General features: G+C 45.1%; 4 protein-coding genes across 18 annotated transcripts; 1 reads left to right on the plus strand and 3 right to left on the minus strand.

The window, feature by feature from the left end:
- Positions 1 to 3144: 3144 nt before the first annotated feature.
- On the plus strand, positions 3145 to 32011 carry LOC143819361 (broad substrate specificity ATP-binding cassette transporter ABCG2-like). 3 transcript variants are annotated; one of them, XM_077300921.1, is made up of 16 exons: positions 3145 to 3294; positions 5510 to 5727; positions 8112 to 8171; positions 10100 to 10214; positions 11969 to 12121; positions 13510 to 13667; positions 15406 to 15560; positions 16766 to 16867; positions 18493 to 18740; positions 23986 to 24068; positions 25421 to 25510; positions 26456 to 26580; positions 27840 to 27994; positions 29167 to 29256; positions 31092 to 31186; positions 31807 to 32011. In XM_077300921.1, exons 2-16 carry the CDS (start codon positions 5525 to 5527, stop codon positions 31952 to 31954), a joined length of 1980 nt encoding a protein of 659 aa, XP_077157036.1. In that variant the 5' UTR covers positions 3145 to 3294; positions 5510 to 5524; the 3' UTR covers positions 31955 to 32011. The 3 variants fall into 3 exon arrangements, with proteins under 3 accessions (XP_077157036.1, XP_077157037.1, XP_077157038.1); XM_077300922.1 differs by lacking the exon at positions 25421 to 25510; XM_077300923.1 differs by lacking the exon at positions 16766 to 16867.
- Positions 32012 to 34078: 2067 nt separating this feature from the next.
- PKD2 (polycystin 2, transient receptor potential cation channel) lies at positions 34079 to 57111 on the minus strand. The gene is made up of 15 exons (XM_077300924.1): positions 56506 to 57111; positions 51234 to 51344; positions 50840 to 50973; positions 48970 to 49220; positions 48094 to 48318; positions 47026 to 47254; positions 46056 to 46226; positions 44608 to 44789; positions 42787 to 42907; positions 40726 to 40824; positions 39661 to 39782; positions 38772 to 38889; positions 37876 to 38039; positions 37240 to 37387; positions 34079 to 36465 (listed from the first exon to the last, which is right to left on the minus strand). Exons 1-15 carry the CDS (start codon positions 56957 to 56959, stop codon positions 36226 to 36228), a joined length of 2769 nt encoding a protein of 922 aa, XP_077157039.1. The 5' UTR covers positions 56960 to 57111; the 3' UTR covers positions 34079 to 36225.
- Positions 57112 to 58967: 1856 nt separating this feature from the next.
- On the minus strand, positions 58968 to 74450 carry LOC143819363 (uncharacterized). Of its 13 annotated transcripts, XM_077300925.1 has the most exons (18): positions 74293 to 74450; positions 73463 to 73529; positions 72416 to 72475; positions 71698 to 71757; positions 70067 to 70126; positions 68903 to 68962; positions 67204 to 67263; positions 66956 to 67015; positions 66187 to 66243; positions 65416 to 65469; positions 64787 to 64843; positions 64468 to 64527; positions 63460 to 63516; positions 62089 to 62151; positions 61809 to 61856; positions 61048 to 61095; positions 60513 to 60542; positions 58968 to 59499 (listed from the first exon to the last, which is right to left on the minus strand). In XM_077300925.1, exons 2-18 carry the CDS (start codon positions 73514 to 73516, stop codon positions 59461 to 59463), a joined length of 927 nt encoding a protein of 308 aa, XP_077157040.1. In that variant the 5' UTR covers positions 73517 to 73529; positions 74293 to 74450; the 3' UTR covers positions 58968 to 59460. The 13 variants fall into 13 exon arrangements, 12 of the variants coding, with proteins under 12 accessions (XP_077157040.1, XP_077157042.1, XP_077157041.1 ...); XM_077300927.1 differs by lacking the exon at positions 71698 to 71757; XM_077300926.1 differs by lacking the exon at positions 68903 to 68962.
- Positions 74451 to 80376: 5926 nt separating this feature from the next.
- Positions 80377 to 88474, minus strand: SPP1 (secreted phosphoprotein 1). Its single transcript, XM_077300939.1, has 7 exons — positions 88325 to 88474; positions 85046 to 85108; positions 84873 to 84923; positions 84500 to 84628; positions 83131 to 83172; positions 82149 to 82409; positions 80377 to 81348 (listed from the first exon to the last, which is right to left on the minus strand). The coding sequence occupies exons 1-7, from the start codon at positions 88451 to 88453 to the stop codon at positions 80956 to 80958; spliced, it is 1068 nt and encodes a 355-aa protein (XP_077157054.1). The 5' UTR covers positions 88454 to 88474; the 3' UTR covers positions 80377 to 80955.
- Between the last annotated feature and the right edge of the window lie 48893 nt (positions 88475 to 137367).

A 137367-nucleotide genomic window follows, 5' to 3' on the forward strand; every position in this document is an offset into this window, starting at 1 on the left:
TCCCCCTGGCTCTCTCCTCTGATCTTCCAGCGAAGCGATCGCCATTTCTTTTTCTCCGAGCGGAGCGGAGATCAACACACCGGCAAGCCTCCGTTTAGCCAGTGAGGCTTCCCCGGCTGCAGTCCCTCCCCAGAGCTGTTTACAGTCACTAAGCACAAGCAACGCAGAAGCCCGTTTGCTGATGTATTTTCCCTTTATTTTTCACACTGTTTTCGGCCGAAAATCGCGCCCATGAGGGGGGGGGATTTTTTTTTTCCGCTTGGGGGGAGTGTGGCAACGATGAAACAGCAGCTCAAACACACCTGCCAGCTGGATGGGTCTCTCCGTTGCAACGAAGCAACGCATATTCGTTGCAACGGGTGTTTTTTTTTTTAAACCTTTCTTAAAGGGAAAGGGGCTGTTTGGGAGCATGCTAACAGCCACCCATTGGCTGCTTGACGGCCAGAGGCGGGACGAGCTTGGCAATAGCGCTTCCTGGCTAGTGATTTTTGCCGAGACCGGAAGCCTGTGGGAAATGATAGAAACACAACTGGATTCCACTACAAAGGCAGGTATGCATAACGACGAATTCCACTATTTTAAATGGCGATTTTTCGTTCAGCAAACAATTTGCTACATGGATCCCGGTGCGGAAAGCCCCTGAGTATTTTTCAAGGTATGAGAGTCAAAGCTTCCTTCATCAGGTACAGGAGCTTTGAGTCTCGAATGCTCGTATCCTGAAAAAGTTTTTGGTCTCTAGGGTACAACTGGACTCAGATCTAGCTGTTCCCCTGCAGGACCAACACAGTGACCCTCTGAAATTATCCATTTAAGAGGCCTAACAGAGAGTTTTACTAGGAGCTGGAAGACCTGGATTCAAATTACTTGCTCAGTCATGAAACTCACCCAAAGAATTTGGCTCAGTCAGTCAATCTCAGCACAACCTACTTCACAGAGAAACAGAAAGTGAACCATGTATACCAGCCAGAGCTCCCTGGAATGGAAAGGTGGTATAAAATGTAAGAGTTGTTTTCCACATACAAAGTTTTTGATTTGGAACTAAGTCCAATGTGTCAATTTACTTGCATTTGTATATCTAGGGCAGCCTTTCTCAACTTTTTCTTATCACTGAGAAACACCTGAAACATTCTTCAGGCTTCAAGAAGACCCAAAAGTGTCATGATCATGTAGATTATGGTTGGGAAGCAGAGCTGTGGACACGCCCACCCGGGACCCCTACCCTTCCCACCCCCTCCAGATCCATCACTGGCCATTTGGGAAGGGGGTCAACGTGACTACATATGGTTGTAGCACCCAATAAATGTTCAACAACTTTTAAAAATATATAAAAAATAACTCCCACCCATTCAAGAAACCCTGAGAAAACCTGATCTAGGGTACCCAGGTTGTGGATCTTGGTATCTGATGAAGTGTGCATGTAGACAAAAGCTTATACCCAGAATTAAACTTTGTTGGTCTGAAAGGTGTCCCTGGACTCAAATTTTGTTCTATTGAATAACCAGAGTTAATTGCCAACTCTGTATTGGGAAATTGGAAATTGCAGGTGGAACCTGGGAAGTGGACTATAATGTTATAGTCCACCCTCTCAAACAGCCATTTTCTTTAGAGGAAACTGATCTCTGATGCCTGGAGCCCAAGCATGTGTACATAATCTCAGCTAACCCCCCCCCCCCTAAAAGGTGTCAGAACTCAGTCCCAGTGAGTACGATAATCTTTAAAACCATACTACAAATACTATGCCCCAACCTGAATAGGGTCTCATTAGATCCTGGAAGCTAAATAGAATTGGCCCTGCTTAGTACTTGGATGAGAGGCCATAAAGGACCACAATCTTGTGGGGCTCAGTCTGACACAGAATGAGTGAACCAAGTTCACAGAGAGATTCTCATCCAAGATTGTTATTATTATGGTATTTATAAATGGCCCCTCCCTAGAAGGCTGAGGGGGCAGTACACAACATATTAAAATTGAAAAACAAATTCAATACAAGCATACCCAATAAAAACATTTAAAACCATTGTTCTGTTGTTCCGCAATTTTCTCGGTTACCTTATTCCTGACCTAAGCTATTGGCCTATCATGCTGGTATGTGTTTTGGGAGAGAGGGTGGATATATTTCTGAGAAGTTGTTTGCTCTGGCCTCGATCGTAAATATACGCCTGGTGGACTAGTGCCATTTTGCAGGCCCTGTGGAACTCAGGTCCCGGAGCCCTGCCAGCAGCATATTCCTCCATCAGGGCTGATTTCACACATCTTAGCATGACACTCTCCCAACTCAGATGCTAAAATAAATGAGCCACTGATCTTTAATTACTGTCATCGCTGCAGACTTACAGCCACCCCATCAGGTTTTCAGGAGAGATTCAGAGGCAGTCTGCCATCATCTGGGCAGCAGCCTTGGTGTTTTTTGGTGGTCTCCCATCCAAGTACTAACCAGGAATTATCCTGCTTAACTTCTGAGAACTGACAAGATGAGGCTATCTATGCTTAGAAAGCTCAGGACAACTTCATCTAGCAAGGCTCTTACTAGTGGAGAGTACCTGAGCTGGTAGGGTCAGGTGCTTGGCTACATTGGTCTGAAGCAGCAGAACAAACCGAGTCCAGTGGCGCATTTAAGATCAAGGCAATTTTAAGATTTTGTGTGCATGCCAGCCTGGTGTGGTGGTAAACATTGGCAGCTGCTAATCTGCAGAGCCAGGTTGGAGTCCCCGCTCCCCCACATGCAGCCGGCTGGGCAACCCAGTTCTCTCAGGGCTACTCAGCCTCACCCCCTCCTTAGGGTGCCTGTTGTGGGGAGAGGAAGAGAAGGTCACTTTGTGACTCCTCCGGGCAGTAAAAGCGGGGTACAAAGCCAACGGTTCTTCTCCACCAGACAGGAAAACGGCTGTATGAAAGCTTGAGTAAAACTTTGTCAGCCCTAAAGGCGCCACGCAGTTCTTTTCATTCTCGGGGCGCATGGACGCCCTTGAGAAGCGCAGGCGGGGGTGGGGGGGGGGCAACGGAGGCTCGCCAGATGGCCGCGGACTACAATTCCCATGAGCCCCTGCGGAGCCCCTGAGTCCACGGACATCTAGAGAGCCACCACTGGGGGAGCGATGGAACGCGGCGCGCCGCAGCCGTTAGGCGGCCACTGCGGCGGCGCAATGGGCGGAGGCGAGCCGGGCGTTCCAGAGGCTGCTCCGCGGAGGCTCCTGCAGTCCCCTAACCGTCGCCTCTGGCGGGGCGCGTGCGCAGTCCTCGCGGGGACTGGCGGCGGCTTCCCTCTTTCCCTCGCTCGGCGTCTCCGCCCGCCGGGTAAACGAGGCGGGAGAGGGAGAGGCGGGCCGGGCCTCGGAGGGGGCTTGTCGCGGGACGGAAGCTTCGTTTTAGAGACCAGAGAGGGACCAGCCCGCTTTCTCCTTGCCGCATGCCCTTGCGCAGACAGGGAAGGGCAGGGGCCGGCCCCACTTAAGGCCGCTTTCTATGGGGTTTTTATTATAATAATCATAATAATTTATATATTTCAGTTTCTATGCCGCCAGAGGAGCGGGGACTCTCGTGGCGGCTTGCAAGAATTTGCCCCACTTCTTTTATTACCTGAAGGTGACTCAAAGCGGCTTACAATTGCCTACCCTTCGTTTCCCCATAACAAATGCCCTGTGAGCTAGGTAAGACTCAGAGAGCTCTGAGGGAACTGTGACAGGTCCAAGGTCACCCAGTTGGAGGAGTGGGAAATTGACACCAGTTCTCCAGATTAGAGGCCACCACTTTTAACCTGGCTTTGAAAGGCACTGTATTGGAAAAACACATTAGAAATGTGAAAAAGATAAAGAGAGGCCACAATTAGCCACATATTTTCAGCCTAGTGTCTAAGAATGGTCATATGCTAGGGTTACCAGTTCCCGCTGGAGAAGTAACGGGATTTGGGAAATGGAGCCTTGGGAGGGTGGGGTTTGGGGAGGAGTTTATGCTGCCATAGAGACACCCCTTGGCCGCCATTTTCTTCAGGGAACCAAATTGTCATCTTGAGAGCAGTTGTGGTTCTGGGAGGTCTCCACCCCTCACCTTGAGGGTGGTGACCCTAATCATGCCCCACTTCTTAGAAAGTTGATGGAAAAAATAGTTTTCCGTTGCTAGCTAAAAGCAGGCAAAGAAAAGTCCCTCTTCCAATTAATTGGAGACATGGCAGAAAAATTCATAGTCTCCATGACAAAATTCTTGACAGATAGAGGTTACCACTGGCAGAGGCTGGTCTTAAGAAGAGCTTGTATTTTTGTACCCTGCTTTTTTAGTACCCAAAGGAGTCTCAAAGCGGCTTACAGCAGCCTCTCCCCACAACAGACACTGTGAGTTGGGGGGGGGGGCTGAGAGAGTTCCAAGGGAACTGTATCTGGCCCCAGGTCACCCAGTTGGCTATATGTGGAGGAGTGGGGAATCAAACCAGTTCTCCAGATTAAAGGCTGCTGCTCCTAACTCCTACACCAAGCTCAACCACTACATCACAAACATCAGAAGAGCCTTGCTGGATAAGACCAATAGGCCATTTTATCCATTACTATGTTTCACATAGTAACCAGCTGGTTCTTCTGGATGGCCAACAAGTGTGCGTAGAGGCTGAGGCTTTCCTTTGATGTTGCCTCCTTGCTCTGGGATTCTGTGGTTTAGTGCCTCAAAGTGGAGGTTCCCCTCATTCACCATGGCTAGTGTCCATTCTAAGACCTGTCCTCTATGAATCTAAATAAACCCTTCCCAACATCTCACAATTTTATGGCTAGCAGAATGCCTTTCCCACTTTCAGATGTGCCCCATGTTAATCTAGCCTGTTCTTACCCAGTGCCTGGTTCTGCCAGCTGCATGACCTTGGGCCAGTAAGAGTTCTGTCAGCCTCACCTACCTCACAGGGAGGGTGTCTGTGAGGAGGAAGGGTAAGCGATTGTAAGCCACTTTGAGAATCCGTTGAGTAATAAAAAGCAGATATCAAAAACCAGCTCTTCACATCCAGAATAGCCTCTACCAGTCAGAAACTTATTTAGTATTAAAAAAATATGTTCTAAGGAGTTCTTCTAATCAATGAACCCTACATAGTTCTTTCCACCACTGTTTTATCCTCACAATGACCCTGTGAGGTAGGTTAGGCTGAGTGTGCATGGAGAACATTACCAGCTGGGCAGTCACCCAGTAAGTTTAATAGACACTAATACTGAAGCCAAAGTCTTCCTGAAACCAGTGCAGTCTTATGGCCACCAACATGCTGGTATCAGCACTGAACTATTTAGACTGATTTGCTGTAAGGCAGCTTTGTATGTTCTTGGAGTAGTTTGGCATGGTGCTTGAGGCAAAAAATGCAAACAAAAGACAATAAGAAAGCTTAGATATTTTTGGCAGTCTCTTTTCTTCACCGGTAGGTGCCTTTTAGATTCAGTTTGTGAACTTTATGAGTGCTTAGTTGATTTTTACACATTGTAGCTTGCTTGCTGCATTATTATTCTGGGCTTACAGTGAGTTTTTTAAACTGTTATTTATACATTAGAGCGGTTCTTCCAAAATGAGAAGACTTTCGCAGATCTTGAGTGAAGAACATGTAAAACGTGAAGAAGATTCAAAGAAAAAGAAAGTGGTGCTTTCGGGATCAGAGTTTACTCATGGGAGCACTATGACTTTTTACAACATCAGCTACAAAGTGAAAGTGAAGACCGGCTACTATGGCTTCCGAAAAATCTTTAAAAAAGAGATTTTAACAGAAGTCAGGTACAAATCAATTGCTTACTGACGCTTATTGATCTTTAGTATCTCTTTTTTTCTCCCTTGTGTGGAACAGAGTGGGTCCATTCCAAGACCACAGCCCTCTCTTTTCTAGTATAATTCTGCACTGACCAGATGGTAATGTTCTCCAGGTTACTAGATTATAGCTGGAATATTCACTACAGAAGAAACCCCATGCTGCACCCCGAGGGCCCATTATGCACGGGGGAAATAGCGCGCATTCGGGGTGGAATGGCGGCGACTAAAATCACCGATAACTCACGGTGCCGGCTGCAACCGGCCGCAGATTCGGTGCATGCCACTGAAAAAGCAGCTTTAGCGTAACGCGGAAGAAAGTGCAGCTTCCGGGTGACAGGGGCGTAACCAGAAGCGGCGCCAGGGTCACCGCGTGCATAATCGGTTACTCTGGGTTTTGCTGCCGTTGCGTCCCGTCCCGTCCATAAGCGATTTGCTTCGCTTCTTCCCCCTCTGCGTTTTCCATGTGACCCGAAATCGCCGTTTTGGTGGCCGTGCATAATGGGCCATAGTGAAGCATTCAGTGACTTGAACTTCCCCAGGCTCTTTGAGCTTTACTCAGGATATAGGCTTTCCTGAGAATCTACGATTCACATCCCATACATAAATGGTGAACTCCTAGAAAGGGGCTTCGTGAATTTGAAAGTTAATTTGGGAATTCTAAAAGTCAGGGCAAAAGTGTCTTGCTAAGAAGCACTGTGTGAAAACTGAAGCACAGAATGTTTACAGTTTTTTGTCGCTTCTCACATTGCCTTAAAAATCCACTCACACTACCAGATGTTACTGTTTTTTTTCTTGTGTTTGACAACTTCGTAAACATCCCAACATACCCTCATATTTTCTCCATCCCCCCGGTTCCTAATAAAATTGATTTCTCCTGCATCCAGTGAAAGGTCTTCACTCTGCAACAAAGCCTCCACTCTACAATGTAGACTTAGGTTTTCCACGGTGATTTGCGGCACAACCCACCAGCCTGCCAAAATCTGCCCAAAAAGGGCAGGCTGGTGTGTGTGTGTGTGTTCTTTAAAAATTGCATCCCAGGCTTTCAGCAATTGCAGGTGCCTGTTGTGTATATGGATCTGCTTGAGGTCCAAGGCAGGATCCTTGAGGACTGAGCTTGAGGTCCAAGGCAGGATCCAAGCAGACACATAACTGACTAATCAGTTTAAATCCATCAGTGCTAATGCAGCCAATCAGTTTAAACCAATCAATGCTAATTTAGCCAAGAATGGTATAATACTCTACCGCAGTGGTCCCCAACCCCCGGTCCGGGACCGATACTGGTCCGTAGATCAGTTGGTACTGAGCCGCAGTTCCTTCTTGTCCTCCTCCCCAGCTGCTGCTTCAGGGGCTCTGCTGCACCTTTGGTGCTCTCCAGCAGCTGCTATGGCTGGGGCTCCCCCTCGGCATGGTAGTGCGCAGCTGCTGCTGGCAGCGCCCCCCAGTGGGCAGTGGGAAGTCAGGGGCGCTGGCAGGAAAGCAAGTGGAGCAGGGGCTCAGGCAGCAGCAACGTCCCTTGGCAAAAGATTACCCCCCCACCCGGGCCTCAGCAAAATTGTCAAGCATTGCCCGGTCCCTGGTGATAAAAAGGTTGGGGACCACTGCTCTACCGGACAGAGACACTTGGTGAGATTTCAGGTTCAGGAGAACTCATCTTCAGGATGGAGGTTAATTTTTTAATAAAAGGAGATGTAGGGACAGTGCTGGCCAGAAGCCAAAACCCCTGGTCTTGAACTTGAGCTCAGAATAAATTTTGAATACATTACATCTCAAGTTGTATCAAAGGCCCTTTGGAATAGAAAGGCAGCTGGCTCTTCTTCCCTTGAGAATAGGGGGCAGGCTGTTACTCAGACTTAACACGAATTATAACACCCAGATCTCTTGTTAAAACAGAAAGCAGCAGGTGTAACAAAGAAGCAATAGTCCTGTTAGCAAAACTACAGGCTGCCTTAGGTTGTTGCAGCCAAAGCAAGAAGGAGTCATGCAGCACCTGAAAAAACTAGCAAATTTGTTAGGGAGGAATTTCCATGAGTCAGAACTTGGCTTTAAGGTTCCCATAACTGTTAGTCTGCAAGGACTCTTCATTATATTAGCGAAGCTAGAGATGGTGTGTTCAAGGGAGAAAGCTATTAGGAGATCATTTATGAACTGTCAGCTGCCTGCTGAGGAAAACACCTTGGTCTTTTGTCAATAACCCTGACTCCTATGAAGTAGTTCAGGCAAAAACCACATATGTTGATGCTTTGAAAGTAACGAGACAATAAATTTTTAATTATAGAATGGGAAGACTTGGTTGGTAGAATGTATGAACAATTCCAGCAACAAACTTATGACAAGTTGGTTTTCTTTTCCAGTGGGGTCATGAAACCTGGTCTCAATGCAATTTTAGGGCCCACAGGATCTGGCAAATCATCGTAAGTGTTTAATGGCTTGGTATGCGATAAATCTGTAACTGCATAGTTTAATATATTCAGCATCAGTAACTAGTGCCACAAATGTTTCTATGTATTGTATATATTTTGCAAATTGCTTGAATCTAATCAGAAAATGGAAAAGATAAAAGCATGTTTTCTTTCAAAGAACTCTTTGACTATTATTTCTGCCTTGAAAAGTAGAGATAATGGGGCAGTATGAGGTTATCAAATGTATACATTAAAATCAGAAAGGGTCAGAGATGATGGGACTTAATTTTTTACAATAAAGGTATCATTGCTAATATTACCAGTCTGACCTGGACATCAGACTCTTGTTTGGGAATGTGATCATCCAGTGAGCCTGATGATCTATATAATAACTATTTGAAATTATGGGACCTTTTAAATGAAAACCTACCAAACTGATCTAGTTTGTCATATGTTGTAAACTGTTTTAATTGTTTTATGGGGATTTTAAATTGTACGGATGTTTCTATTTTGTTAACTGCTGTGAGCCAGTTATGGGAGCGGCAGTATATAAAAATCAAATCAATAAATATAATAATAATAATCATAATAATAATAAGAGTTTGCATGTCTCCTGATTAGGCAGGAAAGCAGCAATAAAATGACTATCTCAACTACACTTTTATACCAGTTTCGAACCGTGCCAATTGCATAGTCTGAGAAAACTATTAATAATTGGCAAAAGGAACTAGCAAGATTTAGGTGATATGGTGAGAAAGCTCAGATTGTGCTTTCTTTGATGCAAAAACAAAGAGAGGATGGGGGAGTTGTCTCTTCTGATTCTGATGATCTATTACCAGTCTGATGATCTATTACTAGCTGCTTAAAGATATTGGACAAATAGCTTTGTAATAATGAAAGTGCATGATGGTACTATCGAGAGCAAGATAGCATTTTAAGTGTTTTCTGCATGGGGACAGCCTTGTGGAGCTTCCCTGTTGTTGATGCAGTGGGCAAATATAGTGCAACAATAACTGGGCTTCCGCATGAAAGGCTTCTCCGCCTTTTCCATCTCTAACGTGCCATTCTCTCTCTCCCCTGACAACCTGGGACCTTTTCCAGGTTTTTAAAATCAGCAATTAAATATTATAACAATGGTCATCTGACCATTATAGGGATTCATCTGAATTCCCAGCTCTTATTTTTAAATAAGTCAGTTTCTGGCTACTGTCTTTGCAGTGATATAAGGGGAAAGGCATATCTTAGAAGTGAAAACGGTGATTTTTTAAAAATGAAACCTGGGAATTTGGAGAACCTGGTATAGAATTTGCTGCAACCTTATATTGAGCTTCAGGTTTTGGGGTTTTTTTTAAACGCTCTGGTTGCAAGGGAAATGGCCATGGATGAGAGGGGCAGGGGAAGTTGTGCCAGTGTAGGGAAGATCTGGAGTTTCTCAGGGTGCCATCCTGGCTTTGCTGTGACCCTCCACAAAACAACACCTAAAACAACCCTATGGGAACTATCATGCAAAAGACAGGGAAGATGCAGGGTGTGCATCGAAACATCAAGTCTTCCGCAGAAGCAGGAAATAACCAGTTACCCATTTGGTCCAATCTTGGGCAAACTGGTGACACTGGTGTGGCATATAGCTAAACTATTAAAACAAACCAAAATGGTCTGACTGGGAGATGGTAAACTGGGGAAACCGTCCTTCTTTTAAAATTTGAATTTTTTTTTGCATTCTGGACAGGAACGTTAATGGCTGACTGTGAACTGGTATGACTGTGCAATCTTTCTTTGTAATTTTTCTTACCTTAGATTACTGTTTATTGAGTGTCTTCTGAGTTATCTTTTTTCTTTGTAATGTAAATTAAAAATTATCTTAAAAATAAAAAAGATTCTGAAGTCTGATCTTCAAAATGTATACAGGTATCCTCCAGATAATTTTGACTGTTTTCTAGTTTATTAGATATTTTAGCTACAAGGAAAGATCCTTGTGGATTGACCGGAGACATTCTGATAAACGGGTACCCTCAGCCTCCACAATTTAAATGTATGTCTGGATATGTAGTCCAGGTAAGTAATGTCTATAGCAGGCCTTAATTTTTAATTTTTCGTTCTTTGTCTAACATTTTGTGCTATTTACTGACATAAGGTTTTATATATGTATTTGATTGGGACATATTTTGCTGTTTATTCTTCTTTTACAGAAATATTATTTCTTTATCAAATTTTACCCAGTACATTATTTGGTTAGGGCAGCTCAATCTTGAGCCCCAAATGCCAGCTCATTGAAAATGTTGGTATATCTCATAGTATCCTTTGCTTTTTCAGTAAAGAAGAAAAAGAGTTGGTTTTTATACCCGCTTTCCACTATCCAAAGGAGTCTCAAAAGTGGCGTCTAGCTGTCTTCCCCTCCTTTCCCTACAACAGGAGGCCTTGCCAGGAGGGCAGGCTAAAAATTGAATAAACACATAGACAGGCTGAGAGGGCTCTGATAGAACTGCTCTAACAGGACTGTGACTGGCCCATGGTCACCCAGCTGGCTGCATGTGGAGCAGCGGGGAATAAAACCTGGCTCTCCAGATTAGAGGCTGCTGCTCTTTGAGGAAGGAATTTGACAAAAAAGGATGTAACTCCAAGGAGCTGAGAACATGAGCAGTATACAGCTCTGTATACTGGATCAGTTGCATGTGGAAGCAGCCAACCAATGCACAGCAATGGTAGCATAGCTCTGCCATCAACCTGCTCCAGCCCACCCATCACAACAGGGAAGATACCCTGGCAACCCAGCAACATCCACTGTAGGAAGGGATGTGGTATGCCCAGTAGTACTTCTGTAGCTAGTGTCCCCTTGAGAGGTTTGCAGATAATGTCATCAGTGGCATCCTGAAGACATTTTTCTCTTTTGTTTGGGAGGAAGAGTCACACAGGAGTAAAAATATGAATATGTGAAGCTGCCTTATGCTGAATCCGTATTGTCAAGCTGGCAGTGGCTCTTCAGTGGTTCTCACATATCACCTGCTGCCTGTCAGATCTCACAAGCTAAGCAGCATCAACCCTGGTTAATATCTGGATGGGAGACCACCAAAGAAGTCCAGGATCGTGATGTGGAGGCAGGCAATGGCAAACCACCTCTGAGTGTCTCTTGCCTTATGGGCTGCAACTTGAAGGCATTTTCCACTACCACCAGTCGCCATTGACCATCAGTGATTTTCTAAAATGTAGCCATTAAAAGCATCTTTAGCCAGCACTGAAAGTCCATTAATAAGCGCACAAGTTGGGCAAAATATAGTCATGTTTCTTTGCTTGGTGCAGGAACACTGTTGTTCCTGTAATGGTATCCATGCTCATTTACACTGGTATGATAGCAGATATAGTCTAGAGCAGTGGTTTTCAACCTGGGGCTCAGGACTCCTTTGGGGGTCGAGCAACCCTTCCACAGGGGTTGCGGCAGGGCAAGCAGCTTGGCAGGGGGGGCGCCATCCCTACAACAGCCTTGCGGGGTAGATCAAGATAGAGTGTTCGTCTGTCTGGAGCAGCAGAAAAGAGTGAGATCAGCATGATGGGACAAGAGGCAGAGCTGAACTGAGAAACACCAGAAAAAAAAAACCAATTTATATACAATCATGAACAATGGATCTTCACACCATTGGTCAGTTTCGGTTTAATTTCTGTGAAAGAACACGTGCATAATTTTATGGTTGGGGGTCACCACAACAGGAGGAACTGCATTTAAAGGGTCATGGCATTAGGAAGGTTGAGAACAACTGGTCTAGAGAAATTTTCTAATGAATGTTTATTTCAATTCTTATCCTGTTGTCTTAAAGGAAGATATAGTGATGGGAACCTTGACTGTGAGAGAAAATTTAGAGTTCTCAGCAGCACTTCGGCTGCCTTCTTCTATGAGCTTAGAGGAGAAGAAGGAGAGAGTTGACCAGATCATTATGGAACTGGATTTGACTAAAGTTGCAAATGCCAAGGTATAGACATATGTGGCAGCACTGAACAAATACCCAGCATCAGCTTCTAGTGATAGAAATGCCTGTCACAGGAAGATGTTGCTTTCGACTGTGCCTTCACAGGCTGTTGTCCCATCCTTGACTATTGGCCTCTGGGGAAAATTTGAGGGAGCCCTTGTTGCAGGCAGCAAAGAGAAGAACCTTCCTTATACTGAAATAGGCCTACTCAGATTGGCAGCAGCTCTCCAGGGTCTTGGATAGACTTTTCCACCCCACATCACCTCCTACTGATCTTTTATTTGGAAGTGCCAGGCATTGGTCCTGGGACTCTCATGCAAAGCAGATGCTCTCCACAGATGGATAGAGGCTGGACATACAACCTCAAGCTGCCTGTCTATTTCCAGGTGCAATTCAAAGTGCAGCTTCTTACCTTGAAGGCTCTGAACGATTTGGGGGCCAAGGTACTTGACAAACTGGCTTATTCTGTAGCACCTGATGCATCAGTTATGATGCTCTTTCCAAGCTCTGATCTCTGTGCTCCTACATGCAGAGATCACCTGGATGGCAGTCCTGAAAGGACTTCCTGGTATTCTGAGTACTATTGGAATGCCTTCCCCATGAGGCTCACCTGCCACCTTCCAGACTATCCTTAGGCATGTGATGTTTGTATAGTCTGCTTTTATACTCTGGATTGCTTTGTGCTGTTTTTATGTCGTGGCTTTTTATTTTGTTTTTGTATTGTGACTTGTTTTTAAATAATTATCATTATTTTATTGTATTTTTACTTAGTAAGCTTCTTCAAGCAGGTCTCTGGGGAAGAGGCATATACATGTAGATGTGGCAAGGCTCTTTTGTCTTTTGTTTCTACTATAACTCTCTTAGTCTGAATCAAGTTCTAAAATGTTAAGCCTTCTTGGATACTGGGAGCAGTAGAAGAGTGTGGCATGTATATACTCTAAATCAGGGGTCCCCAATGTGGTGCCCACTGGCACCTTTCTGGGCATCTACCAATTGTTTTCAGAAACACTTGGTAGGGCCACTGGAGATCTGAGTGGATTTGCAGATTTGGCAGCTACAACCATGGTGTTTGGTTCTATTCTTTCATTATTCCTCTTTTCCAGTGCTTATTTTTTTTAAATTAGTCCTCTTGGCCCCTGCACTTGAGCTGCCTCACTTGTATGGTTGGGAAGGCTCTGCCTGCAATAGCAGCCATTTTATGGTTGCACCCACCACTCAAATCTACTTCTAAAGTGCCTTGAAAGTGCATATCCAATGAGTGTGGAATTCCAAAGTTGCCCACAGACTCAAAAAGGTTGGGATCCACTGAGCTAAATTATACTAAAATATTTTTCCCCAGTTTTTAAGCATTATGCTGCAGCCCAAAGAACTTCACTTCTTCTCCCGCATAGGTTGGCACTCAATTTTCTCGTGGAATATCTGGCGGGGAGAAGAAAAGGGTCTGTATTGGACTAGAGCTTATCACACACCCTCCAATATTGTTTTTAGATGAACCAACGACTGGATTGGATTCCAGCACGGCCAATGCTGTCATGGAGCTCTTAAAAAGGTGAATTCCTTTGAAACTCTTGGGAGCTGCAGAACAATGCATATATACATCATAAAATGAGATCTTGGGATAAATTTCAGAGGGATAAATCACTGGGAAATTCCACTTGCCAACAGATCTCTCTCTCCCCCTGTCACACTATAAGCTCTTTAAACACAAGTCAAGGGTGCCGCATCAGACCAGCAATTCATCTAATCCAGTAGTTGTTGGGGAGGGCCAAATGGTGCATAGAGGCCAGGGTATTCCTCTGATGCTGCCTCCCAGTTCTGGTATTCTGAGTTTTGTTGCCTCCGTACATGGAGGATCCCTTTGAAGCCTGAGCAGGCTGTTTTCCCTATATCTTTAAAAAAATGACTCAACTGCTCTATGATTCCATGATTCAGCCCTCTGAGCATAGACCTTATTGAATTGGTTCTGAATCTCTCCTTTTCAGTTTACAAACGAATGTCTCCCAAGTATACAGACATCTCAACCTTTTGGTTGCCAGCTCCAGTCTGAGAAATTCCTGGAGATTTGGAGCAGTGCCTGTGGAGGGGATTAGAAGAGGGATTTCTCCTGGAATCTATGATATACCATTGAGTTTGCCCTCCAGAGCTGGCATTTTCTCCAAGGGAACCATACTGTGTAGATTGGAGAGCATTAGTAATTCTGGGGAAACTCCAGGATGCACCTGGAGGATGGCAACTCCATCTACCCATTTCAGTGTTTTGTGAGAGGCATAGACCACAATCCCCCATGTGTGTAGAAACCCTTGCCTGTTGTATGATGGCCTGATTTCTGATTTTGTAAATAACACAAACCACCCGCTATAATACTAGATATAAGTTAGCAGTGAATAATAATTATTTTCAGCATAATCATGGGCTGTTGTGCCCTAACATGAACTATTTTCACCCAAGGGAGCATTTTTAAAGATGGTATACCATTTTGATGCTCCTAGTAAAGTTTTTGTGAATAGGGAGGGTCCAACCCACTTGTCAAAAAAAAGAAAAAGAAAAAAAAGGACCCAAAAGGCTATGCTGGGGATCAGGGGGCCTGCATGGATAAAAGCCATACATAGCATGTGATAAATGAGGGAACCAGATGGAAGTGAGGTGAAATGTTAAGTTAGACGCAATCCATAGTTTTGTCTGTTCAATAAATGTACTGTTGTCACACTGTTCTTTTTTTGAGGCAGCAAGTGTTAGTTAAGGGGCATACGGTGCTTTCCAGCACTGAATGTATAATATATGTCTTTTGGCACCGATAAAGCAGTCATGCTGAATGTCATGTATGATTGCGTCTGTGTGCATGTCGTTAGCATTTACAGATGCGATATGCTAGGAAAAGCTTCAACAATTCATATCTGCATATTAAACCCGAGCCAGCTGGTAACCTTAAAAGCCACACAAAGGGAGATCTTTTCCTTTTTTGGCTATGCTGGGAAAAGACCTGCCGAAAATGCTTTTATTCCTGCTTGGGAAAAGTTCTGACAGGTTCATGATCTCTTGTTGATCTCTAAGGTGCATCTGGACTGGAATCTAAATGGAATACTGACAGGTTTCCTCAAGTGGGAATAAAGACAGCTGAGAGTTACTTTCTCCAGTGAGAGAATTTCAGGATCCCACACTTCCTTTGTCTCCTCCTCCTTGATAAAGGAGTGTTTTCTTCATTTTAAAGTCTCATGCGTAGAAATTATGAACGGTTCAGAGTACTGGGGAAGAAAAGAGTAACCACATTCTTTCTGTATTGCGTTTAGGATGTCAGTGAATGGGAAAAAAACAATTGTTTTTTCAATCCACCAGCCTCGGTACTCTATTTTCAAGTTGTTTGACAGCCTGACATTACTTGCTGCAGGGAGAGTTGTGTATCATGGCTTGGCTGACAAAGTTCTGCCATACTTCTTATCTCTTGGTGAGTTTTCATATGATATGTTCACACGATATGTACACTGGGACATATTGAGTATAGTATATAAGAAAATATTGCACAAATACTCATCAGTACAAAAATCTCAGCAATAGTGAGATTTGAAACCAGAAATCATTACACCATATAATTTCTATTTTTTTTAAAAGACATCAAGAGGTTAGTGGAATTAATTAATGACCAGAGGGTTGTAGAGTATATTGGTTGGCATTGGGCCAGTTGCTCAATCTCAGCCTGCAACCATAAATCCTGGAGAAACACTCGAGCCCAATGATTCATATTTTCTTCTGCAAAAGCTGCCGTCTGTCTAATGACAGCAGGACCAAAAGAATTATGTATTTAGACTGCAGGCCAACACAAATCTGGCAAACCTTGCAAATCATGACAAATCTATACTGGGCCATGACAAAGTATTTCAAAAGACAATCTTGCCATTAAAAACAAAACAGAAAAAAACAGAAAAAAACAAACACATTTAAAATAGTGATCTCAGAAATAGCAAGACCTTAGAAGCAAGCATGTGTATGTGCACACACAGTTGCGTGTGTATGTATATCCTTTTCACATGGGGAAAACATGGCTGTGGGAGGGGGAGGGAACTAGGAAGGCCGATCCTGAACTCGTTCAGGAGCACGTGTGTTTCTTCTTCCTACCCTCTTTATCTAGCTTCTTCCCCAGGACAGGTGGTATAACTTGCCTGCAGGGATCTGAGAAAAAGTCAGCACTCGTGCACCAAAACAAAGAAATGTTGGCATTTTTATACACACACGCACTCAGGAACAGGCAAAGAAGGGAACATCTGTGTTGGATCTGAGGACATGTATTTGAGAAGGAACAGCTGAGGGAATTTGGCATTACCTTACACCAGGGAAAAGTCTGTAGCTTCTGTTTATACATATGTCTGTCCATGTTCCAAGACACATAGTGCAGTCCTTTGTGTGCCTATTCAGACATAAGAACCTTCTTGTTCATCAAGGATTAGTCCCAGGTAAGCAGCCCAAACGTTTTTCATGCCCTAGGTCAGCTGGCCAGGTACCTAAATACACCTCTTGTGTCTTTTAAGTACTGGCCACCTCTGTAGCTGAGTGTATGTAGGAATTCAGCTTCACTCTGTTAGCTACTTAGAAGTAGATTCTTGAGCGTTCTGCAATGCCTGTGCATTTTACAAATGACCTGCCATTTCTTTACAGGTTTTGTCTGTGAAGCATATAACAATCCTGCAGATTTTTTTATGGATATCATTAATGGAGACTCTACTGCTGCCGCAGCTAGTAAAATTAACTTTGCTACAGGTATGGATGCTGACAGTCCTTTGACACCTTGTGGAAGAAGCTGATTCTGTGTGTATCATCAACATTACTATCACCATAGGAAGTAGTGCCCTGAGGCATTGTTTTGAGGCAGGCACTGATCTAAGCAGGTGTACAGCAAGAACAACTTATACTTCGGTCACACAAATGATGTGTGCAAATGATTGTGTGCAAATGATGGATTAGAAAAAAAACATGCTTGGTGAGAGATTTAAGGAAGCAGAAGAGGTAGAAAAAGAACAAGATGGGTGGATAGAATCAAAGGCGAAAGTGGATCAACCTTACAAAAACAAAGAAATGACTGCAGAGAAAGTTGCATGGCAGGACTTTGTTCATAAAGGCACTATGCATCTGAAATGACTTGATGGAACCGAACAACAACAATAAGAAGGCCAAGGGGGAGGCCATGCTTTGGACTTGTTAAAGAAGAGATCTCCAGCCACCATCTGGAGGTTGGCAGCCATAACTTTGCCTAACATACAGTGTTGCACATTACTTTCCTACTTCTTTAGAACATGTAATTCTGAAGGTGTAGCAAACCAGAAAATATTTGTTTTGTTTTCCTTGGGTCTTGGATTGTTTCACGAATTTTCCGGTGCAAGATGCTATGTGGCTCACTTTGTCCTGTGCTAATTGTCCTGTAGCTTGAACCCTTAAAATTCTGAACCATTTCCTATGCAATGTAATGAGTGGCAAAATAGTTTGTGCAAGTCAGCTTTACTCCTAACTTGTGTTGTGTTTGGGTTGCCAGCCCCCCCCCCCCTCCCTCAGCAGTGATGGATCCCCCATTTTCTTGCTTCCACTCCTGCTTGGACCACTTTTATTCGGCTTTGGCTTCCAGACTGCAGTGAGGTTTTTTTTTGAGCATTCATACAATGTTGGCTTCATCCCTAAGAGCAGTGTAGAATGTGAATGCCTTTACATTTGCAATGGTCACGACAGGCATGGAGAATGCTGACTGTGTGGATGCAGCTGTGGAAAACAACTTTAAAATTACACAAAAAGACACACCAAATCTCAGTCAGGACAAGAGGAAGCCCAAGCTGCAGCAAAGACTAGCACTGAATGGATACTGCTTGCATGAAGGGATTAAAGATGGTCAACTAAATTATCTGGTTCCAAAATAGGTGGTGATGGAAATATGATCTTCCTCTTAGGCCCAAGAGAGGGCTCAAGAAGTATCTACAAGAAGTTACAGTAAAGTCTGGAGGTTTCTTTCAGGCAGAGCTTGGAGCATGATGAAAGCCTGCATGCCCTGGCCAACAGCACTCAGTTGCACTTCAACCTTTTTTTTTGCCATGAAATTGTGACTGATTTATGGTGACCCTCTAGGGTTTTCAAGGCAAGAGACATTGAGGTGGTTTGCCAATGCCTGCCTCTGCACAGTGACCCCGGCATCCTTGATGGTCTCACATCCAAACACTAACCAGAGCTAACTTTACTTAGCTTCCGAGATCTGATGAGATTAGGCTGGCTTGGACTATCTGAGTCACCAAATGCCTTCATTTCTTCACAGTCTAATTTCTCAGAGAAGACAAACTTCTAGGACCTGATTTGTCCCTGACTCACAACGTAATAATCTATTCTTTACATTCTTGTTTAATTAGAATCAGACCTGGAAAAGCCTGATGGAGAAGCAGAGACTATCGCATTAATGTTAGCCAGACAATATGCTCAATCTACTCAATGCATAAGAATGAAAGAACAATTAAAGCAGCTGTCCATTGAGAATAAACAAAGAAAGACCTCTTACCACCTTATTCCGTACTCCACTTCCTTCTTCCATCAGCTCAAGTGGGTGTCCAGGCGCACATTTAAAAATTTGATAGGCAATCCACAAAACTCTACAGCTCAGGTAAGCTTTGTTATGATGACTGTTGATCGCATTGATCACTGCTATATTTGTTATAATTATATTCTGTGTAATCTTCCTTAAATCCAAATGACTATAGACAACATTAATGAATAAGTAAAGGGTTGCCAGCTCTGGGTTCTGGAATACCTGGAAATTTGGGGGGTACAGTCTGAGGAGGGTGGGGTTGGGAGAGGGTAGACTTCAATGAGGAAAAATGCCCTTAGGGTCCACCCTCCAAAGCAGCCCTTTTCTCCAAAATGAACTGCCCTCTGTCGCCTGGAGGTATGGAGATCAGAGGTAATACTGGAAAATCTCTAGCCAATAGGTGGAGGTTGACAACCCTAGTGATTATTACATTACACTCAATTCATGTACAGATGAATGTGTGATCATCTCTCCTGGTGTTCAGTTTTGTTTTGAAAGTATATGTGCATTGGCTCTTTCTTAAATACAGATGTATGTCGGTACATTCAGAATATACATGTGAATAGGGCTAGTATGAGAGTAATCAGCACCCAAAACCCACAACAGATGGCAACACAATGCTGTGCTTCACATGCTATCTGATTCACTTTTGGTGACATCTAAGTCAGTGGTTCAGCTGAAAAAAGAAAGTGAAGCCAGGATTTGATGATGAGCTTCCCTACAGGTCGACATCCTAGAATCATAGAGTTGGAAGGGGCCACACAGGCCATCTAGTCCAACCCCCTGCTCAACGCAGGATCAGCCCAAAGCATCCTAAAGCATCCAAGAAAAGTGTGTATCCAGCCTTTGCTTGAGGACTGCCAGTGAGGGGGAGCTCACCACCTCCTTAGGCAGCCTATTCCACTGCTGAACTACTCTGACTGTGAAAAAAAATTTTCCTGATACATTTTTCCTCCTCATGTCCCTTTCCTTCCTACTCAGACTTGAATCTCCTCCTCCACTTTCTGTTTGTTTTGGCAACCATTTGGGACCTTGAGGTGAACTAAGTGTAGTGTCTTGCATCCAAATAACAAGCTGAAAGCACAGTTTGAAAGAGGGGTTTGCAAACTGAGGTTTGGAGCCAAGGCGGTCACTATAGCTGGCACAAAAACTAGAAGTGGAGAGGAAAGAATGGTTTGGTTGCATTTGAATCAAGTCTCCTTCTGTTCCCTTTACAATGATCCTAGGTATGCCTGAGTACCTGCCAGTTTGGCTCACATTCTGCTCTAGATTTGTGAGGTACCTCCTGGCAGTGGGTAGGGAATGGGGAGTGGGCTTATTGGGAGCCGGCAGTTCCATCTGACATTTCAGCAATGTGCCCATATGACTTTCAATGTTACCTGGAAGTGATGTAGGTATGTTGGTTAATGCCAGGGTAACATTAGCTTCTACCATAGAGTTTTTGTCCCAAAGCCAGAGCATACCCCAATGTCCCCGATATGCCTACATCACTTCCACGGTATGTTGAAGTCCTGTGGTCAAGTCTCTGCAACACTGGGTTTTTTTGCGGTAAGTCCCCTTCCTGTTGGCCAGCTGATTGGTGGTAGAGTACAGGAGCAGGGGCCCCCACCTTTACAGGCATCCGTATTCTGCTCTGATTGCAAGCACAGATATTATTGTTCAGCAAGCTGTTCAGAAGTGTTGAAAGGGATTTGGTTGTGTCTTTTTTGCATGATCATGCTCCTTTGGTTTTGGTTTTACATGCTCCTTTCTGACCCAATTATTGTTATTTTTCAGTGTCTACCTTTCCCTCACCACTCACCTTCCTCTAATTCGGATTTTTTTCAAAATGCACAGTTAAAAGAAATAAAATCCATTGGAATTGAGACTTACTATTTAGGAATCTCTGTTTGCCTTCCATGCCTCCCTATTGTGCTAACTGAATATGTACTCCACCTTATATTTACTGATGTCAGCAGAACTATACCTCTGTAACTCCCCCCCCCCCTTTGAGGCAACTAGGATTATAAGATTACACCAGGCATTTTACCGAATGGCAGAAATAGTGTGATGGTGCAATATTGCCAGACTTTTGGCAACCATGACAAGCAGAAGCAAACAGCTGAATCTTCAGGGATCAGTATAGAATAGATGGCTATCACTGGCAGTCTTCAAGCAAAGGTTGGATACACACTTTTCTTGGATGCTTTGGGCTGATCCTGCATTGAGCAGGGGGTTGGACTAGATGGCCTGTATGGCCCCTTCCAACTCTATGATTCTATGATTTCATTGCACGTGCATGAACTTCAACGACTGTTGAGGCAATCTGATCATCTCTGATTGAGGGAGCTGAAAAGGTACGTTAGCCTGGCAATGGAGTGTGTGCCACAGTTCACACCATGCCTAGTCCTTCTGATTACGTGTCCTAGGCAAAAGCAAAGCCCCAAGGGATAGCTGGACATCTCTGCAGAGTGTGTGAAGTTAAGGCCTTTTTGTGTATGTTGATATTATTGGGATCCCTATTAATTGCTTTGTAAAAGCTTGACCTTGTGACAAGGATTATGGACTTAAGAGCTTTACAAATGCCCAGTGTTAACAGCCCTGCCTTTTTTCTCACAATAATTCAGATCTCCCTAACCTCATTAGGGGTGGATTTGCAATGCAGTCTTGAAAGACCCCACATTTCATTAAGCCCTGTTTGCCAATCTGCTTAAATTGGACTTGATGTGATCTCTGTTTCCCACTTCAATTGGCTTAGCAGTGGAATTATCCCTGACATTTGGTCCTTTCAACAGGTCCTTAGCACTGCGGTACCATATAAGCAAATGCGTTTTTGGTGTTACGATTCAAGCAGTCCCTCATGCCTTAAACAATGCTGAACACCCTGTTGACATCATGTTCTCAGAGATAGCCTCACATTCGTCATTTTAGCTTCTAGGGAGAATTCAGGCTTGATTTGAACCAGGATCCACTTATCTATCTTTTTGTCAGTCTGCAGTATCTGCAAAACTCTCCTCCACCACATTTCAAATAATACATGCTATTACGATGATAAAAGGGGGTTAGAACTGATCTTTATGTTTGAGGGGCTCCCCAGTCTCTGTTCCTTTTATATGCCCTATTCTTTTGCAATAATGAGCAATGACTGTGTACGGCTTCCATGAAATCATGGGGATCTAGTTTTATACAGTAAGCATTCACGCTGTCATTTATATGTTGTTCAAACCGTTTTTAATGTATTTTGAATTTTAAATTTATATGGGTTTTTGAATCCTATTGATGTGAGCTGCCCTGAGACTTCTGGAGAGCAAGTCGAAATATAAACAAACAAATAGGGGCAACATACAAGTCGAAATATAAATGTACTAGATATAAAGTACAACAGGCTAGATATAAAGCCTGTTGTACTTCTAAATACAACGGGCAATAGGGAGGGGTGAAGGCCTATTTCCCCTTCTCTTCCCCCCGGCCACGGTGCGGCCTTCCCCCTGGGCCCAGAAGCTCCTGGGCCTGGGGGGAAAGGCCTCCTTCCCCCCCTGGTGGCAGCCCGGCTTTCCCCCCGGGCCTAGAAGCACACCTGCGGCCTCTTCGAGTCCCCGGGTGTGCTTCTGGGCCTGGGGGAAAGGCCTCCTTCTGTACTCACGCCGTGGCACCGCTTCCCCATTGCTTTCTGGACTGTCCTGCTGAGGGCCCGCGCCTTCCGATTGGGCCTTCACCCAACTGGCTAGAACTCTTGTCTGTCCTGGTGAGTGCCCAATCGGAAGGCGTGAAGCGCCTTCCGATTGGGCCCTCGCATGGACCGGCCCCGCCCACTCTCCGCCCACTTACGCCTTAGCCTTTTATTTAACAGCGACAATCTGCTGTTAAAGATGTATGTGTGTGTGTATGTATATGTGTGTATCTGCTGGAGACAAACAATGCAACACGATATGATATGATATTGAATCTGATACCATAGGTTATTAATGAATTGAATTGTTTCATTTTCTGTTGTCTGTCTCCTTTGGATGTTTTTGGAAAGATGGAGTAAAATGCTTAAATATATATTTTTGAAATAAATAAATATATTTTTAAAAAGTCCTGCCTTTCACCCAAAGATCTCAGGGCAATGTACATGATTCTACCCCTGCCCTGTTTTATCTTCATGACAATCCTGTGAGGTAGCTGAGGCTGAGAGACATGGACTGACCCAGATTTATACTGAATCAGCTCCTTCATCTATCAAAGTCAGGGTAATTTACTCAGACTGGCAGTGGGTCTCCAAGGTTGCAGGTTAAAGGTCTTTCACAGCCCCTACTGCCAGATCCTTTTAACTGAAGACTGATCCTGGGACCTTCCGCTACAGAGCTACAGCCCCTTTCCATCTTTCTATCCCAACTTCACTGTCTTATGTTGTTTTACTAGGAACGTTTGCTGTTAGACTCCAATGTTGTCATATTTTGCAATCTGAGGGACTGAATAATTCTGTCTTACTTGCAATCTTCCATGAGTAAGAAAGGTGGTTTCTGAGGGTGCCTGGTCTTGGTCTGCAGTAGAACAGGTATATTTTAATCCAGTAGCAACTGAGAGACGAACAATCTGATGAGGGTATGACTTTTCAGGAGCTCCCTTCAGCAGAAAACCACCATAGAGTCCACCCCTGCCCTTCTCCCCAGCAGCCATTTTATCTTATTGGGAACTGACCTCTGTTGTCTGGAGATTGTAATTCCATGAGGCCCCACCTGGAGTGTGGCAGCCCTATCAGGGACAGGAACTAGAAGCTGGATCTTGAAGGAAAGCAGGAAGAGGTGCCACTCTGACTAGGCAAGGGCAAACTTCCATATGTATACAAGGCCCTAAAGTCCAACAGATTGAGCCATTTTCATGTACTGATGCTAGGCCACCAATGTTAATCTTGCATCTAAAGAGGCTGCTGAGCCTGAGAATACTCAACCCTAGGTTGTTTTCTACTACGTTAGGCACTCAGCCAAGAAAACGGCTGTTGGCCATAAGGCACATCACCACATGTTCCACTCCCCAAGAGAAGAGGGGCCCCAGCTCAGTAATGGAGCATCTGCTTTGCATGCAAGAAGTCCCAGGTTCAATCCCCAGCATCTCCAGCAGTGGGTGGTGTGAAAGACCTCAACCTGAGTCCCTGGAGAGTGGCTGCCAGTCAGAGGAGAATGGTCCGACTCAGTATGAGGGAGCTCCTCGGGTTCAACTTTTTCAGAGGGTTAGCTAGCGTATCTGCAAAGGGACAGATACCGGTTATGTTGATTTTACAAGTTATGTGCCTTTTTAAGTGATGCTTTCCTCCACAAAGGCAAGCTTCGTGCTAATTTGATTTTTTCCCCCCTCCTAGATCTGTATTACTACTGTTCTGGGATTGGTCATTGGAGCTATTTTTGCACACGTTGAAAATGATGTCACTGGCATTCAGAACAGGTTAGTAAATGTGAGAAATACATTACAGACAAGAGGAGAACTGAGTGTTTTTGGATTATCATTTACTGTGTAATTTAGCTAGTATACTGTTATCTCACGTTTCCCTTGAAGGAGTTGAGGCAAAATGGATTCTCCCCTGTTTCATTATCATGACAACTGTGTGAGGTGGGTTAGACTACTTGCCCCATGGAGGAAACTTACATCTAGCCTTTCTGTGTACATAATCTTGCCCACAAGGCAAATAGAATCTCCACAGGGGTATTTCAGGTTTGAAATAATGGGAATAGGGTTAAATCCCCTATTCTCATGTGTCACTTTCCTGATCCAAAATCAGGCCCTCAGAAGTTGCAGGTATGCAACTCAATGCGTATATCATGAGGACATTGGAATATGTGAATCAGCTCTCAAATGTATATGACTGGCTTGAGGTCACCCACATTTCTTCAAGTTGGCTTCTTGACAAAGTGGGGATTCTAACTTGGGTCTTCCAGCTTTTAATGTGAAAGGTTGCACATTTCCCCTTATATCTCTGTGTGAAGGTTTCAACCTGCTTCCCTGCTGTGATAGATTTTTATAATGCTGTAGAATTCATTTCCATTTTTTTAAAGCCTGAAAAAGCTTTTCCAGAAGCAGGGGTGGGGGTGGGGGAATGGTGTTTGTAGGAAAAGAGCACTGAGGTCAGGGGGACCAGCAGAAACGTTCACCTTCCCATCTGTACAGTGGCCAAGGGTGCTTTTATTGAGATGTATTTAAAAAGATCATACCAAAGCAATTTGAGAAAGGATTTCAGGAAAGTGTGTTAGGGCGGGGGGAGCCACAGAAGCAAGTTTAGCAATATCATGTGGATTCTCTTTAAAGCAGGACCATAGAAAGGAAAAAAAAATTCAGAGTGCAAACATCCAAATTATGGCTCCCTTTTGGAAGGCACAAAATGCATAAGCATCTAATTTCTCCCTCTCCCACTGTTTCCTCGTTACACTTCCCAAGAGCTCCCATAGCCTCTTCCCTTTTCCTGATTCCTTCTCTCTTTCCAACTCATTAGGCAACTTATCTTTATTTTACCCCCCTCCCCCAGCTTTCCCTCCTTTCCTCCACCTGGCAGGCTCCCCCCACCCCTCCCCCAAGTCATTATACAGCACTGTTTGGAAGCAGCCTTAATGTCCTTGCACAAAACAGCTTTCCACTAGATGGTGCCTTTTGTGTTCACAGTCCTGTTCCGAGTAGTTTGGACAATTGTTACCACCGCGCAATGTGATCATCACACCATACACTCCTCTCTGTTTTGTTAGTTAAAATGTTCGGGCAATGGTTTTTCTAACCTCCCATTTTTGTGTGTGTGTTTCCCCCTCTAGAGTTGGAGCTTTATTCTTCTTGACAACCAATCAGTGTTTGAATAGTGTTACTACCGTTGAACTTTTTATCACGGAGAAAAGGATATTTATGTAGGTAAATCTGTTTGTAGCAGGATGCTATCCTCTTGCTGATTCAGTTTTAGTCCCTCTAGGAATTTTGCCACACACCAGCACTCAAAGCAGGAGAGTGAAGTCCTTATTGTTGCTTTTTCTGGGTGACACAGGTGGCCCAGGTGGAAAAGCTCACACTGGGGTCCTATGGGCTGAGAGTGGAAGGAGGAATGCAGTCTGGACAGGATGAAACTGCGCTTACACCTGAGTAGGGATGCCTATAGTGGGAGGCCTCCTGGCTATTCCCCCAGTGGCCAAGACACCAGCAGGATGAACTGGGCTTTAAAAAAAAAACTAAAATAGCCCCTAAATATCCCAGTTTAGCTATGGAACACACATACACACAAGTAGGCCTAGCATAGTAATCTGTCCCACATAGGTTTTGCCCACTCCACTTTCTCTTGGTGACCTGAGGGGCCTGGCAACCCTAAGGTCCCATGTTCCCCAGCACAGTCTTTTTCATTGGTCTTCTTTCCCTTTTCACCAGTGGAGGAGTTGCTTGGATTCAACCCACAGGCTACTATTGGAAGCAAAGGCCTTTGAATTGTCTCTTAACTTCAGGTTCCTGGGAGTAGGGGTGGGGGAGAGAACTATAGAGAGCCAGAGTGATAGATAGGTTAGGACCTGTTCATCCTTTCCTTTCTACTGCTCAGCTGTGGTCTCTTTGAAGTGTGGATTGCTGTTTATTAGGCAATTTTCCTTCTTTCTGACTGCCATGAGTTTTTCTGCATAGGTTTCATAAGAACAAACAACTAGATACTTCACATGTGTGGTTTTATCAGCAAAGCAAAGTTTTGAGAATAGCCATCAGAAGATTCGGGGTCTTAACAGGATTGATGCATTTGATGAGTGGATTGATTCAGTGATTGGATTTTAATTCCACTGGTCACTGTCCTGAATAATGTAATTTATTTTGTATTGTAGGCATGAATACATAAGTGGTTACTACAGAGTGTCTGCATATTTCTTCTCAAAGATAATAGCTGACATGATACCCATGAGGACTTTACCTGGGATCATCTTCACCTGCTTAAATTATTTCATAATAGGCAAGTATCCCACCGTAATAATCATTCAGCTCCCTCCCTTCTTCCCTCCCTTGGAATTTCCCTGTGACTGTGGCTTCTCTTCTCTTTCTCCCATTCCTGTTTTTTGTTTGATACCTCCCTTCTGAACAAGTAGGCCATATAGCTCTGATCTGAGTATGCCAGGTGTTCTAGTTCAAGCAGCAGGTGGAGAACACTTTTTAAAAATACTTGCCCACTTTAACCCCTGAAGGTAAAAAACTAATACACCTGGGACTAGGTTTGTAGCCCACTTCACTCTGCGGTGCTAGTTCTAATTGCAGGAAGGTATTTTAAAAAAAACTTGGGAGGAGCAGGTTCAGAAATGTAATATTTCACATGCCATCTGTAGAGGCACATTTTCAGTGCATTACTTTCCTGGGAGTAAACCCCATTTAGTGGATTCCAGTAGGATTCTGAGTAGACTTGCTCAGGACTGCACTGTTGAATCCACTTTCCCAAGTTTCTGCCAACTCATATGTCAGCTAGGTCATAAACATATCCTGATCTAGTGCTTTCTTACATAATAGGTTCACGCATTTCGCATTACATTATTTGGGTGGAGCACAATTTTCTCTGGCTTTGGTATTGCACGTTATTTTATTGCATTATTTTATGTTATTTTAAGTGCTTGTTTTAAGGCTCAAACATTTTCATGTTCACTGCCTTGAGGATTCTGTTTGGTTGGAAAGTTAGTATAAAAATGTTTTAAGTGTAGTCTGGAAAAAGTTGGTGTAAGAACATTTTATATGTAGGATAGAACAGATTGGGAGCATGGGCGTAAAAAATAACAAAGTGCTACGTTGGGGCTAAAAAGAATTGATAGTTTGCAGGCCCATGCACCGGATGGGAAGGGTGTGTTACAGAATATCCCAGAACCATTGTGAAACTTTTTATTAGTTCTTTCTCATTTTTTCTTGAATTATTAAACTCTTTTTCTATTTTTTTCTATCTTGTACCATTGTTAATAGGTTTTCATTTGTCCAGTGAGTAGCTTTTTGAATTATTTCTTTAATCTTTCTTTTTATGGGTGGGAGGTTAAACTCTCAATCCTCTCCCCCCCCCCCCCCATGGTGCAGTGATGTTGATATCATAGGAAGCTGTGATACCAACAACGCAATGAGATGAAGTGACTCTGGTCTGAGCCCAGCGGCTAACCCAGAATTGCATTGCCAACAGCAAGCACCAACAACATATAAATAAATCTGCCATTGTGAATTATGTTTTTTTTTAATTTCATTCAGGATTTAAGCCGACTGCGCAAGCCTTCTTTATCATGATGATTACCCTCATCCTGATCGCCTACACAGCTAGTTCGCTGTCTCTGGCGATCGCAACAGGACAAAGCGTCTCGTCAGTTGCCAACCTCCTCATCAACATTTGCTTCGTTTTTATGATTGTGAGTGCCCGGCCATTCCTGCCTGTCAAATGTTTCCCTCCAGTTAAGGAAGCAGCTTGGGTTTTGCCACATCTTAATGGGGTTCCGTCCTCAAATGTTCCTGGGGGAGGGGCATTGCCCTGGTTGCCCACTGGCAGCCAAGCCCCTGCCGCTCCATCAGTGCTCCAGGAGTTACTTGGCCTGGACCCTTCAGCAGTAGCAGTGAGGAACCAGTGTGGTGTGGCACAGCAGACTTAGGATTCTGGGCAAACCCGGGTTCGAATCCCCCGCTTCTACCATTGAAACTCCCTGGGGTGATCTTGGTTCCTCACAAACTCTCAGCCTGGCCTACCTCGCAGGATTGTTGTTGTGGGAGAATGGAGGAAGGGGGAGTGATGTTCTGAAAACCACTTAGAGGTCCATTTTAAGTTCCTAATCTGCTCCAGTTTGTTTTAATATTTTAGCTTCAGCGTTCTTAAAAATGGGTTTGTCTATCCTTCTGTCTGCCTTATATGCTTCCTGTCGAATGGCAAGATCCCCCCCCCCCATTCCCTGAAATCTCCAAGCTCCTTCCCAACATGCCGTCAGTCATCCAGTGTTCTGCCAAACTCAAATGCAACCAAGGGACAAAATCAAGTGTAGAGCTCAGTACTATAGAGCATGCTAGCAGTACTATAGAGCATGCTTAATTCTTTATTTTTAGATTTTTACCCTGCCACTCCGCAGAGGACCCAAGTCAGTTTACGACAGGTTTAAAATACAATAGTTAAATATACATTAGTTTTAAAATCTAATTTCAGGCTTAAAATCCAGTCAGTTCCATTATGAGTCTGCGGCTGCCTGTTCTTGCCCTAGCAGTTAGAATAGACTTAACTGGGGGCCATGTGGATTTGAAGGGGTGCCTACAGGCGGACTTCTGAACTTCCAGCATCTTCTTGGTTGTTCGGAAGTTTATCATGTTTTATGGGGGTTTTATATTGTACCCTGCCACAAGTCCCCAGAGAGTGGCGGGCTAAAAATCTAAGGAATAAATAAACAAACAAACAGACAGACAGACAAACGTCCAGAAGTGGACATTTCATGGCCATCTAAACGGATTCTAGGTGCTGAAGTCTAAGGTTCTTTAGGGTCCTGAGCAAAATTCCATGTTCTGTAGAGTTCTGCTCTCCCCTTCTTCTTTTTTCTGTTTGCAGCTTTTCTCTGGCTTGCTGGTAAATATTACGACCATTTCTCCCTGGTTGCTGTGGCTGCAGTACTTCAGCATCACTCGATACGGGTTGAATGTAAGTATGTATTTGGGATATTTATCAGCCCCCTGGAGGATCAGAGTGCCAGTGTATGTGCTAGCACCTATTGTATTCCTGAGTGCTAGCGCCTGTTGTATTCCTGCTTTGCCTCGTTTTTACACTTACTACAAAAGGCATTCTTATGCAGCTTTAAATTGCAGGCCCCAGGAACATCAGAAGAATCATGCTGGATCAGGCCAATCTAGTCCAGCCTTTTGTTTTCCACACAAGTTGCCCCACAAGCAGGGGCTCCTCCCATTTTTGCTCCTTCCAGAGGTGGGCTTAAGAACTATAATGGCTCCTAAGCGTAGAGGTTTCATTTAGCCTTCACAGCATAAAGCCCTCTGGGGAGGTCACCTCTGCATCTGATTGCAGTGAATGACTGGGCAGGCTGTTTTCTTTTCATTGAAGATTGTTTGTTACGACGTTAATTTCCTAGAGAGGAGCCTCTCATAAGAATCTCCAGTTTGACATGAACTAGGGCTTTGAGGCAAGGTGAATCTGAACCTGTAAAACACTGTCCCCTCCTGGCCTGTATCTTGAACTACATGGCAGTGTTCCATCTAGAGTAGACTGCACATTTCAGTGGCTGATATGCATTGTCATTACTTATTTCCCAGATGTACATCAGAGCTGTGATTCATTTAGACATTATACACTTAAAAAAATAAACTAGTGGAAGTTAAAAATTTACAAACATCAGTGATGAATCAGGGCACAGAAGTAACACAAGGAGAATCCCTGCTGGATCACCTAAGTGTCCATCTATTCCAGCATCCTGTTTCAAACAGCAGGCAACCAGTGACCCTGGAAAGCCCATGGAGCATGGAAACAGCTAAGACTTCCTTCTGCCACCAGCTCTGACATTCACAGATTTACTGATTCTAGGTGGAGAGGTTCCCTTTAGCCTACATGGCTTGTAGCTATTAATAGACTTATCGTCCGGGATTTTCTGTAATGCCTTAATTAAAACCTACCTACACTTGAATGTGAATTCTGCAATTAAATTATTGCCTGAGTAGAAAAGTACTTCCATTTGTCAGCCCTGAGTCTCTTTCCCATCAACTTAATTGGACATCCCAAATTCTAGCATTATGAGGGACAATAATTGTACAATCTTATCTACCCCTGCAAATTGTGACTCTTTTGCCTTTTCTTATAGAAAAAGTGCTCCAGCCTCTTTATCATTTTAATTGCACTTTTCTCAACTCTGTAATACCTAAGTAGGTTATTCAGTACTGAAGAGCAGACAGACGTTGTTAGAAAAACTAAGTTTTCCGAGTGTTCGAACTGTACAATGTGCTCTAATTGAACATTTCCCCAAAACAGCCCTTCTTGAGCTGTACTGTGGTAGTCCTGGGGTTGTTAGGATACTGAGTTAGTGGTTAAGGGCAGTAACCTCTAATCTGGAGAACTGGGTTTGATTCCCCACTCCTCTGCATGCAGCCAGCTGGGTCATTTTGGACCAGTCAGTTTACTCAGAGCTCTCATAGCCTGATCTCCCACACAGGGTGTCTCTTGCAGGGAAATGAAGGGTAGGCCGCTTTGAAACCCCTTCAGGTAGTAAAAAGCAGGGTATAAAAACTAGCTCATCTTCAGATCTTCTATTAGAGGACAGGTTCTCCTGTAGCCAAAGGATATTCGGAATGACATTGTTCCATGGCATATATTGCTGTGCACTTAGACCTGAAAACCAGAACGTACAGCTATAAGCAAGTGGTTTGGTTTTTCTGTCTTCAAATGTTTTGCAGATTCACCGAGTTTAGCAATAGGAAAGCCTTCTCATATGCAAGTTAATTCAAGCAAGTAATTCAGTTTGTGTCTCTCCAAAGGCTCTGCAAATCAATGAATTCATTGGTCTGAAGTTTTGCGATGCTTCCACCAGTGGCCTTAATGTGACCTGTATCACTCCTAGCCCATTTACGATGTAAGTGCTTCTCCTTCTGCTCCGTAAGCAAAAAGCTGAATGTCTTTAAATATTTTCCCCTTAGAATCATAGGATAATAGTTGGAAGGGACCTCATGGGTCATCTAGTCCAACCCCCTGCACTGTGCAGGACACTCACATCCCAATCGCTCATCCACTGTCACCTGCCACCCCCTTGAGCCTTCACAGAATCAGCCTCTCTGTCAGATGGCTATCCAGCCTCTGTTTAAAAATTTCCAAAGATGAAGAACCCACCACCTCCCGAGGAAGCCTGTTCCTTGTAGCTGTGATTTCTGCATGTTTATTTGCTGAAACATTTATATCCAGCTTTTGCTCACGGTTCACACAGCTTATAGTAATAATTTAAACACATTAGTAGTTAAACATAAAGAAAAGCAAATAAAATCAAGGCTTACGTATTCTTAGTATGGTTGTGCGCAGGAGGGTCCGAATCGGCCATTCCAGGCTGTCGCAGCCAGCGTCACGCTGTGTGTGTGGGGGGGAGGAGCGGAGGCCCGGGCGCCAGTGCGCAACTTGGCGCACACACGCAGCCAATTCGGATGCCGCCACGCACAGCCCTAATTCTTAGTAATGGATTTTTCTTTTAAAATCTCATTTCAGATGTACTGGAGAAGAGTATCTGGCAATACAAGGCATCGATATAACTCCTTGGGGTATCTTACAGAATTATGTGGCACTTGTATGCATGACAGTCATTTTCCTTTCCATTGCATACACCAAGCTGAGACTTCTAAAAAAATATACTTGAGCAAGGAAAGAATGCCTCCCTAACTCTGTACTGTAGTTTTATAGTAAACACCTAATATCTGCAGAACATTTGAGTGTTTTGTTTGATTAAAGCAGCCCCAGTTGGAATCCAGTGATTCCTGTAGGAATGACGCTTGCTACAAAAGATGCCAGTTTCACAGGCTCATTTGAGGTCTCGTTCTTATAAACAGCAGAGAAGGCAATGAGCCTGTAGCTTGATTGTATCACCTCTGGCCTAAGAGGAGGTGGTTTGTGGGTGGTTTGTGGTGTGGAATGCTCCTCCAAAACAAAAGAGCGAACGGAGTGTCTCTCATTTATAACACCAGGAGATTAGAGGGAAGGTTTTCCCCACTGACAAGGTTTCTGTATACATGGTGGGTTTTGTGTGCGCGTTGCTGTGAAAGAACATTCAGTCACACATCCTCGACTGTAGTCTGAAGTGATGCAACCCAGACAAATTTTCACCATTTCATCCATTATTTGTCAGGCCTATAAATAAAAATGGCCTTCTCCAAAGAGGCAGTTGCATAAAGAAGTGGCCCCCAACCTTTTTCGGGCTGGGGACCGGTCCGTGGGAGGGGGGGGGGAGGGAGGCCCGGACACCTGCGTGTTGGCGGGGGCAAATGTGTATGCGCAGAACTGCCACACCTGCATGTTTGCCCCCCCCCCGCAGCATGTGATCGCTACGTCGGAGCGATTAGCCGATGTAGTGGCCGATTCGCTCAAGCCTAGGCGAGCACCGTGCTGTGGAGGGGGTAGGAGGCGTGGGCACCAGCAAACATGCAGGCGCGGAGCTGCCATGCCTGCATTTTTGCGCCTCCCTCTCCCCCCTGCAGCGTGGCACTTGCTACGCCCGAGCGATTGGCCGACAAAGTGGCCGATTCGGTCAAGCTTAGGCCCACAGGGTTGGCGACCCCTGGCATTAAAGGACCTAGAGAACTGGAACCCCCAGTAATGCTCTTCTAAGCAAAGCCCCACACAAATGCAGAAGCTGGAAGAACATATTCAGAGCCTTTTTATATCTTACAACAAGAGCTGATCTAGGAAACACATGCAACTTTTGATGCTTTCTGTATTCACCCCAAAAGGAGCTGACCCTACATGTAAAATAATCCCCCCCCCGAAATGTTACTCACAAAAAGAATTTTCACAATACAAATTAAACATAAAAATATACAAAACACATAAAAGGCCATGGTCTTAAATAAAATCATCACCTGCCTCCTAAAGTTTGAGAGTGAAAGGAGCCAGGTGAATCTCCTTGGCGAGGTTGTTCCATTATCCTGGGGTTAAAAGGTAGAGGTATCTCCTGTGCAAGCACCGGTTCATGTCTGACCCTTGGGGTGATGCCCTCTAGCGTTTTCCTGGCAGACTCAATACGGGGTGGTTTGCCAGTGCCTTTCCCAGTCATTACCGTTTTACCCCCCAGCAAACTGGGTACTCATTTTACCGACCTCGGAAGGATGGAAGGCTGAGTCAACTTTGAGCCGGCTGCTGAGATTTAACTCCCATCCTGGGGTTACCAAGACAGTTAAGACTCCCTGGCATTCTGTCCTAAGTTTAGGGGTGAGGGAAATGAAAGTGTTGATGAAGTTTCCCGATAAAAACAAAGAGTTTCAGAAGCCCTAGAGGCTGCAAAACTGGCAATATGGTTGAGCCCAGGAGAGTTCAAACCCTGTTTCGTAAACCTGAGGCACAGCTGATCAGGAAGCAGCAGCCCTCTACAGCAGGGGTAGTCAACCTGTGGTCCTCCAGATGTCCATGGACTACAGTTCCTATGAGCCCCCACCAGCATTTCTTGGCAGGGGCTCATGGGAATTGTAGTCCATGGACATCTGGAGGACCACAGGTTGACTACCCCTACAAGAAGGTCATCAGCTCACAAGCTGTCTGTCTCCTCTGGCACAGAGAACAATCATAAAGGTTCCAGAATGCCTTTGTGCCTCTTCTGGAGGGAAAAATCCACATTCCTGATGCTGAGTCTTAACTTGAGAAGTGAACTGAATTCTCCTTGGGGAGAATAAAAATATCCTGCTCCCTCCCCTTTGTTATATGACTTCCAATTCTGGGTCCAATTGTTATAAGACCCGTCCCCCTCCCAAAAAACTGAAGACCACCAGCTGCACCTGGTGTAAAATCTTTATTAGGTGAAGAAACGTCCACTATTAATTCAATACATCTTTGATCATTAAGACAGACTGGTATAATCAACTTCTTAAAAGGGGTGTTTTCAAAAGTCTATAGTCCTTACCTTGCTGAAAACAGAAAGGATACCAAATAGAAAGGATACAAAAACAGGTATTTTATGTTGCCATACCTAAAAAGTATGGTACGTTGTCAATATGCACGGATAACCCATGAACTCTTATTGCACTTCAAGATGAAGTTTGTTTTAAAGTAACAACATGTTACAGATATATAAACAAATGATTATGAATACAAACATTTTGATTTTCATATTAACATACTGCAAACCAAAGACTATGTTTGTTCAGGCCACTAAGGACCAAGAAAATGCAACTTAAAAAAAAACCCGAAAAAGCATATCAAGGCATGTCCTCTACGTGCAGCCAGCTGGGTGACCTTGGGCCAGTCACAGTGCTCTCAAAGCTTTCTCAGCCCCACCTACCTGGGAAGAGGAAAGGTGTTTGTAAGCCACACTGAGGACACCTTCAGGTAGTGAAAATCAGGGTATAAAAAACAGCTCTTCATCATAACGCTAAGAGGGACATTCACAACTGTCATTTTTTGGAAAGGTACCCCATAAAATTCCTCAGCAATTCCAAGTGGTCTGATCAGCACTTTTTGGCAATATTCTTACACCTTTAGCTAACCTTTCCCGTTTTTGTCGGTTGCCTGCCCTAAGCGGTAAACTGATCCCTCTTGGTACTTAAGAGTCCAGGCTCTGCAGAAAACCAGTTTCAGTCCTTGATATGTAATTTCATTGATGGCTGAGGCAGCAGTATGAAAATATATAATCAGACATTCCTCTGGAAACAAAGCCTACTCTGACTTGTTCGAAAACATAAATCCAACAGAGAATATGGCAGTGGGGTCCTTTCACACCATCAGAGGTGTCTTGAGAATATCACACCTCTATCACTGGATCTCAGATAATTCCGAGGGGAGTAATTTATGGCATCCGGCGTTAATGCAGTCATACAAAGGCTGAGGTTGGTGGTCCCTAGCGAGACCCAAGTTACATTGTTTGATCTGTATCTCTCACCTCCTCCAAGGGGTTCCGGTGGATGTACGTGGAAATTATCAAGGAAGCAAAATGTCACAATATCATATGCCTGATTTACATGGATACTTTTAAAATGTCCACTTACTCAACTGGCTGGCCATCACTTGTACCCAAAAAACCTTTAAGTCTTCTGGTAAGGGGAGAAATAGGTACCATTCCGGAGTCCAGGGGGTCCTGGTTCTCTGCATGCGCCAGTTCTCTGCATGAGCCAAAGAAGCGTAGCTCCTTTGTGCCCTAACCTGATCTCAGAAGCTAAGCAAGGTCGGCCCTGGTTAGTACTCCAAGGATTCCCAGGGTTACCACACACAGAAGTGCGGGAAACCGCCTCTCGTTATTCTCTTGCCAGGAAAACCCGAAAGGGTTGCTATGAGTTGATTGTGACTTGACGGAACTTCGCACCATTCTGCCTTCATACCCTCTGGCATGCCCTAGACAGCTTCTTTGCACTGCTGTTGTTTCTCCTTCAGTTCTGTAGTCCTGGTCCTTTGTATCTGATGGAATCTTTTTTAAAAACCCTGCAATCTGCCTGGAGACTCACAGCAAGAAAGGCAGGCTATAAAAGAAGCAAACGGAAATAAAAAGGAAATGGCTGCTTGGGTGGCATCCAGAGGTGGCCACAAGAAGGCCCCTGGGGCTTCTTCCTCCCAGCTGGCAGTGGGGTCGCAGGAAGTGACTGTCGTAACTCCACCTTCCCAGACTTGTGCCACCGGCCAGGTCCAGGTTGAGCCCCTGAGGCATGGGCAGCCTCCAATATCTGCACTGCCAGCTGTCAGTTCTGACCCGATTCCCTGCAGCCCTGCTAGCACCACGGGAATGCCACAAGCCTCCTACAAGAGCACGCAGTGGGGTAATGCAGCAGTTGAGGGCCACAAAGGCTGCAGTCCTGAGAACACTTTCCTGGGAGGAAAGCCCTAGCGATTAAAATGGGACTTACTTCTATTGGGTATGCTGAGGATTGTTCTCACAATACCTTGAACTGGAACTTAATAGTCAAGCTGTTTCCCGGTTTTCCTTCCAAAACGCTTCTAGACGTGGATGTTGCTCCCGCCATTTCCAGCCCCTCCTCCCTCCAGCCCTTCTGCGGACTGCGAGGAAGATGGACGGGAATTCCTTGCCCGCGAGTGACCGTTGAGTCCCATGGGAGTCCCTAATCGGTGGCTCACTTGGGAGGCTGTATCGTCGGATTCCCAACGCTCCAGTTCTTCTCGGACAAGCCTTTCCATTTGATCCCTGTGGATTTCATTGTCATGGCCCAACCTTTCATCCTAGGCACAAGTATAATGGATTGAGTTAATGTTAATCCCTACAAGAGTATTAGAAACACGCTGTTGCAGTGAAGCATGCAAGTAAGGAAGAAATAACTTTGCTATTAGTTACTGATTGTTTCCACAAGTCAACTCCCCTGTCGAAACAGTGAACAGGGATGACTCATGGGAGCAAGGCAGGCCCTGTCCCCACCCTCCGCTAACACCCTGCCCCTGCAGAAGAGCCCGGCAACACCCCCTCCCTACTTCACAGCTAAGCCAATGTGCTCAAAGCACTCTGCGGAGAACTGAAAGGAATCATAGAATCATAGAATAATACAATTGGAAGGGACCTCATGAGTCATCTAGTCCAACCCCCTGCACTATGCAGTTAAAGGGCTGGGGGAGTAAGAAAAGTGGAGCCAGTCTGAAAGTGGAGCATAGCTCCCCCCCCCACACACATACTGTCTATGGAGAGAACGTCCCCAGATGTTCTACCCATACCCACCCCACAATTACCCCTTTAAGTTTCTCCTTTGCTCTGACCGATAGGGAAAATCCCAAGGAGGCCCGACAGCTCATGCTCCAGAAAAGTACAATATCCTGAGCACCTCTCTCCCCCCAACCGAGGGCTCTCTGTGTTCCGTCTGGGGGGAAATCCCCACATGGAAGCAGCCGTTGAAAAAAACAACGCATTGTGGAAATCCGAAGCATCCACTTGCCCGATGCGAACAGGAACCGCACTCAATTGATGGTGCTGGCTCATGTGCCCTTTTGCAGTGCGATCAAGTTTACCTCCGTGGCCCCGTCCAGCAGCCTCCCCAACACCTCTCTCCTCCTCAGCTTTACTCTCTCCATCGTTTCCAGCTTCACGATGACGGCGTCTATCTTGGAGACAATGCTGCCTATGGAATGTTCCATGCGATCCACTCGCCGCACCAACCTGGAAGCAAAACATTTTAAAAGACTGAGACACACCACAACCCACCATCCCCCCCCCCCCCCACACACACACTTTACCATTTACTTTGCCTGGCTCAATCCCTGGAATCTTCCACCCCCAAAAAAAAATTGTTACAAAACGCCTCTAAATAAGACCAGTGAGAACTGGAGCCGGTTAAGGGAAACAGGATTAAAAGCTAGCAAAGTGTGATGAGCTACAGTGAGTTCCAAACTCATGTATTACTTTCTTATCTAAGTGTGTTGATGCACATAAATTATACCTTGCCCTGAGCATGCAGTCTTGCTTTGTGAATTTCATACAAAATGGTGGACCTTGGAGATTTGCCCATTTAAGACATCAGAAAGCAACACAGATGGCTGAAGCCTGAGATGAGCCCTTCCTCTAACCTAACTGCTACATCCTGTAGCTCTGATTTTTTTGGGAGGGGTGGGGGGGAGAAGGGAATGAAACAACTCAGCACTGCTTACACTTGAAACTCTTCATAGGAGACCCCGCTGGAGCTGCTGCCTCTCCTTCTTGAGCTGTGCCCACTGTCATCGTCATCGTCCTCTTCTGAGTCATCCAGGCTTCGAGGGAAGCTGCGGCCACTCAGTGGGCGCTTCAGAGAGCTTCTGTCTAGTTCCAGGTCCTCCTGGATGAAAAGAACAGTCAGGCAGTCAGGCTTCCGGTGTGGGCAGTCTGCGCACTGTCCCTCACCTGAGCCAATTGCCACCAAAGGCATCTGGTAATTGAAAGCTGAATATGGCATGCATTATTCTTTGACCTTTCCTACAGTAACAATATCTGAGTCCAACAGCACCAACAAAGATTTGGTCTTAAAGGTGCTATTGGACTCAAGTTTTGTTGTGCTACTTCAGACCAACACAGCTACCCACTTGAAACTTTCCTACAGTACTTTTCTGGGTGTGATGTCCTTTACCGTTCTTATCTTCTTTTTTCTGAAAAGTTGGAACTAAAATTTATGTCTCAGTAAGATCGCCCCTCTGTCTAAACCCAACGTCTAGGCCAGGGGTAGTCAAACTGCGGCCCTCCAGATGTCCATGGACTACAATTCCCAGGAGCAAATGCTGGCAGGGGCTCCTGGGAATTGTAGTCCATGGGCATCTGGAGGGCTGCAGTTTGACTACCCCTGGTCTAGGTTGTCCTGCTTGTGAACGTGGAGAAGTGGGAATGTAGTATGCAAACTAAGCAAACATGATTTGGACTGAATAGCTCCCCTGAAGATAAAAGTAATGACAAGTTTAGAGGCCATCCAGGATTTAATGATGTATCCGCAGCTACAAAAGTGTCATGGGCCTCTGTGGATGTAGCGGCCGATCTAGTAATAAACAATCCCTTTAACGGCATGTAAACCATAGCTCACCCTCTCTTTCTCCAAGTCATCTCTCATTTGCTGGTGCTCCAGCTCGGTCAATTCCTGATCCCCATCTTGGTCATATTTTGTAAAGATGGCTTCGATCTCTGCATCAGTGTGCCCTTTCCTAAGGAAAGTAAAATACAAACCCTCCTTAGTTTTAATCTTGCCAAGAGGACGTCATTTTAAACCAATGGCTCCTGGCAATTCTTTGGTCACAGCAGGGTGCTGAGCTATGCATCTTCACCGTCTCCCACGCTGGAGTGAGCGACTCGGCCTGCCTTGACAACTGGGACCCCATCCCTCTTAAGTGCATCTAGGTGTTTTCTCTTTGAATGAAATAACTGTCTTAACCTGGGAGCTACCTTCTGGCCCTTCCTCTTCCTGTCCTTTGTTCTCTCCCATTCTCCATTTGGAATCACATTTCTCTACAGCTCTCTCCTGCAGAAACAATGCCCTCATATTTCCATACACACAATGCCAGCTTTAGACAGGAGAAGGATTCTTTAGATTAAGTTTCTCTTTTTCCTTTGGCCGCGACCTGCATGTGAACTGGATCTACCTGAATGAATGTAAATTTTACTTGCAGCAATATATTTCTTGGGAGATTTATTTACTGCCCTCAATTTCATGCTTCTATGACTAGGCAATTCCTGCTGTATTAACCAGATATCCCAGTATGCCACATCTATTTCAGGTTTGGAAATGCCCTGTATCTTCAAGGAACTGGCGCTGCCATAGATACTGGTATGGTCTCAAAGAACAGAAATCTCAAAACATGCTGGGGCGTCCTATGTGGTCCACTCAGCCAGTGTTCTTAAAACAGGGCTTCTGGGAGCCTCATTAGGGCAGAGGGCTTCCTGTGCCCAGGAACACAGAGGAACCTGTCCAGACTTACCCCTTCAGATCTTGCCGCAGTTCGTCAAAGTTTAATTTGCCTCCACTCTGCCGCAGGCTCTCTGAAATGTCATCGACGGGTGTTTTTTTCAATTTTAGCTTCACCATAGCTTTAGTGTATCCCTTAAAGGGGGATTAAACATCTCTATTCAGTGGACATTTGGTGTTGCTTTTAATACGTTTATGAGCATTTACAGGGGTAGGCAAACTGAGGCCCTCCAGATGTCCATGGACTACAATTCCCAGGAGCCCCTGCCATCATTTGCTGGCAGGGGCTTATGGGAATTGTAGTCCTTGGACATCTGGAGAGCCACAGTTTGCCTACCCCTCAGCATTTATATCTTGCCACTCTGCTGAATACCATCAGCCCTCAATGTGGCTAATGACATAAACAAAATAAAACAAATTCATTTTCTCACTTTCAACTTCAGCAGGCATGTTAAAGAAGGTCCTCACATCTGCTCTCAGAGCAGTGTGTACATCAAGCCTATTACACATGCTAACGCAGACACATGGGTGACATGATGTTGACCGATAATTAGCAGCAATCTCAGCTTCCTAGCTCGACCACACTCATGGCTTTACGGTATAATAGATCTGCCTGGTGCTCAATGATAGTTCGGAACCTACGCTGGTAAGTTTGTGAATGTCAGCAACCTCAGCCTGTTAATCTTCCATTTCTAGGAACCCCATTGGGCTGGAAATGTGCATTTGCCTCCGGTCATTCAGTCATTCCTGAGCCAGGTGGCCACTGTGTGCCCATCTCCCTGGCGACATTCCCACCTTCCGTCACATGACCTGGGGATGCAGGCATACTGTTGCACTTTCCTTCCTCTCAGTTCAAAAAGCGACATTCACTCCTCACAGAACAGAACGGGTATGGCACTGGGGCACAGCCTCACACAAGTGATTTCCTCAGAATTATATCATCATAGGCTTCCTGTGTGCAACTCTGCCAAATGATAAATCAATACATCCTCATGGAAGGGATGGGGATTTTAGACCAAAGGACTAAAGCCAAGGTCACGGGGGTATCTGGCTTCAGTAATATATGACAGGATGTTACCTTTTTAATAAGATCAGACAGCTCCATCTCAGACTTCTGCTGTGCCATATCTGATTTGACTTCTGAGTAGGTATCGTTGATAATGGCCAGAAACATATTCTATTTAAGACACAAGCAAAACGTTCACTCATAGCTCTGACAGTGCCTCATGACTTCTATAGCTATTTTGGGGGGGAAAGGGAAGAAGTGGGGAGAGGGGGAGTAATCCTAAACAGGTATACTTCAAAATAAATTCCGGCTTGTTTAGTGGAGCTTAAGCCCAGGATTGCAGCCAGGTGATCTTAATTAACAGAGTTCAGGATCCCCTTGTGACTGCGAGTAACACTGACCCGCAGAGGAAATTTGATATTGAATGAACCTTTATTATAATTATTGAAGTTTGCAACAAGGAGACAACAGAAATATATTGAATATATTGACACAGGGTCACTGATGAGGAATTACTCTCGAAAGCAAGCAAAACTGGGGCTCATTTTGACTGACTCTTATTTGCCACCCCCCTGCTGGGTATACAATAAGAGTACACGTGACGGCCCTACGCCAGCTTTCTTTTTGTTCGATTTATCTGTCCATTAAGTTAGCGGCTCTAGATACAAGGCAGGTTCTGCTTCATCCTCTCAAATGTATTTAAGGCCTAAAAACACTTTCCTAGGAGCAAGATCCATCAAATAAACCTGACCAGGCTTGTCTCATTCCCTACATTTACCTTATAAGGATGTTCTAAATAAAAGCTAACCTCTGAAGGCAAAATGGCAGCAACACAGGAAAGAGAGCACTTTAGATTGGTGGTTATTCTCTTTTTTCAGACACATCAATTCTCGCAAAAGTAGTAGATATGTTCAACATGCTTGGGCTTTCACCGACAGATTCGCTCATACCTATGATTTACTTACACGAAACTTTATCTCCAAGTAGCAGTTTCTGAACTGGTTTCAGCTTTGCGTTCATTTACAAAGAGTCAAAGTGAGGCAATCAACTCGGAGTGAATGGCAGAGACCGTAGGCAGGCGTGATTATGGACAGAAAAATGCAAAAAATGTCACATAATCCTTTGCTCTTAAGATTTGGGAACTATCGCAATAAAGCCTGGACAGCTGCTATGTGGGTGGAAAGATTCAGAGTTTCCTGCCCACATGACCACCATTTTCGCTGACCATGGATGGACTTTTTAATTGAAAAAACAGCATGAGAATATAATTATGCTGATATAGAAGTAACAATTGGCACAATGAATTCTTACTTAAACTTATTTATATGATACTATCCATTTAACCTATCGGTTTTGAGTAGTGAGTTTTAACAAACCTTGCAGAGATACAAAGGGAAAGGTGTGTCCTTACAATGCAAGGGGCAAGAGACATTGTAAAAACAATGAAACCTAGGAATTCACAGGATGTGATAAATCTACTGCTACAGTGGTAAATCAATATAATCATATTCTAGTGCTAGTTTTAAAATACTGCACATGCTCTGGTGGCCTAGGGAAGGGGGAGGGCTGCTGCTGGGAGGACTAGGTAGGGAATTTGCAAGGATCTTGCTGTGTGGAAACCCCATTACTACTCTGCTTTGCCTGCCACTGCACCATCAATGGGAAAACCACAAGTTTTCTCTGTATATAAACCATCTTAGAGTGGAATACAGGGTATGTTTCAGATTTAACTGCATTAAGTGGTTCTCTGAGTTAACAGACTGCAAACTGCATTAAAGCCTTCTGAGGAAAAGGGAGAAACGGCAGTCTCCCACAATCTCATTTTGCCTGGTAGTGAAATCAGTAGGTCTCTTCACATGTCCTCACAACTGCATAAACTCTTCTGATCCTACACCCGAGGGTTTTTCTTTCCAAAGGATGGTGTGCCAAGAGTCTGACAGGTTTGATTTCCAACTGTCTTGAAAAACTACAGAGCCTAAAATTCTAAACCCGTTAAGAAAAATGTATCCGTTATGCAGAACTAACACTGGGCTCTTCTATCACCGTGGCATAGGGAAGACAAAAATAAATAAAATGTAATGTGATGTGATAATGACAAGCAACTCAAAATTTACATTTAAAATGTTCACATACCAAAAGAATGAAGAACATAAAGAACACAAACGTAGTGAAATAGATGGGTCCCAAAACTCTGTTAGCTTCTTCTACCTTTGTAAAGTCAAAATCTCCCAACAGGATGCGAAACTGAGCAAAGCTTAAAAGAAACAAACACAGTTTAAGCCAGTTGTTATAGAACTGAAGCCCTCTTTGGCAGTGATCGGTGTTCTTTCATTGTATTTGGAATACTTCTTTGCTCACTGCAAAGGTGAGTGAACAGAAACAATCACATTAACAAAACCCCAAATTGTAGCTGTCTTGCAAGTAGATCTGCTTTACATTTTACAGCCTTCTTAAAAAAATAAAAATAAAACCGACTTTCTATCAACTCAGATTATTATTGCATTAGGAGATTCCCTCCCAATATGTCTTCATCATTTATTAAAAATGTAATCTGAAGAATATTAGATTCAAGTGGGTAGCCGTGTTGGTCTGAAGTAGCACAACACAACTAGGGTCCAATAGCACCTTTAAGACCAACTAAGGTTTATTCAAGGCGTGAGCTTTCGAGTGCATGCACTCGAAAGCTCACGCCTTGAATAAATCTTTGTTGGTCTTAAAGGAACTATTGGACTCTATTTTTGTTGTGCTGAAGAATATTAGATAGGTATGTTGAAGCTGGCAAAAGGTGGCTCCAGGGATGCTTTGATATGCCACAGCCAAGTGTTGAAACTGCAGCTCTGGAATTCCTTTGAAAAGAGGGATGGCCCACACAGTGTTGAACTGAGAGCACTCGACTTGGCTGTGCTCCTTCACGGTACTGAAATATTCCCTGCCAAGTTTGTTTATTATACTTATATACCGCCCTACCTGAAGGCTCAGGGTGGTTCACATAAAACAGAAACAATACAGATAACTTGGTTTAACAATAATAAAGTAAAAACAACAAGCAACAGAAGAACAGAAGAAAAATACGGAAAACAGGTTGCAACCAACTTATGGAAATCCCATCAAGGGCTTTCATCAAGGCAAGTGAGAAGCAGAGGTGGTTTGCTATGGCCTTCCTCTGCAGAACCTTCTGCAGTGGTCTCCCATCCAAGTACAGGCCTTGTTTAGCTTCTGGGATCTGATGGGAGCAGGCTATACCAGGCCACCTCCCCTCCGATCCTGAAATACCACAATTGCCTGTCCCCCCACCCCCCAAGAGAGCTACATTTCTTCAGTTCAAACGATACGGAGGTGACTCCCAGACACCACAATGTTTTGGCAGACTGAGTCACTATGACCGTTTATGCACTGGGAACTTCTCTGCCCCAGCTGCCAGCAGGAGTACAAATCAGGGGCGGATGAGGTGCACCGGGCTAAATGTTCCCCCATGTGGGTGCAGGAAGAGGTGGGGCAACCTGCCATGACTAAAACTCTGGCCTGCAACTTGGCATGAAACCTCCAGTGCGTAAATGGTCTATTTCCCTCCCTTCCTTCCGCACCTGCATACTTTTTCCCTGGATTCAGCCACACCTGCTTGCTTACTTTTATCCACAGCTTCAAGATAGTTTCCTTCCTCCTGCAGCCTGGACACTATTCAAATTCTTCATTCCCTTTATCTATAGGTTTAAATCTTTGCACACAAGATAGCAGTGGGAATGATAGCCAAGAAGAAAGCATTCTGAATTTAGCTCCTTACAGGTTTGGCAATAGGCTTTGGATCAAATCTTCTTGTGCATTAGTTCAAGGAAATGATCTTTACTAAATTAGTTGGAATTTTGAGCTATGACTTTGGTGCAAGTTTCTGTTGCAGTGAGGATAAATGGGGATCCAGTAATGCTTTTTAAGTATTATGTCGAAGGTGATACTTACACACTGTCTTGGAAGGTACAGAAGTCATCGACTTGCGTGCCAAACACAAGGTAAGCTAGCTGAGCATAGGCTATGAAAATGATGAAAAACATGATGGCAAATCCAAGGACATCTTTGGCACATCGTGACATAGTGGTAGACAGCTGGCTCATTGTCCGGTTGAAGCTGATAAATTTGAAGAGCTGTTAAAGTAGGCGAAAAAGAAATATTCAAAAGATGGATAGTTCAGTGGGAGGAAAAACCATTGTCCAGGACAGCCTTTCTCAACTTTTTTAACCGCTGAGAAACCCCAACATTCTGAGAATGTCGAGAACCACTGAGAAACCCCGAGAAACCCTAGAAGTGGGGCATTCGTTCAGAATGTGGCTGAGAAGCATTGCTGTGGGCACACCCACCTGGGTCCCTCCCCTTTCGACCCCGTCCAGGCCATTTTGGGAGGGGGTGGATGGGTTGACATGACCGTATATGATCATATCACTTGATAAATGTTTAACACATTTTTTAAAATATAAAAAATTAATTAACTCCCACCCATTGAGGAAACCCTTATAGGGCCGTCAAGAAACTCCAGGGTTTGTTTGTTTCATTCATTCATTCATTCATTCATTCATTCATTCATTCATTCATTCATTCTACTTCTAAACCGCCTTCCCCAGAGGCTCAGGGCGGTTTACATTATAACAGAGAACCATACATAGAACAGTCTGTAGAACATGTACATCGATAACCAACAATGGCAACCAAACACAACACAGTATAACAGTAAACAATCGTAATACAAACAGGTCCAGGGCTTGTTGATGGGATTCTGAGGGGGGTGGCTTATTGATTGAATTCTGAGGGGGGGTGGGGGGGAGCAGGGGCCCTTGGTCGCTGTAGATCACGTCTGGTCTCGGCCAAATGCCTGGTGGAGGAAACCCTGGGTGAGAAAGCCTGGTCTAAAAGAATAATAGTGCTGACATCTCTGCACCTTTACGATCTATACCATGAGAATGCAGCAGGTAGGATACAGGCAGGGTCATTCTAAGCAGAGTCTAAGCTCAATGATCCAATGGACTTGGAATGGTGCATCTCTGCTCAGGATGGCACTTGGAGTAGACAGGAGGAAGATGAAGAGGAAATCATAGCCAGAGAGCAAGGAAGACACAACAGGGTAGCCAAACATTGTTTACAGAGGCAACATCACAGAGGGGGCTTGTAAAATAGAAACTGAAAGGAAAGATAAGTAGGGGCAAGTCCCTTAAGGAAGCCTGGAGACTATTTAAAACCACAATCCCAGAAGCTCAGATAAAATGTTTCTTACAGGTTACGAAAGGTACAAACAAGCATTTTAAAAAGGCCCGCAGGGTTAACAAAGTAATGGAAGCAGTAAAAAGGTAACTGAAGACTGAAAATGGACTTCCAAATGCCCCCAGTGGCTGTAAGTATCACAATAACTTTCAAAGTACCTTAATCCAGACGAAAAACATGGTGACAGCTGCAATATTGCTGAACTGTGCTTGCCAGTAAGCTAATGGCTCGAAGTCTGGGAAGCGATCCTGATCCTCCAGAAGTGTCTTTAGGACGTTGTCCACAGTCGATGTTCGATAAATGTTAACTCCTATTGAGGCCACTGACAACTGAATGAAGCCCCCCCACAAAAAAAAGGATCAGTCTTTGTTATATATCAGCCAAGACTGACACAAAAGATAAATAAATTATATGAAACCTAGATCTTAGTTAATTTTCTACTTCCCTATACAAGGTTACCGGACGCTATCTATCTATTCTTATCAAGACATCACATTTACATAACAGAAATCTTAAGGGTATCTTCAAAATTGCAAGTAGAAAAGATCTTTTGCAGGAATTCCTGCCCCTTCACCATGAACCACACCGATTTGGTTCTTCTGTCTTCTGAGTCTATGGGCATCATAGAAATTCTGGTGCAGAATGGTGACGTGGCTGCAAAATGTATATACAAAATGGCTGCTGCAGTAGGTGGAGTCACACAGCGCTGTGGTATCATCTTCTCTCAAAGCAACATTTTAAAAACTGGCACTGCCAATCAAAATGGCAAGGCCAATCAGAAGCCCAGCTGAGCAATAGCCCCACTTGATTCCTCCTGCTTCCTAAAAATACTTGGCAGAGAATGTGTCTGTGGCCACCACTGTCCCCTGCTTTAAAGAGATGATTTAAGCTCGATTCCTTTTATCATATAATCATAAATATTACTCCATTCCAGAGAACATTTTGTACTCCACTAACAGAAAAAATGGTGCCTATGGAGCCACTCAGACAGCATAAATGGATCTCGTGGACATGCCCATTAGAACTAGAATGATAGAACTGACACTTCTGTCCTTGTCAAGCTCCAAGTTCAAAGAGGCTCCTCAAAAGGCAGCCAGGAAGAGCTCATAGCCATCGTATTTCACTCACCACAATAATGAGAACATCAAGACAATTCCAGAGACTCCTAAAATAATACAGTCTGTGAATGTGAATTTCCAGGATTTCTTCCACCACGTAATAAAGGATAAAGAGACAAAATACAATTTCACAGGCAGCCAGGAAGAAATCAAAAGTGGAAATGTAATGGATCAACTTCACTGGCTGGAATTGCCAAGAGGTAAGCAGGCCTCCTGTTGGGGGGAACTCTACCAATAACCTGCATTTCAAAAATAAATACATGAATGATGTTAAACAGCAGGAATTAAACATTAATTCATTAATTCATTAATTCATTAATTCATTCGATTTATTTCCCGCCACTTCCGAAGCCAGCCCGTGGTGGGTTGCAAGTTTCATAAAACCCTGTTAAAACCCCCACTAAAAGACATAAAACCCCAACATGGTGGAAAAATCCCCACCCACCACCCTAACCAGAGGGGCGAGGAAGGAGGTCAGAATCGATACACTGCTCATACCCTTGTATAAGGCCATAAGGCCATTCAAATGTTATCAGTAGGAACATCTATTGAGACGTGACATTTCCCATGGCTGTAATTACTTTACAGCTCCCAAAGGATTATTTTTGGGTGCGTGGTATTTGAATTCAGGTGTGAAGGCCTGAAGATGTGAAGGCCTGAAACAAGACTGGTAAAAAATCTGGGGGGAAAAGTGTTTCCCCCACCCAGGAAATAAACAAACAAAAAATCCCCAATTTTTCTCTCTGGCATTAAATTTTCTCAAAATGTTATAACTCTAACCAAGTTTCCCCATTCCTTTTCCAACACGCTAGCTGTGACTACATGCTGCCTCTGCAACATTAACAGCACAATCCTGTAGAGTTACACCTTTATAAGCCCATTGACTCTGACAGACCTAGAAAGGTGTAACTCTGCTTAGGACTGCACTGTAAGGTCTGCATTTCTTTTCAGAGTAAGACCCACTGGGTTCAGTGAGATTCACTGCCCACTCCAGTCTTCACAGGATTAAACTACGACATTTTTACATTCACGCACATGGACACCAACAGTATTCAGACTGAAGAAATCTGGAACCTACCTTACAATACAGAAGAGATTGATATTCGCATTGTACACTGAAAAATCAATAAACGTTGCTCTTGTTCCCCTATCAAGCCACAGGTTGTTCTTAAGGACACCAAGCAATGCAGATGTCTCTTCTCTGCTTCTAGACAGATCCTGGTAATATCCCCCTCCACTATATGTTGCAATCAACCCCCAGTGGCTGCTCCCATTCATATCTTTTTCACTGGTGTAAGTCCAGCTGAAAACACAAAGAGGCATGTCAGAGACACCACTGGTGAACCTAGCTGCTATGTATATGCAGGAAAGCTTGCTAACTTTTAAGTAAATAATTATGAAAGGTCTTTAGGAGGAGGCACGCACACATCTGAACTACTCGAGCAAAGTTATCTTCAGGATCATACAGGCTGTTTATATGCATGCAGAATTTTGTAAAAAATATGGAGACTGGTGTACATTCTGAGAGAGCCAATTTGGTGTTGTGGTTGGGAGTGCGGACTTCTAATCTGGTGAGCTGGGTTTGATTCCACGCTCCCCCACATGCAGCCAGCTGGGTGACCTTGGGCTCGCCACGGCACTGATCAAATTGTTCTGAGCGAGCAGGGCTCTCTCAGCCTCACCCACCACCCAGGGGAGAGGATAAGCCGCTTTGAGCCTCCTTTGGGTAGAGAAAAGCGGCATATAAGAACCAACTCCTCCTCTTCCTCCTCCTCCTTCTTAATTTCCAAGCTAGGAATCAAGAGTCAAGCTAGGAAGCTAACCCTGAGCCAGCTATCTGGGGGGGGGGGGGGGCAATCTAAAACTCTAAGAAATACATAAATAAATTGAGTAAATGATCTTCAGAACAATGGGAAGTTGCTACTGGTTATGCAAATATTGGGGAGATACCTACGCAGTTCCATTGCGGAGGCCAAATGAAGCTGTGTCCTCAGAGTGCACAGAATACAAATTGTAGCACTCCTTGATTTCATCCTTCAAATCGTCAGGTATTGAACACGAGCCATTCCTCACTTTCACCTGCCTGATGCGAGGCACTCCCAGCAGCAGGTTCTCATAGAAGATGAAACTTCTGTTCTCTGCCATTGACTTATTGTTGTACCACATCTCCCAGTAAAGGCCATCTAGCAAAGGGCCCTCGGTGAACTAGGACAGAAAACAAATCTGCTAATTTAAAAACAAACAAGCAGAATTTTATTCTGTTCTACATGTAACTAGTGGAGAAAGTTCCTACATGCAAATAATGTGGGAATGATATGATAAGTTACATTACTTACAAGACTAGATTTCCCCCTGGGTATGCCGAAAGAAAGAAAGGATCATGTTACATACGCATACAAATGACAATTATATCAAATAAAAATTGGGGGGGGGCATAACATTTTTACAAGGGTCATTCGGGGTTGCCTTCCTTTCGGTGTGTTTATAACACAAGATTCAATGAGGTGGTGGTGGAAAGTGCGGCCAAACGGCAGAGAACTTATGGCAACTCTGTAGGGTTTTCAAGCCAAGAGATGTTCAGAGGTGGTTTGTCATTGCCTGACTGCATCACAACCCTGGACTTTGTTGGGGGTCTCCACTCTGGTTCGATCTCACTTGAACTACTGTGTTCAATTTTGGGCACCACAACTGAAGAGGGATGTAGACAAACTGGAGCGAGTCCAGAGGAGGGCAACAAAGATGGTGAGGGGATTGGAGGCCAAGACGTAGGAGGAAAGGTTGGGGGAGCTTGGTCTGTTTAGCCTGGAGAGGAGACGACTGAGAGGGGATTTGATAATCATCTTCAAGTATTTTAAAGGCTGCCATATAGAGGATGGAGAAGAGTTGTTCTCTCTTGCCCCAGAGGGATGGACCAGAATCAATGGGATGAAATTAATTCAAAAGAAATTCCGTCTCAACATCAGGAAGAAGTTCCTGACAGAGCAGATTACCTTACAAGATCTTATAAGATCAGGCTAGCCTCGCCCATCCAGAGCAGGGCACAAAATTCAATAACATTACATTATTTTAGACAGCAAAGGGCATTTAATTTTTTGTGTTGTTGCTCAGTGGCTTCAGGGACTGATGTGACTCTTACTTATGGAACAAAAGGATGTTAGCTCTTACTGTGCTGGGGGGGGGGAGGGCAAGTAACTAGCTGGACTTTCAAATGAGCTGTCTGAGTCTTCAGAGGATAGTATACCCTGTTTGTAGAAGGCCTTTGGCTCATTGATGGAGCAATGCTTAGCATGCAGAAAGGCTGGGATTCAAAAATTCCAGTTAAGGAACGTTACTATTGGAAAAATCTTTTTCTGAGCCTGAAATCTTAGAGAGCTGTTGCCAATGCTGACCTGAACGGACCAATAGGCAAATCACCCTCCCCCTCCCAAACAACAACAACAAAAAAACCCACACATACCAGGGCAAAGCCAGGACCAAACAGAACAAACAAAAAGCAGGATAATACCAAGAAGCAGCCATCTAGAACATGAAGAAGAATCTATACACAGCTAGTTATACTCTAGGAAATTGCTCACCCAAAGAATTGTTTCCAAGTATGTTTAGGCAAATAGGCTTGTTATATTACAGGCTAGTATTGGGAGGCCTACAGAAAACCAGGCCAACTTGTGCACAAATATCTTCAGGGCTACAGTTTTAAAATAATGTATACCCATCCACTAAATATACCGTACTGTACCATGCTTCATACCCATGCACTGAATATATTGACAGAGAACTTATTGACAGAAAATATTACTGTTCAAGGATCAAATTCTGGTTTATACCTTCCAGAAGTCTTCCATTGTAGACAAAGTTTTGAAGTTTGTCTTCTCCATTTTTGATACCGGTGTTTCTAGAAAGAGCTGCGACATCACCCTTGTGTAGTAGTACGAACTAGAACTCACCATTCCATAAGACACTGCAAGGATTATTTTGGAAGACAAAAGCATTTAGCTTGTTTAAAAAACAAAAATGACACCACATCATACATGCTATGCAGACATTCTGAAAACTATTTTAGAAGAAGAGACTCTGGAAATGTTGTTTTAACGAGCAATGTCATCACAAACTTAGAAACAACATCAGCCTTGAAAAAGGAAAGTTTCCTTAAACCCCGCTCCAGAACCACCTCCCAGTTACTAATTGGCACACTGAAATATTTGCAAAAAGAATACTTACAGATGCATAGGACCAGAAGAAAAATCAAATAAGTGATTAATTCTCGCAAAACACTTTTCAGGTATTTCTCTCTGCTTGTGTTTTCTTCTGTGAGTCTTGTACCCCACAGACCTTAAAAAGAAGCAAATATGAAATGCCATATGTTGGCCACGTATAAGTTTGACTGTGCAGTCTAGTCAAGCATGTACTTGATCTTAATAAAAGTTCACTGCAAATTCATTACATAACAGAAGATCAATCAACAGAAATCTGTGGCATCCTATTTTGAGATCTTTTCCACCAGGACATAAGATTAAAGCGAGGTGAATTTCCAATTAGAAAGTTTCATATGTGGTCCAAATAATTAAGCACACCGCTCACTGCATAGAAGTTAATATACGAGGATCTCTGCTCAAAGCAGCTGCAATTAAATATTTTTTCCCTGTCATCAGTTTTATTTCATAACCCATTTTCCTTTATATGAAGGAATATAACTTTTATCCAAGTTTAAAATTAAATGAAAATATGTCACCTGTCTTTGATAGTAACAAAAACTGTCTCATTTATTCCTGATAGTAATAAAAACTGCTATTGAATGTATTGGCTTACTTCCACAAGATAAACGGTCTAAACACTTCCAATCTCTGGAAGTAAAATTACAATACTAAGTTAACATCTTTGATTTAAAAACCTCTCCAGGCCCTAATAAGTAACCCGCATGGTTAAAGCAGCAGAGAACAGGACTTCTCCTCCCTCACAAATCCTCACAGATGCCTCTTACATCAAATTCTCAACTTGGTCCAACCATACGGATAAAAAAAACCTTGTATAATATAGTCATAGACCGTTTATGCACTGGGAACTTCACTAGCTCAGATTCCATGCAGGTGCACAAATCAGGGACGGATGAGGTGCACCAGGCCAAATGCTCCCCCATGTGGGTGCAGGAAGAGGTGGGGCAACCTGCCACGACTAAAACTCCAGCCTGTAGCCCGGCATGAAACCTCCAGTGCATAAACAGTCACACAGATGCTTCTGCAAGTCTTAAGGGATGCCCGCATTGCAAAACAAATGACAAATTAAGAGGGGTTTAACCCCCCAAAGGTTTAAAAATTTAAAAAACACAGCATAGAATATGTCTGAAATTACTACCCCTTAACTATATGAACAGGTGTCTTAACCTCCTATCTAAATATTCCTACCATCTAAAGCAGCCTTTCTCAACTTTTTTACTGGTAAGAAGCCCCTGAAACATTCTTTAGGCTTCGAGAAACTCCAGAAGTGGCTCAATCATACAGAATATGGATGGAAGCCCATGTGTACAAGCCCATCCAGCTCCCCCCCCCTTCCCACCCCATCCAGGCCCATCAATGTCATTTTGGCAGGGGGAGGCAGGTATGGTATGGTCATCTCACTCAATAAACGTTTAACACAGTTTTAAAAATATTAAAAATAATTAATTCCCACCCATTCAGGAAACCCTTACAGGGCCATCAAGAAACCCCAGGGTATCATGAAACCCTGGTTGAGAAAGCCTGATCTAGAGCTTCCATATATTTTTCAAACTCACTCAAAATATTTGGGCAATTTTAAACTATTCTTGAGCCCAGTGTAGTAGCAGCAGGGGAAAGCTTTTTAAAAATCAAACTGGACCACAAAGAAGGAATTTAGCTCTGTCTGTTGCCAAATCAAACCTTTAACCAGAAGCAAAAGCTTTTTGCAAACTATTAAATGGATGGATGATGTAATGGGCTGGCACCTGCCCCCAACCACTATGTGTAGATGTTCTGGGTACAGAGAGCCAGCCAGTTCTCATATTTGACAAATAATATTTTTTGTGCCAACAGGCGCTTTTACAATTACAAAAAAAATATTCTACTGCAGCAGTTCTGTATGTTTCCTAGCTACGGAAGCAAACAGAAAATCAGTTTGACATGCAAAAGCAAAAGAATGCTGCTAAAAATAGCTGTATGATTCTCTTTTCCTAGGTGGACCAAACCATACAGGCAAAAAAAGAAAAGGGGGGTGGGTGGCTCATTTGAACACTACTGTTTTAACTCTTTCAACCACAGCGAGTCCACATTTACAATTCCACCCTAAGCAGAATTTCAAAAAATCTAAAGCAGTCAGGGTGTACCTCTGCATGTTCCAACGTACTAATTAAAATATCCAACAAAATGCAAACTGCTAAAAGCTGCTCAGCCTAGAGGCTTATGCTGGCAGCGAAACAGGAGAAAGTTTTATAATTGTTGCCAAGATTACAGCCATTTCTCTGTAAGGCTTTCCCTTTCCACATCAGTTAAGCCTCTTGAAAGCAATGTAATCTTTTGCGGGCCGAGCTACTTAAAAAACCTAATATCCCAAAGCATAAATGCAAAGATGTGTAAAACTACAGTTTGGGAGTGTCCTATAAAAATAGCTCATTTTGGGCTCTTAATCAAATCTATATTCAGAGAGCTCAGTGCTTCTCTAGCTTAATACCACATACAATATAGATTATGTATCCATCAAAACTTTATTACAGAAAGGCATATTTTAAAACCGGTGGAAGGATAATGTTAAAAAAAAAATCCTGCCAAGATTTGCCAAGTACATTTCAAGCTTTCTGTTGCCTGGTCAACCAGTATTTGCTCATTTGTTCCAGTACAACATAACCGTCTTGCTACAGAATCCTGAAGGATACCCATGATAGCCTGTAAAATCAGAGTCCAGTAGCACCTTTAAGACCAACAAAGATTTATTCAGGGCGTGAGCTTTCGAGTGCAAGCACTCTTCATCAGACTATGATCTCCTTACATGGAGTGCTTACACTCAAAAGCTCACGCCTTAAATAAATCTTTGTTGGTCTTAAAAGGTGCTTCTGGACTCTGATTTTATTGTGCTCCTTCAGACCAACACGGCTACCCATTTGAATCCATGATAGTCTGTAGCAGCAAAGGATGAGATACTATTCTGTGCCATTTCAAGAGCAGTTTATTCTGTATCCGCCCACCCGCAATGCAGACAGATGAGAAAAAGCCTTACCCAACCACTCTGGGTTCCAAAAGGTGGTGTCCTAGTGGCTCTTTCTAAATCAAGGAAATCACGTATCAAATTCCAAAGAGGCCACCTCAGTATACATCCAAAACCAAGCCACAATCCACTGTTATTAGGGCCAAAGAAAATGCCACAAATGTTGCAGAAGGTTTTCCAGAAATTCATCAGGATGAATTTTACAAAATAATAATTTTAAAAAAATGGTGTGTGTGTGGGGGGGGGATGAGATTGCTGTCAATGGGCAAGTGCACACATTGTTAGGATTTTGGAAAAGCAAGGCTTTAAACAACTTTGTCATCTCAATTAATGGCTAGGTAGTTGTGGGCTAGCTTCATGAACCTTTCATGCCCCTGGTGACCTCTGAGAAGCATCCTTTACCCTTGGTGCTGATGCAGCTAGTTTCAAAAACATGAGGGAAGCAGATCCTATTGCCTTTTTGCTCATACCTAGACAAATATATTTCCCAACCAATTTGCAAATAAAAGACAATCCTTCATCTCAGACAACAGCCTCATGGTCAAATACATTAGCACAAGGTGGCTTGATTTAATTACTTGATACTCTGCCTTCTCTCCCACAGGGACAAAATCCTTCCCTTCTCCTCCCTTTTATCATAACAGCCCTGTGAAGTAAGTTAGGCTGAGAGTTTGTGATTGGCTCAAGGTCACCCATCAAACTTCCCCAGCAATCAAACCTGGTCTCCCGGATCCTTGTTTGACACTCACTACACCACACAATTTGATCTCATCCCCATGCCATGCAACAGAAATAATTGATGCGCCATTCCAGTATGAATGCTGCAAACTCAAAAGCTTCTAGCAACTTGAGCTGGAGGTCCTTGTGGCCAGAAATGACGGTGTGAAAGCAACAAGATGGATAGGTAGGGTTGCCAGGTACCCCTGGCCACTGGCAAAGGATGTGGGATAGGGTTGTCATATCCAGGTTGGGGAATGGAGATTTAGGGATGGAGCCTGGAGAGGACAGATTCAGCGGGGTGCAAACCCATGGCACAGAATTTATCCTCCAAAGCTCCAGGGGGACTGATCTCTGTAGCCAGTTTGGTGTAGGGGTTATGAGTGCGGACTTCTAATCTGGCATGCCGGATTCAATTCTGCGCTCCCCCACATGCAACCAGCTGGGTGACCTTGGGCTCACCACGGCACTGATAAAACTGTTCTGACCGAGCAGTGATATCAGGGCTCTCTCAGCCTCACCCACCTCACAGGGTGTCTGTTGTGGGGAGAGGAAAGGGAAGGTGACTGTAAGCCGCTTTGAGCCTCCTTCGGGTAGAGAAAAGCGGCATATAAGAACCAACTCTTCTTCTTCAGTAATATCAGGGCTCTCTCAGACTCACCCACTTCACAGGGTGTCTGTTGTGGGGAGAGGGAAGGGAGGGTGGCTGTAAGCCGCTTTGAGCCTCCTTCGGGTAGAGAAAAGCGGCATATAAAAACCAACTCTTCTTCTTCTTCTAACTTGGAGCTGTAATTCTGGAGGATCCTCAGGCCCAACCTGGAGGCTGCCAACCCTATGCCCTGAAAGCCATGTCAGTCTGTCATAGAGGCAGAAAAGAGCAAGCGTTTTAAAGACTAACAGGGCCTGTGACAGGGTAGGAGCTTTCTTGAGTCACCGCTCATATGGAAGAGAGAAGCAGTGACTCACAGACGCTCCTCTCCTGGCACATATTTGTTAGCCTTTAAGGTGCTGTCAGACTCTTGCTCTTTCCTGCAGATATGACAGTGTGTGAGTGTCGCATTTGTGTGTGGCTAGGGCCATATCCATAGGTTTGGGGCCATTACGCACACATTGGATAATGCCCTTTCAGTCTGCTTTTGCAGCTGGACTGACCTGTGCGGAACAAGATAACCCACTTCTCAAGGGCATCCATCCTCCAACATGTGCCTAAGGGTGGGCCCAGGTCTCTCCTGGCCACTGCAGGAGATGGCTTCTCCTGGCCACTGCAGGATATTCTGCCCACATAGGATAATGCACTTTCAATGTGCTTTGGCAGCTGGATTTTCCTGTGCAGAACAGGAAAATCGACTTCTAAACCGCATCGAAGGTGCATTATCTCTTGGCGCTCCAGGGAGGGAGCCTAAGGAGGGCAAGGACCGCAGGGTACAATGGCCCAGGACCCCCCTGGAGGCTGGCACCCCTCTGAGCCCCACATCTCTGTGCAGGCCGGCCATGCTTGGCCAGGGGCCACAGCCCCACAGGCGCATCCCCGAGGGAAAGAGGGCGCAGGCGGGCGGCCACTCACCTCGCAGCCGTCGCGCCAGCCCCTTGGCCCAGGCCACGCGGTGAGGAGGCGGCGGCGGCGGCGGCCCGGCGCCCTCGTCGTGAGGGAACCGCGCGGGCCTCGCCTCGCCCTCCCCGCCGCCGCCGCCGCCTGAGGGGAAGGGCCGCGGGCCCTCGTCGTCGTCGCCGCCCTCCTCTTCCCCTCCGCGCCGCCGCCTCCCGCTGGGGCTGGGGCCCCACTCCGCCTCCATTTGCAGCACCGGCCCCGCCGCCGCCCGGGCCGCCGCCGCCGCCCCGTCCTCCTCCGGCTCGAAGCCCGGGTTGTCCCGGCTCCAGGCCTGTCTGGAGCACGACGAAAGCGGCGGCGACGGGGAGCAAGAGGAGCCGCCGCCGGGCAAGGGGTCTCGGAGCCGGCCCAGCTCCAGCTGCTCAAAGCCGCCCGGGGGGCACAGCGCTGCCCGGCCGCCCGCCGCCATTTCGCATCCCGCCCCCGCTTAAGTCGCCGCCATCGCCGCCGCCTCAGGCGCTCCGCGGCCCCCTCAGCCCGGGCGAGCAGCGAGGCGGGAAAGGAGCGCCTCACGACTTCCCCGCCGCCATCCCCGCCCACAGCGCCTCGGCGGAGGGAGGCAACGGGGGGAGGCAGAGGGCGAGGTCGGAGCCCGGCGGAACGGGGGCGCCGGGAGATGGGCCGCCGTTTGCTCTTTCCTTTTAATTGGACAAATCTCAAACGTAGCGAAAGGGTGGCGGGGCTGCTGCTTAGTTTGGGGACCAACCCCCCCCCCCCCCCCGCCATGGCGAGAACTCTAAGAAAGGAAAAAGGACATGATGTGCAAATTTGGGGCTGGTATCCATGGAGGTATAGTGTCCAGATCGGGCGATGTGATGGTTGGTACAATTCCAGCAAATGCTGGCAGGGGCTCATGGGAATTGTAGTCCATGAACATCTGGAGGGCCACCGCTTGACTACCCCTGATGTAGAATATAGTGTTAAGTTCTGGGCACCACGTTTGAAGAAGGATGTAGACAAAGTGGAGCAGGTCCAGAGGAGGGCGACAAAGATGGTGAGGGGTTTGGAGACCAAGGAGGAAAGGTTGGGGGAGCTTGGTCTGTTTAGCCAGGAGAGGGGATCTGATAACCATCTTCAAGTAGATTCAAGTGGGTAGCCATGGTGGTCTGAAGTAGCACAACAAAACAAAATCAGAGTCCAGTGGCGCCTTTACGACCAATGCCACTGGACTCATTTTCAAGTACTTGAAATCACATAGAAGATGGAGCTATTTTCTGTTGCCCCAGAGGGTCGGACCAGAACCAATGGGAGGAAATTAATTCAAAAGAATTTTCGCCTAAACCTCCTGAAGAGGGTCCTTGGTGGAATAGTCTTCCTCAGAACAAAGATCATATGTGTCACTCCCCTCTTCACTGATTTTGTACACTATTCTATTGCTGGTCTATTCTCGGGGGGAGTTGAGAAGTTCAGGATCATGACCCTGGCCCCACTCATAATCTCCAGAGATTTGAGAGTTCTCTGTGCACAAAGCAACACTTATATACAGCATACACAATCTAATAATTCCAGAGGTGTAATGGGAGTCTTGTGGCATAGAAAGACAAATTTTGGTTTTGGGGTTTTTTTGCATGATAGAACCATAGAGGCCACCTAGTCCAACCCCCAAGATCAGACTAAAGCATCCATGCTAAGTATTAGTCCAGATGCTGCTTGAGGGCTGCCAGTGAGGGAGAGCTCGCCACCTTCTTAGTTAGCTGATTCCACTGCTGAACTACTCTGAAAAATTTCCCCTGAAATCTAGTTGGTATGGCTCTAAAGGTAAAGGTAAAGGTATCCCCTGTGCAAGCACCGGGTCATGTCTGACCCCTGGGGTGACCCCCTCTAGCGTTTTCATGGCAGACTCAATATGGGGTGGTTTGCCAGTGCCTTCCCCAGTCATTACTGTTTACTCCCCAGCAAGCTGGGTACTCATTTGACCGACCTCAGAAGGATGGAAGGCTGAGTCAACCTTGAGCTGGCTGCTGGGATCGAAATCCCAGCCTCATGGGCAAAGCTTTCAGACTGCATGTCTGCTGCCTTACCACTCTGTGCCACAAGATGCTCTTGGTATGGCTCTACTCGTAGTTTACAGTAAATCCAATGCTGCAGATTCTATCCTCTGCCCTCCTCCAAGTGCCAACCTTTCAACCTGCTTTGTCAGGTGTATAGTATTGACATAGCCTACATTTTTGTTCAGACTCAAAGCACTGAAATGCTCTGCTCACAAGATGATGCCCCAATTTTTGCCTTTATGGATATGGAAATATCTTTCTTCTGTTCCTTCGTATTATTAATGCTATCAGTATTCCAGCTTGGTGTAGTGTTTTGCTACCTGGCAAATGACAGTACCAAATAACTATGTGAGGAGGCTGGCAGATGCTGACACTGTTTTGCAAAGAATTCCTTGAATAACTTTTCTAATAATGCAGTAGGCAGCATTTTTAAATCATTGATAGATTTTTTTATTTTCAGTACTCGTTGTTACATTATTACAATATTATAATATGATGATGTAGGACTCACATAGATGATTCTGGTCTCTCATTTGTATTCATTCGTAATGATGGTGACCATAATATAGATCAGGAAGCAACGGAGCTAAAGCCTAACTATAGATTTCAGATTGCTAATTTAACAATATGGCTATGTTTGTGCCATTAACACTTTGAGATCAGACTCACCTTTACATTCGTTTAGAAAATACATAGAATTGCCATGAAACCAAGTTATCCATGTCACCAATTTGGAAAAAAAAAGATGTGATTGATTTGAGTGCAAATCTTACGCTCCAGTTCCCCTCAAGAATAGGAATGTTGACATCAATACGATAGCAGGCTCCTAGGAGTTTCAGGAAGCTTCGTTGCTAATATCGGCTATTTGAGGCTTCCTATTCTGTTTCAGTGTCAAAGTCTTCAAGGCTCAGAAAATCTTTCAGAAAGTTGGTTCAATTTCATCATTGGCTCCTGCAACCTGGAAACAAAGTTATCAATACGTTTTCTATCTAGGGCTACTATAAATTGCTACTTTCTACATAAGGCATGTCTTTTGTATCAGGATAGTATGTCACTTTGTGCCTCATGATATGCCAAATCCCTTCAAAGAAGAAGAAGTTTTTACTTTGTTTTTAACCTAACATTGGTGCACTTGAATAAATAATTATTAAAATTGTATATTGTTTTATAGCTCAACTTTTGAGTTCCTGACTTTGTTAAGGTTGGGTTTTCGTTCCCTTTTTGGCTTTGCATTGAACCCTAGATGGTGGCCACTATGGCGTTATTTTGTGCTGCAGTCCCTTTCCTCCAAACCTTACCCTTTTGAGACTCCACCCAGAAATCCCCAGGAACTTCTCAACCTGGAGCTGGCATCTCCAAATGGACCTGACCGTATGGCCAACAGCCTTCCCCGTGTTGGCTGTTTCCCCTCAGGAAAATAGTACAGAAGGGAAGGCTGATGTCCCTGTTCCCCTCCCACAGACCTCCCAGCTGCAGCAAACAAAGGAGATCTTTGGAAAAAGCACCTGCAAACTCAGCCAGGGGACCCTCGCCCTGAATCACATCACATGTCTCCTTAAGTCAGGCTCTAAGCCCACAAATCAGGAGAAACCGGCAGGTATACGTTTCATTCCACCTCCCGTTGAATATCTGATGCAAAGTCCTTGAGCTGTCCTACAACAAACCCAAAGACTTTGCTACATGAATTGGCCTTGAAAGTGTTATGCAAATGTTAAGTACTTTCAACTGCACAAGGGAATTTGTTTTAGTATGTTTGTGTTCCTCCACGGCTACTTTTAATTTTTTTTTTGTTATGTGTGGCAAGACCAATAATGATCTCCTGCCTCCTTGTCTAGTCTAGCTCAAAGGATCAGTTAGCGTCTTTTTTTAAAAAGGGAATTAATAGTTCTGCATCTCTGCGTAAGGTTGGTGAGTGAATGACAGAATTTGCCTAAATCTTCCTAAATAAAGACTTTCTTCTAGTTTATGTACCTCGTTATCTTCATCAGAATACTCCAGGATCTGTAAAAGAAATATTAGTGTCTAAATAGCCAGTAAAAGCGTACTGAAAACGTCAAATAATCATAGATTGAGATACATAGTTTTTTTTACCCATGCCCCCCAAACTACTTGTAACGGCAGCAAGCAAGAAACAGAGGAATAAGGGTTGTTCAAGGCCGGATGCACAGGATGCAAGTTGAGTCCCAAAGTGCTTTTAGGCATGCTGACTAATGCGCTTTAGCTTCCAGTGCACTATTTTTTGCAAATGCACTTTAGCTTCCAATGCACTTTAGCTATTGTTTGCAAATGAATTCTGCCATTTCACGCAGGAAAATCCAGCTGCAAAGTGCATTGAGAGTGGATTGAAAGTGCATCAGAGATGTGACCTGGCATTCTGGATGAAGATTTTGCCCTGGGTATTGAACAAAATAGTCCGACATGCCTCCATCCAGCACATGTACCCAGGACTGCTTATCTTCACGACTGACATAGTTGGATGTAGATCACTGAATGCTATAATTTTTACCTCTTCGTCATAGAAGTCATCATCACTCACGTCTGAGCCAACTTGGGTCTGGGAAACAAAGAATCTCAGTATGATTGCATGATCTGGAGTGTGCATGATTTAACAACAGATATGAAGAATATCCTACGGGGGTATTGGAGGAAATGTGTCATTAATGTATTTAGACTCAGAACTTCTTTCAGATGAAGCAAAACAGCCAGACTGCTCTAAGTTTTCAAAGTTGTTTTGGTTCTCAAAAAAATCTATTTGTTCTTTAAGCAGTGATATGGGATTTTTGCCAGCCCTAGTGACAGATAATATGGAATGCCCTGTTTCCACTATTGAAAACAACATGATATTGAAAAGGCATTTCATCATCTATGTAATGCTTTTATCCATGGATACCTTTAAGACCAACGCCATTTTATTTGAGGTGAAAGCTTTCATGTGCAAGCATGCACTTTCTCAGATTTTGGCTACATACCTGAATATTTAAAATAGCCAACCTCACCTTCTAATCAAAAGTTCATGGGACAGTTTAAAATTTCCATTAGAATACAATAAAAGCAAAACATCAACACCAAAATATATCGAAATACAGTCAACAAGCAAAATTCAACAGAACTATCCAGACTGCGGCATAAGAAATACAGCAGTTAATGACTGGGTGATTAGTCAAGGTTTTACTTGATATGTAAACCCATTAAGGCAGGCATCAAATAGGTGATAGAGGGACACAATCCCATAAATGAAGACTCCAGTAGAGAAGAAGCTTTACATACCGATTCCATTGCTTCGGCGAATGCATAATCAGGAGGACTCACCAAAGTCTTAAAACACAGAAGGGAAATCATTAGTATTCAAAATGAAACTTACAGATTTTATATATCTACAGAAGTATCAAGGGTGTGGAAAAACCGCATGAGGAAATCTTGTCAGGCAGAATGACTTCCAACGGGTCAGTGAAACGCTCCTTAGAAAGTATCGAGCATGGCTGAAAGTATCGAGCATGGCAAGTTAACAGGGGACCTGTAAGTATAATATCCCCAGTAAGTAACTTACCTGAGCAGCGAGTGACTTGTGTGGTGGGAGTTCATGAGCAGCATGGGCTTTAGAAGCCTTAATCTACAGAAGGAATGCAAAAGGGAATGGATGTGAGTATTCAAGATTAAATGGATCAAGTCCCTACTGCCACCCCCTACACATTCATGCGCCTTCACGATAGCTCCTTGTTTAAAAAAAACACCTGATATAGAAAGAAGAAGGGCTGCAATAAACATGATGCACAGGAAGCAAGTGGAACCCCAGGAGTGCTTTTATGCATGCTGGTTAATGCACTTTAGGTTCCAATGCACTTCAGTTATGGCTTGCAAATGGATCCTGCCACTTCACACAGGAAAATCCAGCTGCAAAGTGCATTGAGAATGGATTGAAAGTGCATTAGTGTATGCAAATAACTCCCTACTGGGGCTGGAACAGTTATCTCTGATTGGAAGGGAAGGTAAGCGTAAGTGACTTTGAGACCTCTTTGATTAGTGAAAAGTGGGGCATAAAAAACAATATTCTTCTTACACCGCAGAAGGAATTTATATCAGTATTTAAGTCCCTGCAGTCATCCCATGCACATCAATCTGTCTTAATGATAGCGAATACCATGGACAGCCAAAGTTATCAACAAGACAGTTTTAGAGAGGAGCAAACCAACTATGTCATTAGAAGGCAAGATATTACAGCTAAAGCTCACTTTGGACACATCATGCGATCAAACTCGTTAGAAACATCATTAATGCTCTGCATGGTCAAAGGAAACGTGGTCGCCAAAAGATCCGCTGACTCGACACGATCAAAGCCGACACAGGGATGACCACGAGCCAACTAAAAGAGGCGGTCATTGACAGATACGCATGGCGGAGACTTTCCTACAGAATTGCCAAGGGTCGGACACGACTGAACGGATGACATCTATCGAATGATAGCTCCTTGTTTAAAAAACAAGAAGTTACCATCTGCTCATTGGTCAGAGGAAAGCTTTTGGGAATGTATCCAGCATGGCTGAGCAGGGAGCAAGGTTTGGTGCAAGCTAACAGCAGACCTGTAAGTATAATATCCCCAGTAAAGTAACATACCGGAGCTGCGAATGACCTGGGTGGTGGGAGTGGCATCGGCTTTAGAAGCCTTAAACTGCAGAAAGAATGCAAAATGGAATGGATATCTGTATTCCAAATGAAATGGATGAAGTCTCTTCTGCTTTCCCCCTGTGCATCCATCCACCTTTACTATTGCTCCTTGTTTTTTTAAAAAAGCATGTTACAATACTGTTTCGTGATCTTAACTGTCTTTTGAGGAGCAATTAATGTTTTTTGCACAAGGTGTTTAAGGGCAAGGTAAAGAAGAGAGCGGCTAGTATCTGATATCCCCCGTAAAGTAACTTACCAGAGCTTTAAGTGAGCCCAGTGGTGGGAGATTGTGAGCCGCATCATCCTTAGAAGCCTAAAGCGATGGAAGGAAACAATCCAATATCAGTATTGAAATGGAAGCTGATCAAGTCCCTCCTTTCTGTCCCCCGCATAAGTTGGGCTGGGGTTCCGTAGACCCGAATAACTTTTTCTCCAGCCAAACAGGAGCTGTTTAAAGTGTACTTTTAGAATGATCGCTCCTTGTTTTAAAAACACCTGATACAGTTTCTTTTTGAATGCTATCATTTCCCCCAAGCTTTTTGGCAATGGTAACTTGCACAAGATTGCAAGGGAAGCAAGATTGCAAGGGAGTCAATCTTTTGCTAGATGGCAAGGGAATCAATGACATTCTCAGTATCCAAATCCCTACTGTATAAGATCCCCAGACCTGTTAGCTGGCAGATGTACTCTAAGATGGGGCATCAGATGTACTCTAAGGTGGGGCAGTTGCCAGAGCCCAGGGCTTCCAGGGGGGTCTACTGCCCCTGTCCCCCAACCACACACTTTGGAGCTACACAGACACAGAATATTACACGTTGAGCTGCAAAGTTAAGCAAATAATTCCCTACTAGGGATGTTCAGAGAGGAAGGCAAGAGGCTCTCCTTTCTCAGTAAAGCATATTATGCAGTTTGGTCCTTATTGGACATGATTTTCATATGGGGACAACCTTGTGTAGCGTCCCTGTTGCTGCTGTGGATGCTGATACGATGCACGGGCAGTGAGGCTTCCACATGGCAAGTTTCTCCTCATCCCCCCCTATTCCCATTTGCTGGCAGTGACCACCCTGCACCTTGTACCACTAGGGGGCATTTTCTCACTGAAAACTTGTGTAACCAAATTAATTGGTGGATAGATATTTTGATTTGCTGTGGTTTTCCTGTACCCTTCCTTTGAAGGTAATATGCACAAGAACGGTATCTTCTGATTGCCTGCAACTTAACTGATTTCATTCTCAATATTGCATATCGTGGCACGGTAACATACCGGATGCATTGGTGGTTTCCGTGTAAGTAGTCTGGAATCAGCAACGTTGTGGTCCTTTAACTATGGGCAGGAAAAGGCCTGTGTCAGCATTCCAAATGAAACTTTCCAACTTTCCATCACTTGTACAATGCAAGTATCGAACTTTAATTAGCTAACTGAACTTTAATTAGCTAATGTCCCCATTAAATAACGTGCCAAGGCCAATGGAAACCCGCCTGTAAGCAGCAGCAGAAACCTTAGCAACTACCAGGGGCCCCTTCTGCTTCCGTGCCAGAAACCAGGGTTCAAAATACCCCCCATCCCCAGTGCTGTAACATACCGGAACAGGTCGTGGTGGGGTTGGCAGGTCCACAGAAGCTTCCTGGACCTCAGAGTCCTTTCATGATTTAAAGGAGAAAAGCCTTTCTCAGTAGGCAGAACTCAACTTTTCAAATCTAAAACGGGTCTCAGTTATCCAAGTTTCCATGTGAAAACCAATCCCATTTGAAGGATTCCTGTTTTAGGGTTAGCCACTTCTTAAGCTGGTCTTTTTAAGTCAACGCGGTATACAGTGAATGCTGTCTACCTCCATGTTCCATATAGGGGTAGGGCTATAGCTTTTGGGGATGTGGAGGTATGGTGTGGCTCAATCTCTACAGATCTGAGAAGCTAAGCAGAGCTGGGCTTGGATGGGTGACCCTGCAGAGGAAGGCAATGGCAAACCCCTCTTGTCTCACACGCCTGGAGCCCCTTTTGCTGGAGTTGGGAAAAGCTGGTCCCTCCCACAGTAAGGAATAGGATGGGAGTATTTCCTCATTTCCTTGGCCAAGTTATCCTTCATCATATGGATTCTTTGGTCTTTTGAAGGGCAAAATTTTTCTCTCTTTTCTCTCACTGGGACTCCCAGAGTCTCAGGTAAGGTTAAATGAAGGTGAAAGAAAGGGTTATTGGAGAGGGCAATAGATGTACCTGCTTCATTTCCATCTTTGTAGCATGATAAAAATGATGGCTTTGCTGAGGAATCTAGAGAAAGTTGAAAAGTGATCGTGAGGCCCAATGTTTTGCTGTCAAGTCACCGAGGCAAAAGGGTCATTTCTTAGCTGTTTTCTTTTTTTTTGCAATAAGTGTCTCATAACTTGACAGCATGTACATATGCAGGATAAGTTTTGCTACACTTTTAGAATCAAATCCCACCCACTGTAAAGAATAGTCCTGTAGTATTTCCTCATGGGGGTCTTTTCTTACTGAAAGCTTATGAAACCAAGTTAATCACCAGATAGATATTTTGATTTGCTGTGGTTTTCCTGTACCCTTCCTTTGGAGGTAATTTGGGCAAGAACGGTATCTTCTGATCCCCTGCAATATAACAGATCTTTAACCGTTTTCTTAGAGCTGTTCTCAGAGAACGGTTCTCTCAGAGCTACCTAGCTCACAGGGTGTCTATCGTTAGAAAAGGAAGGAAAAAGTGTTTGTAAACCCCTTAGAAACTCCTTTGGATAGGGAAATGCAGGGTATAAAAAACCAGGTCTTCTTCTCTCACCTAAAAATCATGATTTCAGTTAGGGCAAGGTAACAGATGAGCTTTAAGTAGCTAATAAATAACATACAGGAGCCCTTGGAAACCCGCCTGTAAGCAGCAGCAGAAACCTTAGCAACTACCAGGGGCTCTTTCGGCTACTGTGCCAGAAACCAGCAGGTGAGGGTTCAAAATGACCCCACATCCCCCGTGGTGTAACATACCTGAAGAGGTCTTGATTGGTGTGGCAGGTTCAAAGAAGCGTCCTGGACCACAGAGTCCTTTCATGATTTAAGGGAGAAAAGCCTTTCTCAGTATGTAGAACTCGACTTTTCACATCCAAAACAGATCTCAGACATCTAAGTTTCTATGTGAAAACCCACCCATCCAAAAGATTCCTGTTTTATGGTTACCCACTTCTTAAGCTGGTCTTTTAATGTCAACACAGTACACAGTGAATGCTGGATGCCTCCATGCTCAGTAGAGGGGTAGGGCTATAGCTTTTGGGGATGTGAAGGTATGGCATGGCTCAGTCTCTCCAGATCTCAGAAGCTAAGCAGAGTTAGTGCTTGGACGGGTGACCACCAAAGATGGCTCTGCAAAGGAAGGCAATGATAAACCCATGCCTGGAGCACCCTTTGCTGGAGTTGCAATAAGTTGGTCCCTCCCACTGCAAGGACAGGCTTGTGTGGCATCCCTATTGAGGATGCTGATACGATGCGGGGGCAGTGAGGCTTCCACATGGCAAGTTTCTCCTCATCCCTCCTATTCCAATTTGCCGGCAGTGGCCACCCTGCACCCGGTGCCACTAGGGGGCACTTTCTTACTGAAAACTTGTGAATCCAAATTAATTGCCAGATAGATATTTTGATCTGCTGTGGTTTCCCCGTACCCTTCCTTTGAAGGTAATATGCACAAGAACGGCATCTTCTGATCCCCTGCAATTTAAGAGATTACATTCTCAATATTGAATATCATGGTGCAGTAACATACCAGATGCATTGGTGGTTTCCGTGTAAGTAGTCTGGAATCAGCAACGTTGTGGTCCTTTAACTACGGGTAGTAAAAGGCTTGTGTCAGCATTCCCAATGAGACTTTCCTACTTTCCATCGCACAATGTGAAAATATTAATAACTGTAAGCCACCCCAACATGACAGGATCGATAAGGCAGGATCTTCTGGTACCCTGCAATTGATCAGATCACATTCTCCATGCTGAATATCGTGGTACAGTAACATACCGGATGCATTGGTGGCTTCTCTGTAAGATGTCTGTAAGCAGCAATGCTGGGGTCATTTAACTGTGGGCAGGAAAAGGCCTGTGTCAGCATTCCCGATGAGACTTTGATAGAATTGATAGAATTTTCCTTTGTGTCGCCTTCCGTGCATAAGAAAGACAGTGTGGTTAAGAGTGGGGACTCTAATCTGGAGAACCAGGTTTGTTCCCAACTCCTCCTCCACTCCTCCTAGGTGACCTTGGGCCAATCACAGTTCTACTAGAGCTCTGTTCTCACAGAGCAGATCTCTCATAGCTACCTAGTTCACGGGGTGTCTGTCGTGTGGAGAGGAAGGAAAAGGAGTGTGTAAACCGTTTTGAGATTCCTTTGGGTAGTGAAAAGCAGAGTATAAGAAAACAGCTGTTCTTCTCTCTCTCTCATAAGAATCATTATTTGAGCTTTGTGCACGGTAACAGATGAACTTTAAATAGCTGATGTCTCCATTATATAACACACCAAAGCCACTGGAAACACGCTTGCAAGCGGCAGCAGAAACCTTAGCAACTACCAGGGGCTCCTTCTGCATCTGTGCCAGAAACCAGCAGGTGAGGGTTCAAAATACCCCCCATGCCCAGTACTGTAACATACCGGAACAGGTCGCGGTGGGTGTGGCTGGTTCACAGAAGCTTCCTGAACCTCAGAGTCCTTTAATGCAAGGCTAGTCAACCTGTGGTCCTCCAGATGTCAATGGACTACAATTCCCATGAGCCCCTGCCAGCTTTTGCTGGCAGGGGCTCATGGGAATTGTAGTCCATCGACATCTGGAGGACCACAGGTTGACTACCTTTCTCAGTATGCAGAACTCGACTTTTCAAATCCAAAACAGGTCTCAAAACAGCATCCAAAACAGCAATCTTTTGCTGTCAAGTCACTGAGGCAGAAGGGTCATTTAGGTATCTTTTTTTTTTTTTGGCAATAAGTCTGTCACAACCTGACATGTATATATGCAAGGTAGGTTTTGCTATACTTTTAGAAAAGGTGACCATTTTTGGAGGGACATCTGGCGGCACTTGGCATATTGTACTTATGTTGAAATTAAAATATATATATATATTACAATACTATTTTTGCATTCTATGTGTTCTATGAAAATTTTGTTGCTCCATATAGACCAAATTTTAAATCAAGAACCCCCCTGGTCAATGGTGTCCCGCTTTACCAATGTTAAAATCTGATCACCTTGTTTTAGAATCAAATCCCACTCACTGTAAAGAATAGTCTTGGAGTATTTTCTTATTGAAACCAAGTTAATTGACAGTTAGATGTAGCTGCAAAATTGCTAATTTTGACTTTGCTGGTCTATGACTGTAATAAAGATATGTCTGTCTGTCTGACAGATAGATATTTTGATTAGCTCTGGTTTTCCTGTACCCTTCCGTTGAAGGTAATTTGCACAGGAATGATATCTTCTGATCCCCTGCAATTTAACAGATCTTCAACATTTTTCTTAGAGCTGTTCTCACAGAACAGATCTCTCAGAGCTCACAGGCTGTCTGTCATTAGAAAAGGAAGGAAACGGTGTTTATAAACCACTTTAAGACTCCTTTGGATAGTGAGATGCAGGGTAATTTGAAGGTAATCTGTGCAAGAACAGTATCTTCTGGTACCCTGCAATTTATCAGATCACATTCTCCATGCTGAATATCGTGGTACAGTAACATACCGGATGCATTGGTGGCTTCTCTGTAAGATGTCTGTAAGCAGCAACGCTGGGGTCATTTAACTGTGGGCAGGAAAAGGCCTGTGTCAGCATTCCCGATGAGACTTTCCAGCTTTCCCCATCCCATCACTTGCACAATGTGGAAATATGGTGGGGCTGACTGAATTTCTAATTTTTGAGTGCATTTTCTTTTTGTCATCTTGCTTCCACCATATTTATACTTCCTGTCTCTGTGCCTGGGAGCAGGTGAGGTGTCAGTTTCCATTGTATTTATATGAAATGCTGTAAACTAGCGATCCCCAACCTGTGGGCTGCGGACCACATGTGGTCCGTCAACTAATTGGAGGTGGGCCACGGAGGACGCCCTCTCCCCCTCCCCCAGCACTTTACTTCATCCCCCCCAGCCCTTTACAACACACTTCGGGTGTCCTTGTCTCCCATCACTCCCAGATGGGACTATCTCGTTGCAGAGAAACAAGCTCAGGGTTCCCATTGATTTGTCATTGTCATGAGTTAAAATTTCCATGAACATAAAATGTTCCTTATGTTCATTGTTGTGGCATGGCTGTATCTTATTTTGAAGGGATGTTTAAACATTACCATAGCGATCAGAGAGCGTTAGGGCATTGGTTGAGAGTAGAGGAGTAAACTACCCCCCCCCAACCGGGCCTCAGTAAAATTGTCAATCGTTGAGTGGTCCCCGGTGATAAAAAGGTTGGGGACCACTGCTGTAAACCACTTACAGATGACAGGTTCAATATAGGCGGTCTATAAATTTAAATAAATAAATGAAAATAATGTCCCCAGGGCTGTTGTTGACTGCTGTAGATGATGCTTATCAGCTCTGAATTATTTAACTGGTGCAGGAGAGGGTTATCTGAGCATTCAAAATTTTCAACCTCTCACATCCTCTTCCATGTGCCATGCTCTCTGTTATTTAGCATCTGGTGTAAATATAATTTGGCTGATAGAGTGGCAGACTCTAATCTGGAGAACTGAGTTTGTTTCCCCACTTCTCCTCCACATGCATTCAGCTGGGTGACCTTGAGCCAGTCACAGATCTCTTAGAGCCTTTGAAGACAATATGCACAAGAACGGTATCTTCTGATCCCCTGAAATTTAACAGATTACATTCTCAATATTGAATATCGTGGCGCAGTAACATACCGGATGCATTGGTGGTTTCCGTGTAAGTTGTCTGGAATCAGCAACGTTGGGGTCCTTTAACTACGGGCAGGAAAAGGCCTGTGTCAGCATTCCCAATGAGACTTTCCTACTTTCCATCGCACAATGTGAAAATACGGCTAGGCTGACTCAATTTCTGTTTTCTTGAATGCATTTTCTTTTTGTCATCTTCCTTCCACCATATTTAAAACTTCTGTTTCTGTGCACGGGAGTGGGTGAGGTGTCGGATCCTAATGTATTTATATGAATAACTGTAAGCCACCCCAACATGACAGGATCGATAGGGCCGGTCTAGACATGTAAATAAATAATAATTAAAAAATAATGTCTCCAAAGCTGATAGGGACTACTATAAGGTAAAGGTAAAGGTATCCCCTGTGCAAGCACCGAGTTATGTCTGACCCTTGGGGTGACGCCCTCTAGCGTTTTCTTGGCAGACTCAATACGGGGTGGTTTGCCAGTGCCTTCCCCAGTCATGACCGTTTACCCCCCAGCAAGCTGGGTACTCATTTTACCGACCTCAGAAGGATGGAAGGCTGAGTCAACCTTGAGCCGGCTGCTGGGATTGAACTCCTAGCCTCATGGGCAGAGCTTTCAGACGGCTGCCTTACCACTCTGCGCCACAAGCGGCACTACTAGAGATGATATTTAACTAGTGGGGGAGAGGGTTATCTGAGCATTCAAAGTCCTCAGCCTCTCACATATTTTCTCTTGCAACATGCTCTCTCTTACTTAAAGGTAAAGGTATCCCCTGTGCAAGCACCGGGTCAAGTCTGACCCTTGGGGTGACGCCCTCTAACGTTTTCATGGCAGACTCAATACGGGGTGGTTTGCCAGTGCCTTCCCCAGTCATTTCCGTTTACCCCCCAGCAAGCTGGGTCCTCATTTTACCGACCTCGGAAGGATGGGAGGCTGAGTCAACCTTGAGCCGGCTGCTGGGATTGAACTCCCAACCTCATGGACAGACAGCTTCAGACAGCATTTCTGCTGCCTTACCACCCTGTGCCACAAGAGGCTCTTCTTTCTAACTTAGCATCTTGTGAAAATAAGATTTGGTAGAAAAATTGATAGAATTTTCCTTTGTGTCACCTTCCGTGCATAAGAAAGACAGCGTGGTTAAGAGTGGGGGACTCTAATCTAAAGAATCAGGTTTGGTTCCCAACTCCTCCTCCACTCCTCCTAGGTGAACTTGGGCAAATCACAGTTCTACTAGAGCTGTTCTCACAGAGCAGATCTCTCATAGCTACCTAGTTCATGGGGTGTCTGTCATGTGGAGAGGAAGGAAAAGGTGTGTGTAAACCGCTTTGAGACTCCTTTGGGTAGTGAAAAGCAGAGTATAAAAAAACAGCTCTTCTTCTTTCTCTCTCAAGAATCATTATTCGAGCTTTGTGCACGGTAACAGATGACCTTTAAATAGCTGATGTCTCCATTATATTACACACCAAAGTCACTGGTAACCCGCCTGTAAGCGGCAGCAGAAACCTTAGCAACTACCAGGGGCTCCTTCTGCATCTGTGCTAGAAAGCGAATCTGTGCAAGAACGGTATCTTCTGGTACCCTGCAATTGATCAGATCACATTCTCCATGCTGAATATCATGGTACAGTAACATACCGGATGCATTGGTGGCTTCTCTGTAAGATGTCTGTAAGCAGCAACACTGGGGTCATTTAACTGTGGGCAGGAAAAGGCCTGTGTCAGCATTCCCGATGAGACTTTCCAGCTTTCCCCATCCCATCACTTGCACAATGTGGAAATATGGTGGGGCTGACTGAATTTCTAATTTTTGAATGGATTTTCTTTTTGTCATCTTGCTTCCACCATATTTATACTTTCTGTCTCTGTGCCTGGGAGTAGGTGTGGTGTCAGTTTCCATTGTATTTATATGAAATGCTGTAGACCACTTATAGATGACAGGTTCAATAGAGGCGGTCTATAAATTTAAATAAATAAATGAAAATAATGTCCCCAGGGCTGTTGTTGACTGCTGTAGATGATGCTTATCAGCTCTGAATTATTTAACTGGTGCAGGAGAGGGTTATCTGAGCATTCAAAATTTTCAACCTCTCACATCCTCTTCCATGTGCCATGCTCTCTGTTATGTAGCATCTGGTGTAAATATAATTTGGCTGATAGAGTGGCAGACTCTAATCTGGAGAACTGAGTTTGTTTCCCCACTTCTCCTCCACATGCATTCAGCTGGGTGACCTTGAGCCAGTCACAGATCTCTTAGAGCCCTTGAAGGTAATATGCACAAGGACGGTATCTTCTGATCCCCTGCAATTTAAGAGATTACATTCTCAATATTGAATATCGTGGCGCAGTAACATACCGGATGCATTGGTGGTTTCCGTGTAAGATGTCTGGAATCAGCAACGTTGTGGTCCTTTAACTACGGGCAGGAAAAGGCCTGTGTCAGCATTCCCAGTGAGACTTTCCAATTTTCCATCACTCTCACAATGCAAGTATTGAACTTTAAGTAGCTAATGTCTCCATTAATTAACATGCCAAAGCCACTGGAAACCCGCCTGTAAGCGGCAGCAGAAACCTTAGTAACTACCAGGGGCTCCTTCTGCTAATATATCGGAAGAGGTCTTGATTGGTATGGCAGGTTCACCAAAGCTTCCTGGACCTCAGAGTCCTTTCATGATTTAAGAGAGAAAAGCCTTTCTCAGTAGGCACAACTCAACTTTTCACATGCAAAAGATCTCGGCCATTTAAGTTTCTATGTGACAAACAATCTCTGTGAATTCCTAGAGTGGCACCCCTCCTAAGTGGAGGGCTGGAGAATGTGATTTTGCTCCTGGGTGATATTCTAGGAATCCCTGCAATCTCCATTGTCTTTGCCGCAGACAGTGGGGGAATTCCTAGTGTCATGAAGGAAGTTACTTCACATCCGCTGAAAGTCTACCCTTCCTAGGCACTGCCTCCAAAATTTTCTAGCATTTGCCAATGTTGGGCAGGAAACCTTACAAAAAAGCGAAATGTGAAATTTGGCAGGAGTAAGGCAGAGGTGAACGGCTCTCTCTTACACGCCAGAGACGGGTTTACATTTTTAGTTGCTGTAGCACATGCTGATGTGTGCTTTTCTACAATCGAACTGGGCCCTATATAGAGCTGGGTTATTCTTAGCATTGATACCCTTTGTCATTGATTGAAACCCAGCCTGAACTGCTACTGGCATTTCTAGGGAGGTCCATGGAGAGGGCAACAGATGTACCTGCTTTATCTACATCTTTGCAGCATCATTATAACGATGGCTTTGCTGAGGAATCTAGAGAAAGTTGAAAAGCGATTGTGAGGCCCAGTCTCCTGCTGTCAACTCACTGAGGCAAATGGGTCGTTCTTAACCTTTTTTGTCATACTGTGATGTACTTACGGAGAACACCAAGCGAGCGCTCCAAAGGTACCAGAACATCGCAGTGATCTTCATTGTGGTGTGATTCCTTGGAGAATATTTTGCATGGGTTAGGATGCAGAAAGCACATTCAAGGTACAACAAAATGGCAAACGTACTGAAAACTTGCTCGGACTTCTCTGTCTCAGTGCATTTTTCTCCTCTGAGGTAAAATTTGCATGACCCACATGGGATTCTTATTGCTTTTTTGTTTACTTTATGATGAGGTTCCTCTGGAAACTTCTGTCCTGCTCTGGGACCACCATAAGGTCACCTGCTTGCATCAGCTCCCTCCCTAGAATGGATCTTATCAGCTTCTATTGTGGTTACAATTGTAGAGTTCTATGGCTCAGTCTTTCACATGAGGGGAGTTAAACCCAAACAAGCAGAGATTACCAATGTAAGGGATTTATTGAGAACAGCACCGTATATATATTAAGCATTCACACCTGAGGGAAAGGTACGTAATTAGGAACTGGTGTGAACAATACTTAACATGGCTTGAATTCAGCCACTCCCCATACATTTGTTACTGAACAGAAGTATCAAACTCCTTAGCTAGCCTGTAGTCTATGGTCTTCAATCCATGCGTGAGGTCCCCCAGGTACAGTTCTGGTCTCCTGATCTCAGAACCCGCAAGCTGGAGAGACTCATTATAGGAACAGACGTGATGGGATAATGATCCTCTAGCTAAGGACTCCCTTTTTACTGTCCCATTTCCTCAACTACTGAAAATTAAAACATGGCACTTCTTTATGCAGTCTTTGAACATTGTAAAGCGCAATACAAATGCTAAATATCATCATGGTTACCTTATTCTCTGAACTGTGGGATCTCGGGTGTGTGCTAGCTTGTGAGAATGCAGCTCAAATCAGTTTCTTGGAAGATCCTTAGCCTTTTGCCGTCCTCAGCTGTGCCTTGATTCACGCAGGCTTTTGGAATTTAAACCCTCCTCGTTCTGTCCCCCCTCCTCGTTCTGTCCCCCCTCCCCCCGCATCCTTCAGAGCAAAAGAAAGCTGCTCTATGCTTAAATGATCAAGCATTAATATCGAGTAGGATAACTTAATAGTACAAAGGAGTATGTCCAGTTCTGTGTAGGAAGTTCTAAAGGCCATGCTGGGGTTTTGTGTTGTTTGTAAAGAAAGAGCTGCATTCCCTTTACTGATTTAGTGATAACGGCCCTTGGATTTTTCAGACTGAGCATGCATGTAGCCGTGGTTCTGTAGAAGACAAGGTAATCATTCACTGGTTCTTGGTTACAGTACAAGTGGCCATAGATCAGTGGGGAAGATTATGGATCGGTTTCTGTAAATACGGAGAACTCAAGAGCGGGTCTGGGAAATAGAATGATTTTGCATGAAAAAAGGATTCTTTTGCTAGCTGCTCTGTATCTAATCTTCTCCGTATCATTCCAGTTTTACTATATGTGCTGCTCTGTATCAAGAGAAATCCTGGTACATGATGTCTTTCTATTGTACAAGGGAAGATCTTCCCATCCAAGGACGTTTGGGATAAGCAGAGCATCCGGTGTATTGCTGAGTTTGTAGAAATGTGTTGCACAATTGTGTTGGCTGCTGCACTTCATTTCAGTACCAGTCAAATATCAAGACCAGCTTTGGAATTTTGTGAGAGGGTAGTGGGTAACACCCCAAAGTGGTTGGCATGGGAGGCAGGGACGGTCCTGGGCAGGGATGATAAAACACTGGGGCATTCCAAGACCAGCACTCAAGCAAAACTGTGCAGGCTTTTAAAAACAAATTCTGGGCTGCCTTCTCTACCCAGTGCTCAAAGGAGGTCAAATGACATCTTCCTCTGTGTCAGGCCTCTTCTCGGGGCCTAGGCTTGCCAATTTCCAGTTGAGGCCTGGCGTTCTGGAATTATACCAGGGCCCATTCCGCTCACATAGGATAATGCACTTTCAGTGTGCTTTGGCAGCTGGATTTTCCTGTGCGGAACAGGAAAATCTACTTCTAAAGTGCATTGAAAGTGCATTCACAGAAATTAAACCGAAACTGACCAATGGCATGAAGAGCCATTGTTCGTGACTCAGTTCAGTTCTGACTCTTGTCCCACCATGCCCCTCTCGCTGTTTTCTGCTGCTCCAGACAGACGAACACTGTATCTCAATCTACCCCACAAGGCTGTTGTGCGGATGGCCCCCCAAGCCAAGCTGCTTGCCCTATGAATGGGTCGTTCACCCCCAAAGGGGTCCTGAACCTCAGGTTGAGAACCACTGATCTAGGAAGTGTTGACACACCGTTGGAAGGATCCTTTGAGGTTTGTTATGTCTCATTACCACCATGCCCAAGTGCCAAAAAGGTAAATGCAAATGGACACCTTTTGCTCACTCCAACCATAATTGAGGAGAAACATTTCAAATGGGAAGCGCCTACCCTGTCACTCCTTATTAACACTGCATGCCCAAGGCCATAGCTCTATGCAGAGGTCCATCCAAATCTCTGTGGACAGGCGGAGACAAAAGTTCCGTTTCTACCCACGTCTCAAATAAATACATTTTAAATAGAAAAGGTGGAGGAACAAAGGGAGTGTGAAACTGATCTGCCTTGTTCTGCAGCAAAATACTCCCTCATCCGTCTTTCCAAGTACAGTCTGTGCTCATTAATAACCCAAGAGTCGAATACGTGTGGAGCTAATTTTAGAAGAACCATCTCCATATTTAGAGGCCTAAATATAGCTGTGACAGCTTACCTGAACTATGAACCTCCCTCCCCCCGTTATCTAGGAGTTAAACATTAAAATAAAAATGCCCAGTGTTTCCTCCTCAACAAGGGTTGCCAACTTTGGGTTGGGCAATTCCTGGAAGTTTGGTAGTGGAACCTGGGAAGGATGGAGGTTCAGGGAAGGGATGGAGTTCAGTGGCCTGTAGTGCCATCGTCCATCCTCTGCAGCAGCCATGGTTTGTAGACAACCTATAGTCTAGAGCAGGGGTAGTCAACCTGTGGTCCTCCAGATGTTCATGGACTACAATTCTTATGAGCCCCTGCCAGCAAATTGCAGTTCATGGACATCTGGAGGACCACAGGTTGACTACCCCTGGTCTAGAGAGCAGTTGCAATCTTGGTTGGCAAACTTTTGTGACAGAGCTATTGTCTATGCAGGTTCACGATCCCCAGTTTTGTATTTTTGGCGGCAAATGGGACTCTTCACCAGCAGGATAGATTGCTACATCCAGCCTGGCTCCAGTCATAGTGACTGAGGGGAACCTCCACATTCAGAAGCACTAAACCTCTAAATTCCAGTTCCAGGAGGCAACATCAGGGAAAGGCCCTGTTGGCCCTCCAGAGGAACTGGTTGGCCACTGTGTGAGACAGGATGCTGGACTAGGTGGACCATTGGTCTGCTCCAGCAGGAATCTTCTTATGATCTTATCAGGGGAAAGCTTTGGCCTCTGTGCCCTCTTGTTGACCCTCCAGAGGAAGTAGTTGGCCACAGGGTGAGACAGGATGCTGTACTAGGTGGACCACTGGATGGAAACCAGTACAATGGCAACTATCCAGAAAGGGCTGTAACCAATACAATGATAATGCTCAGAAAGGACTGTAACCAATGCTCTTTGGAGTTATTGAACTGGTTTGTCAATGGTGCACATGCAGTTTTGTAAGTCCATTGAATTACAATAACACCTTGAGAAATTCCTGAAGATTCAGGGGTGGTGTCTGAGGAGAGTAACACTTGGGGTGTGGAAGGAGCTCAGCAGGGGCATAAAAGCATAGAGTCTGCCCTCCAAAGCTGTCATATCCTCCAGGAAAACTGGTCTCTCGTCTGCAGATCAATTGTAGTTCTGGGAGAACCTGAAAGTTGGTAACTCTAAGCAGCAAAGGAAGATTCTTTTGCCTTTCCAGCACCATGTTTCGGTCAGAAGAGATGCAAAAACAGCAGGTAGACATCTGGATATCTGTTTTTTATATTACATCAATACAATTAAATATTCCTGCTGGCAACATTATGGATCAGCCCTAGACCTGTGTTGCTCATATACTCTTACAATATGATGTGACCAATTATGAACTGTCATTCCAGACCAGCCTTTCTCAACTTTTTTAACATTGGGGAACCCCTGAAACATTCTTCAGGCTTCGAGAAACCCCAGAAGTGGCACGATCATGCGGAATATGGCTGGGAAGAATAGCTCTGTACATACCCACCCAGGGACCATCCCTTTCTCGCCCTCTCCAGGCCCATCATTGGCCACTTTGGGGGGCGGGGAGTCGATAAATGTTTAACCAATTAAAATTATTAAAAAATTAATTAACTCCTACCCACTTGTGAAACCCTTCCAGGGCCGGCAAGAAACCCCAGGGTTTTACGAAACCCTGGCAGAGAAAGCCAGTTCTAGACTCTCAATTCCCTCTAGATGGCAGCATTCACGGAAAACGTTAATTCCCTGTAAAAAAACGAATTGTAGAATGTAATATAATTTAGAATGGGAGACAGGAATTTAATTCTCTGGTCTGAGGACAGGGGAGATGGATAGAGCCACAACTGGTCTATTAGTCTCCAATCCTGACATATTTATTTTCTTCATGGTGGCTCTTCCCCCCCAGAGTTGAACCCAAACAGTTTATAACCCTTTAAACTTAGCTTGTTATTCCTGTAAGGCCTTTTGACTCTGTTAAACATTTTCATTATTCGGTGTACTAATTTATGGCTCAGCCATGATGGGACTTGTCATTCCCATTTCATTGTGTCTGAGGAAGGGTGTTGTGCGAATGAAAGCTTCCAGCTTGACTAAAATTTCATTGGTCTAAAAGGTGAGCTCCAGAATTGGTCTGCTGCTTCAAACCAATATGGCTACCCACCTGAATCTACTTCAGTAGCAGTTTCTTTTGAGCAGAAGACATTTTAAAAGGGGTTCTGCAACTTTCTCCTTTCTGGCCATTATTACTGGCACAGTTAACAGCCACTTAAATTCTTCATTCTGTAAATAGACAAACCCCTAGGGAATGTTATTTAACTTTGCCATAGGGGGAAACTTCCTTTGCACTTACAGGGGTTTAGTTGTTTTTTGTTTGTTTTGTTTGGCAGAAAGATGCAGAATGCTTAGAGAAATAGCTCTACAACAGTGTCAGTTTTAGGACATGGTCACCTGCCCTTTAGTTAACAATGTCTCCAATTACCAGTTACAGTTTACTTTTCATAGAATGGGCAGGAGATAATCCCTTATCTCATTAATTTGTATGTTTTTCACTGGGTTTCCAAAGGGTTTTAGGGAGATTGTCTGGATTTCTGTAGCAAAACCTTCCTTCTTCAGTGATGCGGCGGTCCTTAGATTCTCTTCTAATCTTAGTGAACTTTGTGGGACCCTTCTGCAAACTGAATTCTAAACTTTCTCCCTCCTTGGCATAAAAGACAGGGATCACACATCAAAGTAATGCTTATCTTTCATGTTTAGGATTTTAAAATGTATGACATTACTGAGCAACAGGATATACTGCGTGGCCATTTTTCACATCTTGAAGGGCTGAACCTAAATTGGCCATTGCCTCTTTCACCTCACTGTGTTTATCCTTCTGTGTTCTGGCCTTGTGGGCCACTTGTGGGCCACTGATCTGACAACTGGAGTTGTCAGATCAGCACTGGCTAACCCAGGAGATGGGAGGGTGGAGCTGTGATGAGCAGCATCATGCCATCTCCACAATGTCACTTCTGGCACAAAACTGGAAGTAGCATCTCTCTATTGATGCAGTGCTCCAAGATTCACCTCCAGTTATATGTATTATGTACCTTTGTGTTATCATACGATGGACTGCACTTTTAAAAGTTTAGAATTGCTGTGGAGTCAGATAAAGGATTGTGAAGGGTTTAATTCTCCACAGAACCAAGGAGTCCTGAGTGACAGTCTGTTTTAAGATATCTGATTGGTTAGCATCAACTGAGCAGAGAAAGACCTCTGCACTGAATGCTGAGGAGAGAAAAAAAGAAAAGTCGAGAATTCAGCCCCAACTGACAGTGGTTTAACACAGACAGGGGTACTAGGGGAAAGTTTGCAAGGACAAGTAGGTAGTTAGATGGAGACTCTCACTTGGCCCTAAGATAGATAGATCTTCTAGTGAGAGGAGAATTTCCCTACCCAGTCAAACAGGGAGTTAGCTCTGAAGAGTGAAGAAAAGCCCTGGTCTGATTTGGTTAGAAATTGCCCATAGAAACCTTAAGAGTTGGTGAAAAACCCAAGATGAATACTGGTGGTTCAAGAAGAAGAGGTTTGGGTACTAAAAAGAATATACCAGCCTTCTGGATATACTAAAAGAAAGTGTACTGGAGTGTTTGGGAAAATGCTAGAACAAAAGCCTCTCAACATAAAGATTTAAGTAACTGTGAATAGCTTAAGAAATTCTAATTAGCTGATATACAAGAACTAAAGTCTATGCATGTACTGATTTTACCTCAGTTTTCAACCCTGGTTTCACCTGACCTTTCCTCTCTATGTTAAATAAAATATTTTGTTATTTTTGAATTTCAAAATGCCTCAAGTGCCATTTAAGTTGTTTAAATTAAGGTGGGCTCCTGATCCTTCTCTCAGGTTCCTCAACAGAGCCAACAGGCAAAATATCACACTGTGACAGGGTGTGACAGCCTGAGTTCTTCAGCAAAGAAGAAAAAACATTACTAGGGCAGCTCAGTCATAGAATCATAGAATCATAGAGTTGGAAGGGAACTCATGGGTCATCTAGTCCAACCCGCTGCACTATGCAGGATACTCAATGAAGGGGAAGGGAAGCGAAGGGAAAAATCTTGCCTCTGAAGGAGGGACGGGGACAGGGCTGTCATACACCATGAGAGGGAGAACAACACTGCCAATACAGGAGATCTGGAAGACCAGACTAACTTCCTAACAGGTGTGCCCCTAGAATAAAAACCATTTTGACATCCGGATGTAAGGTTTTGTCCTTTTATTTAACTCACCATTATCAACAAAATATACATTGCAACATCAATCCCCTTAGAAGTACAGTATCATAGGACATAATATTCAGTCTGAGTGAAAAACTAGATTCCCCTATCATTTACATCTCTTCTTTCGTTCCTTCATAACAAGCCACCCGGTGATTGAGCAGAAGACTATGTAACCAGAAGGGCTTATGATTTACCAGTGGTCAGGACTGCTGGTGCCCGACCCTTAAGGATGCAACCCTAAACATTTTAACTTGCCTACGAGCCCCATTCAGGGGGGCAGGAGTGAATTCCAAGGAAACATGCATAGGATTAAGGATGTATCATTGGCCTGGTTCGCAACAGCCACCTGCGGCAACTGCTACTGCTTGCTATTAGACATCTGCTGTGTCTATAACTGGGAGCAGATATTCAAGTAAGAATTGTATTGCCCTTCTCTAATGCAGCAAAAGTTAAACAAACAAACAAACAAAAAGAGATGGGTTTGGGTTCCAACGTTATATGCGCCCACTCGTGCAAAAATCCAGGAGTGTTTCTTTGGACCCGGCTTCAGTTTTTGCTTACTATTCGACCTCATTGTCCTCATCACTTGGATGGTCATCCATGCTTTCAACACTTTGCTTGCTCATATTGTCTACATCGTGGTCATGGTCTGCCTTCTTGTGGGCCTTCAGTTGCTCAGAGCTGTGGTCCGTCTCGTCGCTCGCCTTGGAGATGTCAGCTTTGCTGTTGACATGGTCATCCTCCACACTGTCAAGATCGTGTTGGCTGTCGTTCTCTACGCTCTTCTGCTGGGATGCACTGTGGACCTCGCCGCTGTCTTGCAGGCTACTTTTGTCCTCGCTTTCTACGCTTGTATCGTGACTTTCAGGAGAAGCAGCTCTGGAAGAAAGGGATTCACGGCTGTCCCCATCTGGTGCGCTGTCGTCTTCGTGGCTAGTGTCGTGAGAATCGAACTGTAGAAGGAGTGAGAAAAGATTATCAGTTAAGATCCCAGGGTTAGAATGTATGTCTCTTACATTTTGGAACCTATGGGAACCTTTGGCATTCTGACATGGCATGAGGAGCACAGCCACAAGAGGAGGGGGAGCCTAAAATAATGTTATTTTCATGGGCACAGCCAATCAGGTCTTTGATGGTCAATCAGAAGCCCTACTGAGCTTTCTGAAAAATGCTTTGTTGGCATTCAGAGAGGTATCAGCGGCAACTATTTTGGGCCTTGTATTGTTATAGTTTGAGTGTCGGCTTATGTATCTACAGAAGCCACATCAAAGGAGAGAAGTTGGAAGGTGGCTGGCCCTGCAGCATGATCAAGTTCTGGAGCTGCCATTTCTTCAGGGGAACTGCTTTCTGTAGTTGGATAATTAATTGTTTCTTCAAGAAAAATCCAGGCCCACTTGGAGGCCGGCAACTTTACGTGCAATTTGAGGTCCTTTAACTAGAGATGCTGGAAACTGAAACTGGAAACTTTTGCATATAGATCTTTACCACCAATCCCTGGGCTGGGATTAACCTCCTCCCCAAACGATATGATTTGTGCCCATGGAATTAAACCACGAGGTGGGGGAAGGGGCCACAGAGTCAGAATTCCCCTGGCAAAAGTAGCATGCAAACCATACCATGCCAGATGGGTCATAAACATTTTTAAATGGGTCCGCAAAACCAATGCTTCCTTACTATTTCCTACATTTTCAACATTTTTGGCTGTTGCTCCACTCTTCTGTTGAGTGGCTGTTACTCCACTCATATGGTTTACCTCTTCAGCAGATTTTTGGGACTTCCTAGACTTCAGTTGCCCATCCTGTAATCCATAAGGACTGTCTCCTCTGCCGGTAACTGGACCAGGTGCAGCAGATGGAGTGAGCGGGTCGTCCGTGGGAACCTCTGTGATGACTTGGTGGGACTCATCAGACTCATCCTCCTCACTCCGTGTGTCATCGTGGTCATCAGCGTCATCATGGTCATCCTCATCACTGTGGACATCTTCCTTGCTTTGACTAGAAGATACCAGCAGGGTCTGCGGAAGAAGAGGAGCAACAGTGTACAAACTCCAAGGCAGAATTATGCAGAGCTCACCTAGACATAAATATCGATGGCAGATTCCAGCATCCTGTTTTCAGAGCTCACCCCATAAGCAAGGGAAGTAAAAGTAAACAGTGGCTCAGAGGCAAACAGGCTTGGATCACCCATGTTTGCCATGTAATATGTACTTATTTCCTAGGGGTACTTAGGCCTGAAGCCCTAATAGTGCAGGAAGTAGCAACCAAATTATTAAAAGAGATGAGAAGGACTTTCACTGAGGCTAACAAAACATATGGATGAAACAGCGTACAGGGTGCAATCATTGGTAAGTCATTTTGGTGGATTATACCATAAAACAGCCTTTCTCAACTTTTTTAACATTGAGAAACCCCTGAAACAGTCTAGGAACCTCAGAAGAGGTGTGATTGTGAAGAATAGGGTTGGGAAGCAGAGCTGTGGACACACCCACCTAGAGCCCCTCCCCTTCCCATCCTGTCCAGGCCCATCATTAGCCACTTTGGGAGGGGGGGGGGACACATGTCGACATGACCATATATGGTCATATCACAATACACATTGGACAAGTTTTTCAAATATATATGTAGATTAATTAATTCCCACTCATTCAGGAAACCCTTCCAGGGTTGTCAAGGACCCCCCACCCCCCGATATCATGAAACCGTGGTTGAGAAAGTCAGTTGTAAAAGAAGACTTACTTGTTGCTCAGTGATCTCTTCACTTTCACCGGAATCAGAGCTCTGAAAATGAAAATGAAAATTCAGTGTTATAAAGTCCTGTCCCCAGCACAATAAATGACCCTCGTGACATTTTTAAAAAATCTCACAAATTGAATTTTTGAAAACATCATCCTTAACCATTATGGGTTACCCCTCTCTCACCATGCTCTGGTCTATGGACTGGACTTACTGGTTCAGGGATGATTACGGAAAATGGAGGAATAAAATGGGGTAAAATAAGAATATCCACATCCCAAGCGCTTCGGAGGAAGCATGGCTTAAGAATGTACTGGATAATAACAATGGCAATTCTTGTACAGATCAAAAATCAGTAAATTAAAATTGAAAACAAATAGAAAAAAATGGCTAAAGAGGAACATTAAAAACTAGCTTCAAAGCCCGTTCCTAAGAACGGGCCTTGAAAGAGGCCCGGCCCCTGGCCAGGCAGCTTAAGGTGGCTTTGGGCCGCAGCTTGCAGCCAGGTCAAGTGGGGTGGATGGGGGCTGGGCAGCTCGTTAGCAGGGCCAGAACAGAGCTCCTTAGCAGGCAGTCAGCAGGCCCAGCCTAGCAGGCCGGGAGGCCCTCGTTAGCAAGGCCTCCACCATGACCATTTGCCCAGGGCCCTCTCCCTTTACCTGCTGCTGGCTCCAGGCACTGAGGCATCTGAGAGCAAAGAGGCTGGAGTCCAGGGACGGAGGGCGGGAGCGGCAGGGACAGGGCCAATCAGGGCAAACCTGGCTGCACCCTGATTGGCCCTATTCCAACTTGGACAGCTGGACACGTGCCACCCCCTAGGCTGTTCCATAATTATATAGAGGAACAGCAATGGATAAGGATATCTTAGCACCAGCTAAGAGAGCCAGTTTGGTCTTGTGGTTAGGAGTGTGGACTTCTAATCTGGCATGCCAGGTTCGATTCTGCGCTCCCCCACATGCAGCCAGCTGGGTGACCTTGGGCTCGCCACCGCACTGATAAAACTGTTCTGACTGAGCAGTGATCAGCGCTCCCTAAGCCTCACCCACCCCACAGGGTGTCTGTTGTGGGGAGAGGAATGGGAAGGTGACTGTAAGCCGCTTTGAGCCTCCTTCGGGTAGGGAAAAGCGGCATATAAAAACCAACTCTTCTTCTTCTTCTTCTTCTTCTTCTAAGCTAAATTGAGACAAAAGTCATCTGTTTGCACCAGTGGGACACAAGCCTGATAAACTTTAGCTTCATCCAGTCCTGTATCGCTAATCAGGAAAGGTACAACTTAAGTTATAACTGCTGTTGAAATCCACCTGGACAAAAGAACCCAACTTGCTGAAACAGAAAATTGGAAAGACTACATATCGGAGGAAGTAGGTCATACCGGATGAGAGGTTGACCGATGTTCTTGTGACTCATGGCTGTTCATAAGTTCAGGGGTCTCTTCCTGGCTCTGGGAATGACGGTGGTGGTGGTGGTGGCGGTGTTTGTGACCATGATGGTCCTTGGACTCCTGCAACAAAACCAAGAGCCATGTTAATATGCATGGAGAAACATCCTGCAGCACAGGGCTCAATGAACATGGAAGAAGGGCACATGGTGTGGTGAGCAGATGCCCGCCATAAAATTCATGGATGGGAAGGGGGGTTAGGGATGAACGGTTAGGGATGACTAGGACCACGTCAGAAGAGCCATGAAGTTGTAAGAACTCATGAGATAAGAACTGATTGCAAAGGAGGCGGGGGAGAGACACTCACATGCTTTTCTTCTGAACTCATGGAACCATCTTGGACTTTTAATTTTTTAATCTTCGAGAGAAAGAGGGGAAAAGAGAAAAAAGAGTCAGCCTCGATTCATTTGCTGCTGTATTACAAATAAATAAATTGTGCGGTTTGCTGCATGAGTGTTACAGGTATTTCTGGACACTTACTGGGTGCGCAACGGCAATGGCGAAAAGACACAAGCACAGCACGGCAATCTTCATTGTGGTGTCCTGTAAAAACAATGCAGTTTTGATTTATTCAACTATCTGCGCTATCCGTTCCTTTGGACACTGCCCGTGTCTTCCACTCCATCTAGAACATTCACCAATAAATCAGAATGCAATTGAACAGGCTAAAACCAATAAAACCCCAGTTGTCAGCCACAATAGAAGACTTATTGGTCGTGGAAAACCCTGGCATGAATTCTAACCAGCGTTCTGACTGGATGCATAAAACGCAATAGAATAAACCCTGGGCCAGCATCTGTGGAGAGGACATTGAGTAGAAGAGAGAAAAGGCCCTATCTTGGGTCACCCCTGGCAAAAGGTGGAAGGCCTCTGAATGCACAGATCAATAGAGGACCATTCCTTTAACAGGAATATTGTTCGAAAAACGATATAGATGTTTCACTTTTTCATTCATACTTTGATAAGATTTTGCATTTTGAGGCTCATCCCAATATGCACCGGGAAGTATAGGATTGCCAGCTCCGGGTTGGGAAATATCTGGTGACTTTGGGGGAGGAGCTGGTAGAGGGCGGGATTTGGGGGCAGGGAGGGGCCTCAGTGGAGTATAATGCTATGGACTCCACCCTCCAAGGCAGCCATTTTCTCCAGGGGAACTGATCTCTGTGGCCTGGAGACGAGCTATAATTCCAGGGGAGCCCCAGGTCCCACCTGAGGACAGGTATCCCTACCTGGAGGGAATGGGTGGACTCTGTGGTGTTCTTTGCTACTGAGGTGATTTTTGTGCCTAAACCCCACCTTCCCAGGGCTCCTCCCCCAAATCAACAGGGATTCCTCTGTTTTCCTGGCAACTTTCCTGAGGAAGAGCACTTTTTAAAAGGTCACAGGAATGTCAAGGGAAGGGCTTTGGCACTGCACACACTTCATATGCAGAAGGTGCAGGATTACATCCTTGACCTCTCAGGTAACAGGTGATGCAGAAGACTCTTCTTGGCCTTAGGAGCAGCCGCCAGTCAGGGCTGGTGGTTCTGATCCTGGAGGATGGAGGGTTCCCTGATTTCTACCAACGAATCAAGGTAAAAGGTAAAGGTAAAGGTATCCCCTGTGCAAGCACCGAGTCATGTCTGACCCTTGGGGTGACGCCCTCTAGCGTTTTCTTGGCAGACTCAATACGGGGTGGTTTGCCAGTGCCTTCCCCAGTCATCACCGTTTACCCCCCAGCAAGCTGGGTACTCATTTTACCGACCTCGGAAGGATGGAAGGCTGAGTCAACCTTGAACCGGCTGCTGGGATTGAACTCCCAACCTCATGGGCAGACAGATTCAGACAGCATATCGCTGCCTTACCACTCTGCGCCACAAGAGGCTCTTACCAACGAATCAAAAGGGATGACAAATAATAACAATAACTTTATTTTTATAGCCGGCCCTTCCCGGTTGGCTCAGGGTGGGTAACAACTACCTAGGCAATGAAACACAGAGCCCTTTATGGCAGAAAACTGGCAAAGTAAACCGGGGTGGATGGGGGGGAGAGTAGGATTGCTAGATCATAATTGGAAAACTCCTGGAGATTTGGGGATGGAGCGTGGGGAGGGCAAGCACCTCTGTGTCAGGGTCCAAAGCCATAAAGCCCCCCCCCCCAAAGCAGCCATTTTCTCCAGGGGAACTGATCTCTGTAGTCTGCCGTTGAGATGTAATTCCAGGGGATCCCCCGGTCCCACCTGGAGGCTGGCATCCCTACTCAGAAATGACACACCATTGCGCCATAACGGATTTTGAAGTTAATGTATAGAGTTTACAGACGTCGATTCACTTTTTAAATGTGGCAAAGGGAGAGGGTATAAAACTTCATAGAAATTCCAGAGAAAGGGATGCCTTCCCTGGTGTCCCCCCCCCCCACCCTTTCTGGAGATACAACCAGCTGATCTCCTTGACTCTTAATATGAATAGAAACGGAATTAAAACTGGCTTTCTGTAATAATTGCAAATAGGTTTCGTGACTGATTCATCCTTCTTCCAGGACATTGGAAGGCAGCAGGCTAAATGTCCTAAGTCAGGAAGGGAACCGAGGCCCAGCTGACTCTGCAGGGAAGAAAAAGGGTAAATCAAGGCGCAGGAGGTATCAGAAACTGATGAATCATGACAGAACATTAGCCATTAGTGGGGGAAACTGGCACAGGTTACTGTGTTTGCCCTTCTGCTAAAAGGGGTAATGAGCTTTCTGGTACACAAAGAGAAAATCGATGTCAGAGCGTTGCATATCTAAGTGGACTCTTGAGGAGCAGGGGGGGGCGTGGATAACGGTGCCTCTTTGGAGCTTAAAAGCTAGGGAAATAGCAAGAAACCCATAATGGACTAAACGGACAGTGTGTGAAGAATGGCGTTAGGGTAAATGGTCCATCTTTTGTTTCCAGTAGCAGGATTGGCCCACAGGGGAAGAGCTCAATTCGAACCCTGTAGCACCCCGGACGCCCTAAGATCTGCAGGGTCTGTGCTTTTGAGAGGCAAAGCTCCCTTTATCAGGTATGCTTTTCAAAACCTCCTGTATGAAACTGGTAGAACGCAACCTGAGCCTAAGACAAAGCATTGGCAAATGTGAAGTGCCCTTGAGCATGTGCAAAGTGTCTCAGTCCCCCCCTCAACCCAGCTGAAAAATCATCACATGTCCCTGCATTTCTGAGGCTAGAGATAAGGGCTGCCAATTTGTTTTCATGAGAAGACTCTTGGGTCTCTGCAAGGCAGCCAGACAGGCAGCAAATGAAGCTTTTCCTAGCATAGAGATGCTGATAAGAAAAGTTGCATTTGCGACATTTTTGGGCATTATGCAAGTCCCCATGCACAGCAGCCCTGGTTGGGGGGAAACAACAAAATTTGGCAACCCCAGTTTCCGGAACCCAGACTATGACCTCCTGGCTGGCTTTGAACCCCTCAGCCTTTTCAGAATTCAAGGATGGGTGGTACAGCTCCTTCAGTGGGCAGGGTGCGGCTAGAAATTAGCCGTGGCAAAACGTCAAATACAGCTTTTGAAACCGCTTCTGTTCATTGCGACTCCTGCTGGCAGAGCCCTCCCTTCCTGTCGCTGGAAAGAGTCCCCTGGCGCCGACAAACAAGGGGGAGAAAGTAAAATCCATAGCCTGCCCTGAATTCCCTGGACTCTGCTGCCGTGTGAAAAAGCTCTCCCAGCCGGTCCTCCTGCCTGCTTGTTATCTTAATGAAAGCACAACGCAGCCCAAGCAGATAGCTAAGGAGAAAAGGCGGCTACCTTATCTGGATCCGATGGGATGTCTCGGGCGAGAGGTCTGCTCCAGAGATGCTCTGTCTGCTTGGCCTCCTCTTCCTCTGCTTGCCATCCCTCCGCAGCCCTCTGGAATTTAAACTCTCCCCCAGACATCAGCCGACCAATCCTCACGAGGCGGAAAGGATGAGGTCATGAGGTTTCTTGTCACCGTCCTCCCACTATTCTCCACCGTTTCCCTTTTGGGGTTTTGTGGCTTTCAAAGCAAACAAGAGACGATGGGAGGGTTAAAGAATGACTTATGGACTGTCTCAGGAACCCACCTTTCAGCTGTTCAGCAGCAGCCAGAGGTTTTTAGGGGCCAACCAGCCCTTCTGCGTTCGAGGGAGGAAGAAACCAGAACTGGCTCTGAGCTACTTTTCTTTCATTTTGTGCATTAGATGCAGCCGCTTTTGTTCTAAACGGCAACCTTCGCTGCTCCAAAGGAGCAGCTAGAGTGTCATCGATCACTGACTCCAGAATGCAGCTTGCAGACCTCGGCTGTGCCTCTGAATAATGCCTTTGAAACAAGGGTTGAGGTGCCTTGGAATTGATGGGCACGAAAGCAGTTTTCCTTACGTCTAAAGAATAGCTGCATCAGGAAGTGCAGCAGACAGAGCTGGCTTCTGGCCCACAGCATCCTATCCTAGGCCGCAATAAATCTGACCATCCTTATGGGGCTTTGAGACCCTCTCTTGCTTTTCCAATAACGGGCTGGTTTCCCATCCGGGGGCATTTTCAGCTGGCCCAATTCCTGCAGAATGCCCTGAATCTGCAGAATGCCCTGCATCTGGCGCTACCCGGAAGGGTGTGGCTGCTGACTAGGGTTGCCAACTCAGGGAGGGAGATACCTGGAGATTTGGGGGGGGGGTAGAGCCTGGAAAGGACAAGGTTGGGGGAAGGAAGGGCCCTCACCAGGGAGCAATGCCACCCAATCCACCCTCCTCAGCAGTCATGTTGTCCAGGCAAGCAGATGTCTGGCTGATAAGACTGGGAAATCTTCAGGCCCCACCTGGAGTTCGAGGCGGAATGCGAACCAGGGATAATCACATTTTCAATATTCTTTTTCCTCATTGGTATAACTAATAATATAAATTGAAAATACTCATGAGTACAAATCTACAAAATATTCTATCTGTCTGTCTGTCTGTCTGTCTGTCTGTCTGTCTGTCTGTCTGTCTGTCTGTCTGTCTGTCTGTCTGTCTATCTATCTATCTATCTATCTATCTATCTATCTATCTATCTATCTATCTATCTATCTATCTATCTATCTATCTATCTATCTATCTATCTATCTATCTATCTATCTATCTATCTATCTATCTCCCTCCCTCCCTCCCTCCCTCCCTCTCTCTCTTTCGTCCGTCCGTCCGTCCGTCCGTCCGTCTTTCTATCTATCTTCTTCATCATCTTCTGTCCATCTGTCCATCCTATCCTATCCTATCCTATCCTATCCTATCCTATCCTATCCTATCCTATCCTATCCTAATTCTAATTCTATGCCTTATCCTGAACCGAGATCCTTCCTTGATCAGGATCAGTACTGTCTCCTCTGACTGGCCATAGCTATCTGGGATCTCAGGCTGAGATCTTTCACATCACCTATAAGCTGATCCTGTCCACTACAGATTCTGGTGACTGCCCCAGGGACCTTCCATCTTCAAGCAGATGCTCCACCACTGAGCAATGGCCCATCCGCACAAGGCCAGCCTGGTCTACTCTGTCTGCCAGGGGCTCTCCAGGGGCCCAGACAGAGGCCTTCCACATCATCTGTTACCTGAACCTCTAAACTGGCCTGGGCCTTACTTAGGGTTTCCAGCTCTGAGTTGAGAAATATGTAGAAATTTGGGGGGGGGGAGCCCAGGGAGGGTGGTGAAGAGGGAACTCAGCAGGGCACAATGCTATAAAGTCCACATCCCAAAGCAGCCTTTTCTCCAGGGGCACTGATCTTGACCATCAATTGTAATGGCAGGAGATCTCCAGTTACCACCTGGAGGTTGGCAAGCCTCAGCCAAACTGCATGCCAGTCAGACTGAGCCGTGGCCCCTTCCTCTGAGTTTTAGCACTGGGAAATCGGCACGTTATTGAGGCAGCTGGCTAGTCAGCAAGCTTCCCTGGAAATTTGTAATCAATGAAGTTGCCATGACATGGCAGGAAGAGGCGGCAGCTCTGTTAGCAGTTCCCATCAAGGGCATCATTTCCAAATGTAAACCACAGGGCAGGTTTTGGGCTAATGCCTTGCCCTTGCAGGGCAGAAGAATGGCATTTTCTGTGCCTCCTTCCCCTCTGGGAGTGAAGTGGATTAGACCCGAAGACCACTGTTTGCAAGGAAGGAGGCTTCCCCGCTTTTTCGGCCTTGGGCCCAGCCTGGTGGAACGCTTTCCCTAGTGGCATCAGTTCCGCAGGCCCTGTATGATGGAGCTGTTCTACCAGGCTGATGGCTGAGGCTGAGAAATAACATCAAAAGTCCGGCCACCCTCCTTCAGATGCCCAACGTACCCACCACCACCACCAATGGTCAAAAGACACACCTATATGCCCCCACGCTCTCTAAAAAAAAAGACGCGGCCTATCTGAGTTTTAATTCTGTTTGAGATTTCATAATTTTAATGCTAAAAATTGTAGGTTTAATAGGGGTTTTTGATATTCTATTATTTGGTGTTATTTATTATTATAATATTATATTATTATTGTGAGCCCCCTGAGGAAGGGCGGTATACACATGAAAACATAAATATATTAATAAAACTAAGCTGGAGGCTACAGTTTTCCCTTCTAGTGGATCCGCTGAAGAGTAAGTGTTGAACCTTGGTCGTCATGGACAAGCAGGTAGTAAAGAGCGTAATGGAAACCCCTGAGAGCGAGAAGAAGGGAAGATCTGGCTCTCCTTTTCTTGGAGAAAAATCCCAAAGGAATGGACAACATTTTAAGCAGGTTTTTGTAGGGTGTCCAAGGCTTATTCTGCACACAATAGATAATGCAATTTCAATGCACTTTAGAAGTAGATTATCCTGTTCTGCACAGGAAAATCCAGCTGCCCAAGCACATTGAAAGTGTATTATCATATGTGTGCAGAATAGGCCCAGGGTTTACCGCTGCTGCTCTGAGGTTGTCCTCCTGCAATAGGCCTGTGCCAAGAGGAGATATGGGCTTAAAGACTTGTGCTTCCAGATGTCCATGGACTGCAATTACAGGGCTCAAGGTAATTTAGTCTATGGACATCCAAAGAGCCACAGTTTGGCCACCCCTGGCCTAGGCTAAACTGACCTCATCAGCTCTTTGAAGCTGAGCAGGGGTCACCTCTGGTTAGTAGATGGATGGGAGACCACCAAGGAATAACTGGGTTGTGATGGCAAACTACCTCTGAGCGTTACTCAGCTTTGACTCAATAGCAAAAAAAATTAAAATTAAATTAAAAGGATAGGAGGCCCCACCCCCTGAAGGCAGAAGCTAGCTGGTTCTGGACTGGTCTAAGAATAAAAGCATAAGAGGAACCCAGATGTACCAAAAGGCCTTCTAGCGCAGCATCCTGTTTTTCACCATGGCCAACAAGCCGTGGGTAAAACCCACAAGCAGGATGTGAAGATGACATTCAAATGAAATTGCCTTAAACCGAATCAGACCCTTGGCTATCAAAATCAGTATTGTCTACTCAGACTTCAGCAGCTCTGTAAGGTTTCAGGCAGAGGTCTTTCACATAAGCTACTGCTAGATCTTTACCTGGCAATCCCAAGCATTGAACCTGGGACCTTCTGTATTTCAAACAGAGGCTCTACCATTGAGCCACAGGCCCTCCCCCTGTTGCTGTCCATAGCCCAAGGTTTTGAGAAGTATAATGCTTCTGAGCATTTAAGTTCCATCTATTTACCATTGTTAGCATGCACTGATAGACCTAATCTAAAATTCGAAATTCTCCTTTTTAAACCCAGCAAAACGAGTAGCCATCTAGTGGCAGTGAGTTCCACAAGTGGGTTAGTTGTCAAGAAACATTTCTTTAGTCTGTCTGAATCAACTGCCCCTCAATTCCACTAGTTTGAGTGTTATGGTAGAGGAACAACAATCCTTTCTGGCGCCATTCTTCTTGTTTTATAACTCATTCTCATTTTATAACTCAAGGGGTGTCTGACTGTGATTAATCGAAGTCACCGCCAGGGGGCGATAGTAGGTATTCTTTCTTTGCCAACTAGACTCTTTCCTCTTGCTTTACTGAAGCGATCTAGGTTTGCTACTAGCGTAATAGACACAAAATCACCTTATGCATTGCGATAGACATCCCTAATTGTCATTTTTGTTGGCTGTTTTGTATATGCACTCTTGGCATATAGAAACCCTTTCAGATTTGTCATTACAGATACCACATGATGTCATAAAATGGGTTTAATAATTGTATTGAGTGCACAACTACCTGTAGAATGCATATGTGTATTGTTAATAGTCATTACCAGCGAATTGACTATCAAGCATTTATTAAATGATATAAGTCAGTAGTCAGTCTCTGTAGATATTTCTGTACAATATCAGAACATTATTTCTGGTCAATATTAGGGTGTCTGTATTAACAAGAAAGATCTATGTAGTAGCTATTATCCATTTATTCTTTACTATATTTCATTTTTCTTTCCCCCACTAAAAATATAATATATATATATATATATAGGTTTGTGGAAAAAATGGCTTTAAATATATGAACATCTGACTCCCCACTTCAATATCATTATTTTGCTGTTTTGATACACTTCACCAAAAATTAAATATTTCTTCCAACCTGGAAACAAAAATGACAATATACCTTCAAAAGAAAATGAATAAGTTTACCCATTCCCCCCAAAGGCCATAACAATGCATGTCATTTAAGGTAAAGGTAAAGGTATCCCCTGTGCAAGCACCGAGTCATGTCTGACCCTTGGGGTGACGCCCTCTAGCGTTTTCATGGCAGACTCAATACGGGGTGGTTTGCCAGTGCCTTCCCCAGTCATGACCGTTTACCCCCCAGCAAGCTGGGTACTCATTCCCCTCTCCACCAAGTGACCCACATTCCCATGTCATTTAATGTACCCTTTATACTTAAAATTTCTGGTTTTCAGAATAGCATTTTAATGCATTGACCAATTTCTTATACAGCAAACGTTACTTGTTACATGAAACCAAATAAAGCAGTTTTTAAAATCAGAAGACATGGTGTTACTTATCAATAGGTTCCCTATCTTATTATTATTAATAATATTATAATAATCCTTTTGTTATGTTACAAAGGATGCCAAATAAATGTTGCAGGCTAATAAAATTTGTTCATGTCTGTTACTGGAATCAGAAAACCAGTACTGCTATACTGAAAACCCGATATTGAAAGTTGAGAATAGTTGTAGGAAATAGTTCCCCACCACCAATATTTTAACAAGTAACTTATTAACCATTTTAAGTACTGGATACTCAAACACTCTTTCCCTTGTATTGCCTGACAACTAGTGGGAAGGTTGTCAGGGGGGAGGGAAGCATTGCAGGAGAAAAATTAAAAAGAAAAATAAGGCCTTCTCTGCTTACAGGAAGTTCTGGCCATAGGGCTCCTGGTGCCTGCTTCTTTTTCTTCCCAGGATGATCACCTTCCTCCCTGTTTGACCCCAGTTTCACCTGTTGCTCAGGTGAGCATCAGGGGAGGGGAAAGATCCATAACTAGCAGGACATTTTCTGCCATGTGGGCAAAAGGAAACCCTGGTTGTGTGGGTCACTTGGTGGAGAGGGGAATGATATAAGCCACATGGGGTCCTCAGTGGGAGAGAAGGAGGTTCTAAATCGTAAGAACACTAAAGGAAATCATGTGGGATCAGGCCAAGGGCCCATCCAGTCCAACACTCTGTGTCACACAGTGGCCAAAACCCAGGGGCCACCAGGAGGTCCACCAGTGGGGCCAGGACTCCAGAAGCCTTCCCCCTGTTGCCCGCCCAGGGTTTCATGAAATGTTAGCTGAGAAGGCCTAATCTAGAGGCTCAGCACACCTCTTCTGAGTCTAGGCCCAATTTCTTCTGCATAGGACAAAAAACAATAAATGAAGGCCTATTATCTCCGATTTTCTAGGAAAGCAACACAAACACAGTCAAGGCAGTGAAGAAAGTTAACATGTGGGTTAAAATGCCACTTGGCATTGACCGTGTAAATAAACACTCTGTGGCCACAGCTTTCCAAAGCAAACCCCCCCCTCCCCAACAACTCCTCAGTCTGTAGTAATAGCTGTTTATATGAAAAACATACAAAACCCATTTTTTTTCCCCCATGATTGCTGGCACCCTGTTTTACTGTGAGGAAAATGTTTTTTGGGGGAAAATCCTGCTTTTATGATTCTAAGGTCCTCGCCTACATTGCTCATCTTATAAAAACCTGAAATAAGAAACATGTTTTTAAACCGTGTGACGTTCTCCATTGGATACAAGGGACAGAACAGGCTGTTCCAGGTGGCAGAGGATCACCTCTTGACCTCTTCCAAATGCTCTCCGCAGGAAGCAAAGAAACTGGTCTGCAGATCTGGGCCGGAAAGGGAGTGTGCTGAGGCTCCCTAGCTCGGCAGCCAAAAAAGCATCAGTCTGTTAAACCCTAAACTACAGTTTCCAAATGTGGGCGCATTACTTTTGGTTTTAAAATGGATAACTAGGAATGCGTAACCTGGTATCAAGCATCTATGTGCGCATGAGCTAGGCTCCCTACCACACTCCCCTTATTGGGCCCAGACTCAAAAGAGGTTTGCAGGCTCCCTACCACACGCCCTTCTTTTCATCGAGGGGCTGTGGCTTAGTGCTACATCATCTGCTTGGTAAGCAAAGGGCTCCGGGTTCAATCTCTGGCATCTTTGGTGAAAGGGCATCTTTACTTAAAAGCATGGAACTTCCAAGAAGAAGGAGGAAATTTCCCTAAGAGCAGCAATCTGGAGACAGATGAGGAACAACACTTTAGGAGAGAAGGTGCTGACCTCCTTTCTGATTGTCTTCTTGCTGCCCCCTGCAGGGCCTTCTTCTACTCACTTTGCATGCCAGACATTGCCTGTTCAAACATAATCCCTGATCACCCATGAAACTTGTAGGGAGACTTCAGGCAAGTCACTCTCTTGTCATCCTGGCAGGGTTGTTGTGATGATAAACTGGAGGATGGGAAATTCCCTGATCATTTCCGCACGGAGGTGTTAAACCCGGGCCACCTCCTGCTTGCAAATGCACGGTTGGAAGCTTCACGCTTCCTGACGGGAGCCCCCTCTCGTGTTTTCCCATAGCCTCATCATGGCTTTTAGCAAGAACAACTCGAACTTCTCCGCCTGCTCCTCGGCTTGTCAATCGCCACAAGCCACCAATCCCAGCACAGCGGTTGTTTTGGGGACTCAAACTTCCTTCCCCCCCCAAGCCCCCAAATGAATAATAATAAATTTAAAAAGCACTTACACATTGCTATGATGTAACGCCACAACACAAGAAGATTTCTTTTGGTAAAATTAACACTTCAGCATTGTTATGAAATGCCACAATTTGGGATTCTTGGTGTTTTGGACTCTATGTTTGAGTAAACTTGTGAGAGCCTGACCATGGTAACTGGACCCTGATGAGTGATTTTGTGTGAACAGGAAGGCTTAAAAACGAGGAGCACAAATGCCTAGATGATCAGGAGAGGGCTGCTTCATTCCCCCCCTTTTCCCACTAAAACACAAATGCTAGAAAACACAAATGAAAGAAGAAGAGTTGGTTCTTATATGACGCTTTTCTCTACTTGAAGGAGGATCGAAGTGGCTTCCAATCACCTTCCCTTTTCTTCTCCCGACAACAGACATCCTATGAGGTAGGTGAGGCTGTGAGAGCCTTGATATTACTGAAGAAGAGTTGGTTCTTATATGACATTTTTCTCTGCCCAAAGGAGACTCAAAGTGGCTTCCAATCACCTTCCAATCGCTCCCAGTATTAGGCTCTTCTCCAGGGAGTCCTTCCTTCTCATGAGGTGGCCAAAGTATTTGAGTTTCATCTTCAGGATCTGGCCTTCTAAAGAGCAGTCAGGGTTGATCTCCTCTAGGACTGATCGGTTTGTTCGCCTTGCAGTCCAAGGGACTCGCAAGAGGCTTCTCCAGCACCAGAGTTCAAAAGCCTCAATTCTTTAACGCTTGGCCTTCCTTATGGTCCAACTTTCCTACATTGCAACTGGGTGAAGCACAATAAGGAGTGGCAAATCCAGTTTTGGCCATTTCCCTCATTGCAAGGCAAATCTGGCCAAAACTTACGCCAGCCGCCGCACAGCTGAAGATGTCTTGTGGAAGCAGCACTAAAACCCACCAACAGCTAGAGGCTATCCAGGGGCAAATTCCTCATGTGGAAATGGTCCCTATACACCACTCTGAGCTACTTTGGAAGGAGAGTGGGACAATAATGTGATAGATATATGAACTGCCTCACCTAATGCTTTGAAAGGGAAGGGGCCGGAGAATGCGAGTCAGTAATAGAACTCTTCGGATCATGGCCATAGCATCCTGTAGCTCTTGTGGCTAGCAGAGCCTGGAGCAGTCCCTGCAAGTCCCCTCCTTCAGCTGCTGCTGAAACTCCACTGAACAACAACACAAATCATGCTATACCGCCAAAAACAACCACAAATCTGTGTGCTATTGTTTCAAAGCTCTGATCAGATGTCCCAGACTAGCCTCATCTCATCAGAACTCAGGAGCTAAGGAGGGTCGTCCCTGGTTAGTGCACGGATGAGAGACCACCAAGGAAGTCCCGGGTAGCTATGCAGAGCAGGCCATGCATCAAGACCTTTGTTGAACTTTTGCTTTGGAAACCCGTGAGGGGTCCCTGTAAATCAGCTGCTCCTTGACGGCCCTTTGCACCACCTTTGTTCAATAATCTCTCGCAAGAACTTGGTGCAATGTGTCATCCCCCAAATATTGCCAGAGGAGAGCTTTGACCTTTTACTGTGTCTCCTCAGAAGCGAAACACCCATGCAATTCTTGTTTACAAGCTGCAAACGAGGAAGATAATAGGCTACAGATGGAGAAGGAGCTTCCTGCATATAATTCGATGTTAGACATATAGGAAGATTCATGGTTGAGAATGTGGACGTAAGCTTGGCAGAGGCAACAGCAAATTGTGGCTGGCTGGTTCTGCGGGGAAGGAAATTACGTGGCAAGGTAGACATTAAGGAGAGGAACGGGATGCTGTGGACTTGAAAGCAGGCAACGTGGATGCATCAGGAGTACCTTTTACAGAGGACAAGGAGGGCCATCATCTCCCCTGCCAAGTTTAGACTATGGAGATTTTCACATAACCATTTTAATGCAGATATTGTTCATTGTTGGCCCTATTTCAAATTAAGTGTTGAATTTTCAGGCTCCTGGTTTGTGCTGCACCAAGCTGTATGTCTTCGCAAAAGGTCTATGTTGCCCTCGTTCACACCACAGGCCAGCTGCACATATCAGGAATACTGTGGATAGTGTGTCTGAAACACTACAGCCCCCAGACTCTAGTCTCAGTGAAAACTAAGCTTCCAATGCCTTTCCAGCTGACTGGACTGATTCAAGCACTAGGGACTGATTCAATGTGTGGACAGTGTAACAACGGAGGTAGAGGTTCACGCCAAATTATGGTTCCTGAAATGGCAGCTTTGTAATTTTTTCTTCCATCTACTGATACAACAGGTCATACAGGAGATATGGGAGAGGCCCATAGCTGAGTGGTAGAGCATCTGCTTGGCATGCAGAGGGTCCCAGGTTCAATCCCCAGTATAGCCACTTCAAAGGATCTGGTGGGAGGTGGTGTGAAAGACCTGTGGTGGAGACTCCATGTGCCAAAAATCTCCCTTGGCATGTTACATTGTAAATGTGCATGCTTATCATTGGCTTCCAATTGATCATGGAGGAAAAGACAGAGCCTAGATATAGCCATCTTGAATGTCTTTGCTGCAGTCCAACAAGAGGAAAAAAAACAACCAAGTGAGGGTGTCTTCTTGGAATTTATCAAGGAATGGAAACAGTCATGTTGCTCCAGATTACAAAAATAAAAGTCTGGACAGCAACCATAAATAAATGGATGATGTCACTGAAACAAGACAGCTGACCCTTTGCCAGAAGGTAAACAGAGCATCAGAAACACTTCGGAGAAGTTACAGTTATAGCATTGGAGGTCTAAAAAAAAATTAGTAGATTTCACAATAAGCATAAGAGTCATCCAAAGACCATTTTATTAAAGTGAATAGTCTCAGACCCTGTGAACGAGTTCAATTCATGCTGCAGACCGCACTTCCTCATTCACTCAAACTTCCATTTGCACAAGATCAAGGGTTTTCCATGAGCCTTGCGCAAATAGAATTTCTCATGCAAGGGGAAGCATGAGCTATTATTTTTATTGTTCAGTTTCCATAAGGCATGGGATTTTAGGGCATGATCCAGCCAAAGTTAAACGCCTGTTTTCCCTCATCTCTCTGAGTGGTAGAATGAGAAAAACGAAGGGCCTTTCCGCACCTGTTAAATATAGTGAAATGCTTACCTTAGGTAGTCATTATATTCCGACCCCTCTGCATGACGTCACCAACATCCAGCGTCCAGGCACCAAATGGCTGGCTACATTGTCCATTGTCGCATAAAATGAATTCCCCAAACTAAAAGCACTTTCCCCCAGCAGACAACCAGCACATTACACGCTAAAGAAATGTATGGAGGCGAAGAAGCACTATCTCCACTTCCAATGTCCCGCCCTCACAGCTGCCCCCCTCTTCCTTCTCTCTGGAATAGGATTTTTTTTTAAAGCAAACAGCCTGGAGCAACGAATAGGCATACAAGTGTACAGACAAACCCAAATATATTTTTCCAAAGTTGTCACACAAAGCATGTCTCTCTACAGTCCCCTCTACAAAATCAGGAACGAGATTAATTTTTAAATGATTCAAGGCTCATGATTCCATAAGGGGAAGCATTATAAAAAGCACTATACATCTATGATTAGATGTACAGGTGTTTCAGTGGAGAACTTTTTTTTTTTAATTGGCGAGCATCGCAGGACCTTTAAAATTGGAGTAAGGGGATTGGCTGCCTTGATTGACAGGAGGAAGAGAGTCGCATATAAACCGTGTTGCTCCCTTCCGCCATTTCCAGTGGTGCTTGCAGAGTGTAAGAAGTGCAAAACGGTGGCAAGAAGGTAAGGAATGGCTGGAGGTGTGATAATATTTAGCACTATGCCATTACAATAGCATAATGCTATTTTTTTTGATGTGCGGAAGTGCCCTAAAAATAGCTATCAGGCCAAAAGGGGAATACCTGGGTGGGACAGACATTCTGTGCCATCATTATACAGGTCTACAACTTCCCAAAGAGCCTCTTGTGGCGCAGAGTGGTAAGGCAGCTGTCTGAAAGCTTTGCCTATGAGGCTGGGAGTTCAATCCCAGCAGTCGGCTCAAGATTGACTCAGCCTTCCATCCTTCCGAGGTCGGTAAAATGAGTACCCAGCTTGCTGGGGGGTAAACGGTAATGACTGGGGAAGGCACTGGCAAACCACCCCGTATTGAGTCTGCCATGAAAACGCTAAGAGAGCGTCACTCCAAGGGTCAGACATGACTCGGTGCTTGCACAGGGGATACCTTTACAACTTCCCAAATACTTCCAGGGCTGAGTGAAGCCAGAAAGATCTATTAGTGACAGGGTGGAACAGGGACCTTCAACTTTATAACAAAGAAAACCATACTACTAGGCTAGCTCAGTCTCGGAGGCAACAATTCTTTTTGGAGGGAAATTTACCTTAAAGTGGGGAATAGGATTGGGCACTTCAGTGGCCAAAGCAGCCGGTGTCTCCCGGCGCAGCGAGTGCTGCGCCGCTGGGAGAGAAGGCACGGGTGTCAGAGCGCCGGCAGGCGCACACGCGCAGGCGCGGAGCTCTGTACCTGCATGTGTGCGCCCACCGGCATGCTGATGCCCACACCTCCCTTCTCCCCCGTGACGCAGCACAGCACTCACTGTGCCAGGAGAGACTGGCTGCTTCAGGCGTAGGGAAATGTATAAAGACAACCATCACTAATTGTGATGGTCTTTGGCCTTTGCCCCTTTGGTGGTCTCCCATCTCAGTATTAACCAAGGCTGACCCAGCTTAGCTTCCAGGATCTGACAAGAAAAGGCTAGCCTGTGCTACCAACATCAAGGTGTTATAACTAGTACCACCTGTAATTTCCTTGTTTGTTTTTATGGCATGTGCTGGGGACCTTTTAAAGGATTTTCCTGTATTGTTTTATATTTCCCTGTTCCATCTGAGGATTCCATTTGTAAGAAAATTATTTTCCAAAGAATCTTCTGTTACCTTTCCAAGCAACTTCATGTTGTATCAATATTTTCCAAAATGTTTTCAGCTTTGAGGTGAGACTTTCTTGTTGTCTTTTCCTCGGCTGAGTCAGGCTACGCTGAATCAGAAGAGAACCTCAGGTCATATGCTTCCCTGCTTATGTCTGGGTAATGCCCTCTGGATGTTCCCTCTGCATTTCTTCGCACTGTAATTTGCAATGAATATTTCTTCAAGAAATGAGTAAATTATGAGGTAAGAGCTGCTCTTTTGTCAGACAACAGTAGTATACCTCAAGTCACATTATACACTGGAAAATGAACGGAAATCAACATGCACCCCTTCTGACAGAACTGCTAAGACGTTTTGTGTGGGAGAGAAATTTTTTGGATAAATCTGTTGTCTGTGTGCTTCTTTGTGTGTCCACATAATGCTTGCTCAGCCTACCTGTTTTCCAATTATTATGAAAGCACAATAAGTCTTTAAGGTCTGACCTAGATGGCCTAGACTAGCCAGCTTGGTCTAGTGGTTAGGAGTGTGGACTTCTAATCTGGCGAGCCGGGTTTGATTCCTTGCTCCCTCACATGCAGCCAGCTGGGTAACCTTGGGCTCACCTCAGCACTGATAAAGCTGTTCTGACCGAGCAGTGATATCAGGGCTCTCTCAGCCTCACTCATCTCACAGAGTGTCTGTTGTGGGGAGAGGAATGGGAAGGCAACTGTAAGCCGCTTTGAGCCTCCTTCGGGTAGAGAAAAGCGGCATATAAGAACCAACTCTTCTTCTTCTTCTTCTTCTTCTTCTTCTTCTTCTTCAGTAATATCAGGGCTCTCTCAGCCTCACCTACCTCACAGGGTGTCTGTTGTAGGGAGAGGAGAGGAAAGGCGAATGTAAGCTGCATTGAGACTCCTTCAGGTAGAGAAAAGCAGCATCTAAGAACCAATTCTTCTTCAGTATTATCAGGGCCCCCTCTCCGTTCCATTGTGTTTGAAATGCCTTTCTTTTGTTGCTCAGAAGCCTAGCAAGGGACCCAAGTTATTGTAAGGCGCATGGCGCAACACAAAGCTCTGGAGAGCTCAATTCCCAAACTCCCTACTTTTTAATTTGCTGATATTGCTACAACATGTAGATTAAAAACCAGAGCCAACTGAATTATGCCTGAAATATTATACATTTCAGGGTACAAATATATAACTATCCATTTGGGAAGCAGTGATCCCAAGAACAATGCACTATTGTATTACATCATCAAACTTTGCTCTCCGGTTTCATTGTTTTGACTGCAGCAATTTACTGCCCCTGGAGCAAAAACCCAACCCAGACATACAGAATAAATAAAAACAAGCTAACCATATAATTGCTTTCTGGACCAGGAGGATTTTAATTACCATTTCTTTTACTGAAAGTCCTGCCTTCGGGCAACAGAGGGCCAGGGAGATTAGGCGGTGCTTATGAATACACCCACCCACCCCTACACACAACAACCACAATTTGCAATCTACAAGCCAGGCAGGAGAGCCACACACTTTCTTATCATGTGGGCTAGCAACGTAGACATCCCAAACAAAACCCAAGGGCGACCGCTGAGGCCTTATTTTAACTAGGATTCCGGCCCTGCCTCTCCCTGCTGTGCGTCTTCTCACCTTTCTGTGTCCCAGCTTGACTCCGAATTCATTTGGGCACAGCAGGAGGGGAGGAAGAGACTGACGAATTCTGTGGTTAATCCTCATTACAGATTTCCAAAGCAGATGATGGTGGGAAGTAATGCATTCTATTCTGTGTAGTTACTGTCAGGAGCTGGGCTGATCTCACTTTGTTAAGTGCCCTGGGGACCCTATGGTCCAAAGCAGGGGTAGTCAACCTGTACTCCTCCAGATGTTCATGGACTACAATTCCCATGAGTCCCTGCCAGCGTTTGCTGACAAGAGATCATGGGGATTGTAGTCCATGAACATCTGGAGGACCACAGGTTGACTACCCCTGGTCCAAAGCAATGCCAGAAACAATTCATTTAAAAATAACTTTTTAACAATTATATATTTTTTTTATTTCTTACATTTTTATACCGCCTTCCCTTGCAGCTCAGGGCAGTTCACTGAGAACACGAAACTGGTAATACGTATAAAATATGGTAACTGCATCAATCAAACAACCAAGCATTGAATATTTGGTTTATTAATTCGACCATAGATTGGTCAGATCAGGGGAGGGGGGATTCTGCAGGGCTCCATACCTTTTGTCAGTTTCATTGGCTTCCACCAAATGCTTGGCGGAAGAGCTTCCTTTTGCAGGCTCTGCGGAACTGCGCTAGCTCCATAAGGGCCTGGATCTCCTCTGGGAGCTTGTTCCACCACATGGGGGCCAGGACAGACAATGACCTGGCCCTGGTTGAGGCCAGATGTGCTTCCTTGGGGCCAGGGACCACCAGCTAGTTGGAGTTGGCTGAGCATAATGCTCTTCGGGGGAGAATTTAAAAAGCAAACACTGATGCACAATTAGTGCTTTTTCTCTTGTTTTAAAAAAGGTGGCAGGATTCTTACACGAGGTTGCGCTGCTTTCCGCCAAATCCCTTCAGAACTGGGAACGCTCTGAAAAAAGGTCCCTGTACGCAATACCCACGAGCACCATCACCAAAAAGACCCCGGACAGCAACAGTGTAGTAACAACAGTAGCGGCTGCAGCTTAGTGGTAAAACTAGACAGCAGTTGTAATGGGAGCAACTTTTACACAACACTTCAGGGCCAGGCAGACGTTGTATTCCATACAATCCACAGTTGTTATTATTTTTGGCCCTGCAACTCACTTTTCACCCCAACCTACAAAAGGGATCTGTATTCCACTTTTGTATCATGAATTTCTATCTTCTTCACGTGCTGTGTCTCTGTGTCTCTGTGTCCCTAATCCAACAAGAGGAAGTCTACATGGACATGTGTAGCTGCCTTACACTGAGGCCGACTGTTGGTCTGTTTTGACTAACAGGAGCTCTCCTGAGTTCCAAGTATAGAAGGAGAACTGGGTTTTTATACCCCATTTGTCAGGACCCAAAGGCAGCTTACAAACACCTTTCCCTTCCTCTCCCCAGACACCCTATGAGGTAGGTGGGGCTGAGAGAGCCCAAAGAGAACTGCTCTTTCACATTACTCCCTACCTACCTACTGGACAGGCTAGGGAATGAACCTGGAGCCTTGGGCATGCAAAGCAGATGCTCTACCACTGAGCCATGCCCCCTCCATACTTAAATGAACGCTGTGTACCATGGCTGAAGAGTCCTATCCATGAGACTTGCCTATAAGTGCCCAGCATAAGTTATAGAGTCAAATACCATGACCCAAAGGACCACTCCTCTCCCTGCTTTGTTCTTGTATCCCTTCCCCTGGATAGACAAGGCATTCAAGTGTGCACACTGTTTTTTTTTCATCAACTGAACAATGCAAAACTTTCTGTACAAAATTTTGCCTCCCCAGGCGTAGATCTGAATTTCATGCCTCCTTATCCCATGGTTTCCTAATCCTCCTTTGCCCAGCTCTGCTTCCCAACCCTGTTCTACATGATCACACCACTTCTGTGGTTTCTAGAAGTCTGAAGAATGTTTCGGGGGTTTCTCAATGGTAGAAATGTTGAGAAAGGCTCATATATACCGTTCAAAAAATTGAAGATGACAGCATTGACAGGGATGGATATGCAACTGCCAGTCTGACCCAGTTATGGGTGATGTCCTTGGTTAAATGGATCTTTCTTCTCTTTCTGTGCTTCTGATACAAAATTACTGCAAAGATAAGTTTATTCTGTCTTTGTGCCTATGCATTCTGCCTTCGTGCCTACTGTAAAGAAATATTTTCCTTCGGTGAAATGTAATTAACATTGCTTTCTTCCTGTCACGATCTGTAATTCTGCAAGTAAATTGGAGCATAAGAGTGAGGCTATTTGGGGCTATGCTCTTAAACCGTTTGTAAACTTAAATCCCTAAGAGAAGGAGAAGGGGCGGGGGAATCCAACAGACGTCTGTTTTTCTTCCTCTTTCAGCTCTCGGTCTGGGCAAGAGTGCCGCAGCCCTTAATGACAGTTGGTTCCCCAACAGAAATCAGTTTCTCCCTCAGTCTATAAACGTAATTTTAGGGAGATTAAACAGTCTTCCGCAACATGTGCAGTCTTTGTGCTGCAATTGTTGGCTTGGCTGCGTTAACCCAGACTCTGATCATGAGTGACGGTAACACTTGGGGAAAAAGCTTTCTGTGTTCAGAAACGTAAGAGAACACATCCTTTGCTCAGATGCAGCAAGGGTATGGCAAATTGCAGATTGCCTTGCTGTACACTGCTTGAAGCTGGTGTAGTCCCACTGGGATGTCATCGGAGCATGGGCAGGAGCCTCTTCACTGGGCAGGAAGGGCAAGGCCAGTTGCAAGGAGGCTGAGGTTCTGGAACCACCCCCAGAAAGAAGCATTCGAGATCTCTCTAGGAGCCCCATTTGAAGTCCAGAAGGAACCCTACGAAGGGAAACTGAGTCAGTTCCTCCACCTAGCTCTTCTCGTTCCTCAGATTCAACTCCTAATCCCCCACCCCAGCCTCTATGGTCCTTCCTCAGCTGACCCTATGAGGGAATGGCAACCAGGAACCACTTTTCCTGCAGTGTTTGAACTGACACCCTGACCAATCAGCGATGGTCTGTGTTAGAGGCGCAGAGAAGGGGAAGGAAGTTAATCTGGAAAAATGGCGACATCAACACTTGCAGTTCTGGGGCTTTCAGAGCACTTTTCTCAGATGTAGTGAATTATATCCACTCCTGGATATCCCGGAGGAGAGGTAGTGTCACTGCAGATTTATCACAGATGTTGCGGAGGGAAAATTTAAAGCACTCAACAACATAATGGAAATAGAATCAAGTGCAGAGGGTTTTTTTTATTCACACTTACTAGGGATAAAAAGACCAGTGCAGAAAGTGCCCAGGGTTAGCTTTTGTCTTTGTAAATAAGCCAGGCTTCATCCTTGCTCCACCAAACCACTACAAAGGTACATGAATCCACAAGCCAATTCCTTTCTTCAACCATCGTCTGCGGCAGCTTACTCTTCTGGCTTCCACCCTACTGTTGAGTCACATGTTGAGAGGCAATGTCTGTTTTTCATTTATTCAACGTCTTGGCATTTTCAGAAACTTAGAATCATAGAATAATGGAAGGGACCTCCAGGGTCATTCACCCCAATCCCCTGCAGAATGCAGGACATTCACAACTACCTGCCAACCATAGTGACTCCAATTCCATGACAAGATGATGTATGCTCCCCCCAAAAACCAGAATCCCTGGCTGGTTTGGCCTGGAGGAAATTTGCCTCTTGACCCCCATGTGTTGGCTTTCCTTTGAGGTCTCCCTTCCAAATAATGACCAGGGCCAACCGCAGTTAGCTTCCAAGAGTTGAGAAGATTGGGCTAGTCTGGGCTATCCAGGTCAGGGTTGGAGCGCATTGCAATATGATTATTTGCGCATTGTAAATAATTATCCTACACATAAGTAGACTCTTCTGACTTATCAATGGATACATAGCAAAATTAAGAGGGTCTTTCTTACAAAAATAAGATAAAACTCATCATGTTCAGAGTTCATGTGCAGATACTAATGGTAACAATCTGTAACAGCAGTGCTCTAGACCAGTGGTCCCCAACCCCCAGTCCGGGGACCGGGACCGGTCTGTGGATTAATCAGTACCAGGCCCTGGCTCCTCCTAGTCCTCCTCCCTGGCTGCTGCCTCGGGGGCTGCCCTGCCACTCTGCTGCCAGCTCAAATTGGTGCTCTCCAGTGGCCGCCATGGCTGGGGTTCTCCCTCAGTGTGGCACTGCGCAGCTCCTGCTGGCAGCGGGAAGTCAGGGACACCAGTGGGAAAGCAAGTGGAGCAGGGGCTCAGGCGGCGCCAATGTCCCTCGGCAAAAGACTACCTCCCCACCAGGCCTCAGTGAAATTGTCAAGCGTTGACCAGTCCCCGGTGATAAAAAGGTTGGGGACCACTGCTCTAGACTAGAAGAAGAGTTGGTTCTTATATGTCACTATTCTCTACCCGAAGGAGACTCAACGTGCCTTACAGTCACCTTCCCTTTCCTCTCCCCACAACAGACACCCTGTGGGGTGGGTGAGGCTGAGAGAGCCCTGATATCACTGCTCGGTCAGGACAACTTTATCAGCGCTGTGGCGATCCCAAGGTCATCCGGCTGGCTGCAAGTGGGGGAGTGCAGAATCGAACCCGGCTCTCCAGATTAGAAATCTGCACTCCTAACCACTACACCAAACTGGCTCACTTTCTTTAGAAGCTTTCTTTAGTCGGTTGTATAAATACAATACAAGCAATGATCTTACCCAAACTAATTTACTTGTTCAATAATCTCCCTGTAGATATCCCAAGAAAAATAATAAATGAATGGCAGTTATTAATAAACAAATTCATCTGGAATAAAATGAAACCTAGAATAAGAATTAGTAATGTGTATGATATGAAAACCAATGGGCGTTTGATGTACTTAATTTCAAACTGTATTATCAAGCCTCTAGATTACAATGGATGAGTGACTGGCGATCGAGGAAGAGTGACAGAGATGCAACACCATGGAGATCCCACATCCAGCCGGTACTCCAAAAACTTGGCTGGCTCCCAGTTGAATTCCGGATCAAGCTTAAGGTTCTGGTAATCACCTTTAAGGCCATACGCGGTCTGGGCCCAGTGTATCTGAGAGACCGCCTCCCTGCCTATACCCCCAGAAGAGCTCTACGCTCCGCCACCTCCAACTGGCTACGGATCCCTGGCCCTAAAGAGGCACGTCTGGCCTCAACAAGGGCCAGGGCCTTTTCAGTCCTGGCCCCCACCTGGTGGAATGAGCTCCCCGAAGAGATCAGGGCCCTGCCGGAACTTCCACAATTCCGCAGGGCCTGCAAAAAGGAGCTCTTCCTCCAGGCTTTCACTTGAGGCTGACTGACGCAGAACAGCTGCTGAACCCCCAGACTGAAAGAACCAACCCATGAAAGAATCAACCCCAATGTTACTGTTCATAGTTATTTATAATGTGGTTTATGTTACATACTGTTGGTACTATACATCGTTCCATGAAATTTGTATTATAATGTTCAATGTAAACTGCCCAGAGCTGGAAAGAAATGGGCGGTATAAAAATCTAAATAAATAAATAAGTAAATAAACTAAATTAGAACAAGTGTTTGTTAAGGTTCCGTCAAAGAGCTGGCCATGGGTAAAAAGAGTAAACCAGAAGAAATATTATAATAATGACAACACCATCATAAACAGCATACTTAACGTGTAAAAAAGTAAAAAATAAATTGTCCCCTGATCTTTCTCCCCTGGCATCCATTATTAATGACATGATAGGTGAAGAAAGCTCAGAATTTGCCTATCTGAGACAATACAAATTTATACATAGAATCATACATCTCAGTGAATATAGAAGTGATATTATTAAGAACCAAGTAACAACTTATGAAGACCTGGAAAACTTTAGCAAAATTGACATTCTATTAAATGACATGAAAATCTAAAAGAAAAATTTGGGGAAGAAAAATGGAGATCCATTTTTCCCCGAAGTACAGCTTTCACAATTACTCTTTCATTAAGAGAGAACCTGCTAAGGATGGTTCATAGATGGCATCTGACATCCTTAAGATTAGCCAAAATTTATAAAAATAATAATACCAAATGTTGGCACTGCAATGAGAAGAAGGCAGACTTCTTTCACATGTGGTGGAAATATGATTGTGCTTATAATTTCATTGCAGATAATGTCAGCTGGCCTATAGATAGAAACTCCATGTAGTCCAGAGACAATAGTATTCAATTTTCTTCCTACTATTTCAGGCGAACATAGGATTATTGCTTTGCATATAATTACAGCTGACAGACAAGTATATGCTAGACAATGAAAGGAAAATATTACTCCTGAATTCCAAGATTGGCTATTGAAATTACGGGAAATGTATACTTTAGTTAAACTAACTGCATACCATAACAATAAAGATACAGAGAACCTGGAATCTATCTAGTCTAAAACAATACAAAAAATGTCAACGATAATGTTTTAGGATGTAACTTTTAGGATTTTTAAATTGTTTTTATAACAGTCTTGTGTACTTTTATCATTTTTATACATATAACGTCTCCTTTTATTAATAAAATAAAATAAAAATGTCTATAGAAGAGCCTCTTGTGGCGCAGAGTGATAAGGCAGCCGTCTGAAAGCTTTGCCCATGAGGCTGGGAGTTCAATCCCAGCAGCCGGCTCAAGGTTGACTCAGCCTTCCATCCTTCCAAGGTCGGTAAAATGAGTACCCAGCTTGCTGGGGGGTAAACAGTAATGACTGGGGAAGGCACTGGCAAACCACCCCATATTGAGTCTGCCACGAAAACGCTAGAGGGGGTCACCCCAAGGGTCAGACATGACTCGGTGCTTGCACAGGGGATACCTTTACCTTACCTTAATAAGCCACTTTCGCACATGTTTGACGTTAGCTAGGCCTGACATGAGGTTGGCAGAGCTAGACTTGTAGATGTGGGAAATAATAACCCACTCCATTAGCTGGAAGAGGGCAATGTTCAGAGCGCCCTCAGAATAAACAGCCCCAGTGTGTCCTGGGACTCAAAACCTGATGACAGTGAAGGATTAGGGAGCCCGACCCACTTATAAAAGGGGCTTAAACTGAAGGTGGTTTCACCAATGAACCATGTAGAAGGAGGACCAGCAGACACAGGTGAGCAATATTTCACGATGAGACACAGGCCTTGCTTGTTCTCTGTTTACATGTGGTTCGTCTGGGCCTTGGAAGCTTGGAGGCCCTCCAGGTGGCCACCCAAGGGCTCCGGTCCATCCAGGGATTCCGATTACCCTGCTGTCTGCCTCTCAGCTCCCTTCCCGTCTAGCTAAGCCATAACGCCAACACTTGGTCTAGAGAGGTTTAGTAGACCACAGCTGCCTTTGCTGTCAGACAGGGCTTGGTAGGTGAGGCAGGAGGCCTTCTTCTTCCAGAAATCATTATAAGCTTGCAGCTTTTAAATACACTAGTTATATTAGTAAGATATTGGACAGCTGATGGAAAATCCGTAAAAACACAGGCCGTCAAAAGCGGTCCCTGATGCAGGACTATTAGATGGCTTATTAGATGTCATTAATTAACTCATTAAAAACATTTTTTTTAATGCTGCCTTTCTACACGATCGGGGTCCACAAGGCCACACATGTAAAAATCTGAATGATGAAAAGCAACATTTAGAATTATAAAATCAATAAAAATGCATAAACAAGCAATACAAGGCCATTAAGGTATGCATTCAATATTTTAAAAACTCCACAATTACACGGGTTAGCTACGAGTCAAGATACCAATCATTCAACACCCCATTCCACCATCACACCCAGATTTTGGCATCCTGAATCAGAAGTAGACAATGGTGGGAAGAAGGCAATTGACTCGTGAGTTCGGACAGGAGGGTGGGGTCTTTCAGATATGTTGGCCTCTTGCCGTGAGTGGTGCCTTCATAAGCACTTCTACTAAAGCTGAAAACTGAGAGCCACTGCAGTTTTTCCAGAACTGCAGGGATTGTGTGTTCAAACCAGCTTGAACTGCAGCTTACAGATTGTCTTTCAGGGCATTCCCACATAAAGCATGTTGTAGTGGTGCAGCCTGAGGTTCCAGAAGCATGGATACTGAGGCCGGAAGGGGAGGTAATTTTCAAGCAAGGTATAATGGAAAGAAAGAACTCTGAGAGCTGAAGTAGATGGGATGGCACTGTTTCTCCCTCTGTGACTTTTCAAGTACCAAAATAGATGCCGGTGGAGGGGGCTGATGTTTTGGCAATTGATCCTTTGTTGTTGTTGTTATGTGCGAATTCGTGTCCGACCCATCGCGACCCCATTGACAATGATCCTCCAGGCCTTCCTGTCCGCTACCATTCCCCGGAGTCCATTTAAGTTTGCACCTACTGCTTCAGTGACTCCATCCAGCCACCTCATTCTCTGTCGTCCCCTTCTTCTTTTGCCCTCGATCTCTCCCAGCATTAGGCTCTTCTCTAGGGAGTCCTTCCTTCTCATGAGGTGACCAAAGTATTTGAGTTTCATCTTCAGGATCTGGCCTTCTAAAGAGCAGTCAGGGCTGATCTCCTCGAGGACTGACCGGTTTGTTCGCCTTGCAGTCCAAGGGACTCGCAAGAGTCTTCTCCAGCACCAGAGTTCAAAAGCCTCAATTCTTTGACGCTCGGCTTTCCTTATGGTCCAACTTTCACAGCCATGCATTGCAACTGGGAAGACCATAACCTTGACTAAACGCACTTTTGTTGGCAGGGTGATGTCTCTGCTTTTTAGGATGCTGTCTAGATTTGCCATAGCTTTCCTCTCAAGAAGCAAGCGTCTTTTAATTTCTTTGCTGCAGTCCCCATCTGCAGTGATCTTGGAGCCCAGGAAAATAAAATCTGTCACTATCTCCATTTCTTCCCCATCTATTTGCCAGGAATTGAGAGGGCCGGATGCCATGATCTTCGTTTTCTTGATGTGGAGTTTCAAGCCAACTTTTGCACTCTCCTCCTTCACCCGCATCAACAGGCTCTTTAGTTCCTCTTCACTTACCAATTGATCCTTACCAAGTACCAAAAAAAGCTATGGGGATTGGGAAACAAGAGTGCCTCATCGGTAATGTTGTGAGTGCAGTGAGGATTGGGTCACCATGGCATTTTAAAGTCACTTCAGAATGTAGGTGGCCTCCTTGTGGTGTTCATGAGAATGCTGTCACATCTGGGCCCATTCCGCACACAAAGGATAATGCACTTTCAATGTGCTTTGACAGCTGGATATTCCTGTGCACAACAGGAAAATCTACTTCTAGAGTGAATTGAAAGTGCATTATCTATGGTGTGCAGAATAGGCCCTAGTTTGACCCTGAGTGCCTCTATCAATTTGCTTCTGTGACAGGTTGGGGTAGTGGTTTAAGATTAGCAGTCTCTGATCTGGAGAACCAGGTTTGATTCTCCACTCCTTCCCTGCATGAGGCCTTCTGGGTGGCCTTGGGCCAGTCGCGGTTCTCTCAGAACTCTCTCAGTCCCACCTACCTCACAAGGTGCCTGTGGTGGGGAGAGGAATGGGCAGCAATTGTAAGCCACTTGGAGACCCCTTTGGGTCGAGAAAAGTGAGGTATGAAACCCAACTCTTCTTCTATTTATTTATTTTGTTTGTACCCCACTTTGCTCCCCAGTGAGGATACAAAATGGCTTACAACATTTTCACCATCTCACTTTTATGCTCACAACAAACCTTGTGAAATAGTCTCACTTGAGAGTGTGTGATTTGTCAAAGCTCACCCTGCAAGTTTCTATTGCAAGAGAGAGGATTGGCACCTGGGCCTCCCAGATCCTAGTCTGAGACATTGCCCCCCTCCCACAACTCTTTACATGCTATACAGGAGACGTGCTGACTCTACCCAGAATAGATCCTGGTTGGATCCAGCCAGCTTATTTATTCAGTCTCTACCAACTGCCCCTAGTCCCCATGACATCCTTGCAAATCCTATGATCAACACCATACCCTTTTGGGGACTTTTCTCCAGGGAATGTCTCCAATTTTAACAGTGGAGAAGCTGGTTGGATCCAGCCCAAAGCAATTCCAGCTGGGAAAACTACCTTACAAGCCAGCATCGCCTCCATGTTGTCTGGAATTCAGCTGCAGCTTGTTCCGCCTTAGTCATTTGCCCAGATCTTCCAGACACTGATTCATAATACACAGAGAGAAATGATGCCATCAAAATTACATAAAAACAAATAATGATGTAGAAATGATATAAAAACAAAAATAATGCTATCAAAATAATGAGGCAGGACCAACATGTGAGTGGAGAGACATTATTGTTGTAATTGTTGGATGATCATTGCTTTCTTAAGCAGATCTCTGTAGCCCCTTTGGCTACGACATGGTCTATTAAGAGATGGGCAACCTCTCCATGTTTTCGCATAAGCAACTGTCAGAAGAAGAGTTGGTTCTTATATGCTGCTTTTCTCTACCCAAAGGAGGCTCAAAGTGGCTTACAGTCACCTTCCCTTTCCTCTCCCCACAACAGACACCCTGTGGGGTGGGTGAGGCTGAGAGAGCCCTGAGATTCCTGCTCGGTCAGAACAGCTTTATCAGTGCTTCGGTGAGCCCAAGGTCACCCAGCTGGCTGCATGTGGGGGAGAGCAGAATTGAACCCGGCTCGCCAGATTAGAAGTCCGCACTCCTAACCACTACACCAAACTGGCTCACAGAGAAACTGATACTTCCTCCATATCTGTGGAGAGAAATGGACAACATAGATGAGAGAGACAGAGAGAGAGACGAGAGAGACAGAGAGAGATCCACAGTCTTTTGTTTGTTGGAGGAGAACATGAGAGGTATAGTTGGGAGACTCACCTTCAAAGCCACTTCATTGCTTGGTGTTGCTCAGAGCACTGCAATGGGGAAATCAGGGTTTCTGCCATACTGTTTTCCCAAGTGGGAAGGGCCAGCATGGCTGTTGGCTTCTCTCTCAGGCTGTATATGACCGAGGAGCCCGAGGAAATGGCAAACAGGGCTCTTGTACAGGCAATTGTGTGAGGTGTACACTGTATGTGATGTGACATAAGTTGGCTTGTCAAGGGTGCAAAACCATGCAAGAATTCTGTCCACAGTTGGTTGAGCTAACAAGCATTCCATTGCTTCTCTTAGGTTGCATGTGGAAGGAGAGCCAGGTGGTATGGCACTCTTGCTTTCTATGCACGTGCAGTAGCAGGAAATCCTTCCCAAAAGCATGTAAAAGATGGATTCTATAGAGGCTGTTGACCCAGCAGTTGGGGTTTCATAATCCATTTGAGGGTCCTGAACCATGGGTTGAAAACCGCTGTCCTAAATTATCCCTTTGGTGATTACATGCTGACAATGCCTGAATGTTAGATTTCTATATACCATCCCACATGCGTTCCTTCTGTTTTTGGACATCAACTTTTATTATGACTCCCGAAAAAACATTAGCGCAGTTATGGGTTATGTGGTTTCTTACGTGGCTTCACATTGGGTGGCAGCAGAAGACCTGAAAATAAGAGTTGCATAACAGAAGTCATGTTTTTCAAAACTGCAGTTGGAAGAGGGCAGTGTGTAACCAACTTCATTTGTAAATGGTTTTGGCTTTGGCTGCCTCACCTTGTTCAAACTAGACATTTTGTGGACATCACAGGTGAATTTATTGCTTTGGAAATAAAGGAGGGATTGATAAAATGCAAACAGGACAACTCTGGAGTCAAGGTGTTGTGTAGTCTAGAACAGTGATCTTTACTAACTTGAAGCTGGCAACTAATGGGATACCATAATGGATTAAGCAACAGGGTCTATAGGAGACACAGTGGTAGATGGCACCAAACATTGCTCTAGGCCTGTAGCCAGAAAATTTGTGGTGAGTTGGTATGAGTACACTGGTTATCAAAAGTACTGGTCTCCATCATCCCAGATTTTGAGACTCATTAGTGACAACAACCCTAGTGATGAGCTACAGTGAATACACATACAATCTGTATATAGTTTCCACTTGATATTTGTTGCATCGGACGATACCAGTATTATATTCAATGCATGTATAGATGAAAGTGTGATCTAAGCTCGATATTCATTCAGGTACTGACCCCCAGTTTCATGTATTGTGAATGTGCATTTGCTCTTGGTAGCCAAAATAGACATGGGCTGAAGTATAATTTATTCAGGCCTGGTACAAATAAAGATATTCTCATTTCTCAATAATCACACCCAATATCTGTAATCTCGAAAGCCATGAATTTCATTTCTAAAATAGTATACATAGACTATACCATATTTATCTATCTATCTATCTATCTATCTATCTATCTATCTATCTATCTATCTATCTATCTATCTATCTATCTATCTATCTATCTATCTATCTATCTATCTATCTATCTATCTATCTATCTATCTATCTATCTATCTATCTATCTATTTATTTATCTATCATACTTCTATACCGCCCTCCCCGGAGGCTCAGGGCGGTTTACATTATAACAGAGAACCATACATAAAACATATTATGGTTGCCAACCTCTTGTCATGAACCCCTAGTTCCTGACCCGCAATTTTCATCTTCTTTGAGGTTACTTTGTTTCTTTGTGCTCCCGGATCTCGCGCTGAGTTGTGGCATCTTCGCAGGTACTCTCAGCAGTGCCCCCTCCCATTTCTGCCTCACATTTCAAAGGCTCTATTCTGCCTTCGTTCACTTATCTCCTTGCCCAAGGCCAGCCCCGCCAGAAAGGCAGTCTAAACACCAGATGGCTGAGCTGTTTTGGCACCTCTGAGATCAGAGAACCTTATTGCCCTTTTCCTGTGTGAATCCATGTTCCCGCCAAATGCCAACTTTATACCCCTCTCCCCAAGCCCAGGTATATATTCTATGCAATCCCTATTGTCCTTGTCTCTGTCAAGAATCCTGTCTATGAGCTTATGAGATGTGCTGATCCCTGCCCTGGGCCTATTCTGCACACAATAGATAATGTACTTTCAATGCACTTTAGAAGTAGATTTTCCTGTTCTGCACAGGCAAATCCAGCTGCCAAAGCACATTGAAAGTGCATTATCCTATGTGTGCTGAATGGGCCCTGGTTCTCCAAATAAAGACTTTTACTTAAAGCTTCAGCCTGAAGCCCGAGAGTGATGTTGGTTGCGTGAACCTACTGGGTCTCAACCGCTTGGTTCCTGGCAGGTGGGGTCTGGAGTTCTCCTGGAATTACATCTGGTCTTCAACTGTTCCTGAGAAAATGGAAGCCTTGGAAGCTTTTGGAAGGAAGGCCTCCTCTTCTCCAGACTAAACATTCCCAAGTCCCTCAGCCTTTCTTCATAGGGCTGGCCCACCTAGCTCATTGTGTGAATTGACTCATTTGAACTCTGATACTGGGGAAGGCTTCTGCATATTCCATGGAAAGCAAAAAGTCATAAACAAGAACATACTAGAATGCATAAAGCCTGATACATCACTGGAAAGCAAAATCCTGAAACTCTGGCTCACTTAACTAAAGCCATATCATGCGATCCAACTCGATGGAGAGAGCAATTATGCTAGGATTGGTCAGAGGTAAAAGGAAACCTCTTGTGGCGCAGAGTGGTAGGGCAGCAGACATGCAGCCTGAAAGCTCTGCCCATGAGGCTGGGAGTTCAATCCCAGCAGCCAGCTCAAGGTTGACTCAGCCTTCCATCCTTCCGAGGTCGGTAAAATGAGTACCCAGCTTGCTGGGGGGTAAACGGTAATGACTGGGGAAGGCACTGGCAAACCACCCCGTATTGAGTCTGCCATGAAAACGCTGGAGGGCATTACCCCAAGGTTCAGACATTACTTGGTGCTTGCACAGGGGATACCTTTACCTTTTACCTTTAAAAGGAAACCAGGCCGATAAAGAGCATGGTGGTTAGATGCGACCAAAACAGACACTGGCCAGAGCATTATATGACTAAAAGAAGCAGTGCATAATCGAAAGATGTGGCAACAGCCAAGAGGCAGACACAACATTATCATCATCAGTAACATCTGTCTTATCTAACGCCTGCTTCCTAGATCCTTTTTAATGGCGCAGCCAAGGACTGAACCTACATAGAAGGCCGGAGCTCTGCCACTGAGCCATGGATCTTCTCCTGCTTCTCCTTTGCTGGACTGGTCTTCTGTAGTGCTGGAGACCAACACAAAATGAACACCCATGAACTCCTACAACCTCCATGCTTGGAGAGACAGCAGTGACTCACCCACCTGGCATAGTCTCTGGTTTCTGGCAGTGGTCTAGACTGGAACCACATTGAGTTACCACTGAGCAAACATGTAAGAAAAAAAACATAGCCCTTGCCCTGTACATGTGACAATAATACTGTCGAGTGTCTCCACACACATCTCTGTCTTATAATGTCCACTTTGGCTTTAGGAGACAGACATGTTGGCAAAACAACATTAGTTCGTCTCCTGGGGGAGGAGACGAGAAACAGGGAAATGGTGTCTAAAACCCTTTGCCTGAAATCAAGTCAACAGATCAGGTTTTATTGGACTAGGGCTTCTGAGTTTGTGGTAAGCTAGAAGCGACCCTGTTTTTATCCCTCTCCCCTCAATATAGTTTTTAATGTCTCTCAAGACACGTAAGAAAAACAGATAACTGTCTGGGGTCTAAAATGGCAGGGTAGAGAACGTCAATAAATGATGTCCATCAGGCATGATGTTCTACCTAGGAAATGTTTGAGACTGTAATCATCTCTGCATGTTCAACCAACTGCACAGAGGCTCTTTTGGAAATGTTTATGTACCTGGCTGAAATAACTGCAGTTATTTGATTTTAAGAGAAAATAATTATATTCAATGGCCCTCAGAAAACAGTCGGCCTCCTAATGCTGTTCATACTAGAGCAGTGATTCCCAACGTGATACATGTGGGCCCCATAAAGTCTGTCAAAATGTTTCCTGCTACACACACCCATTCACAGAATAAGAGCCCATACTCTACCTCATTGAATCAGAAGATTCTGCTGAAGAGGACAGGAAGCATCACCTCTGTAGGTGTTGTGGTCAAAGGTCCCTGATGTTACTCAAAGACTTTGATATGTAGCTTCTCCCATCCTCTGCAGGTAATCTTGGAAGAACAAGCTCTTCATGGCAAGCAATGACACTGGTGTTTTCCAGATAGCCTTAAAGTTCCCTTCCAGAAATCTCATTGAAGATTGCATTTTTTGACCCCCTTATCCCATCCCTTGAAATGGGAGACCGATTATACAGACCGGCGCTACTGTTTATTTGAACTGAATTTTATATTATTTATTTTATTATGTATTTATATTGTATTTTAATCTTTTGTGAGCCTCCCTGAGCCTACAGGGAAGGCCAGCATATAATTAAAATAAAATCAGGACTGTGAGGGATTGCTAATCTTTACACCGCCCGTGGCGCCATGGGCGCCACGGACTAAATAAAGCCGTAAGGGCTGTGTAGGAGGAGTTAGGGCGGGCTCGGTCCGGGATGAGGAAGGGTGCCAATTGGCCCCTTCCTCTTGATGGACCATCGGCCGAGCCAATCGGCAGGCGCGAAGCGCCTGCCGATTGGCTCGGTCGATTCCCACCCCACTCACAAGGAAGCAACTGCGAGCCGCGCGAAGCGCGGCTCGCAGTTGCTTCCTTGCTGGCGGGCTGATGCGTCGGAGGCGCGAAGCGCCTCCGCCGCGTCAGCCCGCCGCCCAGGGAGCCCCCGGCAGTCGCGCGAAGCCGCCGCTCACAGTTGCTTCCTTGTGAGTGGGGTGGGAATCGACCACCGCCCAGGGCGGCTGGAGAGGAAGAGCTGAAGAGAAAAGACCGCTGCCCGGGCCAGGACCCGCCGTGTCAGCTCACCGACGGAGAAAGCCCGCCGCCCGGGGGAGGCCCCTGCGAAGACAAAACACCGCCGCTGAAAAAACAACGCTGCCCGGAGGAGGACCGCCGCGTCAGCCCGCTGCCGCAGCCGCCGAAAGCCCGCTGCCCGAGGGAGGCCTCTTGTGGCGCAGAGTGGTAAGGCAGCCGCCTGAAAGCTTTGCCCGTGAGGTTGGGAGTTCGATCCCAGCAGCCGGCTCAAGGTTGACTCAGCCTTCCATCCTTCCGAGGTCGGTAAAATGAGTACCCAGCTTGCTGGGGGGTAAACGGTCATGACTGGGGAAGGCACTGGCAAACCACCCCGTATTGAGTCTGCCATGAAAACGCTGGAGGGCGTCACCCCAAGGGTCAGACATGACTTGGTGCTTGCACAGGGGATACCTTTACCTTTACCTTTTTACCCTTCCCAGTTGGCTCAGGACAGGTAACAAGGTAAAAACATACAAAAATAATATAAATTTCATAAATTAAACAATCATTATATATTTATTATTCCCCCCTCAATTTGGATATAACTTCTGAAAAGAATGACAACTGGGTTTTTGGAAACTAACAAAAGTGATTCCCCCTTGAAAGACTCCTTCTCCTTGATTTCCAAAGGTTGAGCATAGAGTTGCATCTAATTCTTTTCATTGAGCTCTAGCACATGCTGACTTTCGTTCTGATGTACTTTCATCTGCTGTTTAGCGCCAGCTGCTGACATCCCCCCCCTCCCTCTGTGATAACTGGAATGAAATAAATTAGACCAGGATGACTAAGTGTCAGCTGGCATGGCACAAACGTGTGATATTCTCCCACCAGGAGTCTTTCCCATCAGATGGGGTTGATTAAACAGTTGGTCCTCTTTCCTGTAGTCAGTTTATAGATAATTTATTAACACATTCCATTCTTGCTCGGCAAACCACTCAAAACAATAAACTTGCCGTCTGGCCAGTTCAGATTTCTTAAGAAGAATGCACAGTGCATAGATCCAATTTGATGTTTTTTTGCCAGACAGAGCCCTGATACAGTTCAGTGCTTTCTCATCCGTTCACATATAGCCCTAAATCACCATCTAGACTAGGGGTAGTCAAACTGCGGCCCTCCAGATGTCCATGGACTACATTCGCTGGCAGGGGCTTCTGGGAATTGTAGTCCATGGACATCTGGAGGGACGCAGTTTGACTACCCCTGATCTAGACTGTAGCCACCAGGACAGAATTCTGAACATTGGTAGCGAAGCCGATATCAGGGATTGGCATCATGGGGCAGCTTCCCTTTGGGAAGCAAATTGTGGCTGTGGCCATCACTCACTCACTCTGGCTTTGGAAATACCTGGAGACTTTGGGGGTGGAGCTGGGAGTGGCCAGGATTTGGGATGGGTGGAGTCTAATGCTATAGAGCCCACCCTTCAACACACCCATTTTCTATTGGGCAGCTTTTCTCAACTGTTTTACCATTGAGAAACCCCCAGAAACCCCCAATGTGTGATTGTACCGAACATGGTTGGGAAGCATAGCTGTGTATATGCCCATCCAGGGCCCTGCCCCCTCCTGCCCCGTCTAGGCCACAACTGACCATTTTGGGAGGGGGAGCGGATTGACATGACCATGTCATGTCACCCGATAAATGTTTAAGAAGTTTTAAAAATATCTAAAAAACTCATGAACTCTCACCCACTTGGGAGATTATTCCAAGGCCACCAAGAAACCTCAGGGTTTCATGAAACCCTGGTTGAGAAAGCCTGCTCTAGGATAACTGATCTCTTTAAAGTGGAGATGAGAGATCATTCCAGGGGATCCTCAGATCCCACTTGGGAACTGGCAACCCTACAAGGAACACAAGCTGTTAGTGGTGACATCTGCTCTCTATGGGTAGGAAGAAATAGACGTCTTAGAAAGGGACAGGGCTAGGAAGACAGGTGAGTAATTGGTGAAAGCTGACCTGAAGATGGAAGAGGAGGGGCAAAGGTGGCAGGGAAGAGATACCAAAAGGCATTCTGCCAAGAGATTCCCTAAGTCCTGGAACTGGCCCTGATTTCCCACAAAGTAAAGGTGGTTGAGTTCCCAGTGAGCTTCCTGTTGACAAAGAACAGATGCTGGGGAAAATCAATGAAGCTATCCTGTGCATTTCAGAGACAAATTTGAATTTAATGCCCCAAAGTTACCACCACTCATTGTTAGAAAGAACAGCCCTCTTTATAATTCTTCCTCATTTCCTGCTGCAGGACAACATCAACTACTAAAACAGCCTCCAAAATAAATATGGTCCTTCTGATTAAAATGGACCTCTTCCCTTAGACGCAATTAATCAACCAAGGCATTCATAACCAGCTGGTTAAAACAAGATGGCAGTTCTGCTTTAGACGCTGCTCTGTCACTCTCTCAGAGGAACAGAAGAGAAAACCAAATGCTCACGCTGGGCTTCACAGGTGTAATCATCACCCCTCCAGCCAGTTATGCCAACCAGAGCCATGCAAATTTTGAACAAAGGGAGGGCGGTGTATAGATACAATTAAAAAATCAATAAAATAAAAATAAACAAACATGAACAAAGAAGACGCAGAAATCTAAACCAGAACTGGAGATCGACTTAGATAACTACGGGGGAATTCTAAAAAGATTTTGAAGCTTTGGAATTGTAATTAGAGAAAAGTTGGAACAGGACAGAGACTGAAAAGCAGCAAGTACGTCCAAAGGAGGGGGTGGGTGAGAGGAGATAAGAATGGGATCAGAAACAGTGGTTACGGTTTTATTACATAGGAGACTTGTTTCTGTCTGAGTTTCGAATCCAATTTCATGGTGGTTTTGTTGTTTCCAGTAAAGCAAAATCTTCCCATTTTCCCAGCACTTAACAAAGAGAAGGGGAGAGGGGAGAAGTATCTCTCAGGTTGCGATCTGTGCCCCCCTTCTGTGAGCAGGGAGAAATTCCAGGGCTAGCAATTTGACATATTGGTTCCCTCTGGCATCTATAAGCAGAGGGACTCCTTTGGGTCATGTAGGTCTGGGTTTGTGCCTGCACAGATCGGCATCCGCTGGAGAGATCTACCGGGACTGAAGCTGTGCATAGAATTTCATAGACTAAGCAAACTCTACATCTGTAACTACAAACTGGCAAAAAGCCAGTCGGTCTGTATGAAATAATTCACACACAAAATCTCTGGGGAGGATGGCTCTGTGTTTACAGCACAGAGAACATCTTATCTCAGGCATGTACCTGCCCACCTGGTACCAGGAGCACCTAACTCACAAACATTAGGCCAAGCCCTCTGTTTAGTGGATAATGTCAAAAAGGACAAATTTGGCTGCCTGTGAGCAAGTTACTTAACCTCCTTGAGATTAACTGTTCTTCTGATCTTATCCTCCTTTTTTATTTTGTATTTATTTTCAGTTTTATATCCTACCACTTCTCCAGGGATCTGTGGGAATCATGGGGAAGAACAGCATAAGTACCTGACTGGGGTCAGAGAATTGCTTCACATGAAGAAGGTTCTAGGTTCAATCCTCAGCATCTCCTGTTAAAAGTAGGTGATGTGAAAGATCTATGCCACAGAGATGAATTCTGCAACCCTTTAACCAGGGGTAGTCAAACTGCAGCTCTCCAGATGTCCATGGACTACAATTCCCATGAGCCCCTGCCAGCATTGGCTGGGGCTCATGGGAATTGTAGTCCATGGACATCTGGAGGGCTGCAGTTTGACTACCCCTGCCTTTAACTGTCAAATTTTTACTATGTTGTCTTATATATGCCAATAAAGCCATTCTGCTTCTGATTCCGGACTGTCGCGTTGTTATCACATTTCAGTTTTTTGACTTGTTAAATATAAAGTGCTTTGAGGACACTTTATGTTGAACCGCATTGCATTAATACAGCCAGTAAACAGAGGAGTTTACCCGCTGAAGCGGATACAATCAGATGTGTTGTGGCACATTTCCACTTGCATTTGCAGGACAATCCCCATCTGAGAAAGTAGAATGCCGCTTTGAAGATGAAACGGAAGAGGGGAGATCAACCCGGAATCGCTTGAGGTACGCACTGGGGATAAAAGTGAAGCAGTGCCTGGCTGCTGCACCTTACCCTCACTTTCCTGTTCCCTTCCTCCTGCTCCTGTTTAAAGGATCACACAGTCATATGAAAGACCTCTGCCTGAGGCCCTGGGGAGCTACTGCCAGTTAGAGCCAGCTTGGTGTAGTGGTTAGGAGTGCGGACTTCTAATCTGGCACGCCGGGTTTGATTCTCTGCTCCCCCAGATGCAGCCATTTGGGTGACCTTGGCCTTGCAACAGCACTGATAAACCTGTTCGGACTGAGCAGTGATATCAGGGCTCTCTCAGCCTCCCCTGCCTCACAGGGTGTCTGTTGTGGGGAGAGGAAAGGGAAGGCGATTTTAAGCCGCTTTGAGCCTCCTTCGGGTAGAGAAAAGCAGCATATAAGAACCAACTCTTCTTCTTCAGAGTAGACAGCACTGACCTGGATTGACCGAATTGCTAAAGAATACCCCTTCCCTGAACTTGGCCCCCTTCTCTAAGTTTATAAGTCTTCATGACAGCCAGGTTCAGCATTAGGTATAGGATTTCTACCTCTTTTCTTGGTATGTCCAATTGTGGGTCGTTTTAAAAATCACACCTTGATTTACAAAATGGGACTCTTTGGGCCTGCAGGTGACAAATTACTTGTGGGGAGCGGAGCCACCTCATTTCCTGCTAATGAGCCGTCTCTGCTTTCTACCTCTGAGTTTTCGTCTGAAGCATAAGAAACCTAACACCACTAATAAAAACCAGCTTCGGGAGCTTTCCCATAGGGCTAGAGGAGCCATATCCACTTCCTGCCAAGTTATAGTGCATCGTATAACCTTGCCCACAATGGGCCTCTGTGCTTTCCCCTCCCCGTCGACACCTCTGCCACCTGAGCACGGGTAATGATCACCCAAGCTTACAAAATACCATCAGTTCGCAATGTTTGCACCCGGTAGGTGTGGGAGTAAGGGTGGGGGAGGTTAACCCGCTGCACAATTTCGAGTTGTTCATTGACAGGAAGCAGATGACTGAACATGCTTTGCATGCCGCTAGCTTCTTGAAGTCTGTGACATAATACCTTACAGAAGATAGAAGTCAGAATCCGCTGGGCCACTGGGCACGTCACTAGTTTCATAACGAGCCTAAGAAGATACCTGCTGGATCAGACCAAAAAAATCCATGCAGTCCACAGTCCTAGTTCCAGGGCACAAGGAGAACATGCAGGACACCCTTGCAACAACCAACACACAGAAGTACAGTGGCTCAGTTCAGACATTAAAAATAAAGGTTTTAAACCAGGTATTCCCAACCAGGGGACCATTGGGGGCCTGTAGACACTCCAGAAGAGGGTCCACAGCCTTTTCCCTCCTGTCTTAATGGACTCAGCCATAAGCTAGGGAACTGGCTACTACCATTGCTCTCCCTCCCCCTCTCCCGAGCATGAGTGAGTTCTCTCATGGTTTCTGTGCTTGGGAGGGGGCAGAAGCTGCACACCTACTCCCAGCTCAAACCACCCCCCCTCTCCCCCTTCCGTCCTCCTGAAACCTGCCTGTTAACGTGAGCGGTGATGTCACTCCTGGTGACATGGCACTCCCGGAGATATGGCAGGGAGGCTTGGCCAGCTGACATAACTCCTGGGGCTCCCTGAGGCCTGAAAAATTATTTGGGGGGGTCCTCCCTCATCAAAAGGTTGGAAAAGGCTGGTTTAAACTCACTATGGTTGATGTGATCATCCAGCTATGGAGCTCCTCATTAACTGTGGTTAGTTAGTTAGGGCCATGGTCTTCAACTTAAGGGGTGTAGAGGCTCAAGTGGCCCCTCTCTTTTTCCTCTTTTCTGGAAGGACCTGATGCTAATATACCTCACTAGAAAGCAAGGGTGACACGCATCCTGCAGGACCAGCAGTACTATGAACCGAGGTCACCACTGGGGGGGGGAGAGGATTCCTTTCCTCTTTCCTGTCACATGACTGTGAGGTCCTGTGGGTTTTGGCCACGTGCCTTCAACTCCATGAAGGATTCCACCTGGGGGTTAAAATGGGCCCTGGATCTGGAACTGTCAAAGGCACCTCAATTAGAATTTGACAAACAAATTCCTGAAACTGGGTTGGTCTTAAAGGTGCAACTGGACTCAAACTTTATTCTTTTGCTTCAGGGCAGCATGGCTTCAGAATTGGAATGCTCAGCTGTAATCCAAATCCTGGGTTTGCAAATTAACCAAGGTTAAAAGGAACCACACATTCACATCACATCTGAACTACACTGTAGTGTGTGAACCTAATGGTGCTATTTAGCTTTCCCATTAACTTTTATAACCCATCCCTCTTTAAACCTAAGGGCATTTCTACATGGCAGTTTCTATTGTTTCCCTATTATTGCTAGAACATCGTGGCAATGGGCTTCCACACGATGTAGGTTTTCCTTTTCCCAATCCCTGCTATAGCAATGCCCTTCCACACCACTGTGGGACTTTAGGAGTGATCCCCCCCCCTTTTTTCTTTTACAATACATAAATTGACATATTGATTATACCTTCATACTGACATGTTGTCTATTTAAAAATCTCAGCAAGATCCTTCCTAATACACTTTGAGAGTCCATCCATTGTGGTGCCACATTCAGAAAATTCACAGAGCGAATTGATGCTCAAGAAAATTCATCTGAGCAACAGTTCAGGCACCGTTCCTTTCCATGGCTGGCTTTATAACGGAGTGAAGTGAGACTGTGGCCCCCCAATGGTGAACTTGAAGATTGGCAGCCTTGGTGGCTGCCATTGCCTTGCTTTCACCCCGTTACCCTTGTTGCAAACCATGCTGGGTTTAGAAAGGCCAAGGGAACAAGGAACATCAAGGGCTCTGGCTACTGGGTGTAGAGTAGGGCAGGGGTAGTCAACTGGTGGTCCTCCAGATGTTCATGGACTACAATTCCCATAAGCCCCTGCCAGCAATTGACTACCCCTGGAGTTGACTACCCCTGGAGTAGGGTAGTCATGGAGGCAAGGTGATGACAACTCTGAAGGCCACTGCACTCCGAAACCCACTGCCTTCAGTTACCCTCCTCATCTTGCCTCCTTGGCCTGGGTGGTACTACATTTAGGGTTGCCAGCCCTTTTGTAGGTGGAGTCTGGGAAGAGCAGGGTTTCAGGGGAGGAATTTCTATGGGGTAAAATGTCATTGAGTCCTCCTTCCAAAGCAGCTGTACCTCCCAGCTCAACAGGTCTCTGTAGCCTGGAATCAGTTGCAATTCTAGGAGATCTCCAGTCACCCCCCCCCCCCCCACACACACACATACAGGTTGGCAACTCTATTCTAATTTCTTCATTGTCAGGTCACTGGAGTGGGCTGGGAGGCACCGCATTAGATGGACTCTCTCTGCTGACTCAGAGGATGTTAACTCCTACAGAATCCCACGTACCACTTCCTGAAGCTGCCTTCCTGCTTCTTTCCCAAATTTTCTGGCATCTGTGTATCTATCGGGCATGGTCTTGTTTGTTTTAAGGCCTGGAAAGCTGTGTGACACCACAACGAAGGTTTCAGCAGGTCCTCCTCTTAGAATGGATTGCCCTTCATGTGATGCCCTACAAAAGGATGAAGCAAGAATAATGAACAAATATAGAAAAATATAGATGCATTGGGAAACCAATATGGCAATAAAATATCCAAATTGGACTATATAGAGTCTTCTCTATATAGAAGCGCCACAAGCTAAGTTTAGCTATTGTGAGTATGACATTATACTCTGTCAAGAGATTCCTTAATAAGCTGAAGTTGGTCCTTAAATATAAAAACCGTCCCTTGAAAAAGCTGTAAGGCGAAACGCGTCGGGACTTGTGTGAAATAATAAGAATAAAAATATTACTGAAGAGAGAAGACTCTATATAGTCCAATTTGGATATTCTATTGCCATATTGGTTTCCCAGTGCATCTATATTTTTCTACAAAAGGATGAGGCATCGTCCAAATTCTTGCCCAGATCTCTTCTTTCCTGCCTTTGTTAAGTCACAGTCCTGCTATTTAAAATTAAAACAAGAAACAAAAACAATTCCATTTTATAAACTGCTTCGAGGCTTTAAAATAGAAAATATGTCCGTCCCCCCCAAATGGGGAAGCTTTCCAAGTAACACAACACAATGTCAAGATTAAGCAAATGTGCCTTTCTCTAAGGCCATCTCCTGTTTAGACCTGAAATAGGGTTTTGATCATGACTTGACTGGAAAATCTGTTGGCTTACTTCCCCTAAATTTAGAGCAGGATATAGCAGCCATTTGTGCAAGTCTAGAGGAAAAAAAGAACTAAGCTGGCTTTAAATGGGAGTCATTTGATCTGAGGTTGCAGTATCGTAGTCAGTCACATATTCCACAATGACCTTATTAAAAGAAGTTGTTTTTAGGTCCATCTTTTCTCTACTTTAAGGAGAAGACAGCCCCAAAACAGCTGAGTGGCATGGAAGCATTCAGGTCTTTTGGACTGTTTTGTGCAGTCTCTTTAATCATAGAATAACAGAGTTGGAAGGGCCCTCCTGGGTCATCTAGCCCAACCTCCTGCACTATGCAGGACACTCACATCCCAATCACTCATCTACTGTAACCTGCCACCCCCTTGAGCCTTCACAGAATCATCCTCTCCATCAGATGGCTATCCAGCCTCTGTTTAAAAATCTCCGATGGTGAACCCACCACCTCCCGAGGAAGGTTGTTCATACTATGATCACAGCCTTCTTCGTGTGTATGGTGGCCATTTTGTGTAAACAGGACAGAGGTGTACATCTTCTGTCCTTGTTGTTTGTGAGGAGGCCGTGGCTTGCCACTGATGCGAGACACCTGGAAGTGACATCAGCGAGTCACCGGGGACGCACTAGCATTTCAGCAAAAATCAGAAGAATTAGTAGCAGAACGATAAAAGATGCACAATGCCCTCTTCGCATGAAATGGTACTATGTATCTGGAGGGTCACTGAAAGTGGGTTCTCCTATGAAGAGAAGACCAAAACGAGAACAACTGGCCTATTCTGCACACAATAGATAATGCACTTTCAATGCAGTTTAGAAGTCGATTTTCCTGTTCTGCACAGGAAAATCCAGCTGCCAAAGCACATTGAAAGTGCATTATTCTATACTAGAGGCAAAGCCCATTGTATGTGGGAATACAATGGGCGCTAGCCTTTTCCTGGAGGGGAATGCTTTGCTAAGAGAATTGCTTACCCTGGGATGCTTGAGTAAGCGAATTGATCGGCTAGGCAGACGAAACCTCCAGCGACTCATCAGCTAAGGCAGTGGTCCCCAACCTTTATTAGGCTGGGGACCGGCAGGGCATCGGGCCACGCCCACGCTTCTGGCCTCGCTTGCGGGCCGCGCCCGGAAGGCGCGCCCGCGGATCGGGCCGCGCCCGGAAGCCACACCCGCGGGTCGGGCCGCGCCCGGAAGCCACGCCCGCGGGTCGGGCCGCGCCCGGAAGCCACGCCCGCGGGTCGGGCCGCGCCCGGAAGCCACCCCCGCGGATCGGGCCGCGGGCGGACGCGGCGAGAGGCGCTTCGCGGCGTCAGGCTGCCGGACAGGGAGCCCCCGGCAGCCGCGGTCCGCGCGACTGCCGGGGGCTCCCTCAGGCGGTGGCCTGACACGGCGAGAGGCGCTTTGCGCCTCTCGCCGCGTCAGGCTGGGAGCAACTGCGAGCCGCGCTGCACGCGGCTCGCAGTTCCTGGGGCTTGGAATCGGAGGGACCAATTGGCAGGCGCTTCGCGCCTGCCAATTGGTCCCTCCGATTGTCTGTCATGAGGAAGGGTCCAATCTGGACCCTTCCTCATCCCGGACTCATCCCGCCCCAGGACCCCTTACTGTTTTATTTAGTCCGTGGCGCCCGCGGCGCCACGGGCGGTTTACAGATGTGTGGAATGGGCCTAAGGGAGAGCGCTTCGGCATGTTTGGCCGCTTCAGTGATCACCAAAGCCTGAGGTGGCCAGCACTGTGGTGCAGAGAGGAGGGGTGGCACTGGCAGCAGCATGCCAGCTGGTGTGCTAACGCCTAACCTCCCCTCCGCACCGTGGCACTGACCTCCTCGGGCTTCAGTGATTGCTGAGGCAGCCAAACAACACCGAAGCGCTCACCCCTGAACTGAACAGACCTTGTTTTCTTTTCTTCAAGGAGCATTTCGTCCTACTGTAGGGTTGCCAACGCTGGCTTGGGGAATTTCTGGAGATCTCAAGGCAGTGCCTGGGAAGGGGAGGGAGCAGGGATGTGATGTCACAGAGTCCATTGTCTAAAGGAGAGGCAACAGATCTCTGTAGTTTTGCAAGAATTCTAGGAGAATGCCAGGCCCCACTTTGAGTTCGGTAACCCCATCTGTAAACTGAAATGGCCTGGTGTTAACCCAGGGTTGCATATAGCATTGCCAGCTCCAGCTTGGGAAATATCTGGAGATCTGGGGGTTATAATGCCACAGAATCCACCTTCCAAAGGGGCCATTTTCTCCTGGTGAATTGATCTCTTTCACCTGAAGATCAATTGTAATCCCAGGAGGTCTCCAGCCACCACACGAAGGTTGGTTGGCAACCCCACCTTAATGAGAATTACGCCCTACAGCTATTCAACTGTGAGCCTTTTGGGGGAATACCTTTTATTGACAGCCATATTTTGCGGTGCCACCTTCTTCTACTTGATTCGGGGGCGGATCAACTAGACTTAGGGAGGCAAATAATATTATTGGGATTTTACAAAGGACTTTAATTTTTAAAAAATGTTTAACATAGCCGGCCAGCCAAATTCTCCGTGTCATCTTGGAACATTTTTTCTTCCTTATTTGCCCAGGATTTGGAAATAGGGGGAAAGGATGATGCCTACAATAGAAATAGGAAGAGGAAACCCCTAACAGAGGATGTGGTCTAAAGACCTGACCAAGACAAACTTTGAGTTATGTGATCCGGCCAGTCCCTGTCCACAGCAGCATCTCCGTGCCTTTGCCAAAGCTCATTATATGTTTTTTCTAGTGGCCTTTTGAATAAGTTTAAAGAGCGCCTTCTCGTCCAGTAAATTACTGCCTACGGTTGGGTTTCAAACAAGGCTATAAACTGTGTTTTCCTACAGTCTGGCTCGTGGGCCCTGCCTAAACAGTGAATGTACACAAGTCTCAACAATATAGCAAGTTGAATTTCTAGTATGAAAAACAAACCCTACAGACTTCTGGTTCAAAACACCCACGTGTGACAACAACATATCAGGAATAACGGGGGCATGAGGGACTTGACATGGAACCACAAGAAGATTTATAATGTCATGGAGAGCCTGGCTATATTCTCAGAAAGTATCCGGCACCTTGTGCCCCTTGACACATGAAAATTGTCTGTGTAGGGGAATAGTGTCCAACACGACTTGAGAAGATGACAAATAAAAAAACTAAAAAGATACGGTGAGGTACCCAAAGGACCTCTCAACTTCCCATAAGCCCTTGCAAAACAACTAGTTTGTCCTCCAGCTTGGAAGATGTTCTTTGTTTTCAACATGTGATACTGTGAAAGGAACCCCTTCTGATGATTTCCATTTCTCTTTCAGGACTAATAGTCTCATATACGTTTAGCATGCTGGCAAAAGACACTGATATAGGAAAAGAGATAAATCTCCCTGGGGAGGAACTTCCAAAGTTTTGGATCCACAATGGAGAAAGGCCTTTCTTTGGTTGCCCCGTGGCTGGTCTCAGATGGTGGGGGAACCAAAGCAGGGCCTCGAAGGGTGACCAGAGTGAGTGGGCACAGTCCTTAAGGTGTATCCTTAATAGATAGCAGTGGCTCATGGAAGCTCAGATCCTCCACAAATTTTGTTAGTCTTTAAGGTACTGCGGGGCTCCTGCTCAAATCTACAGTTTATTACAAGAAATCACCCTACTTGTTCTGTGCTTTTCACTAACGATGTAATGTGAGTACCGAGGGAGTCAAAGAAATAACCCCACCCCCAAGGTGACCAACACAAGGATATTTTACTCTGAAAAAGGTTTGAGAGAATTGCCCCAAGGCATCAGTGACTCACGCTGCCACACCATGATAATTCCTGAACAGTTAATTTATTGGTTTCCTCAACCCACTGCCCTGTAGAAGTGGTCAGGAGGGGTTTAAAAATGATAAGTAATTATAACGGTCCTTTATTTTTAGAAGGCAAGGTGAGATCTTTTTGGCTGTTAAAAAAATGACAGTGAACTAGGGGCGAGACTTTTTTTTTAAAGGTCATTGGTTATAATATACCTTGGTATAATAATTGACCATGTGCGTAGGTGTGTGGTTGTTGAGGTGACTCTTACAAGGTTTCTGAGAAATCTAGCTCAGTGCACAGAAGATGTGATGGTGGGCTATGACACTTGGTCACAGTCATTGAACAATCCAGGAATATTCATGAGTTTGGGGAGCCAAAATTATATATTTGTTAAGTGGGCAGAGGGGTCACAAATAAAATGACCTATTTCTGAATTGTTTCAAAGGGCAGCAGGGTTGGCCTGCAGTAGAAGAGTTAGATTTGAGGGCTGATCCTGCATTGAGCAGGGGGTTGGACTAGATGGCCTGGATGGCCCCTTCCAACTCTATGATTCTATGAGTCTTTAGAGATTAGCAAAATTTTCAGGGCAAGAGCTTTGACTCTCCAAATCTTTTATCCTGAAAGTCTTGTTAGTTTCTCAAGTGCCATTGGATTCAAATCTAGATGTTTCTAAATACTGTTTAGTGTATCTTTATTTTACTACTCAGCAAGATTTGCATGTTCCATGGATCCATGGTGGAAGGCAATGATAATAAAGTTGGAAGGGGCTTTCTAAGTCATCTAGTCCTATCTCTTGCTCAGTGGAAATCCAGAGCTAGTGTACTCCTGACAGAAGGTGGGGCCTGCATAATAAAAGCTTATACTGCTGTATTTGGGTTTGGGGAGGAAATCCATATAGACAAGAGTCCAATCGGTATTTTATTCAGTATTGTCATGATGGCCCCAACCAAATGTCTGGTGGAAGAGCTCCATCTTACAGGCCTTGTGGAACTTCCCCAGTTCTGTTAGGGTTCTTGGGACTTCCAGGAGCTCATTCCATCAGGTAGGGTCCAGGACTGAAAAGACCCTGGCCCTGGTTGAGGACATACTTCTTTTGGGCCAGGGATCACTGGCTTATTAGAACTGAATGATCGTAATGTCCTTTGGGAGGTATAAGCCAAGTGGTCCCTCAGATATGCTGGGCTCAGACTGTGTATGGCTGAGGTCTGCTGAGATCCCTTCGCAACCTTTCCTCCCCGGGCTCCATTCCACATTTCCAGAAATTTCCCACACTGGAATTAGCAACCTTATAGCTGCTCAGGCTTAAAGACTTACAGTGAGGGACCCCACCTCCCTTTGTTGGAATCAGTTCAATTGTCAAACTGCTCTTATACTTAGGAAAAGTGACAGGAACCCTGTAGCACCTTAATGGTTAACAACATATTATTCCAGGATTTTTTTTTGGGGGGGGGGGGTAGAATTCCCTTCTTTAGATGCCATTGATGGAAAAAATACTGGGTGTGAGCTGAACAAGAAATTAACCTCTCTGCAGAGTGGGCCATAAAGCACTGTTAGGCAAGGAGATAAGAGGTTATGCCCTATGCAGGACATTAAGCAGAAAAGACCATTAAATAGGGGTGGGTGGGTAGAGATCTTGAATCTACTCCTCTGTTCAAATTAGGCAGGGGCTACAGCAATTTATATTAAAAATAATGTTGAAATTTGATTTTATTATAAGGTTGGGTGTTTAAAACCATTTTGTTATCCACCCTGAGCTATCTAAAAAAGGCAGGATACAAATAAAAGTACAGGATGAAATATAATTATGCAAAGGTCCATCTAATAATGATATAACTCAGGGCCAATCATAGTATCTGTCTCAAGGAATCTCTAAGAGGCTTCCAATTGCCTTCCCTTCCTCTCCCCACGGCAGACACTCTGTGATGTAGGAGAGGCTGAGAGAGCTCTGGACAGAAAGGCTTTGTGAGAGCAGCTCTAACAGCTCAAGATCACCCAGCAGGCTAAATGTGGAGGAAGGAAGGGGAATCAAACCTGGCTCTTAACCACTGCACCATGCTGGCCCGAAAGCTCAGCTGGCCAAATACCCCACCTGACCTCACTTACTTTCTAAAAACTCTTGTTGGACACAAGGTACTATGCTGGAGACCCCCGTGTCGTCTGATAGGATGGGGGAAATCTCTTAGAAAACCCTGTATTCATACAGGAGATAGGATTGTACTATGGATGATTCCCGATGCTACAAAGGAAAGAATTCCAGAAGTTTTACGGTGCCTGAACAGTAACTAAAGGTTCTAAAAGATCCTCTGTTCCTATATGAATTTGCTCATTAATTAAATTGCACATTTGAGAACTTCCTCTGGTGTCCCTACTTCCAGAGCTTAGGTTGGTAATTATGGCTGAAAGGGCTTTCTCTATGGTAACATCCCAACTGTGGCATTCTTTCTCGACCCAAATCCGACTGCTATTTATCTTTTGGGCACCAGGTAAAGGTTCTCAGGCTTCTAGAGATCAGACAAATTTACGGAGAATAGGCTGAGCATTAGTCACGCTAGCTTAACACAATCTCCTGTTGAGAGTAGAACAGGACAGGGTGAGAGTGTGGTTACTTGGGTTCCTTCTGGGACATCTCGTTGGTTACTGTGGGAAACAGGAGGGCAGACTGTAGGGTCAAAAAGATCTTGTTATGAAAAGCGATCTACATTCTGTTTTCCGTTTCAGTTTCTTCCTAATTCAGAAGGCTATAGGCAAAGCACCTCAAGGTTCAAGGCTCTTTCCATGTAGTCCACCCTGCTATTTTCTTAGCTAGTGGAACCTGTTCCAAATACTTGGTTGCAATTCACCTGCATTGTCTAGTTCTGCGGTTCAATGAATCTCAACTCTGATGGGACCTACCTTTGGACATTGCTAAAGAGGATTACCAGCCAAGCTTAAATGCGTTATCATTTCTATAATCATCAGCTGGAACTCCTAGTGACGGTCAAAGGAGAACTTGCACAAGCTGAATCTGCATACATTTCTGTCTGGAAGAGCTATTTTGGTGACATAATATGACCTTGCAAGCAGTTGATGGTGGTGGAAAGTGTTGTTAAGTCACAATGAACTTTATGGTGACCTCCCTTGGGTTTTTGAAGCCAACAGACAAGGGGAGATGATTTGCTATTACCTCCCTCCCTCCATGTAGCAACCCTGGTCATCCCTGGTGGTGGTCTCCCATCCAATTACTAACCATGGCTGCCTCTGCTTAGTTTACAAAATTTGACAAGACTGGGCAAGCCTGGGCCATCCAGGTCAGATCTGCATCAAGTTAGAGTTGCATTTTAATACTTACCCTTCCTTCTATTGCTTGTGTGTTAACTTTAAATGTGACAGCAAGAGATGAAATGCAGTAGGTGTCTTTAAAAGCAAGCAAAGGTTTGTTGTTGCTATTGCTGTTGTTGCAAAGGGGTTATATGCTCTTAGATACCTTGGAGCAGTGTTCCCCAACCTTTTTATCACCGGGAAACAGTCAACGCTTGACAATTTTACTGAGGCCCGGGGGGGGGGGGGGAGGGGAGTCTTTTGCCAAGGGACGTCGCTGCCGCCGCCTCAGCCCCTACTCCACTTGCTTTCCCGCCAGCGCCCCTGACTTCCCACCTCTCGCTGGGGGATGCTGTCAGCAGCAACTGCACAGTGCCACGCCCAGGGGGAGCCCCAGCAATGGCAGCCTCTGGAGAGCACCAAAGGTGAGCCGGCGGCAGAGTGCAAGGCAGCCCCAGAGACAGCAGCCAGGAAGGAGGCTGAGGAGGAGCCGTGGCCTGGTACCGACTGATCTTCGGACCGGTACCGGTCCCTGGACCGGGGGTTGGGGACCGCTGCCTTGGAGTACATAGATTTAGAAAGCAGCACAGGGTTAGATGAAATTATAGACACCTGTTAGGGGGAAAAAATAGACATGACCCCTGGGATTGGAAGAAATGAAACAGGAAGAAAAGGAAGCCACATGCCAGAGCACCAGACGTGTTTTGATGGGACTCTAGCCAGGCCCATGTTGACAAGTGCTTGTGTAGGCCTATTTCTCACATTTGTGTTGTTGTTTTGATTGGGTTCCATCTCAGAACTGTGTGACCTCCCATTTGGTGGCCTGCGAGAAACACAATTGCCTGCAGGTGGTCTTCCGCGTTGAAGGCAGACTGGAATTCTTCGAACTCTTCAGCCCTTCCTTGCGCTAATCATCCCCCTCCCCCAGGACAACACAAACAGGATACCATGTATTCAATGAGTATAAATAGTTTTACGACTCTGCAAAAAAAAAAAAAAAAAAGCCAACCAGGTGAAGGACCCAAAAAACAGGTCAGTTACTATGTTAGTAATGGCTGGAAATCAAGAGGTTATTTTTCTGTTTAATTCTAGGAAGCATTGATTTAGCAACACCAGTTACAACAAGACGGATTCTGGTCACTGGGTGCACTTGGGTGATTTCAGGACTTAGGCCAAAATTAAGACTCTGCAGAGGTGGAATGGGGCGGGGCAGGGGGGGTAGAACAAGTGAGAGATGATAGGACATTTTCAAACTGCCTTTGTATTCCATTTTAGTAACTGGTTGCTAATGGATTTTTTCCCTGTAATTCTAGACAGACCCATTTAAGTTGGCTGCTAGTGGAATTCATTTACCTGTCCATATAAACCTGCTTGATGGTAGTTCATAGTCTGAGGAAGAGTGCTTGCACTCAAAAGCTCACGCCTTGAATAAATCTTTGTTGGTCTTAAAGGTGCTACTGGACTCAGGTTAGCAAAGCATGGTTGAGCTACTTTTGGGGGAAAATGGCTTTCTTCCTCCACTGCATTTCAGTATCACTGCAGCGTGCTGTCAAAAATGCCCACAATGTTTCCTACAATGCTTTTTTCCATACCACCATTTTTTGTTGCATGATCATCCACAGACTGCTTTTGAACATTCTAAGTGGAGCGCTATAGTGCTAAACTTCAGTGCTATATTGGTTTACCGCTATAGCGCTCAACTAAGAACATTTAAAAAAGCCTCTAAGGAAGATCACATGGTGGAAAAGGGCAGGAAAAAAGTCACACTGTTTGAAATAACAATAGTTTCAGAAATGACTCGTTAATGGAAGGAAATTCACTGTATGAAACTCCTGTCCCAATTTTGCTTTATTCAAAATCTGGTCAACAACAAATAACATCTGGTTTAGAAAGGTCATATGAAAATCTTGAGTTATCTTATATAGCTTCTTGTGTTCACCTGCCTGCTCATGGTCTCGGTCAAAGTTCTTTCATATAACCTACAGCACGATCCTTTAAGTGGAGATTCCAGAGTTTGAACTCAAGACCTTCTGCATGCCAACCAGGTGTCCTGCCACTGACCCATGGCCCTTGCCCAGGGAGAAATTCTAAGCACAATTTTATTCCAAATTCCATGGGAGTTTTGTATGGAATTTGGCCCACAGTCTAATTCTAGTTCTTTGTAACAAGTTGCACTAAACTAGTACCCTGGATCAAGATGTACATTTACATTCACACACAAAGAGTTTTTCTTGTTTTGTAATGCTGGTGCACAGTGCTCTGATGGTATCTCCTGGCAAGCTAAGCAGGGTCAGCGCTGGTTAGTACTTGGATGGGAGACCACTAAGGACTCTGTGTTGCTATGCAGAGGCAGGCAATGGCAAACTACCTCTGTTCATCTTTTGCCTTGAAAACCTTACAGCAGCCTTTCTCAGCCTTATTGAGAAACCCCTGAAACCTTCAGGCTCTGAGAAACTCTGGAAGTGATGTCATCAGGCCATGCCTTCCTGCCACGGCCATGGAAGTCACATTTCACCAGAAGTGACACCAACAGAAACAGGGATGGAGCAGGACTTCTCACAAGTTGTCTAAATGGGTTTGCCAGTTTGGTGTAGTGGTTAGGAGGGCGGACTTCTAATCTGGCATGCCAGGTTCGATTCTGCGCTCCCCCACATGCAGCCAGCTTGGTAACCTTTGGCTCACCACAGCACTGATAAAACTGTTCAGACCGAGCAGTGATATCAGGGCTCTCTCAGCCTCACCCACCCCACAGGGTGTCTGTTGTGGGGAGAGGAAAGGGAAGGCAACTGTAAGCCATTTTGAGTCTCCTTCGGGTAGAGAAAAGCGGCATATAAGAACCAACTCTTCTTCTTCTTCTTCTTCTTCTTCTTCTTCTTCTTCTTCTTCTTCTTCTTCTCTACAGCTGGTACCAGGCTCCATGGGCTACAACTAGCTTCTTTAATGTCCTTCTCACCCCACCTCTCCTTTCCCTTACAACATGTTTTAAAATATTAGGGTCCAGGCAATGAGCACCCATCACATGACATATCTGCCATCTAGTGGACAATTGCCTTTTGTGCACTGGTGTTTGTCTTTGCTTTCACAGTGCATCCCCATCAGGTCACCTCCCCCTTGCATTTCACCCCGCTTTCCAAATGAATGAACATCAAGTTGTTTTCCTCTTCTGCACTGATTCTCTCCCCCCTTCAGTGTTCAGTTTGCATTCCATTTGCTGTTTCTCCAGGGTTTTAAAGAGTGCTTTTGCCACAATTTCCCCCCTTTCTTCACCCTGAAGCCAAAGTTATTTCCGAAGCATGAAGGGTCCATCAGAATTCTGTTGCCCAAACACACATCTAACATGCACCCAGAAGCCATAAACCTGCCGTGAGTGCAGTTGATTCAGAATATGAAAGGTGATTGGGTTATAATTAAATAGTTCATTAATACACACAAAATCAAATCTGGGCAGTTCACTTCCACTCCCTCCCACCCCCTTACCCCGCCTATTGAACATGATACATTTGGGAGTGTGCAGCAACAACATTGGCTAACCCACCAATGCAGACACACTTTTAACAATAGTCAAGTTATTCTCTAACCTAGGGGTAATCAAACTGCGGCCCGCCGGATGTCCATGGACTACAATTCCCATGAGCCCTATTAGTCAAGCTATTCTCTAACCTTTTAAAAGATGCTCTTACATTTTTAAGGAGACTCACCCACTCAAAACTGTCTCCTGTTGTGATTGGCTGTAAACTCAAGGTGATCTACTTTAGTGAGAACCATAGTGACCCCTCTAACCTAAAGGAAATGTGTGGAGAGCCCCCACTGTATGTGCAGAGTAGACCAGTGTTTGTTGTTGCTCTTTATTTGCATCCACAGCACCAATCTTGTTTTCTTGATCACGTGTGGCCCTTCTTCTAGCCCAGTGCAGTTTGCCTCACTTTGCAACAATTCTCTAGAACAGCGGTCCGCAAGCTTCTGCTTGCTGCGGACCGCTGCGGAGTGGTGAGCGGAGAGGGCGGCCCGGGGGCCCGTGCACGCGCGGCAGGCCCAGCGCAAACGCGCATGCGCG

The sequence above is a fragment of the Paroedura picta genome, chromosome 10 (assembly GCF_049243985.1).
Source record: "Paroedura picta isolate Pp20150507F chromosome 10, Ppicta_v3.0, whole genome shotgun sequence".
Lineage (NCBI taxonomy): Eukaryota > Metazoa > Chordata > Lepidosauria > Squamata > Gekkonidae > Paroedura > Paroedura picta.

What these genes read in the sequence shown, in the direction of transcription:
- LOC143819361 (XM_077300921.1), top strand. Translation starts at nt 5,525, where the DNA reads ATGAGAAGACTTTCGCAGATCTTGAGTGAAGAACATGTAAAACGTGAA. An exon ending in GTCATGGAGCTCTTAAAAAG is followed by an intron (nt 13,668 to 15,405) that starts GTGAATTCCTTT and finishes TATTGCGTTTAG; the next exon opens with GATGTCAGTGAATGGGAAAA. An exon ending in ACGGAGAAAAGGATATTTAT is followed by an intron (nt 25,511 to 26,455) that starts GTAGGTAAATCT and finishes TTTGTATTGTAG; the next exon opens with GCATGAATACATAAGTGGTT.
- PKD2 (XM_077300924.1), bottom strand. Translation starts at nt 56,959, where the DNA reads ATGGCGGCGGGCGGCCGGGCAGCGCTGTGCCCCCCGGGCGGCTTTGAG. An exon ending in TGTTTTTCGTCTGGATTAAG is followed by an intron (nt 44,790 to 46,055) that starts GTACTTTGAAAG and finishes CTACTTTAACAG; the next exon opens with CTCTTCAAATTTATCAGCTT. An exon ending in TGCTGGACGGGGCCACGGAG is followed by an intron (nt 36,466 to 37,239) that starts GTAAACTTGATC and finishes ACTTGTGCCTAG; the next exon opens with GATGAAAGGTTGGGCCATGA.
- LOC143819363 (XM_077300925.1), bottom strand. Translation starts at nt 73,516, where the DNA reads ATGAAGATCACTGCGATGTTCTGGTACCTTTGGAGCGCTCGCTTGGTG. An exon ending in GGAAACCACCAATGCATCCG is followed by an intron (nt 68,963 to 70,066) that starts GTATGTTACTGC and finishes TCCTGCCCACAG; the next exon opens with TTAAATGACCCCAGCGTTGC. An exon ending in GGAAACCACCAATGCATCCG is followed by an intron (nt 63,517 to 64,467) that starts GTATGTTACCGT and finishes CCATCGCTTTAG; the next exon opens with GCTTCTAAGGATGATGCGGC.
- SPP1 (XM_077300939.1), bottom strand. Translation starts at nt 88,453, where the DNA reads ATGTCTGGGGGAGAGTTTAAATTCCAGAGGGCTGCGGAGGGATGGCAA. An exon ending in AAGAGATCACTGAGCAACAA is followed by an intron (nt 82,410 to 83,130) that starts GTAAGTCTTCTT and finishes CTTCTTCCGCAG; the next exon opens with ACCCTGCTGGTATCTTCTAG. An exon ending in CCCAAAAATCTGCTGAAGAG is followed by an intron (nt 81,349 to 82,148) that starts GTAAACCATATG and finishes CTCCTTCTACAG; the next exon opens with TTCGATTCTCACGACACTAG.